The 144179-nt window shown below is 38.9% G+C and overlaps 4 protein-coding genes and 1 pseudogene across 9 annotated transcripts in view; 4 read left to right on the top strand and 1 right to left on the bottom strand.

Annotated features, from left to right (window-relative positions):
* TM4SF1 (transmembrane 4 L six family member 1) overlaps window positions 1-1651 on the top strand; it is an 11236-nt gene extending 9585 nt beyond the window's left edge. Inside the window, exon 6 of the mRNA XM_049629724.1 lies at window positions 827-1651. The gene's annotated coding sequence lies outside the window, so the exon portion shown is untranslated. The remainder of the gene's footprint in view (window positions 1-826) is intronic.
* Window positions 1652-25725: 24074 nt separating this feature from the next.
* LOC125921633 (SREBP regulating gene protein-like) lies at window positions 25726-43876 on the bottom strand (annotated as a pseudogene).
* Window positions 43877-44502: 626 nt separating this feature from the next.
* On the top strand, window positions 44503-71936 carry TM4SF18 (transmembrane 4 L six family member 18). Of its 2 annotated transcripts, XM_049629726.1 has the most exons (6): window positions 44503-44687; window positions 44785-44978; window positions 48037-48126; window positions 64240-64382; window positions 68371-68551; window positions 69308-71936. In XM_049629726.1, exons 2-6 carry the CDS (start codon window positions 44802-44804, stop codon window positions 69320-69322), a joined length of 606 nt encoding a protein of 201 aa, XP_049485683.1. In that variant the 5' UTR covers window positions 44503-44687; window positions 44785-44801; the 3' UTR covers window positions 69323-71936. The 2 variants fall into 2 exon arrangements, with proteins under 2 accessions (XP_049485683.1, XP_049485684.1); XM_049629727.1 differs by lacking the exon at window positions 44503-44687 and having other exon boundaries at window positions 44713-44978.
* A 17517-nt stretch (window positions 71937-89453) lies between these two features.
* LOC125921957 (ceruloplasmin-like) lies at window positions 89454-119225 on the top strand. Its single transcript, XM_049629742.1, has 19 exons — window positions 89454-89616; window positions 90732-90982; window positions 92423-92635; window positions 93135-93305; window positions 94131-94373; window positions 97024-97189; window positions 98987-99117; window positions 99475-99615; window positions 100132-100343; window positions 102017-102167; window positions 102804-103016; window positions 104131-104338; window positions 105140-105273; window positions 106889-107017; window positions 108868-108974; window positions 109915-110116; window positions 112745-112884; window positions 118214-118376; window positions 119078-119225. The coding sequence occupies exons 1-18, from the start codon at window positions 89462-89464 to the stop codon at window positions 118370-118372; spliced, it is 3126 nt and encodes a 1041-aa protein (XP_049485699.1). The 5' UTR covers window positions 89454-89461; the 3' UTR covers window positions 118373-118376; window positions 119078-119225.
* Window positions 119226-132269: 13044 nt separating this feature from the next.
* The window catches only part of LOC125921933 (ceruloplasmin), a 69063-nt gene continuing 57153 nt past the window's right edge, over window positions 132270-144179 (top strand). For 4 of the 5 annotated variants that reach the window (XR_007457538.1, XM_049629694.1, XM_049629695.1 and 1 more), the window contains exons 1-4: window positions 132270-132702; window positions 139743-139990; window positions 141960-142172; window positions 143076-143249. Coding sequence is in view for 4 of the 5 variants with exons in the window: in XM_049629694.1 (XP_049485651.1) it covers window positions 132557-132702; window positions 139743-139990; window positions 141960-142172; window positions 143076-143249 (781 nt within the window). In the remaining variant the exon portion in view is untranslated. The remainder of the gene's footprint in view (window positions 132703-139742; window positions 139991-141959; window positions 142173-143075; window positions 143250-144179) is intronic. The other variant, XM_049629697.1, reaches the window with a different exon arrangement.

Raw genomic sequence — 144179 nt, forward strand, 5'->3', positions numbered from 1 at the left:
CCCCCTCTTCCTCCTCTGCTACCCCTGCCCAGGTGCTGGGGCCTTGTCTCCTCCAACACTGACTCAGCCTCTCCACTCACCCAAGGGGGACTTTGACAGGTCCCTGTGACCCTCAGTCATCCCACCCCAGAGCTGAAGTTTGAGTGACTCAAAGTTTTCCCTAGTTTGTAAATTCTTTAATAGTAGACATTACCATTTTCCAGAGGAAATAGCAAAATAAATCACCTTCTACCCTAGTTTATTTATATTTATAGCTCACATGGTGGGTCTATAATATTCCAAACCCTTCAATTTGACTGGAAATTCCCTCAGAGATTGTACCAAAACAGCTTATTATATCACCTGGCAACATAAAAGCAATACAATTACTGTAGAATCTGAGTCACCTGAATAGCACACGTGGCCCAAAGGTTAGATAGTTCCCTCCGAGTATAAATTTACCATAGTTGCCAAATTTATAAATAACTTGCTAGATATAGGGAATCTCTTGAAGTAAAGTCTGAGGAAATTGATGGAGCATTACCTTCACTACAGTTTGTTTCTTGTACACATGTGAGACCCTTTTGACTATGTTTCCTCTGATGCTTACCTACCATGGGAACAGGTATGGGATTTGGTGCAACTTTTCAGAAAAGCAACAATCTGTAAGGTCTGCATATCCTTTTTAACCCAGTGTATGTGTGTATGTGTCTATCTGTCTATTCTATTTACCTATCTATCATCTGTCTACCTACCATCTACCTCCCTATCTATCTATCATCTATCTATATATCTATAACTTCTAGTAATTTATTTTAGGAGAATCATTAAGGATATTTGATTTCAGCCTTGCAGATGCCACCACTCGGAGCCCCCTGAGCCTCCCAGCCACAGTCAACTCCACCGAGTTCTTCAACATTGCTATGGATGGCAAGCTCTTGGGTCAAATCTCCATCGAGCTGTTTGCAGACAAAGTTCCCAAGATAGTAGAAAACTTTCATGCTCTGAGCACTGGGGAGAAAGGATTTGGTTATAAATTTTCCTGCTGTCACAGGATTATTCCAGGATTTATGTGCCAGGTGACTTGACTTCATAATCCATAATGGCAAGTCCATCTGTGGGGAGAAATGTGATGATGAGAATTTCATTCTGGATCACACAGGTCTTGGTATCTTGTCCATGACAAATGCTGGACCCAACACAAACAGTTCTCAATTTTTCATCTGCACTGCCACACCTGAGTGATTGGGTGGTCGGCATGTGGTTTTTGGCAAAGTGAGAGAGAGCATGAATATTTGGAAGTATAGACTGCTTTGGGTCCAGCAATGGCAGCACAGCAAGAAGATCACCAGTGCTGATTGTGGACAAATCTAATAATTTGGCTTGTGTTTTATCTTAACTACCAGCCCATTCCTTCTGTAGCTCAGGAGGGTATCCCTTCACCCCCATCGACTAGAAATATCCTATAATCTTTGTGCTTTCACTGCAGTTCTATGGGTTCCATATTTTCCTTATTCCCCTCTAAGTGTAGCTTGATTGCAAAGTTAAATTTGTGATTATGAAATAAAACCTAAACAAATAAACAAAAAGATGTTCAGTTCCAGGGATAATTTTGGGAGTAGTATTTATACCAAGAAAAATAACAAGAGCCTAAATGTCCAACAAGGAACTGGTTTGGTAAAATGTCAGCACAATAAAATTTTATTTATATTTATATTTATATTTATATTTATATTTATTATATATATGCACTAAAAAGTAATTTTGGTTAGATTCTGGGTGATTTTTGTCTTGATTCATTTTGCCTATCTATACCTACTAAAGTTTTTACAATAAACACATACTACATTTGGAAAGAAAGCAAAAATGAGAAAACAAATATTCATTCCTGAAATCATTCAGGGAGTCATCCACAGTCTTTGAAGGAAAATCCCCAAGTATATGAGAAAACCATTGTTCCTTTCGGTGGACAGAGGAGTCATTCTTCAGTGAACTCTGGAGAATAATTGTGCAGGAAATTAGCTGAAGGGCTGGGCCAGGTGAGACAGGCAGTAACCACAGGCTAAAAATATTGTGGGGAGGCTATAATTCCCACTCTGTGTTTGGGAAATGTAAGTACGTGGTGTCTACTTAGTCTAGCTACCAAATAAGATTTTTATAAATATCAGTTACATATCTGTTTTTCCATTCTTAAAAATGAAAGCAATGAAATGCTTTTACTTTGAGAATTGGCCTTTTATCAGGGCTTTTTGTAGCATAGCTTGAATTTTCCTCATTTTCCTCTTCTGAGATGAGAGGGATGGTCAACAATGGGGTTATAGGACATGGTCCAGCCTGGTTTGTGGAGATGATTCACAGCACATTATGTAGAGAAATTGTCACCCACCCCAGGCTAGTAAAAATGGTCCTTCCTCCCCTTTTAACACAAAATAATTTTTGTGTTTGTTCATCTTTGTCAATTTAGATACTTTTTAAAAAAGTGGGCCAGGTTGGGATCTCACAGAATACTTAACTCCCTATTGTTTAATCCCTTGGCTAAAGTAGATGTTCTAAAACTACACTCAGTTCTGTCAATAATCTCTGACACCTAGGTTAAGTTTTTAACTTTTTAAACTTTTATTGAAATGTAAATTTTTTACATGTAGTAAAATGCACACAAAAATGTGTAGCTCAGTGAATTTTTTTAAATTTCAATTTATTTTTGAGAGAGACAGAGAGAGCATGAAGGGGGGGAGTGACAGAGAGAGAGGGAGACACAGAATCCAAAGTAGGCTCCAGGCTCTGAGCTGTCAGCACAGAGCCCAACTTGGGGCTCGAACTCATGAACCCCAACATCATGACTTGAGCTGAAGCCAGATGCTTAGCAGACTGAGCCACCCAGGTGCCCCTACCTCAGTGAATTTTTACATATGTTTATACACATGTAACCACCATCTAGATCAAGATGTAGGACTCCCAGCACTCAGACAACTCTCTCGTGTCCTCTCTGAGACAGTATGTACCTACCATCACCACACACACTCAGAGTAACTACAGTTCCGATTTCTATCACCATAGATTAGTTCTGTCTGTGCTTGAACTTTATAGAAATTGAATAATAAAGCATGCTTTCCTTGTGTCTGGTTTTTCTCACTGAACGTTATGTTGTTGAATGTTGACTCCTGAAATATCAGCAGAACAATCTGTTCATGAGACAACTCTGAATGTATTGCTTACGGCCATCAGGGAGAATACCACCTTGAAAGAACTTTCATTGGAGGGATAAGGAAAATGCTGAATTTGAGATTTTGATTCTGGTTCAGGTGAGTCTTTCAGTGCGAAGACTTGAATAGGATTTGTAGGAATTCTATCATTTAGGACTGTGGGAAAAGCATGGCAAGGATTTTGATGTGAAAGGTTCAAAGACTCCTGAGATATGAACTCTTGATGTTTTCTATTGAAGAGATGATGGGGTCTTTTGGGAAGTTCTATAATGAAAAATAAAGTTATTTGCCTGGGCAAGAGTATCCTGGAATAGTAAAGCTATGTTAATGAAGACTATGGAGTAATAAAATCATGGTAATATAGACAGTAAGCTGTGGAGTAGTTTATGGTTTTAGTCCTCAGTGTCCAAGTGGGGGTTGGAAGGTAGGTGGTTTCAATTTGTAATAATTTTGGTATTCATCTGTGTTGTCTTATGTAGCAGGAGTTCTTGTCCTTTGCTGTATAGTGTTCCATTATTTGAAAATAATACAGTTTATTTACTCTGATTCTATTAATGGATATTTGGGGTGTTTCCAGCTTTTGTATCTTTGGAAATATGTTCTTATGATCATTCTTGTACGTGTTTTTTTGGTGCATATAGTACCGGTGTTGGTTTGTTTGCTTTTGCCTTGGTAAGGACTTGAACTGCCAATAGAGGTTCTTTTGTTGTGCTCTAGTTAGCATTCCAGGGAACCCAGAGTTTCCCCCTGGCCCAGCACCCTGAAGGTTTGGCTCATCTCTTCATCCAAGGGATTTTCAATCAGTCACGAGTTCAGTATATCTGAACTGACCACTACATGCCCTGTCCTGTACAAGGTGCTGACGACCCAGCTGTAAACAATATTTTACAAGCTCTAGTATGCAGAGCCCTTGACCATGTGGCTCACCCTGGTATTCATGGCTCCTAGAATAATGTCCAGCAGGTAGCAGGTACTCAATGATCAGTGGGTCAGCAAATCTGGTCTGCTGCCTGTTTTCGTAAATAATGTTTTGTGGAAAGACAGCCATACTCATTTGTTTACATAGTGTCTATGGTTTCCTTCCTGCTGCAGTGGCAGAATTGATAATTGTGAAAGTTAACTTATGTTCCACAAGACCTGAAATATTTACTATCTAAATCTTTACTGAAAGAGTTTGCTGATGTCTAGTCTAGATGGCCATTTGTCTCACTAAAAATTGACACTTCCATTACAACAGGAGAAGAATGGGTATTTTTGTTATTTTTAAGCTTATTATAGAAATTAAAAAACATTTTAATAAGTAGAGAGAGAAAAGAATGAAATTGGTTTACTGGCCAACCAGCTAGAAGAATGGATACTAGGGAATATATTCGTTTCCTAGGGATGCCATAACAAAGTACCACAAACTGAGTAGCTCAGAGCAACAGAAATTTATTTTCCCCCGGTTCTAGAGGCCAGAGGTCCAACATCAAAGTGTCAGCAAAGCCATGCTCCCACTGAAGTTGCTAGGGAAGGATTTGTTTCAGGACTCTCCCCTAGCTTCTGGAAGTCTCAGGCATTCCCTCCACTTGTAAAAGGACATCCTTTCCCTATGTCTCTTCATGTAGACTTGTCTCTGTGCATATCTATATCTGTGTCCACATTTCCCATTCTTAGAAGGACACTAGTTGAATTGCATTAGGGTCCACCCTAATAACCTCTTGATTAATTTGATTACCTCTGTAAAAACTGTATTTCCAAATACGGTCACATTCTGAGGTACTAGGTATTAGGACTTCAACATATCTTTCTTGAGGGGACACAATTCAGCCCACAACAGAGGAAATACTAGCTGTCTCTGGGACTTCATCAGCATCTTCTAAACTAAACAGATGTCCTATGAGACCTCTTTGGAAAAAGTCTGGGAAATAGTACACACAAGACAAATCTTCCTGAAGATTCACCACACCCATTAACATTCCATAAACTCTGAGAAGTCTTCTTGTAAAACCTGTTTAACTCAAAACTTCCCAAATTATTTAACTCACAGACCTTAGGGCTGCAGCTTTGGAAAGAAAGTAAATAGCAGATAAGAAGAGAATCACGGATTTGGAAACATGATAAACTTGTAAAGGGACAATAGATGATAGAGGTCAGAGGAAATTTTTAATGATGACCAGGAACTTAGGATGAAAGAAAAAAAAATTCTCAATATAATTAGCTCCTGCCTGTTCAATGTACAGAAACTCTGATGTGCTTTATCTACATCTGCTGTTCTTGAATAGCTATGCAGGGTTACCACCCTTCTGGATCTTGCTCCACTTCCCTAGGAGAATATTATGTGTCCTTCAAGGACCCCAGCTCCCTAGGTTTGTAAGGAGTGCCGATTTCCAATGTCACAATTTTGGAAATGAAAGTTTCTACTGTAGCTGTCTTGGCCTCCAAGCGGGAGATGTCTCTGAGTGGGACAGACAATAGAATTTCAGAGATATAAGTAACTTAATTATAAGTCATTTCGTCCCTCCATAGTTTAGGGTCAAAGCCAGATCTTCCACCAACTCCATTTCCAAGTCCCAATGTGTTTATCGTGGGGTGTGCTTGTATGTGAATGTGGGCACTGGTATATGTAACCTACAAACCCTTGCAAAGACTGAGAAGAAACTTCCCTCTGCATTTACCTATGCATCCTCTTGTGCATGGGTGTAGAGGTATGGGGAGCAAGGACATGCCATGGATGTGAGGCAGGCAAAGCTTGAGGATAGAAAGAGACAGAAATGAAATGACATATTAGTAACCAGTTTCTGCAAAGGCAAGTTGGATGATTCAGTCTTTAGCACCTCTGGCTAGAGGGTTAGGGTGTCCTGTGAGTCAGGTAATCTGTGAGCAATTAGGCGTTTCTTTGGCCCAGGGAAGCGTCACACTAGAGGCAATGGTGAGTCTCATCTTGTATAATGAGAGAAGTATTCATATTCACATCTTCAGGACTCCCTATGCAGATGAGAACATCAGGGTTTGGAAGCTTGTAGATGTGCTAGGTGGGAGAACCACACCCAGATACAGAGAAAGTATGAGGAGGGCTGCAGAGGCTCCCTTGACCTTCCCTGAGCACCACACTTTTCTTGGCTCCACACCTTTTACTCTCCCATCACCTCTGTTTCTGAGGGTAAAGCAAACTAAATGAAATGGTTTCCATAGACCACAGGGGGTGGTTCTATTTTCCTTTCTGAAGATTTCTTTTTTTCTTTGGAAGTCATCCCCCCTTTTATTAAAAACAATTTTTTTTTTAAGTTCGTTTGTTTATTTTGAGAGAGAGAACATGAGTTTGAGCGGGGTGGGATAGAGAGAGGGAGAGAGAAAGAATCCCAATCAGGCTCCATGTTGTCAACTTGGAGCCCAGTGTGGGGCTTGAACTCATGAACCATGAGATTTGACCTGAGCTGAAATTGAGTCAGCCACTTAACCGAGTCATCGAGATGCCCCTCACTCCCCCTTTAATGCCTCAGGGAATTAAATGACAACTGGACTCCGACTTTGACTTTTACCAAATAACAAGCACATTTGAATAACTAAAGGTCCACAGAAATTTGATTAGCCAAAGAACCATGCAGAATGGGTGCTGGTTTTCACTCAGGAACCTGGGATTTGGGTTTTGACTGGTGATCTTGGAGAAGTCATTTTTTTTCTCTCTGAGCCTCAATTTCCTAATTTGCAAAGTGGAGATAATAATGTAATCTCTAACTGCCTATCAGCATTAGGATGGTCAAACTAGATCCTATATGAGATCATTGTAATTTATAAAGTTTTGTGTCATGTTATTATTATTTTGTCCATGAATAAAAGGATTAGAATAGTAGTTCCATTCTATTATCACTCTCATTAATTCTTGCCTCATCATCATCTTCCTCACCCAAGTCATGAACTCTGGGATTCAGGAGCCACCCAACATGTGAAGACTTTGCATATAACTTCTTCTTCCTTTGAACTTTAGAACAGGAGCTCAACTCTGTATGTTAAAATCACCCAGCAACTAGGCACCAACATCTCTCATGAACATAGAGGTAAGAATTCTCAACAATCTAGTAGCAAATCAAATCTTAACAATGTATAAAAAGAATTATCTATCACAGCTAAGTGGGATTTAGCTCATGAATGCAAGTCTGGTTCAACATTTAAAAATCAATTAATGTAATCTGCCACATGAACAGACTAAAAAAGAAGAAAAATTACATCTCATACCAATATATGGACAAAATCCAACACCCATTCATGATAACAAAACAAAACAAAACAACTCTTGTCAAACTAGGAATAGAGGGAATTTCCTCAACTTGATAAAGAATATCTACAAAAATCCACAGCTAACATCTTACTTAAGTGAATAACTAGAGTGTTTTCTGCCAAGATCAAGAGCAAAGCAAGTATGTCCCCTCTCATCACTCCTTTTCAACATCATAGTGGAAGTCTTAGCTAATATAACAAAACAAGACAAAAATGATATAAAAGGCATACAGATTGGGAAAGAAGAAATAAGCTGGTTTTGTTTACAGCCAACATGATTGTCTCTGTAGGAAATCCAAAAGAATCAACAAAAAACTCCTAGAACTAATAAATGATTTTAGAAAGTCGCTCACTGATCTGTAGCAAGAAGGGCAAATTTCTGGAATATATGCTGCAAACTCACTTGTCCTGTCACCCATGGCAGACCTCACTGACCTTTCCCAAACTCTTAACCAGTGAGCCCAGACATGGCCTTAGGATCCTTCTCAGCCCATCAGGTGGGCATCAATAATTGATCAGAGTTTGCCAATGGAATCCCCTTTGTCATCTCTGCTTTATAGATTCACCCCATCTCCAAATCAGGCTTTGCTGGATCTTCTTCCCCCTAGTCCTGGCTCCTTCTCCATGACTTGAAAAGTTTGGTGTTTTCACAGGAAAGCTCTCCAACAGAGGCTGAACAGACTCTGTGACGGCTGCTCAGGCTCTAGGACAAAGCTGTACCTTCATACTGTGCTTAGTCTTTAGCTCTCAAGGACTTTCTGCAAACATTAACTCATTTATTTGAAAAGTCTGGGGCTATGAGGACTAATGAGATAATGCTGATGAAACACTCTGTGTTCCCAAGATGAAAGACAGCAGGCTATTCATATAAAAGGCATTTTTAGAGGCTACTGAAAATTCTCACGGGGGTTGGCTGCCTTTTTTGCTTTGCTGTGAATATCGTTTAAGGCCAGGAGACAAGGCCTCACTACTGTTCTTTAGAGAAGGCTCGGTGATGTGGGAGGGGTAGCGGTGAGAACAGCTTGGTAGCACTCCTGCATCTATCACTTTCTAGTTTTATTATCTTAAGCAAGTTTCTTAATGTCTCTTAGCTTATTTTCCCTCCTATGTCCAATGGGAATGATAACGTCTGGTTGAGATAATGTATGTGAGCAGAGACACTTGATGTCAGCTCTTCTAAGGAGTTGGGCCAGCTTGGGCTGATTTTATAGAGCCACACAAGCAGTATATTTGCACTTTAGTAAGAGGAAATGTAGAGGATGGTGACGATTAAAAATCCAGAAAAGAGCCTTTCTCTGACTAACACGAGAATTAGGAGTGCTCAACTCTTTTAGAAATTCCCCTTATTGATCTTTAATTAAAAACAAGAGCCATGATGAGCCCAGCATGGCTCTAGAAGTCAGGTTGTATCCATTCAGACAGCTGACCTCTCTATTCAAAATATACTAAGTGGTTACTCCACACCAAGCTAAATAATAGGGATGAAAAACAAAGCTGTCATTTTCCCAATGTGTGAGAAGAAATCCCTGCTGCAAAATACAGATAACACATTTCATTAATTCTAAGATGCACATTTTCATCACACTGTAACATACCTGAAATTGGAGTGCATCTTAGACCTATCACAGTTTAAATAACAGCACTTCCTTCTTTTATTAATGCATCACAGAATAAATGAAGCATCTTGCAAATGATGACATCAGATTCAGTGAAATACAGCAATAGCTATCTCTCAGGACTATTTGCGGGTTAAAGGGAGTAAATTGGAAAAGCACCTGTATTTATGATCTACTGCTTCATAGCAGATAACCCCAAAATTTAGCAGCTTAAAGCAATAAACTTTTTTTTTTTTTTTTCCTCATGGTTTTGGTGGCCAGGAATCCAGGAGCAGTTTAACTCAGGTTCTAGGTCAGGGTTGCTTATGAGGCTGCAAAGGGAACTGGGTCTACTGTCATCTGAGGTTTGGGCATGGAGGATCCACTTCCAAGATCATTCATGAAGCTGTCAGCTGGAGGCTTTAGTCCCTGGAATGTAGCCTTCTCCATTGAGCTGCTTATGACAAGGCATCTGGCTGATCCTAGAGTCAGTGGGGTGTGTGTGTGTGTGTGTGTGAAAGAGAGAGACAGAGACAGAGAGAGAAAGGCCCAAGATGAAAAGATTGAAGCTGCAGGTGTTTATACCTAGTCTTGGAAGTTACATACTGTCTCTTCTGCCACATTCTGTTGGTTACACAGACCAACACTGGTACAAGATAGGAGGGTGAGGAACACTGGGTGCCATCTTGGAGACTGACTATCATAGTACCTAACACACTGAAGGATGCAAAGAAAGTCAGAAATAAATATTAGTTTTTCTCCCTCTGTAGTACTCTCCTTTTTACCTCATATAAATTCTGTTGGAAGAGATTGGGTCTTCATTTAGGTTTATACCACCATCCGACTCATACTTTCAGTTTGCACAGCTATCTAGCCGGAGTGGCAAATGTAATGAAAGTGAAAAGATGTCAAAGAGAAGTTTCTGTGTTTGACAACTTGGTGTGGCTGGGGATGGAGACATTCCCTTCTGGCTTGTGTTCAAAATGGAGAATCTTGGGATTTTACTGATCTCTCTTTATAAAAAAAATGCATCCAAATTTAGAGGCTAATCATCCAAGAGAACTCAGCCACCTTAGGGCTTCTGACCTTCATAGAGGGATGGTTTGGCACCACATGATGGCCTAAATACAAGAGCTCACAGGATCTCAGACCTAGAATCTTTTGTTAGGATGTAAGGAAACTGGCTAAGCAAATCATCATTTACCAGTATAGTGAAAAAAAATAAACAGATGATTGTAAAATTCTGGAGCCATCAAATCCTGATTTCCAAGTATTATTGGAAATAAGAAGCCTGGTTATTCACAAATGAATTTAGAGCAGGCCTGGATCCTGTCCCATGTACCCTAAATCTATGGTTCTGGAAGTGTGGTTCTGGCCCAGCATCATCAGCGTCACTTGGGAACTGATTTGAAATGCAAATTCTCAGTCCTCACTTCAGATCTGCTGAATCAGCCCACATGGGAGTGGAGCTCAGTGAGGCTTCTGTGTTTTAATAAGCAGGTGATTCTGATGCTTACTCAAGTTTGGGAACCACTGCTCATTGTAAAATCCTTTCCTTTGATGTAAGATATATTCCAACTGTCCCTCCATCTGCCCTCCACACACACACACAAAGCAAAAACTAAATTACGGTGTTTGGGGATGCACTTGGGTAATACAATTATGAAGAAAAGTAAGGAAATGATTACTGTAAAGTCAGGAGAGTGGTTACTTTTGGAGAAAAGGGAGGGAGATATGGGTTGTGTAGGAAGGGGCACATGAAGGGCTTCTGGGATAGAAATGTTACCCATTTCAAGGAGTGTGGGATCACTCACTATGTGTCCAGCATGTGCTTTAGGAAGGCAGAGACAATGCAAATATGATAGCTGGGATGGACACATTCACACCCCTAGTTCCAGCACAGAGTAGCAGTGCTATTATTTTCATAAAAGTAGAGTCTCAAACAAATGAAACCCAGTAAAATATAGTGGTTTTCCCACACCAGCAATCAATTTTCCAATACTTTGAATATCAACAGTTGTCTGACATTTTTCTCTAATTTAAATATGATTCTAATTACCTGGAGTTAGTGTCAGATTCCACAGATTTAAGAGCTCAGTCCCATAAGACTGTGTGATCTATGTATCTCCTGGCTGGGCCAGCCATGCCTGGGGATGATATGACCTGATAAGATGGATGCTGGCTTCACTATACATAGATTTGGTGGGAACCCCTTATTGGGTTACTTTGCACCCAAGATGGAGAGAGGGACAGGGAAAGTGTAGAGCAGAGTGAGGTGACTCCAAAGACCAGCAGCAGTTTGAACTCAGCAATCCTTGGAGAAAGACGTGTGTTCAGTGGTGGAAGCAGATATTGAGGAGTCCACCTTAACCATTCGCTTTGACTTATTTCTATCTCCCATCCGGCTGTTACTTAATCCCTTGGCCCTCCTAGCCTGGTAGTATCTTCAGAAATGGAGATGCAGGGTAGTGTTGCAGAAAGAGCACTAGACTAGGGGTCAGGGCTTTCATCCCAGGTTTGCCGCCTGACTTGAGTAAGTTCACTCCCTTCTCAATGCCCGTGACATTAGACCAGACCATATATAAGCAGATTATAGTAAAAACACGCACAGGGCTGGAATTGGAATTGGAAGGATAAAATACCTCTAAGGGCATTGGATGTATTTCCCATAATGCAGATATTATATTACAGATCTATAACTTCATTGAAAAATAAAGATGATAGAATGAAAATGTATTTGGTATTATTTTATCATAATTTTGTAACAGGAGTTAATCTTTCTTGTATCTCTTTAGTGAGAGAAGTGGAAGTTACTTTTCCTAGTGCCAGGGTAGAAAATGGTTACGTGGACTTCCCCAGGGGAGTTTTCCCTTAGGAGGATACATATCAATTTACACTGTAGAAGACAGGTAAGTAAAGGGTGAGGAGCCCTGAATATCCAGGGAAAGATGAAATAGAGAGGCCCTTAATGTTTGGAGAGTTGGGGGGTAGGGGATAGATGGTGGAAATAATGCTGCCACTCCACCTCTTGGGGATCACTGGAGTGAAAGGACTGAGAATTCTGTAGACAGTGGAATCCATTCCGACTCAGAGATTCAGGGGCCAGCTCTGCGTGTACAGAGACTAAAAGAGCTGGGTTGAAAGGATGGCCATATGAGGGCCTCTGACAGAGCCGGGTGCTGCAGGGCACTGTCCCTGAAGAGCGCTTATGGCCCCTTCAGAACAGAGCATGCTATGGGCTCCTCACAGCACAGGAATCATTTTAAGGTGAACCAACTGGTCTTCAACAGCGACACCATGTGGCTGAGAGAAGTAAAGACAGCACTGGACTTGAAAGATCCAGGGTCAGCCTGCACCCAAAGGAACAGTGAGTGGGTGTACGTAGGTCAGGAGGAAGACTGACCTTTTTATTACTAGACTAGGTAGGGACTACAGTGATTTTGTTTGGTATTGGTACTTTGAGTTTTGGGAGCAGTTCATACTAGTTAAATACATTCTATGATAAATGTTAAAAATAGATTTTACATTTCTGGAAATCTGTAACTACAATGTTTTGACTTTTGCAGGTTTTGCTGGAGCCTCTGAGCATCACACTGCAGACTACTGAACACAAGCATTGTTTGGTTTCCTCTTTCACTGCATGGTGTCCAACCTGTTTTTTGAAAAGGAAGAGGGAGAATGGAGGACTCAATTTTTGAATTTCAAATGAGATTACACCGGGGTCATTACATTTTTCTCTAAGGTACCTTTCAGCTCAAATGTCTATAGTTGTATATGGAACTTTTTAATGTTTTAAGAATCTCCTGGAAAAGTTATTCATGCTACTCACTGTGGACTTCTAGTTGATCAAATGTTTCATTTAACTTCCAGCTGAATAGCACAGTATTGGTTTCTCAAAGCATTTATTGTAAATGTATTAGGAATAAGACTGTGTTAACTAGTCAAATGGGTATAGTCCACATGGTTTAGAGTGTCATTCATTCAAACAAATAGGTAAGGTGTGAGTCCCACTGTGTGTCAGGCATTGTTCTGGTCATGGAAGATACAAGGGTGTAGAACAGAACATGGCACCTCCCTCAAGGAAGGAAGGCACCACCTTCCTTCCTTCCAGAGAGGAGGAAGATCTGAGCCAGTCTCAGTTGCCAGCACTGATTTTGAGGGGCATAAAGGCACAGATAGATGAATGTCAACAACCAAGCATAGAACCAGCCCATGGAATCAATAATTTACATGTAGGCAGGGCTGCTCAGAAGTTGTAGTTGAGAGTTGGAATCAAGACTACTTGGGTTTGAATCCCAATTCCACCACTTAGCAGCTATATAATTTCGGGTATGTCACTAAAGCCCCAAGTACCCCTAGTTCCTTACCTGTGAATTGGAGAGAATACCTACCTCAGGAGAAGTTTAAATTAGAGAATATTGGTAAAGTGTAATGTTGAGCAGCATTGCTGTATAAATTGAGCTTTATTTTAATAATAATAATAAATCAAAAATTTGTAGACCAATCAGATCATCAGTGAATTTTTGTTATATTTGAATCAGGATTGACCCATTTAATAAAGACTTGCTGGTTTAGACCAGATGAGATTTACCATATTTCTCTAATGTTCTCGATATTGACCTTGGCTGCATATCAGAGTCACCTGAAGAATCTTAAAGCTGATGCCTGGACTTCAACCCCAGAGTCTGATGCAATCAGTCTGGACTATGCTTTGGGCTTCAGCGTTTTTAATCATGCAGCCCAGGTCTAGCTGAATATGGAAAGTGAGCAGATCTGTCCTTGGGTCACAGGCAACCAAGGCAGTTACTGATGACTTTCCCCTTATATACCTGCATTCTGAGCTAGAAGTTTTATTGGAAACAACCAGTGGGAGAGGGAGTCACCTCCACCAACTGGTGCTAAAAATTGACAGAGGCACCTGTACTTCTAACCCCATGAGGCATTTGTTAGTCCTAACTGTACCAGGACGTGTTCCTCAGCCAGCAGCTATGGGATGCCTGGAATAGATGCAGTTAGAAAGGTGGATTCCAGGGACAGCTTTGCTATAGCCCAGGCAAGAGACTATCGACAAATCATTCTTCCTGCTTCATCTCGGTTTTGTTATCTGTGTCTGTTTATGGAGACGAGAATATTTCCGTATGCCCATAGACCTGCTCTTAGGTCCATGAGTTATGCTGGTAAAGCACTTTGCAAGCCATAAAATACTGTATGAATGAAATAAAATACCCAGTAGAGATTTGACATTGCACTTTTTGAAACTAAAAACTGCTATTTTGTATAGTTTCTGCTGTCCAGAGCTAAGTTTTTAAATACCTTATACAAAGCTGTGATGATTGAGACCATTTTCTATAGCAATTCTATGTCCTAGGTTTCACAAAAACAAAACAGCAGAGAATTCTATTTTCTATTCTGATCAATAATTCATCGTGATAAACCTTTTGCAAAACACCATCTAAGGTGTGGGCCTACAGGGTAAAATGACTTCTTTTTTTTATGGAAAAGTAATTACTGTAATGAGTTTTTGTTATGTGTGAGGCTCCGTAAAGGAAATCTAATTCAAATGGAGTCAGAGAGCTGAAGGTAGAGCTCTCAAACTAAACCTCTGGCTGCAGCCCTTGTATTCCCAACAAGAAGAAACCTATACTTTACAACCCCAGCAGGAAGAAAGATTTTCACCTTACGTAGCAACAGCCAAGCCAATGAGAGACTGTTGCAATTCAGCCACTACCCTTTGAACTCCCAGTTTATTCAGATGGACTTTTTTGTTTATAACAGCCTCTCCCAACTCTCCCAACTTTCCTCTATAGAAGAACATTCCTCTCCTTTGTTCTCTGAACTTGGAGTATGGTTTTGGCATAGCTTGCCTGTCCTGAGTTGAAATTCTCTGCTATTCCCAAATAAACCCATTTTTTGCTGGTAAAATAACTGTCTTTTTTTTTAAAGTTAACATATGCAAATATAAAGCACTTGGGGCCATGCAATTTTATTGAGGATAAAAAGTAACCAGAATTCAAATTAAGGGTTCTAATTAGTAATGTAAATTAGCAACATAAATTAGTGAGGGTTTTTTTTTTGTTTTGGTTTGGTTTTTGGGATTTTTTTTTTTTTTGTAGAATTATTTCCTTTCAGGTTATGGAGACATTAGAGAACATTTATTTTTCTTAAAAAACACAATTCAACTAAGTAAATTTTAAAGATCTTACTAACTTTATTCAGAGATTCATGAACCCGGCAGCACCCAAGCTAGCAAATAAAAAGGAGCCCCGAGTAGTTGTACAATTCAAGAGGGCTGATAGACGAAAGTGAGCAGGAACAGAAAGTTACACTGGGCAAAAGCAGATTGGTTATTGCAAGGTTACCTTCCTTACAGCTAAGGGACGTGTTGGAGCTGGGTCAGGTTAGCTGCGCTGAGCAGACAAGCACTGATTGGTTGACCTGGGCCTTTCTTTCTTGGGAGGGCTGAACATAGAAACTTAGTTAAAAGTTTTGGTTTGCTGACATCAGACTGAATGTGAGTGACTCCACCTTGAGCCCAAACTGGTCACGTTACCACCTTCCTAAATCTGATTTGGACTGCCTAGCAAATACGCATTGTTGTATGTTCTTCCAGAGCTGTGTGTGCTGTGCTGTGAGCAGCTAGATGCCGATGTGGAGCTGGTAGGTAGGGACCACTGGAGAAATCTGCAGTCTGATCTCTTAATCTCATGCTGCAGGACAAGGTTATATGAAAAAGACAACTTTTCTATGGAAAAGTTAAAAGTATGTTGAGAGGCAGCCTTAAGTACAGATTCCATCCAGAGTCACATTGCCCCCTTTGAATCCCAGCTTCAATTTTTACCAAGTGTGTGACTTAGGGCAAGTAATTTAACCTCTCTGTGCCTCAGTTTCCTTCTATTAGATGGAGGTAATAGTAGTAACTACATCATTAGGTTGTTATGAAGATTAAATGAGTTAATAAAGGTAAAATGATTAAAACAGTAGCTGGGACATAAAAAACATCATGTAAGTGTTAAGTAAAATACACTTTTTAACACAGTGTTACAGCATCTGTAATTTACTCTAAGGCATATTGGTATAGACAAACTATAGGAATATAAATAAACTTTATTCTACATCTTCATGGTGAAAAATTAACAATGAAATGCCCAATTTGAGAATCTACTTTCTGAGGATGGTTAGAGCAGAGCTTTGAATATTGCCAGATAAATCTATATGAGAAGGTAAGTGATTTGATTTAGTGTTAAAAAGAAAAAATAGCGAGGTGCCTGGGTGGCTCAGTTGGTTAAGCGTCCAACTTTGGCTCAGGCCATGATCTTGTGGTTCCTGATTTCAGCCCTGCGTCCGGCTCTGTGCTGACAGCTCAGAGCCTGGAGCCTGCTTCGTATTCTGTGTCTCCCACTCTCTCTGCTCCTTCCCTGTTCATGCTCACTCATGCTCTCGCTCTCTCTCTCTCAAAAATAAACATTTAAAAAAAAGAAAAAAATAATAAATGATGGTAACAGCAAAAAAGCAATTTGTTGAATAATATGCTTCATACACTGTCATTTACATTTATTCAAATGTACTGTCAAGTACATTTATTCACTCAACATATATTTATTAAGAATCCACTACATTCCAAGTACAGTGAGAGGCGTGAGATACACATTTGTCTAAAATGGACGTGAAGCCTGCCCTTTGGGGCTTCAAGATGAGACCTAAAGGATGAGGTGGTGCCCACCAGCCAAGGCAGGTGGGGATAGAGTTCCAGGCAGTGGGAACAGCAAGGACAGGACCTGAGGGCAGGATACTCAGCAGGTTTGGGCAAACGAAAGGCAACTTGGGTGGTCGGATAGTGGGGGGCAAGAGGATAGCAAGCAGCAGATGACTCTCTGGGAGTGTTTTGCTTGATCTTCCCGAAGCACTGGACCTATTGAACCTTGAAATTGTATCCCCCTTGATTTCCACGTTGCCTCTACCACTTGATTTTCTCCCTTCTTATACGAGGTTGAATAGTGTTCCCCAAATTCATATCTACTCAGAATATGACCTTATTTGGAAATAGGGTCTTTGCTGATGTAATTAGGCAAATGATTACATGGATTACATGGATTACATGGATTAGAGTGGGCCCTAAATCCAAGGATAAGTGTTCTTATAAGAGGCCCATGTGAAGACGCATAGAGAGATGAAGGCCACGTTATTACAGAGCCAAGATTGGAGCGATGCAGCACAAGCCAAGGACCGCCAAGAATTGTCACCACCACCACTGCTGGCATATAGGCATGGAACAGTCTCCCTCAGAACCTCCAAGAAACCAAACCTGCTGGCACCTGAATTCAGACCTCTAGTTTCCCAAACTGTGAGACAGTAAGTTTCTGTTGTTTTATAACACCTGGTTTGTGGTAATTTGTTATGGCAGCCCTAGGAAACTAACATACATCTCTTCGACTGTACATTCTCAGTCCTTTTCCTGGTTTCTCCTTCCCATTCATACCCTTGGTGTCATCCAAGTCTTCTATCCTTGTTGATACTCACTTCTTACATCCTGTCCTTGGCACCTATTGGCAAACAGCCTTACTCTCCACCCAAGGCAAATAGGAAAGAAGTCTGGGAGTTAGCCAATAGGGTTTCCTCTATTTCAGCTTCCACATTCAGTTAGTCACCAAGTCCCATGAACACTGCACTCTTTTTAAAAATTATTTTTCAAGAAGAATGGGTGGGTAATACTTGCATGTGATTTTAAAAGATATAACATGAATAGATAAATACACAGACCAATGGAACAGACTAGACATTGCAAAATAGATCCAAACATATATAGAAATTTATTAAAGAATAAAGATAGTCACTAGAAAAAAATATTTACTTAAAAAACTGGTGTAGGGGGGGCACCTGAGTGGCTCAGTCAGTTAAATGTCTGACTTTGGCTCAGGTCATAAACTCATGCTTTGTGGGTTCAAGCCCCACAGAGGGATCTGTGCTGACAGCTTAGAGCCTGGAGCCTGCTTCGGATTCTGTGTCTCCCTCTCTCTCTGCCCCTCCCCACTCATGCTCTGTCTCTCCCTCTATCTCAAAAATAAATATTAAAAAAAATTTTTTTAATGGTGTAGGGACAACTGGATAGCCATTTCAAAAAAAGATAAAATTAAATCTTTTGTATTTTTTAAAATTTTATTTTTTATTTTTTAAAACTTACATCCAAATTAGTTAGCATATAGTGAAACAATGATTTTAGGAGTAGATTCCTTAATGTCCCTTACCCATTTAGCCATCCCCCCTCCCACAACTCCTCCAACAACCCTCAGTTTGTGCTCCATATTTATGAGTCTCTTTTGTCCCCCTCCTTGTTTTTATATTATTTTTGTTTCCCTTCCCTTATATTCATCTGTTTTGTCTCTTAAAGTCCTCATATAAGTAAAGTCATATGATATTTGTCTTTCTCTGACTAATTTTACTTAGCATAATACCCTCCAGTTCCATCCACATAGTTGCAAATGGCAAGATATCATTCTTTTTGATTGCCGAGTAATACTCCATTGTATATATATACCACTTCTTCGTTATCCATTCATCCATCGATGGACATTTGGGCTCTTTCCATACTTTGGCTATTGTTGATAGTGCTGCTATAAACATGGGGGTGCATGTGCCCCTTCAAAACAGTACACCTGTATCCCGTGGATAAATGCCCGGTCATGCAATTGCTGGGTCATAGGGTAGTTCTATTTTTAGTTTTTTGAGGAACCTCCATACTGTTTTCCAGAGTGGCTGCACCAGTTTGCATTCCCACCAGCAGGGAAAAAGAGATCCTCTTCCTCTGCATCCTTGCCAACATCTGTTGTTGCCTGGGTTGTTAATGTTAGCCATTCTGACAGGTGTGAGGTGGTATCTCATTGTGGTGTTGATTTGTATTTCCCTGATGATGAGTGATGTGGATTTTTTCATGTGTCAGTTGGCCATCTGGATGTCTTCCTTGGAGAAGTATCTATTCGTGTCTTTTGCCCATTTCTTCACTGGATTATTTGTTTTTTGGGTGTTGAGTTTGATAAGTTCTTTATAGATTTTGGATACCAACCCTTTATCTGATATGTGGTTTGCAAATATCTTCTCCCATTCTGTCGGTTGCCTTCCAGTTATGCTGATTGTTTCCTTCACTGTGCAGAAGCTTTTTATTTTGATGAGTCCTAATAGTTCATTTTTGCTTTTGTTTCTCTTGCCTCTGGAGACGTGTTGAGTAAGAAGTTGCTGTGGCTAAGATCTAAGAGGTTTTTGCTTGCTTTCTCCTTGAGGATTTTGATGGCTTCTTGTCTTACATATAGGTCTTTCATCCATTTTGAGTTTCTTTTTGAGTTATTATTTTCTTACAAGAAAGTGGTCCAGGTTCATTCTTCTGCATGTCGCTGTCCAGCTTTCCCAGTCCCACTTGCTGAAGACACTGTCTTTATTCCATTGGATACTCTTTCCTGCTTTGTCAAAGATTAATTGGCCATACATTTGTAGGTCCATTTCTGGGTTCTCTATTCTGTTCCATTGATCTGAGTGTCTGTTCTTGTGCCAGTACCATACTGTCTTGATGATTACAACTTTGTAGTATAGCTTGAAGTATAGAGGGATTGTGATGCCTCCTGCTTTGGTTTTCTTTTTCAAGATTGCTTTGGCTATTCAGGGTCTTTTCTCATTCCATACAAATTTAAGGATTGTTTGTTCTAGCTCTGTGAAGAATGCTCGTGTTATTTTGATAGGGATTGCATTGAATATGTAGATTGCTTTGGGTAGTATTGACATTTTAACAATATTTGTTCTTCCTACTCAGGAGCATGGCATCTTTTTCCATTTTTTTGTGTCTTCTTCAATTTCTTTCATAAGCTTTCTATAGTTATTCAGTGTATAGATTTTCCATCTCTTTGGTTAGATTTATTCTGAAGTATTTTATGGGTTTTTTTTTTGTGCAACTGTAAATGGGATCGATTCCTTGATTTCTCTTTCTGTCACTTCATTGTTGGTGTATAGGAATGCAACCGATTTCTGTGCGTTGATTTTATATCCTGCAACTTTGCTGAATTCATGAATCAGTTCTAGCAGTTTTTTGGTGGAATATTTTGGGTTTTCCATGTAGAATATCATGTCATCTGTGAAGAGTGAAAGTTTGACCTCCTCCTGGCCAATTTGGATGCCTTTTATTTCTTTGTGTTGTCTGACTGCAGAGGCTAAGACTTCTAATACTATGTTGAATAACAGTAGTGACAGTGGACATCCCTGTCTTGTTCCTGACCTTTGGGGGAAAGCTCTCAGTTTTTCCCCATTGAGGATGATATTAGCGTTGGGTCATTCATATATGGCTTTTATGATCTCGAGGTATGATCCTTCTATCTCTACTTTCTTAAGGGTTTTTACCAAAAAAGGATGCTGTAAAAACTAAATCTTTATCTCATACCATGGACCAGAATAAATTCCAAATGAATCAGTAATCTAAATGCAAAAAAAAAAAAAAAAAAAAAAAAAAAAAAGCATGAAAGAAAACATAAGCGGGTTTGGAAAGAACTTCTTAAAGCTATAAAACAAGATCCCAAAGTAACAATAGAAAATCTTGATAAATTCAACTACATATATATATATATATATACACACATATATATATGTATATATGTTTTATACACATATATGTGTATATATATGTTTTATACACACACACACACACACACATATATATATGTGTGTATGTGTGTGTGTGTGTTTTTTTGGCAAGGCATACAACATCACAAAGAAAGCCAAAAGGCAAATGACAAATTGGTGGAAAATACTTGCCACTTACATTGGGACTAATCTTTTTAATATATAAAGAGTACTTAAAAGTAAAAAAGAATGGAATGTAAGACCTGATAGAAAAATGGACAAAATCATAAACAGACAATATGAGAAAGGGATATACAGTTGACCCTTTTTTTTTAATGATTATTTTTGAGAGAGAGAGACAGAGTATGAGAGGGGGAGGGGCAGAGAGAGAGGGAGACACAGAATCCAAAGCAGGTTCCAGGCTTCAAGCTATCAGCACAGAGCCCTCCAGGGGCTCGAACCCATGAACTGTGAGATTATGACCTGAGTCAAAGTGCTACACTTAACCGACTAAACAACCCAGCCACCCCATAGTTGACTCTTAAATATGTAAAAAGATGTTGACATTTACTCAGAATAAATGCAAATTAAAATTATACAGAGATAAAATTTGTCACCTACCAGATTGACAATAATTCAAAAACTTGGTAATATACTCTGTTGGTGAGGCTATGGGGAAATAAACACTTCCATACAATGCCCATGGGACTGCAAAATGATACAGTCCCGGGTGAAGGGAATTGGACAATTCTTAATAATAATTATGTATTTACCCAGGAAAACCACTTCTAGGAAATTACCTTGAAAGGGAACTTTCATAAATATGAAAGAATGTGTGTACAATATTCCTCATTGCAATATGACTTGTAATAGTAAGATAGTGGAAACAATCCACATGACCACCAATAAATTAAACTGTGGTACCTCTACAGGAGTACTATGCAGTCATAATTTAAAAAATATGAAATATTTCTATAACCTGATATGGAGTGGTTTCCAGTATGATATTATTAAGTGAAAAAAATGAGGTGTAAAAAACAAGGAAACATAAAATAAATATATATATATTTATATATATATACATACATATAAATATATATATTTATTTATATATGTACACATATATATGTTTTTGCTTATTTTTTGCAAAAAAAAAAAAGGGGGAACACAAGAAGGATAAAAGCAAGACTAATGAAAATATCTCCTTCTGGGGATGGTAGGAACAGAGCGAAGAAAAGGGATGAGAGTGGCATTTCTTTCCTTTTTATATTGTTCTGATTTTTGAACCAAGTAAAAGTGGTCCATAAAACAATTCAATAAAATGTAGTAAAAAGATTTTTTAAATCAAAACCTAAAATCAAATGTAAAAAGAAGCAAATGAATCTCTATCAAATTACTATCAAGATTTCTTTGCACTCCCTTTTGTTGTCATGTGTCTTTGGAAAGATGTACAGAGGACTGTGTTCAAAGTTACTTGAATTACCCTGTTCTGTACTTTACACAGTACCATGATTACCCATCCTTGGTGTCCTTAATTGTAAAGAAAAAAGGAGATTACAAAACATCTAAACTCTACTTCATAGATTTAAGATGGTATTAACATTAGAATTGAGATTCTCAAGCTATTTTGTATATACAATATTGTAGAATACAGCAAAAAGGTAAATATGTGAATGCAGTTAGGGGCCAAGATTTTCAGAGTGGTCATGTAGAATATTCTTGGTCTTAGAAGATGCCTACTGAAGTTTTTCCAGTGAAGTTCATGATGTCTACAACTTTCTTTTAAATGATTCGGAAACAAAAAACATGTGAGAAACATAGAGCAAAGAGAGCAAAATATGAGCAATTGATAAATCTAGCTGAAGAATAGTGATAGAATTATCTTTGGATAATTCTAATTTTTTCAATTTTTCTAAGTTCAAAATTGCAATAAAAATTTTAGAACAAGCAATATATCTCATTGGTATTTTATAAAACATGTTTTGCTATTAACTCTAATCAGAAATACATCATTTATAGCAATAAAAGTAAGCTAGATTTTTGCTCCATTAAGAATCAGCAGGGGTGCCTGGGTGGCTCAGTCCATTGAGCATCCTACTTCGGCTCAGGTCATGATCTCGCATATGACGAGTTCAAGCCTTGCATCAGGCTCTGTGCTGACAGCTCAGAGCCTGGAGCCTGCTTTGGATTCTGTGTCTCCCTGTCTCTCTGCCCCTCCCCCCACTCATGCTCTGTCTCTCTCTGTCTCAAAAATAAATATAAACATTTTAAAAAATTTAAAGAATCAGCAGTAAAATATCAAGGGCTTAGAAAATCAAAGGTTTATTTCTTGTTCATGCCATCTACCCATCACCCAGTCTGTGCAAGAGGAGAAAGAGAACTGTGGAAGGTCTCCCACAAATAATGAATTGCTTGACTAGAAATGGCACACACAACTCATTAATCACATGACCTAACTCACCCCTATAGGGAGTGAGACATTGGGAAATATCTGATGAGCAGTATAAATGATTATCACCTTGCTCGTTCACTATGTTTCATGCCACAGTAAACATTGATAGATGTGAGAAACTAATACAGTGTAGAGATTAAGAACACAGGTTCTGCAGCCAGATTACCAGTTACTAGCTCAATCACTTGCTAGCTAATCTTGGGCAAGTTACTTAATCTCTTTGTGCCTCATTTTCTTCAGGTGTAAAAATTGGGCCTAATAATAAGTAACTGAGGAAAGATTAGGTAAGTTAACATAGTTAAAGCATTTAGAACAATGGCTGACATATAACTATCATCAACATTATTATTTTATAGTATGAAACTCAAGATAATGCATTAAAGAAATTTCGCAATGTCCCTCCTCCAAAGCAAACAGTGCAAAGATTTACAGTGAAAAGTGAGTTACTCTCTCACATCTGAGCCTCATCAATCAGTTTTTCTCCCCAGATATGATTGTTACCAGCTGTGGCATTTATTGGCTGGAATTTATTGCCTTCCAGCTCCCATCTCCTAATCATCTCTCTGCTTCTGATAAATGAAGCATCTTTCCTTGCCCCCTGACAGAATGTTAAGCTTTGCCAGTAGAGGACACTGGTGGGACTCTGGAGGAAAGATGGGCTTCTCTTCCTGGTTCTGGTGGGTTTTCTGTTCTTGCACGTGTGGCTGGGAAGGTGTGTGGGAGACCCAGTGATGGTGGGGGCCCCAGCTGGCTTCCCCAGGGCCAGCTCAGCAACGCTCCTGTAAGCAGTTTATTTCCTGGCAGGTTTCCACCTCGGCCAACTAGTGGCCCAGCCAGCTTCTCATCAAGTTCAACAGCACTCTCTGTGGCAGTTTCCCAGAGAATTCCATCAGTAACCCCCAGCAAGTGATTTCTTTCCTACCAGACAACTGGTTCCTCACTGGAGGTATTTCCAGCTTGTCAGCCCTGGATTGTCAACCAGCTCTGATTCAAGACAACCCAGCAAAATACTGCACCATGGCAGGGAAGGGGCTTCTTTTCTTTTCTCCAAGGAGGTCTCTGGGTCCAGCCTTGAGGCTTCATCTTCCAAGTTCCTTCCTTTCTTGGGAACTCTTTCTCAGCTCTAAGAGTTCCCTTATTATCATTTAGTAAACTACCTGTAAATAACCACTTTTTCTCCAAGAACAATTTTGTGATTTATTCAGAAGACTGGCTTCCAGATCACTGTGGACAAGACCCAACTTGGCTGGAAGACCCAACTTGGCTGTCCTTGGCAGAACCACACGGACAGCTCAGATGGCCAAATTTTATTCTCAGAAAGGATCAGAGATAAAAATACTCTGATTTCCCTAACGCCTTGTTTAAGTAGCCAGGAGGGTGTAACTCTCATATTGAAAAGCAAATCGTTTCAAGAAAAAAATTCCACTATAGGGACGTTCTATAATATATGCAATTATGTCATGCAAATTCAACAATAGGCATCCAGCAGAATAGTAAAAACAATAATAACATAATAATAAGAGAAAATACCGGATAAATGAATGAAAGTGCCAGGCAAGCTTTTACCTGCCATTCTTCTCCCAGCGTGAACCTGGAGGCCATTCTGTAAGCCTCTGCCTCTGAGTGCCTCTGTGCCCCAAGCATGAGTCCAGTGCTTAAATATCTACTGTTTTCATATATCTTCTAAAAGCTAGCCAGCTTCTTCATCTGGTGTTCAACTGAACAAACAGTAACCTTCTCCAACACCATAGAAAACCTGGCTGCTCTGGACTAATGGAAAAAACACAATAGTCTCCAATTTAATGTCTCTCAAGGGTTTTCACAGGTCATTTCTGACCATAGAAATGTGTGTTCCTCTCTAGAGTTCCACGAACTATAGAGCTGCCCTACCACATCAGATAGGACTACGCTGGAGCCTCAAAGCTGACCAGAATCAGGTTTGGTCCATATTGTCAAGGCAAATATTTTCTGGAAGCCAGGACTAACCCTATGACTGGGTTCAGTAGGGGCCACCGTGGAGGTAAGATTAAAGGCAAGTCAATCTTAACCATGGTATACCCCTTTTCTCATTCCCTTGACACTTGCACCCTGTAAAAAAAAAATGAAAAGAAAAAGCCCTAGAGAAAACATTTTTAATCTGATTGTGCTACCTGAATGAGATAGCTCTTTAATCCTCAGTAGACTAGCAACGGTCAGTTTATTCCCTTAGCCAACAGCCCGCTAAAGATTGGGGGTGGGGATTCACAGATCCGGAAGGCTCAGCAACTTGGGGAACACTGAATCAGTTCTTTCTCTCTCTCAGCTTCTTCCCCACTGCATACAAACTTCCACTGCCCACAGAATGATGTCCAGTTTCAAGAATCTTTGTCTGCTGGACCAGGACGAGCTGAGTCCCCCAAGCAGGGTCTGGTTCTCACTCATCTGCAGGTATGCCCAGCACTGAGCACAGTTAATGGCACATAAGCCAAATGGAGCTCATGAATGAATGGCAACTGAGTGAAAATGTAACCCACAGAAAACACAGGCACCATGTGTGCAAGTCTTGGTACAGTCTCATGTCAAAGTAAAAAAAAAACAAAAAATTAACTGGAGAGCCCTTTATTATTTTTTTAAGTTTGTTTATATTGAGAGAGAAAGAGACAGCATGAGTGGGGAAGGGGCAGAGAGAGGGGGAGGGAGGGAAAATCCCAAGCAGGCTCTGTGCTGCCAGAGCAGAGCCTGTTGCAGGGCTTGAATCCATGAAACCGTGAGATCATGACCTGAGCCAAAACCAAGAGTCAGATGCTTAACTGACTGAGTCACCCAGGCACCCCAACTGGAGAGCCCTATAGATCTTTGCCAAGTTTCTCAAGGAATACCAAAAAACTCTGTTTATAATGTAAAGCAAACTTACGAACTTATATCTCACCTCCATGGCAGCTGGCCCCAAATCTCTCTCAGATTACCCCCAATTTTCTTAACTTTCCTCATTCCCTTCCCAAGTCCCTTTCCAAACACAGCTTCCACTCTTTCCTAGAAGTACAGAGTAGCTGCTTAAAAACGCAAGCTCTGGGGCTTACCTTGATGGTTTCAAATTTCTGTCACCATTTAACTGGAACAGGTACTTGGCATGTGGTAAGTGCTCAATAAATGCAACTGGTTATTTAAATCCTACTGGCTTCTCCAATATCTTTTCTTTCTTTTTTTTTTTTTTTTTAACTTGGCCTCTTTTTCCATTAATACAAAAGAAATGTCTATTAGTTTTCCAGGGCTTCCCAAACAAATCGCCACAAACGTGGTGGCTTAAAACAACAGGAATTTATTCTCTTGCATCTCTGGAGGCCAGAAGTCCAAAGTCAAGGTGTTGGTAGGGCTGTTCCTCTCCAGAGCTCTAGGGGAGACTCTGTTCTTTGCTTCTTCAAGCTCTCGTGGGCTTTCAGCATCCCCCGGTTTGTAGCTGCATCACTCCAACAGCTGCCTCTGTCTCCACATGGCTTTCTCCTGTGTGTATCTCCTCTGCGTGTCCACGGAGTTTTGTCATTGAGTTTAAGGCCCACCCAGATAATACAAGATGATCTCATTTCAAGAATTCAACCTGCTGTGAAATGACCCTGGGTCCTTCCTCTTGTGGGTAGCGAGTGGGGAAGGACTGGATATACCTGTGATTTAATTTTTTTTCTTTTACCCTTGTCATGATGAAGATATCAAATCAGCAGCCAGCATCAACTACTTGGGAACCTGGGATGAAGCCCTGCATTCAGCCGAACACGATTCAAAGTGATCTTCCAGGGCCATGAAGAGGTTCTGGAACGCCATAGCTGCCCGGTGGAGGAAGCGCTCCAGAAGTTGCCTGCACGGTTGCGTGCAGGAACACACAGTACCCGAAAGCACCGCAGGAGCCGTTGGGCAAGCAGCCGTCCCAGCGGTACTGCTTTGTGCCAGGCAAGTTGATGTTACAGCAGCCAGGCCTTTCTTTCACAAATGTATTCTAGCTCATCTGTGATGAGGTGCTTCCCTTGGATGGAGTCCCGGCACCAGGAAGACTGCTGCTGCCCAAGTGAAAACGAACTTTCTACAGAATGGGCGGTCATGGTCTTGAACCTGGAGGAGATTCCAATCTCTCACTGCCCTCTCCTCCTGCCTGAAGGTGCTGGTGAGGAAGTGGAGAGACAGCGCCAGAAGACCAGGGTCAGAACCTACCTCTTCCAGAGGAGCCAGTGCCACACCGGCTGACTATTCAAATTATTAGGTCATTACTGTCTCCTGAATGGACCCTGACAGATAAAACAGCTTCTGGTCATAGTCTTCCAGAGATATTCTATGGCTGTGCTGTGTGTGTGTGTGTGTGTGTGTGTGTGTGTGTGTCTGTCTGTGTGTGTCTGTGTGTATGTGTGTGTGTGACATTTCTTTTGTTGCATAATTAGCAATATTCTGTACAATGTTTTCTTTTTCTTTTTAAATTTCTTTTAATGTTTATTTTTGAGAGAGACAGGGAGAGAGAGAGAGAGAAAAGAGAGTGGGGGAGGGGAAGACAGAGGGAGACACAGCAGTTTCTAGGCTCTGAGCTGTCAGTACAGAGCATGACGCTGTACTCGAACTCACCTACTATGAGATCATGATGAAAACCTAAGTCCTAAGTTTAACCGTCTAAGCCACCCGGTGCCCCAGTTTTCTTTTCTTTCTTTCTTTTTTTATAACTCGCCATCATTGCATATAGGCACACATATATTTGTCTCATGTTTAACAACTACATAGTATTCTGTTGTACAGATATGTCATCATTTACTTAACCATTTTCCTATTGGAAAATTAGATTATTTCCGCTCTTTTCTCCTTACAAATACTACAGTAGTATTTTTTTTTTTTTTTATTAAGAGAGAGGGTGAAAGTGAGCAAGGGCAGAGAGAGAGGGGACTCACCTGAAGGGGTACTCATGTTCTCCAGAACCCAGGCCTGAGCTCACCCAATAGGGGGCTCATGCTCACAAACCAGGATATCATAACCTGAGTGGAAGTCAGATGTTTAACAACTGAGCCACCCAGGCACCCCCACAGTAGTATTCTTTTTTTTTTTTTTTTTGGATGATAGGTTTTTTTTTTTTAATTTATGTTTTATTTTTTTAATTTACATCCAAGTTAGCACATAGTGCAACAATGATTTCAGGAGTAGATTCCTTAATGCCCCTTACACATTTATCCCATCCCCCCCCCACAAGCCCTCCAGTACCCTGTTTGTTGTCCATATTTAAGAGTCTCTTATGTTTTTTCCCCCTCCCTGTTTTTATATTATTTTTGCTTCGTTTCCCTTGTGTTCATCTGTTCTGTGTCTTAAAGACCTCATATGAGTGAAGTCATGTGAATTTGTATTTCTCTGACTGACTAATTTCACTTAGCATAATACCCTCTAGTTCCAATGGACCACGTGGTTGTGAATGACAAGGTTTAATTCTTTTTGATTACAGAGTAATACTGCATTGTATATATATACCACTTCTTCGTTATCCATGTCCATCAATGGACATTTCGGCTCTTTCCATACTTTGGCTATTGCTGATAGTGCTGCTATAAACATTGGGGTGCATGTGTCCCTTCAAATCAGCACACCTGTATCCTGTGGATAAACGCCTAGTCATGCAATTGCTGGGTCATAGGGTAGTTCTATTTTTAGTTTTTTGAGGAACTTCCATACTGTTTTCCAGAGTGGCTGCACCAGTTTGCATTCCCACCAGCAGGGAAAAAGAGATCCTCTTTCTCTGCATCCTCGCCAACATCTGTTGTTGCCTGGGTTGTTAATGTTAGCCATTCTGACAGGTGTGAGGTGGTATCTCATTGTGGTGTTGATTTATATTTCCCTGATGATGAGTGATGTGGAGCATTTTTTCATGTGTCATTTGGCCACCTGGATGTCTCCTTTGGAGAAGTGTCTATTCATGTCTTTTGCCCATTTCTTCGCTGGATTATTTGATTTTTGGGTGTTGAGTTTTATAAATTCTTTATAGATTTTGGATACTACCTCTTTATCTGATATGTGGTTTGCAAATATCTTCTCCCATTCTGTTGGTTGCCTTTTAGTTTTGCTGATTGTTTCCTTCGCTGTGCAGAAGCTTTTTATTTTGATGAGGTCCTAATAGTTCATTTTTGCTTTTGTTTCTCTTGCCTCTGGAGACATGTTGAGTAAGAAGTTGCTGTGGCCAAGATCAAAAAGATTTTTGCCTTCTTTCTCCTCAAGGATTTTGATGGGTTCCTATCTTACATTTAGGTCCTTCACCCATTTTGAGTTTATTTTTGTATATGGTGTAAGAAAGTGGTCCAGGTTCATTCTTCTGCATGTCGCTGTCCAGTTTTCCCAGTCCCACTTGCTGAAGAGACTGTCTTTATTCCATTGGATACTCTTTCCTGCTTTGTCAAAGGCTAGTTGGCCATATGTTTGTGGGTCCGTGTCTGGATTCTCTATTCTGTTCCATTGATCTGAGTGTCTGTTTTTGTGCCAGTACCATACTGTCTTGATGATTATAGCTTTGTAGTATACCTTGAAGTCTGGGACTATGATGCCTCCTGCTTTGGTTTTCTTTTTCAAGATTGCTTTGGCTATTTGGGTCTTTTCTGGTTCTATACAAATTTTAGGATTGTTTGTTCTAGCTCTGTGAAGAATGCTGGTGTTATTTTGATAGGGATTGCATTGAATATGTAGATTGCTTTGGGTAGTATTGACATTTTAACAATATTTGTTCTTCCTATTCAGAAGCATGGAATCTTTTTCCATTTTTTGGTGTCTTCTTCAATTTCTTTCATAAGCTTTCTATAGTTATTCAGTGTATAGATTTTCCACCTCTTTGGTTAGATTTATTCCTAGGTATTTTATGGTCTTTTGTGCAACTGTAAATGGGATTGATTCCTTGATTTCTCTTTCTGTTGCTTCATTACTGGTGTATAGGAATGCAAGCGATTTCTGTGCGTTGATTTTATATCCTGCAACTTTGCTGAATTCATGAATCGATTCTAGCAGTTTTTAGGTCGAATCTTTTGGGTTTTCCCTATAGAGTATCATGTCATCTGAGAAGAGTGAAGGCTGACCTCCTCCTGGCCGATTTGGATGCCTTTTATTTCTTTGTGTTGTCTGACTGCAGATGTTAAGACTTCCAATACTGTGTTGAATAACAGTGGTGAGAGCGGACATCCCTGTGTTGCTCCTGACCTTAGGGGGAAAGCGCTCAGTTTTTCTCCATTCAGGATGATATTAGCATTGGGTCTTTCATATATGGCTTTTATGATCTCGAGGTATGATCCTTCTATCCCTACTATCTTGAGGATTTTTATCAAGAAAGGATGTTGTATTTCGTTAAATGCTTTCTCTGCATCTATTGAGAGGATCATCTGGTTCTTGTCTTGTCTTTTATTGATGTGATGAATCACATTGATTGTTTTTGCGGATATTGAACCAGCCCTGAATCACAGGTATAAATCCCACTTAGTCGTGGTAATTAATTTTTTTAATGTATTGTTGGAGCCGGTTGGCCAATATCTTGTTGAGGACTTTTGCATCCATGTTCATAAGGGAAATTGGTCTATAGTTCTCTGTTTTAGTGGGGTCTTTGTCTGGTTTTGGAATCAAAGTAATGCTGGCTTCATAGAAAGAGTTTGGAAATTTTCCTTCCATTTCTATTTTTTGGAACAGCTTTAAGAGAATAGGTGTTAACTCTTCCTTAAATGTTTGGTAGAATTCCCCTGGAAAGCCATCTGGCCCTGGACTCTGTTTTTTGGGGAGATTTTTGATTACTAATTCAATTTCTTTCCTGGTTATGGGTCTATTCAAATTTTCTATTTCTTCCTGTTTCAGTGTTGGTAGTGTATATGTTTCTATGAATTTTTCCATTTCTTCCAGATTGCCCATTTTATTGGTGTATAATTGCTCATAATATTCTCTTCTTATTGTTTTTATTTCTGCTGTGTTTGTTGTGATTTCTCCTCTTTCATTTTTGATTTTATTTATTTGGGTCCTTTCCTTTTTCTTTTTGATCAAACTGGGTAGGGGTTTATCAATTTTGTTAATTCCTTCAAAGTACCAGCTTCTGGTTTCATTGATCTGTTCTACTGTTTTTTTGGTTTCAATGGCATTGATTTCTGTTCTAATCTGTATTATTTCCTGACTTCTGCTGTTTTTGGGTTTTATTTGCTGTTCTTTTCTCAGCTTTTTACAGTGTAAGGTTACGTTGTGTATGTGAGACCTTTCTTCCTTCTTTAGGAAGGCCTGGATTGCTATATACTTCCCTCTTATGGCTGCCTTTTTTGTGTCCTATAGGTTTTGGGCTGTGGTGTTATCATTTTCATTGGTTTCCATGCACTTTTCAATTTCTTCTTTAACTTCTTGGTTAGCCCATTCATTCTTTAGTAGGATGTTCTTTAGTCTCCAAGTATTTGTTATTTTTTCAATTTTTTTCTTGTGGTTGATTTTGAGTTTCATAGTGTTGTGGTCTGAAAATATGCATGGTATGATCTTGATCTTTTCATACTTTCTGAGGGCTGATCACATCCCAGTATGTGATCTATTCTGGAGAATGTTCCATGTGCACTGGAGAAAAATGTATATTCCGCTGCTTTAGGATGAAATGTTCTGAATATATCTGTTCAGTCCATCTGGTCCAGTGTGTCATTCAAAGCCATTGTTTCCTTGTTGATTTCCTGTTTAGATGATCTGCCCATTGCTATAAGTGGGGTGTTGAAGTCCCCTACTATTATGGTATTATTATCAATGAGTTTCTTCATGTTTGTGATTAATTGATGTATATATTTGGATGTGCCACATTTGGAGCATAAATGTTTACAATTGTTAGGTCTTCTTGGTGGATAGACCCCTTAACTATGATATAATGCCCTTCTTCATCTCTTGTTACAGTCTTTATTTTAAAGTCTAGATTCTCTGATAAAATTATGGCTACTCCAGCTTTCTTTTGTCGACCATTAGTATGATAGATGGTCCTCCATCCCCTTACTTTCAATCTGAAGGTGTCTTTAAGTCTCAAGTGGGTCTCTTGTAAACAGCGTATAGATGGATCTTGTTTTCTTATCCATTCTGTGACCCTATGTCTTTTGACTGTAGCATTTAGATCATTGACATTTAGAGTGAGTACTGAAGATATGAGTTTATTGCCATTATGTTGCTTGTAGAGTTGGAGTTTCTGGTGGTGTTCTCTGGTCCTTTCTAGTCTTTGTTGCTTTTGGTATTTATTTATGTATGTATTTAATTTATTTATTTAGTTTTTTCTCCCCTCAGAGAGTCCCCCTTAATATTTCTTGCAGGGCTGGTTTAGTGGTCATGAACTCCTTTAATTTTTGTTTGCTGGGAAACTTTTAATCTCTCCTTCTATTTGGAATGACATCCTTGCTGGAGAAAGAATTCTTGGCTGCATATTTTTCCAATTCAGCCCATTGAATATATCCTGCCACTCCTTTTTGACCTGCCAAGTTTCTGTGGATAGGTCGTCTGCAAACCTGATCTGTCTTCCCTTGTAGATTAAGGACTTTTTTCCCTTTGCTGCTTTCATGATTCTTTCCTTGCCTGAGTCTTTTGTAAATTTGACTATGATATGCCTTGCTGATGGTCCATTTTTGTTGAATCTTATGGGAGTCCTCTGTGCTTCCTGGATTTTGATGTCTATGTCTTTCCCCAGGTTAGGAAAGTTTTCTGCTATGATTTGCTCACATAACCCTTCTACCCCTTTTTCTCTCTTTTCATCTTTTGGGACCCTTATGATTCTGATGTTGTTCCTTTTTAGTCAGTCATTGATTTCTCTAATTCTTAAATCATGGCCATTTGCCTTATTCTCCCTCTTTTTTTCTGCTTCATCATTCTCCATTGTTCTACACATAGCTGATTCTCTGCTCTGCCTCATACATCTTTGTCACCGTGGCATCCTTTCTAGGTTGCAGCTTGGTTATAGTGTTTTTTGTTTCATCCTGACTAGATTTTACCTCTTTTATATATGCAGAAAAGGATTTTAATCAATTTTTGACTCCAGCTAGTATTCATATTCTCGCAATTCTAAATTCTGGTTCAGACATCTTGCTTGTAACTGTGTTGGTTAAGTCGCTGGCTTTCCTTTCTTCCTGCTCTATCTTTTGGGGTGAATTCCTTCATTTTGTCTTTTTGAAGGGAGAAAAGGAATTGATAAGGTAAAAAAAAATTAAAATTAAAATATTAGAAACAACACACACACACACACACAAGTGAAATAAATGATGCTAGATCCTAGGTGTGTTTTAGTCTGGGTGTGGAAAGGGGCTTGATAGATTAGAGAAAAAAGGGGAAAGAAAAAAAAGGAAATCATTTGAAAATTGAAAAAATACATACACTGAAATAGAATAAAATGAAATGATGGAAGTAAAATAGAGGTTGAACAAATTTACACAAAAGTAAAAAATATAGTAGGAAAAAAATTAAAGAAAAATATTTAATAAAAATTGAAAATAATAATAAATTTTTTCTGTTTCTGTATTTAAGAATAAAAAAGGAAATTGAAAGGATGGACCAGTGAACAGACTGAAATATTATTGAAATTACTTTGTTTTCCCCTAGAAGTCAAACTATGAAGGCATTTATAGTCCGGAGACTAAGCAGCTGGAAGGATTTGTGTTCCTGAAGAGCAAGGTCGGCCCAGTTGGGCGGGGCTTAGTGTAACAGCTCTACTCTCCACTAGATGGCGCTGCTTAGCTTACTGAGGTGGATTGTTGCAGTGGCGCTTGTTGGTGTGTGTGCGCATGCACAGGAGTAGTAAATATGGCGTCACCCAGCCACCCAGCCTCTAGTATCAGAATTCTGTTCTGGATCAGCAATCGCACACCCGTCCTTCATTTCAGCTTTCCTCCACTCCCCACTTTTACACTGTCCGTCCTTCGTTTCAGCTTTCCTCCACTCCTCGCTTTTATACTTTCCGTGACCAAGCCCCAGGTAGTACCTCTCTCCCGAGTTTTGTCTCAGATGCGGCTGTTTTCCCTGGCCTCTTACTTCTGAGGGACTGTGGCTTTGACCTGTTCTGCCCCTCTGCGGAAGGTCTCACCGAGCAATGGCTGGGTGCCAGCTGCACCCAGGAACGTTCACGGGACCATGCTGCTGCCGGTGACCAGAGACTGTGGCTGGGTGCCAGCCCGCCTCAGAAAAAGTTCACGCGATTGTGTGGCAGCCGCATTTCAGGGATTATGGCAAATCACAACACACATCTGGCAGCAGGCTTCACCCCCAACGACCTTGTTCCAGCACCAGCAAATGTGGTTGTTCTCCCGGCTCCACTGGGACCTTTGCCTGTGGCGGTCTACACAGCCTCTACCAGATGTCCTCCCAGCAGGGGAACCACCTCTCCCCATGTGGCCTGAAGACCCTGGACTTCACTCTGCTCCCGGGTATTCGCCCTTCTCACCAGAGCACCACCAGGTATTGAGCTGCAGAGTTTCAGACTCTGCGCTCCCCCTGTTTTTAGAGTCTTAATGGAATTTAAACCCTCTCCTTTCTCCTTTCTCCCTTTTTAGTTTAGTCTCTGTGGCTGTTTCCAATTTTCCACTTTCTCTCCAGCTGCTTTTGGGGGGGGGTGCTTTTCCCATACTCTCCCTCCCACCCCAGTCTCCGTCCTCTCTTTGCAAGCAAAAACAGCTCTCTGCCCTCTGCAGCTTCTCTCTGCCCCAGTTCACCTTTCCGTGCCGCGTTCCTGCTGAGTTCTATGGTTCAGGTTGTGCAGATTGTTGTGTTAATCTTCAGATCAGTTTTCTAGGTGTGCAGGATGGTTTAGTGTTGGTCTGGCTGTATTTCATGGATGTGAGAGGCAAAAAAAACTTCCATGCTGTTCTGCTTTCTTGGCTCCTCCCCCCACCCCCAGTAGTATTCTTATTTGCGAGGTCCATATGCCCACGTGCAAGCATATCTTATCTGGAAAATCACTTCCTGGAAAAGATTCTACCTTCTTAAATTCTCTCCAAACTATCTCCATGCTGACTTCTTCCACCATATCACAGGTATTTTTCATTAAAAAAAAAATAATATATGTATTTAGTGTTTTTTATTAATTAGAATTAAGAAAGCATTTTGCATGTAAAATCCATGAAAAACATAATCCAGGGAAAATTATCATCAGATATTTGAGGAATGCCTACACACACACACACACACACACACACACACTTTTTCCCAGAATTTAAGTTTCTTCTTGAGAATCCATTATGCACTTTCTAAAGTTAATAACATTTTCCTCATACTTGCATCAAACTGACTGCTAAAATAATAACATAAAAACAGATGAAAATATTTTAGTACATTGTGAATTCCACCTATATATAACTTGATTGATCATTTTATTCTTGTAGCAGTTAACTGGCTGTATCAGGTGCTGTCTCTGACATTTACACTTCTTGTATTAGTGTATCTGTTTTCTTGATCACCAAAATATCTTTCACTTTTCCTTTTCCTATTCTCTATCCATTCAATCTTCATGTCCTATTTTTCTTTTTTATTTACCTTTTTAAAAATATTTATTTTTGAGAAAGAGAGAAACTGAGCAGGGGAGGGGCATAGAGAGAGAGAGAGAGAGGGACACAGGATCTGAGGTGGGCTCTGTACTTATAGCAGACAGACCAATTTGGGACTCAAACTCACAAATCGTGAGATCATGACCTGGGCCGAAGTTGGACACTTAACTGACTGAGTCACCCAGGTGCCCCATTGTTTTCCTTTTTTTGAATTGAGGTATACTGAGATATAATTTCTATACAGTGAAATTCACACCATTAGGTGCACAGTTTTGATAAATATACGTAGCTCTGTAACCACCACCATGATAAAAATGCTATATAAAATATTTTCCCATACCCAGAAAGTTCCATGTGCCCCTTTGTAGGCAACTCCTTCCCATACCCTAGCACCTGGTAACTATTGGTCTGATTTCTGTATCAATGGCTTTGACTTTACCAGAATGTCCTATCTATGAATCATACAGTGTGTAGTTTGACTTCTTTCACTTAGCATAAGGCTTTTGAAATTCATCCGTGTTGTAGTATCGGTTTATTCCTTTTTGCATGGTGTTTTGTTTATGAATGTACACTTTACCAATTTACTAGTCAATACTCCCAATTTTGGTGATTATGAGTAATGTTGCTCTAAACATTCCTGTCAGAGCATTTGTGTGGACTCCTGTTTTAGTTTTCTTGAGTAAATACCTAGTAGGAAAATGACTGGGTTGAATCATAAGTATATATTTAATTTTGTAAGAAATCGCCAAACCCTTTTCCAAAGTGGCTTGCTTGGCATTCTCCCCAACATTTGGCCTTTTTTATTTCTGATGGAATTACTGCACTTGTCTCTGCAATGATCTCTTAGTTCTATGCCTTCCAAACTCTGATCCGTCCCTCAAATGAGCCTCTAAAATGCTCTCCACTCTTAAGTAGTCTGACTTCCTGGGGATAAAGTCCAAACTCTTCAGCCTGACGCACACAAGGGTCTTCAAGCACTGAGGTCCTTCCTCACCCACCCTCCCTGCCACATTCATTTCCACTCAGGCAGCTGGACACTGGCTCCAAGTTGCAGAGTTGGCCCCTCTTTCCTAACTCAGTGCTTCTGGGTAGCCTAATGCAGCTGTTTGGGCAGAGCATTTATTTGCTATTTTGAATTCCCAGCATGAATACACTCCATGAATTTTGGGTACATTTATCCAACTGAGTGTGTCTACCAGGTTCTTTTTTTTTCCAGCTATTTTTTATGAAAATTTTCAAAAACTCGAGAAAGTTGAAAAACTAGTACAATGAACATCCAGATTCAGTTCAACAGTTGTTCACATTCTGTTATGTTTGATCCCTTTATCTATCTACCATGCATTCATTTTTTCCTCCCCCTGCCCTCCTCTCTCCTCCCCTTCTGATTTCCCTCCCCCTCCCCTCCCCGCTCCCCTCCTCCCCCTCCCTCCTTCTTCTTCTTCTTCTTCTTCTTCTTCTGCTTCTGCTTCTGCTTCTGCTTCTCCTCCTCCTCCTCCTCCTCTTTCTCCTTTTCCTCCTCTTCCTACTTTTGCTAAACCATTTCAGATTTCAGATGTTTGCTAAACCATTAGCAAAATACACTTCAAGTGTATGTATCTCCTAAAAATTAGAGCAACCTCATTTGTAACTACACCATTACTTTACCCAAAATAAATTTAAGACCCCTTCTAATATTGTCTAATACTCTCTGTATTCAGAGTTTTGTAATTATCCTCAAGATATATTTCACCTCATTTTCCAAGCCAAGCTCCAATCAAGCATCATACAATGCATTTATCTACCAGTGAATGTTTAACTTTGATTGAGTCTCATTTTGCCCAACTACCTGTTTCTTAACCTTGGTGACTCAGTTCTTTCCCTGCCCTTTTAAGAAATCTCCCATGAACCCCCAGTTCCATTCAAGTTCCCTTTGCCTGCTGTACTTCCATGAAGTCTATGCTTAAATCTACTGGAGATTTGACATTTTGTATCACAAACCTTTTGTTGGACTTTTCTATTTCCCCAATTAGACTCTGAGCAGAGTGCATGTTGAGGGCAAAAAATGGGTGTTCTTTGCCTTCCTGCTAGATGACAATTGCTCAATACACATTTAAAGACTAAACGATGGAATACAGTTCTTTAATCCCTCCCTGTGAAGAGCTGCAATAAATAAATGGACACTGAGGCCTGGGGCCAGGAAGAAGAGGGAAAAGAGCAGGTAAGATAAAAGTTTTAGAGGTCATTCCAAATACAGAATACTGCTTGGAGAGCTTTGAATATGAATTGTATACTTCTTCCCCTCTCTCAGTAGGTGAAACACTAGGTGTTTACCTTTAACTAGAGATAAACATAGAGTCTAGCAGTCCCATAAACACTTTTGGCCAGATAATTCTCGAGAAAGAATTATAAACACAAAAATCAAGGCTACTGCAAGCCAGTGGTCCATTTCTGTTTACACAGCTGTTCTACTGCTGCTTTTAATGTATTTTTAAGGAAACATCCACTCCCAGTGGGTCCCTAGATTGGGCCATGACTAACACTTTATGCCCCTGGTCACTGAAGAAAATCACAATTCATCCACTTTGAACTTTAGGGATGAAGTTTCTCCCTGAATATTAGCCTTTTCAGCAGTTAAATTTTCATCTTTGTGGCAAACTTTTTTCAGTAAACTTGTTTGAGATACTTCCTTCTTCTCCACTTCCCATCATCTGTAGGATTACTTTCAGGATCCCACGTTAACTTTGATTCCAAAGTGACTCAGAAGCTGCACACCAAGACTATTTTAGGTGGAGTGTTTCCTCCTGAGTCACCTTGTCCCCTGGTAGCAAGCATCCTGCGGATTTCCTCAGCTCTGCCGTGGAGAACAGGAAGCCAACGCCAGAAGCAGCCAATAAGCACAGCAGCCAGAGACTCTTCCTGGTTCCTGGAGGACCAGCAAGAAAATCCTGATTTAGTAAGAATTCCTTGGCAAGAAAATTGGGAGTTTACTGGAGACAAATGGCTTCAGGAATATTTTTTTTTTTATGAGTACACATATTTTTTTCAGGAGGCAGGTTATAAAAGAGTGTTCTTAGAAATGAACTTAAGTACATTTTTGTTTTTTTTTAGTTGTCCAGGGAGACTTCATTAGATGTTTGTATTAATGGGATAACCAAAATAAGGACATTACTCAACTCCCCCTTTGACAATTTTTAAAACGTTTATTTATTTACTTTGAGAGAGCAGAGCATGTGCGGGAGTGGGGGAGGGGCAGAGAGACAGGGAGAGAGAGAATCCCAAGCAGGCTCCGCACTGTCAACACAGAGCCCTACATGGTCACTTAACTGACAGAGCCACCCGGGTGCCCCTCCCTTTTAAATAATTTTATCAAGTTTTCCAGCCTGTCATATTCTTTTTATTCACTTCTGTCACTCTTACTGAACAATCTTCCAGATGACAATTAGCCCTGCTCTTCCTCAAGTCTTCATAACTACCTGTGACAAAAACATCACTGGAGACATCTTTCTGGGCTTGACTAAGACTGGGGAATATTAGTCATGCGTGTTGCCCTTCCATGACCCTGTCTCCACAGCAGACATCAATAATCAATCTAACTAACCTATCTGGCCTGTGTATCTCTCTAACTGAAACCAGCGTGTCTTTAAAATAATATTGTAGGCAGCCACTACCAACGAATCAGAATATCCAAATTCAAAACCCATTTGCAATGAAGAGGGGATTGATGCACAGAAGTGTATCAGGCAAGGGTAGATGAAGAGTCCAAAGAATATAAAAGTCTTGGACTTAACGTCTAATAGTTGAGCACGTTTAAATTTTTTTTCTTAGATCCATTTTTTTTTCACATGCAAAATGAGATTAATAATGCCTTTGCCTCAGTGTCGTTGAGCTCATTTTTTGTTTTAATGTATGTCAGAGCTTCTAACACTATTTCTAGCTCAAAAAAGAGATATTCATTAGATACCAATTCATCATTATTTTGAGGGACACCCTGTTTAGGGGTGACCATTCAGCTCAGACACTAAAATTTACTGGAAGCAATAGCATTGAAACAAGATAGAAATTGGTCAACGATTTCTATTCTCTGTAAACTTAAAAAAAAAGGTATTCCTAGTTACTCCTCTTCAAAGTGAAAAATATGAACAATAAAAACCTTTACAAAATCTCAACTAAACCCTTTTGATTCTTTTTTCCAATCCTCTTGCCTCCCACCCTGCCTCACCACTCACTCCCATGGCCACACCTTATGTTAATCTGCTGGGGCTGTTATAACAAAATACCACAGACTAGTGGGTTTAAACAACAGAAATTTATTTTCTCACAGTAATGGAAGACAGAAGTCCCAAATCAAGATGTTGATAGGTTTGCTTTCTCCTGAGACCTCTCTCCTTGGCTTACAGATGGCTGCCTTCTTTTGTCCGATGAAGGTCTTTTCTCTGTGCACCTGGGTATCTCTTTGTGTGTTCAAATTTCCTCCTTTTATAAGGACACACGTCAGATTGGATTAGGGCCCATCCTACCAACCTTGTTTTAACTTAATTACCACTTTAAAGGCCCTATCTCCCAAATAGAGTCACAATCTGAGGTTATAAGATTTAGCACTTCAACATATGAATTTTGAGGGGACACAATTCAGTCTATAATATACTGTTAGACTTTATCTTCATCAATTTTGGAAACATCTTAATCTCAAATTCCAGTATCCCACTTCTCAATCACTAAATTCTATCTTTCTACCACTTTCTCTTTCTGCTACCCCAAACCAGTAATTCTTCAACCACACTGGGACACAATCTCCAAATCCAGCCTTTTTTATTTGAACTATTCTTCACATTCTCTTATGTCCTTACTTGCCTTCTTTCTTGCACTAAGTTCCACAGTCCATCAATGTAATCACTCTCTTACATACATTCTTGAGTCCTTTGCCCCTCTCTCCTCATGGTACTTGTCTAGCAGAATACCAATCCTGGTGATTCCAGCTTTCTTTCTACTCTCCCCGCACCTCTGGAGCTAAACTTCACTAGAAAAAACACTCAGTTATGTTGCCTAGTCTCACCATAAATTCATGACCTCATTGGGCCCTCCCTGCCTGCTGGTGATCCTGCCACATTGCTGTAGACTATTCACCATCCTAGGCAACTGTTTCATACCTTTTTCTCTCTCTCCAAACCTTTAATACTCGCTCCCACTCTCATTCTTGGCTGGTAAACCTGCTTCCTGTTTCACTGAGAAAACAAAAGCAATCAGAAATTCCCACTACTTCCAATCCCATCTGTTCAGTCTTCCCTTCTGTGAGTAGGACTGAAGTGTCCAGGCTGTTAAGACCAGCTCCTCTATCCGTGTGCATGCTCCCACCCCTTCTCATTTACTCGAGGACACGTTCCAACAATTCTCTCCTTTCTCTCTTGCATCATCAAACCCTACCTCCCCTCCCCCACTCTCAACAAGAACATGCCCATCAACGTATGGACTTGCTATAATTTTTCCCATTAAAATTTTCCCTTGACTTCCACTTTACCTCCAGCTATTGCCTCATTTTTCTGCTCTCCTTGGAGTAAAACTCCAAAAGAGCTCCCTTTGTCTCTCTTTCCAATTCCTCTCTTTCCATTCTCTCATGAACCCATTCCAGTTACACTCCCATGTCTATTGCACCATCAGAGTTTCTCTTATCAAGGTCATTGGTGACCTCCCATATTACTTGCTCTATAGGCAGCATTTGCCTCACTTGATTACTTTTTCCTAAGCTAGAAACTCAACTTTTAGGATAAGCTTCTGGTTTTTCTTCTAACTCACTGGCCACTTCCCAGTCTCCTTTACTGGCTCCCCGTCATTCCCTCAAACTGAAGTCACTGGACTACCCAGGACTCAGTCCTTGGGACTCTTTTCTGTCTACACGTATTCTTGTACTGTTTTATGGCTTTAAATACCATTCAAATGCTGACAACTGTCATATACTCCATCCCACATCTCTCCCCTAAACTTCATATTTGTATATCTACTGCCTAATTGACATCTCCACTTGGATTTTAATAGGTATCTCAACACTTGGAATGTCTGAAACTTACCACCTCATCTTCCCCCTCCCAAACCTGCTCAACCTGTTGTTTTGTTCATTTCAGTTAATGACAATTTCATTTTTCCAGTTGCTTGGGCCTTGAACTACGTAGTCCTCTTTTTTTTTTTTTTAATTTTTTAAAATGTTTTTTATTTATTTTTGAGAGAGAGAGAGAGAGAGAGAGAACGAGTGGGGGAGGGGCAGAGAGAGAGAGAGGAAGACACATAATCCAAAGCAGGCTCCAGGTTCTGAGTTGTCAGCACAGAGCCCAATGCAGGGCCTGAACTTGTGAACCACCAGGTCATGACCTGAGTTGAAGTCAGATGCTTAACTGAATGAGCCACCCAGGCACCCCCCCCCCCCCCCATATAGTCATCTTTGATGCCTCTTTTTCTCTTATACTCAATCCAGTCTGTCACCAAATACTGTTGATTCTGTCTTAAAAACATGCAGGGGCACCTGGCTGGCTCAGTCAGTAGAGCATGCGACTCTTGATCTCAGGGTAATGAGTTTGAACTCCACATTGGGTGTAGAGGTTACTTAAAATAAAATCCTTAAAAAAAAATACATACAGAATCCAACCTTTTCTTACCATCTCTGCTACTTCTGTCATGGTCTAAGCCACTATTATCTCTTACCTGGATTAATGACATGACTTCAGAACTCATCTCCTTTCTTTCAGCTGGATCCTTTACAACCTATTCACAACACAGCAGCCCTGGTGAGCCTTTTAATATAGTAAGTCATTTTCCTACTCAAAACTAATCTCAGATGTTACTACTTTTCCCCTCTTGCACTTGGCTCCAGCCACAGCGGTCTCTTTGCCAGAATTAACTTCTACCTTGGGGTTTTTGCACACTTGCCATTTTCTCTGCCTAGAATGCCTTCCCCCAGTTTCCCTGTATGCCTCACACTCTCTGCTTCCTCAAATCTTTACTCAGATGTCCCCTTCCCAGTAAAGTCTTTCCTGACCACTCTGTTCGAAATGATATCCCCAACCCCATTCTCTGGCACTCCTACTTGTCCTTTTCTTGATTTATTTTAGCCACACTTATCATTACCTGACAAGCTGTATTTTTTTTTTTTTTTTTATCGTTAGTCTTCCCACAGTAGAACGTAAGCTCTACAAGGGCAAGGATTTTGGACTGTTGTGCTCACGGATCCATCTCTCCCCACCTCTTAGAACAGTGCCTAGCACATAGGAGGTGCTCAATAAATATTCAGCCAGAACTGTTGCTTTTCCCATCATCTTAAGGGTTCAAGTAAATATGATTTTAGTTTGCTTCTATGTCCCTGGGGGGAAAAAAAAGATTTAATGACTAGACTTTGTGATACACTTTGCTGGAAAACACTGTACAAAACAGAATACAACAAAACAAAACAAAACAAAATCACATTTACCAGGGGGTACCGAGTAATCTCTTTGGAACCCATCATAGAATAAGACTGTTAGTTTCTAGGTTTGTTTTATTTGAACCCAAAAGTGGTTCAAATATCTCAGTTTTTGAAAATAAGCACTTTAAATATAATATAATTTAAAATTATTTATATAAAAATAAGTTTTTATTCTCTTGAGTTAAAAGTATATATGTTGCTAGAATATTAGTACTCTCTGGAGGACACCAGAAAATTACTGTAAACACTCTGGGATCAAGATTTTAAGAGCTCATGATACAGATATTATTTGGGTACCAAGAGAAGATAAATAAACAGACTTTACTTCTGATCTCTGTACTATTTTGACAATTAAGTCCCTCTAACTTCCCTCCTCCTCCTTCTTCTTCTTCTTCTTCTTCTTCTTCTTCTTCTTCTTCTTCTTTTAATGTTTATTTATTTTTGAGAGAGAGAGAGCACGTGCATGTGTGTGCACAAGTAGGGGAGGGGCAAAGAGTCGGGGAGAGAGGATCCCAAGTGGGCTCTGAGCTGACAGTAGCAAGCCCCATGGTGGCTCAAATTCATGAGCCATAAGATCATGACCTGAGCTGAAGTTGGATCCTCAATGAACTGAGCCACACAGGTGCCCCATTTCTTTTTATTATTACTGGTGGCTCCTATTTATTGCCTATTCCTTCCATATCACCTGACACTGTGGTTTGCACACATAATCTTGTTTAATCTCCACATTATTCTTCTGAGGAAGGTAACTTTTTTTTTTTTAATTCCCATTTCATAGATGAGGAAGTTGAGATTAAGAAAGTTAAGTTGAGCAGGGTTCTGACATTACCAATAAAGGAGCGGCAACGAGGCCGGGCAATCCTTGAGTTCCTTACCACCATTGTCTACATCACTTTTAACATATTAGTGTCAGAATTCCTTCCCTTAATCCTTTCCTCATGCCATCCAAATTGGAGGAGATCTGTGACTCTTTCAATTTAAGACAATCATTTGGAATGGAGAATTCTTAAATCCTTGTTTCAAACTTATTGCTCATAAAGTCTTAATCAAATTACCCCAATTCTTTTACCCATTTTCCTAAACAGTAAGAAAGATATGAATTTAATTCTGTTATTTTTCAGAGAGATAGTAATAACAGGTATGAACTCTTAGAAGGAAAGCTTTACTGGTATTACAACAGTAAACTCACCAACAGTGTTATCTTGTTTTTCTCACTCACCAGCCTGTCTCTTTCTTTGTTCTTTTTGTGGGCCCTACAGTTTGAACAAAGTTTGGTGATAGTGAGCACAAAATAAAGAACATTGAATAAAAGGCTGGTATATAAAGTCAGGATATTTGAGCAAGCGCACCACATACTATGCTATGATATAAACTCTCTTGTTCACTGTTGGATGAAATTTGCCAGATTCAGTTCCAACCCCCACAACCCCAACTTCCTTCTTAAAATTATGCTCAGGGTTAAGTCTTCAGTTTTCTAATCCGGAGGAAAATGACTTATTTTAAAATGCAGTAAAAACACCGCATTCCTTTGGCACAGGATGAAGACCAGCTCAGCTCTTCAGCCGTTGATCGTTGTCTATTGTTCTCCAAACAGTAAACCGCTATTTCACACCAAGAGACTGTGAGCGGCAGTTCTGGCTGAGTCCTGAGCTTTTCATGAATATGAAGTAAAGGGCTCTGACCCAGAAAGTGGTAGGTAATCTCAAAGAGAAAAAAAAAAAAAAAAAAAAGGACAGGTAGGAAGAAAATTAGGTTTTATGTAATTCTACACTCTTGAAATCTCCTGCAGGTTCTGAGCAGGGTAAAATGGGGTCTCGGAAATGTGGAGGCTGCCTAAGTGGTCTGCTGATTCCGCTTGCACTTTGGAGTATAATTGTGAATATATTACTGTATTTCCCAAATGGGCAAACTTCCTATGCATCCAGCAATAAACTCACCAACTACGTGTGGTATTTTGAAGGAATCTGTTTCTCAGGTGTCATGGTAAGTGTGACTTTGGAGACTTGGGATTGCAAAGGGGGATGTTTTTACTAAGAATTGTCTTGTTCCTAGCAGAAATGATGAATAATGGAAAAATCATTCTACTAATCCTGGGTTTGGGATTTGGAAGATGGGTGGGGGTAGAGAGGCTGGTAGTCCGTGAGGACTTTGGAGGGCAGCTTTGTTTTCGGTAAGCTGCCCATTTATGTCACTCATGCAATGTAGGAAATTAGTCCTAATGAAAGTTTGTGGGACGCTGGCTTTAGAAATATTATGTCCTCATGAACCCTGTGTGTAGGTTTAAGCTATTTAATTTCCAGTGGCATTGCTCTTTTCCAGAATAGTTTCTATCTGCCCTCACAATTTCTCTAGATTGGAGAGGTATGAAGACTGTGTGGAAATAGAGATTTGGAGATTCAGACAAATTTGCATTCAGATATAAGTTCTGCCATTTGTGTCATGAGACCTTGAGCAAGTTACTCAATGTCTTTGAGCCTCAGTATCCTATTTGGAAAATGGGACTAATGGCATTTACTTTTTAGGGTAATTGTGGGGATTCAATAAAATCTCATGAATGAAGGGCCCAGGATGGAGGCTGATATGTAGTAGGGAGTCAGTGAATATTGTGATTATAAATACTCGATGATGGGCCACATTATCATTAAATAATCTTATATTTTACCCCTAATAATGGAGCATGTTTTTGAAAACTAAATTGAGTTATTTACAGTAAGCATCCATGAGTGTTTTCCTGATGACTTTGTACTCTTTAAAAACAAACTGACAGTAAATCATGTTGGCAACTTAGAGGAAAAAACACTTTTCCTGACCATGTCATATCTAAAAACAGCACATTGTGCACTGTAAGCTTATCATACTTCCAATAACATAAAAAGAAAATGCATTATAATTTATCTCTACATCTTTGTGGGTGTTTATTATGGTATTTGAATAGGTATGATGAAAGGCAGTTTTCATTTGGTTACTATTTTGAATAGCAAGGTAGTCAACTTTAAAGTATTAGCACCCAGTGCTATTAAAGTTGCTATGTGATAGGTACATAGTGAGTGTTTGGTGATCAGACTATAAATGGATGCAAACCGTTTGGAGAAGATCTTGATATGCTATATTAAGATCCATGAAAATGTCTGAAAATTCATTCTGAGGAAATAATCCATAATAAGGAAATTGATGCACAGATATTTCTGGCAGCATATAATTAGTAGGAGCACCCTAGCATAGAATTGGCCAAGTAAACTGTGGTACATTCCACTTCATATGGTGATGAAAATTATAATTGCGAAGATGTAATAACATGGAAAGTGCATATTATTTGGTGCTAGGCAAAAAAAGATACAAAAAATGTGAATAAATTACGATTGCATCTAAGTAAAATATATCCATGTGGTAAAACACTGGGAGTAAATACATAAAAGACATGTGAGGGTGGAGGGATTTGGGGTAATTTTCCTTTAGTATGCTTGAGCCCTGTGTTTCAGTTATTTAGTTATTCGGTTTTTTACAATAAAAAAAAGAAAGGAGTTTCTCTTTCAACACGGGCAATGCCTGTGATTCTCTTTTGACACAGGGTTCCTGGGTCCAGGTCTAATGATTTCTAATAATATTGGAATGAAGCCTGTTACTATACCCGATGAACCGTGCCTTCTCTCACCATTGTTTCCCTCGATATGTAATTGTAATAAATGGACCAGTTGTATGGCATCACTAAGATTAAACCAGAATCTACTAAAATCTGTGATACCTAATGGTGTTGAAAGGAGGAGAATATAGGACTCTTTTGTTTATATTCCGTATAAAATTTAAAACTTGGAAAAAGAACTTGTTCTCTATTTTCCATGGTCAAGGAATTCTTGAAAAACATTATTCTTCCTGCATTGAATCCTTTTTGGAGAAAGAAGAGGAATATAGATAAATAAATAAACAGACAAATGAAATCTGAAGGAATTTGGAAACTGGAAATGTTGAGTACACATAGTAAAATAACGATGAACTCAGCTTCAAGATTCAGTCCTGAACATTGAGAGTGAAGGATAGGTAGAGAATTTTCTAGAAGCAATTCACGGTCCATACCTGCCCAAATCAGGAACTGTAACAATAAAGAAATCTATGTTCTTTCCAGAACTTGAGCTCTTTGTCTAAGATACCAAGAAAGGGAAGTAGAATACATTGAACTCTTACAGCCTGTTGGCTTGATAAAGACAAAGCACACTCGAAAATTTGAACCTTAGATGGTTTGAATGCTTAGGGAAATTAAACCGACTTTACTTTGAACTAAGACATGTAGTTTCAATTTATTTTCTTTTTTTTTTTTTCATGTTTGTTTATTTTTGAGAGAGAGAGAGAGACAGAGAGAGACAGAGACAGAGAGAGAGAGAGACAGAGAGACAGAGAGCATGAGCAGGGGGAGGGGCAGAAACAGAGAGGGAGACAGAATCCAAAGCAGGCTCCAGGCTCTGAGCTGTCAGCACAGAGCCCAATATGGGGCTTGAACTTACAAACTGTGAGTGAGATCATGACCTGAGCAGAAGTCTGACACTTAACAGATCACCCAGGCATCCCAAGACCTGTAGTTTCAGATTAACTATGCTTCTTACCTGCATTCCCAGAGGGCAGTAAATGGAGAGAGTCTGGCAAACAGCAAAGTCTGGTGAATGATTTTCCTTTGACCTCCACAACCGAGTCAGTGAGAAATGTGGGTTTGCTGCCCAGGGTGGTATTCCTATGTCCATACCATTTACTGCTTAATCATTAACTTTTGATGACTGATAATCAGGATAATAATAGCTATCATTTATCAATCACTTACTATAAATCAAGCACTATGTTAAAAATTTTACATACATTACCTCATAACAACCCAAAGAAGTGAGTCTTTAAAACCATTTTATAGGGAAGGACTCTCAAATTTGCACTGCTAGAAAATGGCAGACCTGGGATTCGAACCCGGGTCCCCTTGGCCCCAGAGTCCCTACTCTAAATCACTGTGCTCTGATTATGACTAGTATTCCATTTCTGATATCTCCTCTCTTTCCTACTACAGATGCTTATAGTAGCAGCAGTTCTTCTTGTACTGGAGAATGATAATAACTGTAAATGTTGCCAGAGTGAAAACTGCAGCAAAAAATACATGGTAAGAGCAATAGTACTTTGAGGATGGTTGAGGGAGCCCTGGCTCACTCAGACACATGAAAATATTGACACTATTATACCCTCTGCATGCTCCTTTTAATTCAGAGCCCAAGAGTTTCCTCAAAAAAATTATCTTTCATTTTGTTTACAGTCTTTCCTCCACCTTTGCCCTGCTGATGTTCTTCCAGAAGTTCAGGATTTAAAGATACACAAAATTAGAAAATAATACTACCTTTTCCTAACTGGGTTTCTGTGAGTTTATTTTTTTTCCCTTTTCTACTTCATTGAGGACAAATTTGCATAAAATAAATAGCATCCATTAAAATTGTACATTACTATGAGTTTTGACAGCCAAATACACTCATGAAACCACCATCACCATCAAGACACAGAACACTTCACATCAGCCCCAAGAGACTCACCTTTGATCTGCTTTATATCATAATTAGCTTGCACTCAATGTAAATAGAATCATGCAGTATCTGTCTCTTCTATCTGGCTTCTTTCAGCATAATGATTAGATTTATCCACGTGTTAGGTATATGTGATGTACGTTTTTTGAACTGGGTCTTTAAAAATAATTTAAATAAAATCAAGAGAGAATAATACAACCAAATTTTCTAAGCCTGTGTTCAATAGGCAGGTGCTAGGCTCCTACATTTCCATCATCGTCCTTCTCCTCCTCAAGGTTAGCTTTGAATCTTATTTGCACAGCACTTTATAGTTTTTTCACACTTATCCAGTGAATTAGATAATTGTTATCCATACTTTCTATGAGTTATCTGTGGCTCAAAGGGAACATGTGATGTATTAACTAAAAAGAACTTTATTAGAGGCCTGGCAGGCACATCTTGCAATGGCAGTTGCCCACCTTGGCTGAACATTGCAATCATCTGAGGGCTTGGAGTTGGAATCCCACCTCCAGACACCCTGACCTAGTTGGTCCGAGGTGCAATCAGATTTTAATGTGCAGCCAAGATGCATGGCCGGCTTTCTTTGACAGATGCCTTTGGATGACTAAAGTAGCTGCTAAATTTAGAACTGTGCTCCTGGTGGAGAAGAATTGAAAACTTGAAATGCACTCTGAGCACGTGCATGCACATATGCGCTGTGTGTATGTGTTTTCTTAACCAACTGACTCGGCATCCCCCTGTAGCTGCTGGTATTCTGCTTATGGAAACGCTTGCAAAATGGCTTAGGTGAAGCAGTAGATTCAGGTAAACATTAACCTATGATACTCAGAGAATCTCTAGAAAACAAACCATGTGCCATTAAGTTTGTAATAAAAATAAATGTGTCCATTTTGCCTTGACTCACTTTTAGCATCTCCGGCACAAATGGATGCTATAAACAGTGTGGAGTCTGGACAAGGTCTTAAAATGAAATTGAATGAGATGACTGGCATCTCAAAGGGAAGAGCAGGGGGAAGGGAGGAAGCATTCCCTGGATTCTCTGCTTGGCTCCTTCAAGGTAGGCTCTCGAATAGGGTCCCAGTTTATATGCCCCCGGGAGTCAATACCTGATGGAAAAGAGAGAAGTTAGCCTGGTAGCCATTAGAGCAAGATTTCTATTTAAGGAAGAGAGGAAGCTGCTACTGAAGTCCAGCCAAAGTTATCACGACAACACTGGGCAATGTTTCTCCGTTGTCAATAGAAAGTAGAAATACAGAGTTTTATGTAAAACTTCTCAGTTATGTTGGTAATTAATTGTCATTTAAATTAAATAAAGCACATCTTGCAGGCTAAATGTGAGTCTGCACCAGTTTGCAACTGCTGAAGTTCTGCGATGGAAATTGATTCACTTTACAGTGGAGAAAAAGTTTTCCTCAAGTTTCCCTCCTCCTTAACAAAAACACACCTCCATTACTCTTTATTTATTAACCAAAACACATGCCTTTTTTTGAAAACAAAACAAAACACATCCTTTTTTGTATACAGGGTTGTATACTAGTATTTACAGTAGTTTTATTTTTTTTTGGGGGTTTTAATTACATATATTCACTAGAATTCTTAACTCTTAGATACCTTAATTTCAAGGGAAAACCAGGAAGTAAGCAATTGTGAAGTGTTGTATATCAACATTCAGTTGATTGGCAAATTCATGAATATGCTATTTCATAATTCTTTTGTTTGCCATTAATAAAACATATGCTTTGATTTTTATTTTATTCTATCTTTGGCAAAGGGCTGGCATAAACTTGTCGTGATTTGATTAGCATTATTTTTTTTAATTTAATTAATTTTTAAAAATTTATATCGAAGTTAGTTAGCATATAGTGCAATAAAGATTTCAGGGTAGATTCCTTAATGCCCCTTACCTGTTTAACCCATCCGCCCTCCCACAACCCCTCCAGTAACCCTCTGTTTGTTCCCCATATTTAAGAGTCTCTTCTGTTTTGTCCCCCTCCCTGTCTTTATATTATTTTTGCTTCCTTTCCCTTATGTTCATCTGTTTTGTATCTTAAAGTCCTTGTATAAGTGAAGTCATATGATACTTGTCTTTCTCTGACTAATTTCACTTAGCATAATACCCCTTAGTTCCAACAACATAGTTGCAAATGGCAAGATTGTATTCTTTTTGATTACCAAGAAATACTCCATTGTGTATATATACTACCTCTTCTTCATCCATTCATCCATTCGATGGACATTTGGGCTCTTTCCATACTTTGGCTATTGTTGATAGTGCTGCTATAAACATGGGGGTGCATGTGTCCCTTCAAAACAGCACACCTGTATCCTTTGGATAAATACCTAGTAGTGCAATTATTGCTGGGTCATAAGGTTGTTCTATTTTTAATTTTTTGAGGAAACTCCATACTATTTTCCAGAGTGGCTGCACCAGTTTGCATTCCCACCAGCAGGGCAGAAGAGATCCTCTTTCTCTGCATCCTTGCCAACATCTGTGGTTGCCTGGGTTGTTAATGTTAGCCATTCTGATAGGTGTGAGGTGGTATCTCATTGTGGTGTTGATTTGTATTTCCCTGATGATGAATGATGTGGACCATTTTTACATGTGTCAGTTGGCCATCTGGATGTCTTCTTTGGAGAAGTGTCAATTTATGTCTTTTGCCCATTTCCTCACTGGATTATTTGATTTTTGGGTGTTGGGTTCAAGAAGTTCTTTATAGATTTCAGATACTAACCCTTTATCTGATATGTTGTTTGCAAATATCTTCTCTCATTCTGTCAGTTGCCTTCTAGTTATGCTGATTGTTTCCTTCGCTGTGCAGAAGGTTTTTATTTTGATGAGGTCCCAATAGTTCACTTTTGCTTTTGTTTCCCTTGCCTCTGGAGATGTGTTGAGTAAGAAGTTCCTACAGCCAAAAAGAGGTTTTTGCCTGCTTTCTCCTTGAGGGTTCTGATGGCTTCCTGTCTTACATTTAGGTCTTTCACCGATTTTGAGTTTACTTTTGTGTATGGTGTAAGAAAGTGGCCCAGGTTCATTCTTCTGCATGTCGCTGTCCAGTTTTCCCAGTCCCACTTGCTGAAGAGACTGTCTTTATTCCATTGGATATTCTTTCCTGCTTTGTCAAAGGCTAGTTGGCCATATGTTTGTGGGTCCGTTTCTGGGTTCTCTATTCTGTTCCATTGATCTGAGTGTCTGTTTTTGTGCCTGTACCATACTGTCTTGATGATTAGAGCTTTGTAATACATCTTGAAGTAAGGGACTGTGATGCCTCCTGCTTTGGTTTTCTTTTTCAAGATTGCTTTGGTTATTTGGGTCTTTTCTGGTTCCATACAAATTTTAGGATTGTTTGTTCTAGCTCTGTGAAGAATGCTGGTGTTATTTTGATAGGGATTGCATTGAATATGTAGATTGCTTTGGGTAGTGTTGACATTTTAACAATATTTGTTCTTCCCTCAGGAGCGTGGCATCTTTTTCCATTTTTTTGCATCTTCTTCAATTTGTTTCATAAGCTTTCTATAGTTATTCAGCGTATAGATTTTCCACCTCTTTGGTTAGATTTATTCCTAGGTATTTTATGGTTTTTGGTGCAATTGTAAATGGGATCGATTCCTTGATTTCTTATTGGTGCATAGGAATGCAACCAATTTCTGTACATTGATTTTATATCCTGAAAACTTTGCTGAATTCAAGGATCAGGTCTAGTAGTTTTTTGGTGGTATTTTTTGGATTTTCTATATTAGAGTATCATGTCATCTGGGAAGGGTGAAAGTTTGACCTCCTCCTGGCCGATTTAGATGCCTTTTATTTCTTTGTGTTGTCTGATTGCTGAGGCTAAGACTTCCAATACTATATTGAATAACAATGGTGAGAGTGGACATATCTGTCTTGCTCCTGACCTTAGGGGGAAAGCGCTCAGTTTTTCCCCATTGAGGATGATATTAGCATTGGGTCTTTCATGTATGGCTTTTATGATCTTGAAGTATGATCCTTCTACCCCTTCTTTCTTAAAAGTTTTTTATCAAGGAAGGATGCTGTATTTTGTTAAATGCTTTCTCTGCATCTTTTGAGAGGATCATGTGTTTCTTGTCCTTTCTTTTATTGATGTGATGAATCACATTGATTGTTTTGCAGATATTGAACCAGCCCTGCATCCCAGGTATAAATTCCACTTGGTTGTGGGATTTTTTTTAATGTATTGTTGGAGCCAGGTGTCTAATATCTTGTTGAGGATTTTTGCATCCATGTTCATAAGGGAAATTGGTCTGTAGTTCTCCTTTTTAGTGGGGTCTGTGTCTGGTTTTGGAATCAAGGTAATGCTGGCTTCATAGAAAGAGTTTGGAAATTTTCCTTCCATTTCTATTTTTGGAACAGCTTCAAGAGAATAGGTGTTAACTCATCCTTAAATATTTGGTAGAATTCCCCTGGAAAGCCACCTGGCCCTGGACTCTTGTTTTATGGGAGATTTTTGATTACTAATCGATTTCTTTCCTGGTTATGGGTCTGGTCAAATTTTCTATTTCTTCCTGTTTCATTTTGGTAGTGTATATGTTTCTAGGAATTTGTCCATTTCTTACAGATTGCCTATTTATTGGCATATAACTGCTCATAGTATTCTCTTCTTATTGTTTTTATTTCTGCTGTGTTGGTTGTGATCTTTCCTCTTTCATTCTTGATTTTATTTGTTTGGGTCCTTTTCTTTCTCTTTTTGATCAAACAGGCTAGTGGTTTATCAGTTTTGTTAATTCTTTCAAAGAACAAGCTCCTGGTTTCATTGATCTGTTCTGGGTTTGTTTGTTTGTTTGTTTTTGTTTTGATAGCATTGATTTCTGCTGTAATCTTTATTATTTCCTGACTTCTGCTGGTTTTGGGTTTTATATGCTGTTCTTTTCTCATCTCTTTAAGGTGTAAGGTTACATTGTGTATGTGAGACCTTTCTTCCATCTTTAGGAAGACCTGGATTGCTATATACTTCCCTCTTATGACTGCCTTTTTTGTGTCGCATAGGTTTTGGGATGTGATGTTATCATTTTCATTGGTTTCCATATACTTTTCAATTTCCTCTTTTATTTCTTTTTAGCCCATTCTTTCTTTAGTAAGATGTTCTTTAGTCTCCAAGTATTTGTTATCTTTCCAAATTTTTTCTTGTAGTTGATTTCAAGTTTCACAGCATTGTGGTCTGAAAATATGCATGGTACAATCTCGTTCTTTTTGTACTTGTTGAGGGATGATTTGTGTCCAGTATGTGATCTATTCCGGAGAACGTTCCATGTGCACTGGAGAAGAATGTATATTCCGCTGCTTTAGGATGAAATGTTCTGAATATTTCTGTTCAGTCCATCTGGTCCAGTGTGTCATTCAAAGCCATTGTTTCCTTGTTGATTTCCTGTTTAGATGATCTGCCCATTGCTATAAGTGGGGTGTTGAAGTCCCCTACTATTATGGTATTATTATCAATGAGTTTCTTCATGTTTGTGATTAATTGATGTATATATTTGGGTGTGCCACATTTGGAGCATAAATGTTTACAATTTTTAGGTTTTCTTGGTGGCTAGACCCCTTAACTATGATATAATATCCTTCTTCATCTTTTGTTACACTCTTTATTTTAAAGTCTAGATTGTCTGATATAAGTATGGTACTCCGGCTTTCTTTTGTCGACCATTAATACGATAGATGGTTCTCCATCCCGTTACTTTCAATCTGAAGGTGTCATTAGGTCTAAAGTGGCTCTCTTGTAAACAGCATATAAATGGATCTTGTTTTCTTATCCATTCTGTTACCCTATGTCTTTTAACTGGAGCGTTTAGTCCATTGATGTTTAGAGTGAGTACTGAAAGATACGAATTTATTGCCATTATGATGCTTGTAGAGTTGGAGTTTCTGGTGGTGTTCTCTGGTCCTTTCTAGTCTTTGTTGCTTTGGTCTTTTTTTCTTTTCCTATCCTTTCTTTTCTCTTCTTTTCTTTCTTTCTTTCTTTCTTTCTTTCTTTCTTTCTTTCTTTCTTTCTTTCCTGTCTTCTCTCCCCTCAGAGATTCACCCTTAAATTTTCTTTCAGGGCTGGTTTAGTGGCCATTAACTCCTTTAATTTTCATTTGTCTGGGAAACTTTTAATCTCTCCTTCTATTTGGAATGACATCCTTGCTGGAGAAAGAATTCTTGTCTGCATATTTTTCCGATTCAGCACATTGAATATATCCTGCCACTCCTTTCTGGCTTGCCAAGTTTCTGTGGATAAGTCTTCTGCAAACCTGATCTGTCTTCCCTTGTAGATTAAGGACTTTTTTCCCTTTGCTGCTTTCATGATTCTTTCCTTGCCTGAGTCTTTTGTAAATTTGACTATGATATGCCTTGCTGATGGTCTATTTTTGTTGAATCTTATGGGAGTCCTCTGTGCTTCCTGAATTTTGATGTCTGTCTTTCCCCAGGTTAGGAAAGTTTTCTGCTATGATTTGCTCACATAACCTTTCTACCCCTTTTTCTCTTCATCTTCTGTTACCCCTGTGATTCTGATGATGTTCCTTTCTAATGAGTCACTGATTTCTCTAATTGTCAGATCGTGCTCTTTTGCCTTAGTCTCCCTCTTTTTTCCACTTCATTTGTTCTTCGTAAGTTTGTCCTCTATATCACTGTTTCACTGTTCTGCCTCATGCATCCTGCTGCTGTGGCATCCATTCGAGATTACAGCTCAGTTATAGCATTTTTTAATTTCATACTGACTAGATTTTACTTCTTTTGTCATTGTAGACAGGGATTTTAATCTATTTTTGACCCCAGCTAGTATTCTTATTGTTGTGATTCTAAATTCTGGTTCAGACATCTTGCTTGTATCTGTGTTGGTTAAGTGCCTGGCTGCCGTTTCTTCCTGCTCTTTCTTTGGGGGTGAATTCCTTCATTTCATCATTTTGAAGGAAGAAAAGGAATTAATAAGGTAAAAAAATAAAATTAAAAAATTAAAAACACCTCCCCCCCCCCCACACAAAAGAATCAAATAAACAATGTTAGATCCTAGGTGTGTTTTGGTCTGGTTGTTAAAAGGAGCTTTATTGATTAGAGAAAAAAGGGGGGGGGGAGGAAAACGTTTGAAAATTTGAAAAAATGAATACACTGAAATAAAATGAAATGATGGACGTAAAATAGAATTTGAAAAATTCACAAAAAAGTAAAGAATACAGTAGAAAAAATAAAGAAAAATATTTTTAATGAAAATTAAAAATAAAAAAATTTTTTTCTCTTTCTGTATTCAAGAAAAAGAAAAGAAATGAAAAAGAGAAAAAAAATCAAATAGATGGACCAGTGAACATACTGAAATGCGATTGACATTGCATCGTTTTCCCCTAGAAGTCAAACTATGAAGCAATTTATAGTCCCTGAACTAAGCAGGCAGAGAGATTTGTGTTCCTGAAGAGCGAGGTTTGCCCAGTTGTGTGGGGCTTAGTATAATGGCTCCATCCTCCACTAGATGGCGCTGTTTAGCTTACTGGGGTGGATTGCTGTCGTGGCGCTTGTAGGTGTATATGCCCATGCACGGGAGAGGTGAAAATGGCATCACCCAGCTACCCAGACTTCGGGGAGAAGTCTCTTCTCCCTGATCAGCAATCACACACCTGTCCTTTGTCTCCGGCTTCCATTCACCCCTCGCTTTTACACTGTCCGTAACCAAGCGCGGTCAGGTTGCCAGGAGGCACCTCCCTCCTGAATTTTATCTCAGATGCAGCTGTGTCTCTCAACACCTCACTTCTGAGGGACTGCGGCTTTGACCTGTTCAGACCTTCTGGGGGAGCGTTCACGGAGCAATGGCCAGGTGCCGACCCCACCCAGGAATGTTCATGGACCATGCTTCTGCCAATGCCCAGAGACTGCAGCTGGGTGCCAGCCCGCCCTAGAAAATGTTCACGCAACCGTATAGCAGCAGCGTTTCAGGGATTATGGAAAATCTCAACACATGGCTGGCACCAGGCTTCACTGTTAACGGCCTTGTTCCAGCACCAGCGAATGTAGTTGCTCTCCAGGGTCTCCAGACACCTTTGCCTGTGAGGCCGTGGGGGAGGGCACACAGCCTCCACCATATGTCCTCCTAGCAGGGGAACCGCCTCTTTTCTGTGGCCTGAGGACCTTGCTCTCTGCTCCTGGGGATTCGTCCTTTTCACCAGAGCACCACCTGGTATCCACTGCAGAGTTTCAAACTCTGTGCTCCCCTTGTTTATAGAGTCTTAGTGGAATTTAAACCCTCTCCTTTCTCCTTTCTCCCTTTTTAGTTCAGTCCCTGTGGCTGTTTCCACTTTTTCTCCTGCTGCTTTTCACGGGCGGTGCTTTTCCCATACTCTCTCCCCCTTCCCTCTGGAAGCAAAAACAGCTCCCTGCCCTCCACGGCTTCTGTCTCCCCCAGTTCACCTCTCCATGCAGCGTTCCTGCTGAGTTCTGTGGTTTGGGTTATGCAGTTGTTGTGTTAAACCTCAAATCAGTTTTCTAGATGTGCAGGGTGGTTTAGTATTGATCTGTCTGTATTTCATGGATGCAAGATGCAAAAAAAAACTTCCATGCTGTTCCCCCATCTTGGCTCCTTCTCTGCTATTTTATAATATCTAAAGCATATGTTTCCTCATAGTGTGATTTTTCAGTGTGGCACAAGACATTTACTAACAGACCCAAATATCTTTAGTTCCTCCCTAATAAAAAGAGAAAAGTAGGTAAACTTACGTTCAGTAAGCAATGTTTCGGTAACTTATTTTGTTTGCAAGTGATGTACCTATTCAATGAATTACCATCATTTAACTTGACTTAGTGTAACTTTAAGGTTTTAAGTTAGCAAAAAGATTTTGGAAGCTAATTTAAAACCAATGTATTTTATAAAACCTAATCATTATTGAAAAATTCAGTATTAAACTTTTATCACATATGTATTTAACTTGCTCTGAACACTTAGGTTACTTAGATTACTCATGAAGATTTCCTGACACAATAGACAAAGTTAGCTATCATTTTTTTTTAATTTTTTTTAAATTTTTTTATTTAAAAAAAAATTTTTTTTAACGTTTATTTATTTTTGAGACAGAGAGAGACAGAGCATGAACGGGGGAGGGTCAGAGAGAGGGAGACACAGAGTCTGAAACAGGCTCCAGGCTCTGAGCTGTCAGCACAGAGCCCGACGCGGGGCTCAAACTCACGGACCGCGAGATCATGACCTGAGCTGAAGTTGGCCGCCCAACCGACTGAGCCACCCAGGCGCCCCTGTTAGCTATCATTTTAAGTTATTTTCTGGTTGACAAATTTTGTGAATTATATATATATTAGGCAAGCTTCAAACACTATAGAAATGAAACACCTAAAAAGTTGAACATGCATTTTCTCTCTTTCTCTCAACTGCTGTGCTTGACATACATTCAGCAATTTATTTTTACTGTAGGCTTTTGTTTTAGGTTGAATTTATGGTTCTATATTCTTAAACACACAGTAGAGATAACATAAGTTTCTTTGACTAGTAATCCTAGATAGAAAAAGATTGTATGACTGTGTTATGTTTAATAATGACAACTCTAAAGATATGCTTGTTAGGTTTTGTCCCCAACAATTTTTTTTTTTAATTTTTTTTTTCAACGTTTTTTATTTATTTTTGGGACAGAGAGAGACAGAGCATGAACGGGGGAGGGGCAGAGAGAGAGGGAGACACAGAATCGGAAACAGGCTCCAGGCTCCGAGCCATCAGCCCAGAGCCTGACGCGGGGCTCGAACTCACGGACCGCGAGATCATGACCTGGCTGAAGTCGGACGCTTAACCGACTGCGCCACCCAGGCGCCCCGTCCCCAACAATTTTTAAACTAGCTTTATTTACCAAAGATTATCCCAGATCTTGTGAACTTAAATTTTTTTTTTTAGATTAGTCTCTGTGTTTCTGAGAGTTTTAAGAATACTTAATTTATATGAGAACTCATTTATCTCTACTCCAATTAGAATAGAACCCTTTTGAGAGATTTTATAAATTGTTTTGGTAATATCATCTGAAGGTAGGAAAATATCACACATCTGTAACATACACATATAGACATAAAGAAACATATAGACAGACACAGAGATTGTACAGCCTTTGTTTTGATACAAAACTCACTAGTTTATAAAAGAGTCCATATTGTGTTTCTGGTAGAAGAAATCATGGCTACCAGCTCAGTTAGCTATAGCTTTTTACTAACATTTGTGGAGAAGACTGTTAAGATTTTTATCTGCCCTTGACAAATCATTTTATGAAGTCTGCGGACCAGATTTGGGGTGAAGGAATTTCTATAGCAGTTTTTTTTTTTTTTAAACTCCTCCCCTCCCTCCAGGCCCTCCCTCCCCCACCCCTTCAGTCCCAGGCAATTGTGAGCAGTGTTTTAATTATCTCCTGGGATGTTTACATTTCAAAGACATGGTAAGAGTTATAGCTCCCAGGGATAGAGAATATCGATTCCCTTTCAGAAGGAGTTTGGGGGCATATTTGTCTATTATTAAGAGGTCTAGAAAAATTACTATTTAGATTTTTTCCTCTTTTACTGAAGCTTGGGGGCAATTCTGTTTCCAATGTCCTGATCTTTTACAACATCTACAGGCATTTCGAGATGAATAGGTTTGGGAATTGGTAAGGATAGATAGGGGGAACTTTGAATTGCTTTTAGCTTCTAGTTCCATAAAGACTAGATTTGTAGGGCAAGGAGAGTTGGTTTTTAATTACTGAAGGAACTGGGTCACAGCCTGAATGTTATCAAGGGACTGGCCCACCCATCCAACTACATTATCTTCAATTTGCTTCTTTATATCAGGAAGACAAATTTCAACTAAGATGCAAGTAAAAAAATTTCTGTGTTCTAGATTTACAGTGGTGTATCTTTCTAATATTTTCAAAATTATTTCACAAAGCCTTCAGCATCCTTTCTTTCCCTCTGAGGGCCCCATTTCAGCTTAGGAGAGACGGCCTTGATTTTAAGTGTCTATCAGGATCTGAATATGAATTTTCAGTTTGGCCAACTTCTGACCATAGAGCCCCTTAAAAAAATTGTTTCAAATATTTAAACCGAAAGTAAGTCCATCACGTGACTCAAAACCAAAAGTAAGTCTATCAAGTGACTCAAAACCAAAACCAATACTTAACCATGAATATAAAAGATGTCCCCAAAGAGGATGCAAAAGATACAGTCCTCGCAAGATCCAGAACCACTCCCAAAGGTAGCAATAGCAAAGACATAGACACCTCCTCCTGAGAGCTGGTGGACAGTTGGTAGAATGCTAGCCACAAGGGGGGGGTGCAACCCAATTTCTGTATGGCGTATTCTTGGGGGCCCGATCTGACAGTTGGTCATCTCCAAGAACTGACACTTGCCTGCCTGACAGGCAGAAAGCCAAGCCAAGTTCTCAGAATTCAAATAAGAGACAAACAGGAAAGTGATAGCTGTTCCCGGGAGGGAAAGGATCAATAACTAATGGATGACTTGAAACCAGATTTTAACCAGAGTTACAATCCAAAGAACCAATTCTGACTATGTTTTTCTCCTGCCAATCTGAATCTGAAAAGGAAAAGACTCCTACCACCTTTGCTCAACCAGTCCCCCACAGGCAAAGATCCAAAGAACTGACATGGCAAGAATTCTTCTGTGGATTTTGTCAGAGATCCAGGATCTCTAACTGTAGCTCCTGAACTGAGCAAGGTGTCCCTGGCCAGTGTGCCCTGTGTTGGGTGCCAGAAACTGTGGGGGAGAAAAGTTTTACTCAGCTCTCTTACGGTTCCCGGCTCAGTCTGAAAATTAAAACTGACAGATTAACCAGAGAAAGGCATACACATTTTGTTAAGATTTTACGTGTACATGGGAGCCTTCACAAGAGAATGAAGACCTGAAGAAGTCAGAGTAGCAAGTTTCTATGCCTTTTACATAAAGAAACAGCAATGAATTTGTGAAGAATTGGTAGGGTCACCTGGGTGGCTCAGTCAGTTGGGCAACTGACTTCGGCTCAGGTCATGATCTCACAGTTTGTGGGTTTGAGCCCCGTGTCGGGCTCTGAGCTGACAGCTCAGACCCTGGAGCCTGCTTCAGATTCTGTGTCTCTCCCTCTCTGTTCCTCTCCTGCTCGTTCTCTCTCTCTGTCTCTCAAAAATAAATAAATGTTAAAAACAATTTTTTTTTAAAGAATTGGCAAGAGTGGGGGGTCTGAGCTAGGGGTAGTAAGTGGTGAAGAAGTAACTAGGAAGATAAGGTTTAGTTTATCAAGGTTTGTTTATACAGGTTTCTTGGCCCCAAATTCCCTGTCTCTGCTGATAAGAATGTCTTCCTTCCTCCTGGTACAGAGAGGGTAATAAAACATGGCAGTTTTATGACCTGTTTCAGCAAAGAAGGGCAAAGAGGTTGGGAGGGGTCAGAGTGACCATCCTGCTTCTGCCATTTTCTTGAACTCCTTCAGTTTAAGGTATTCACTATGCTAAGGTGCCATATTTTGGGGGTGATCTGAACCCTATAAACTTATTGCTTACTCTTCATTCTTCTGTGGAGCCTCATTTTCTACCAAAATGCTGTAGGTCATTATCCCTGGAAGCAACTATCAGCTAAATCAAGGCACTTGGAATAATAGATAATATTTTAATTATATTTACACTTTTCAAATAATTTTTATATCCACTCTGTCCTTTAATTTTGAAACAGTCCTGTTACGGAGTTACTATAATCATCTATATCATTTACATTTTATAGAAGATGAAACTAACTCAGAGAGATTCTAATTCTGGATTTATTTTGAGGCTTATCTGGGTTGTGTAATGGTATGCACTCATTAGACTGTAACTTATATATGTACACACACATACGTATTATTCTATGGTTGCCAGTTTCCCCAAATGAAAAAATTCTTCACTGATCTTTCCAGTGAATGTCCTAAGAGCACATTTGGTAAACAAGGAGCTCAATCTTTTCAAAACATCCTTCTTCCTTTTTGGAAGACTGCATCAGTGAATAGGTAAATTTTCTTTATAAAGTGTAACAAATAGTAATCTACTTTTAAAAAAAAGGGTAAGTGTGTTTATCGCATCCCATGATGGGGCAACATTCTATTAAAGTCAATATGAAAAATATAATTTGAAAGATATTTTAATCATATGTGAAGACATCAATGAAATAATACCAAATAGGTAAAAAGCCGAATTGTTCTTTTCTTATGTTTTTAAAGTATATTTTTCTGATTTTCCATAATGAGCATGTATTAATGTTATTAATCAGTAAAATAATGCTAACTTACTTGAAATATATATGATTTGAGATTACTTTTGTTCCAAAAAAATCACAGGGTTGTTTTGCTCAGTTTTTCTGGTTTCAGTTTTTGAGTTTATTGTTAACTAGCTTGGCTGTTCTACTCTCACTTGAAAGCAACATTTCTAAAACTAGATTAAATTGTCTCCCAAACCAAACTACCCTTCTTGGCATCCCTATTTCTGTCCTTTTTGTTCAAGTTCCAAACTCTGGATTTTTTTTTTTTTCAGTCCATCTCCAGCTACCTATTTCCATCCCAATGTCTTTTCTTTAGCGCATCTCTTTGTCACCTCAATTTAAAGTTGTCTCCACATGGAATCCTCATCTTGGGCTCTGTCACTTCCAGCTAGCATGCTGTCACTGCCAGAGCCATCTTTCAGAATTATGTATTTGCTCACGTCACTTCCTTGCTCAAAAACCAAGTACATGGCTTGTTGGAAAAAGAGCTATTCTGGGTCTTTATCAATTCAAAATGAACTGGGTACATTTTGTTTCAGGAAGCAAGGAGGTGCTCAAGGAATGATAGGGGTGTCTCAAAGGGTACAGAAATTGACTTAATAAGATGTTCCCACTGCCATACTTGGACCAAATGAGCATCTAAAAGAATAATAACAGTTATGAATTATAACACATTGAATTAGAAAATCCATGAGTCCACAATAATAGGAAGTTAAAAATGCAGAAGAAACGATAGAATTAGAGAAGCGGCACCCTGCAATCAATCACTGTGATAACTGGTAATCAGTGGATATGAGGATCATGAGTGGATGGTAAATCCATTAGTTGAAATGTCCTTAGGGAATAGCATATCACACAGTCTCAAAGTTATTACTGCACAAATTACTAGTTGCAAGGGGGCATAGGCTTATAGATCTGAAAAACATCACCTTAACCAACAGATCAAAAGCATCACCAATTGTAGTGAGAGGCCCATAATGTATGCACATCCATTAGGTGTTCTTGACAAAATGTTGAACCTAAGTTTGGTTGTGAGGAAGCAATCAGAAAAGCCCAGGTTGTGGGACATTCTATAAGGCAACTTGCTGGTATTCTTCAAAAACAGTTTAATATTCTAAAAAACTAAACGGCAGCAAGACTAATGTAGATTAAAGGAAACTAAAGAGATGTAACCCTGTGTGTAAATTTTCATTGGGTCCTGTACAAAAAAGTAAAAAACAGTTGCAGAACAATAGAATATCTTTATTTTGGGGAGATATGTACTGATATGTTCAGGTGTGAGATATCACAATATGTGCAACCTATTTTCAAGGGGTAAAGCAACAAAAATGTGTAAATAAATAAATATATGTGCATGTATATGTGCATATACATACAGAAAAAGGGAGAGCAAGCAAAAATGGTAAAATATTCACAGAAGGTGAGTCTAGATAAAGAGTATACAGAGGTATATTGACTATGCATTCAGCCTTTTGGTAGATTAAAAAAAATTAATGAAATGCTACTGGATATAACAAGTTGTGCTCATTTTGTAAGCAACTCAAGGGCTGAGTCATGTCCAATAACCTCATTTCCCCAGCATTAGCACCCCATGTCAATCTGGTCTTCATAAACTTCTCCCCTCTGATGCTTGATAAGAGCCCTCTCTTAGGTCAGACCAGTCTACTTATGCTTACAACTCTGCTTGTACCCATCCGCCTATGAATACTGCTCATTCTCTCTACTCAAATGAAAACGTTCTCCTCCTCATCAATACCATCCTCACCTGAACATAAATATGGTCACCTAGGGGGCGCCTGGGTGGCTCAGTCGGTTAAGCGTCTGACTTCAGCTCAGGTCACCATCTCGCGGTCTGTGAGTTCAAGCCCCGCGTCCGGCTCTGGGCTGATGGCTCAGAGCCTGGAGCCTGCTTCCGATTCTGTGTCTCCCTCTCTCTCTGCCCCTCCCCCGTTCATGCTCTGTCTCTCTCTGTCTCAAAAATAAATAAAACCTTAAAAAAAAATTAAAAAAAAATATGGTCACCTAGGCTGACACCTACTGTTTCCCCCTCATATTTATATAAGTGAAGATATTCACATATCATCCTCACATGAGAAAAGCAATGGTCATAGCTTGATTCTTAGAGAACCCACCCTACCTAGAAAATAACGTCTTCAATAAAGAAATATAGGTTGATTGATCACACACCTTCACTGCATTAATGTACGATCATTATTTTGATATCAAAATTCCATAAGAAAGGAACAAATTTACTAAATTAACTAGTTTCCTCTGTGGAATGCCGAGCAAAAAGTCATTTTAAAAACTTATTTTAAACATTAGGTGCTTTTGAATTAAGTGTTTCCATTTTTATGTGGACATTTGGTATTACACAGTCTGCAGTAGGCGTGGATGAGTAGGGGAAGGTACCTATCTGATCATTTATCCACAATATCTCCTTGTCTCATCCTATAGCATTAACCGTCTTCTTCTATGTTTAATTTAGACACTGCTGTCAATGATTTTTTCTTCCCTTGGAATTGCTTTCTCTGGATACTGCCTGGTCATATCCGCTCTGGGCCTTGTTCAGGGTCCATACTGCCGCACTCTCGATGGCTGGGAGTACGCCTTTGAAGGCACTGCTGGACGGTAAGGAATAATTCTCCAAATCAAGAGGCTCAGAAAACCAGAAACACCTGGCTTCATGCTCCTGCTCACTTTCCATGATAACTTTGGGGTTCCATGTGGGTACGTTAGTGCAGAATTTTCCTATTAGTTTAATAACACACAGACCAATTTCTTCCTACACAGATCTCTGGTTAGATGGAGGGTTTTTTTTTTTTTTTGCCAGTCTTTTAATATCCTATGCATTCACTATTTTGAGGCTGATGTGGAGATACCCAAATGAAAAGTGTGTTTTTCCTATACTTCAGAACAAAGCTTTGTGGTTATTGTGGTCTGGCAACTGCTGGAGCCTGGGACTTGAGTGGTTCTAGCAACTCAATCTTGTTTTGTGGCCAATTTGGATGTGTGGTCCATTACGGATGGGAAGGGGCTTGGCTGGGAAAGAATCACAGTACCCATGGATGGTGTTACCCATGCTATGCCATCAAGGACAACACAGAGATAGAATTGGGCAGGGTGAGCAGCAAAGTGCAGAATGAGATCCAGGGACGTGACCAGGTGCAGGAGTTTATGGAGGAGCCAGGAGATTATCTAGCATGTATTGAAGAAGAGTCTAGGGCGGTAGCCTTACTTAGAGGGCTGGTGGTTCAGTCAGGTGTTGAGGAACCCAATCCTAGATCGAAGAACACCTCACACTGACATTGAGCCTACCAGCACCTGGTTTATTGACCTGCCAGCACCTATAGAAACAGCTCTAGAGGAAGCAGGGCCCAGTCGGAGATATAGGAGAGGTTCATTGAATCTCTCCCTGTCTCGTCTTGTGCTCAGAATTCTAATGGTATAAATTGAGGGAGTGTCAGTATCACTCCATAGGGAAGTTACAGTTTCTTCTCAACACCATATGACTGGGTCTATTGTTCAAGGCCCACATTCATTTGAAGGCTTGCATGCTCACCTAGGCCTGCATTGCAAAGCTACTTCTGTGCCCATAGTCACCTTCATTCATTCTGAAGCTTCTAGTGCCACGTGCTTGAGCAGAGCTCTCTTTCAGGTCAGGGGAACTAGAAAATAACTCTGAGCACTCTTGTGAGACACAAGGGGCTTAGGAAAGGGGACCTAATGTAGAAAGTCCCACTGGGTGCAAAAAATCATTTTTTGTGCCATCATCCCCTGAACTTTCCTCCACACCCAAACCAATGAAGACTTCCCTTTCAAAGCAAGAACCTCAGACTTCTCACATGCCTCTCCATTACTCTTTAAAGTTGCCCTTGATAGTCGTATTCATCCAATCCCAACTATATACAAATATTTGGAGGTAAAACATCGGCAGCCACGAAGGGAAGTTAAGTCTCTGGTCTCCTAAAGAAATTTCCGAGGCTTGGCAATTTCTGGGTGAAACAAGTGTTAATGTTGAAATTCTACAAATCGGTTATCAATTTGCACATTTATGCAACAAAGATTTATTGAGCACCTACTATGTTCAGGTCTTGAATTAGGTGCTAGAGAGTCAAAGATAAATTACATAGGTTTACTTCCCTCTAGGAGCTCAGACAGATCTTACAGAATAGAATGCTAAGATGGGAGCTTTTTTGTAGCAGAGAGTCTTCAATGCTTATACATCTGGGTTCAAGTCTTCTATATGCTACTTACAAAATCTATGACTTAAACAAATATCCCTAAGCCTCTGTAAACGGGAGATCATGATCATTTCTATCACATAGAACTCACAATTAAATGGAAGGAAAGCACAAATTAGATTTCATAAATGCTTAAGACATGCCAGCTTTTATTACTAACATCATTACCCTGTGTAATCTTTTATGCCACATGAGGTCCTTCACCTGCCCAGGTGGGGTGGGGTGGGGGACAGTAGACTCAGCCATTGACATGGTGACTGGTATTTGTTGATCTTTGCCATGTACCAGGCACTGCTTTAGGTCTTAGACCTGGCTATTCAGGGGTGCATAAATCACAACGGGGCTCTCAGAGTACACAGTTTAGTGAGGGAATAGATATAGATACAGATAAGATAAAATTACAATATAATAAAGTAAAAGTTGTGATAGAGCCATATATGGAGGTTGTGGAGGAAAGGACTATCAGAAAAAGTGTCTCTATTCCTTCCAGACCCTGCTAAGGCACTTACTAGTCTGTGGTTTACACAAAGAATAAATAGCACCATAGTCCAGGAGAAAAATCAAAACCCTGCAAATCACCTTGCTTAAAAGTGTTGGGTGATCTGTGCATAGCATATACTGGGAACAGTCTAGAGTAAGGATCTTGAAGGGATTAGCTTCCCTAGTGGCTGAGACTGAGTTAAGTGTATGAGGGTGTATGAAATGGGTCTAGGGTAATAGTAACAGAAAATTATATCTGTACCATGCTTTACAGGCTCCAAAGCATTTTTTACACACTTTTCAACAAATATTCATAATAACCCTAGGGTTAGATATATTAAGCCCATTGTCCAAATAAGCCTCTAGAGGTCAGAGAGGTAAAGTCTCTTGCTCAAGATCCTACAGATTCAGGAGTTCCATATTGAATACTCTTTGCCGCTTGAGACCTAAGGGCCATTAACAATATCAGGAAATTCTCAGAGTGCTTCTGAGTGTCCTGGAGCATAGAGAGTAGGAAATAAAGAGAGGAAACAGAGAATGAAAGAAATAGGAGAGAAATGGAGGGGGGAGAAGGAAAAACTAAGAGAAGAGAGAAGTCATGGTGGTAGTGTTCCTCAAAATGCAGAATTCATCTCTTTCTACCACAGACGCTAATGCTCAAGGCCACTTGTCCAGTACCCAGGTTGCCTTAGTTGCTGTCTTAAGGAAAAGCATATTGCTGTTGACAAGACATTTATAAACAACTCTGCCATATAAATAGGTTCGATTGTTTTTGTTTGGGGAATTTTCTGAGGAGGCCAGTTTTCCATTTTGATTCAGTTGAACAGTGTCACCCTTAGGACAAGTGCTGATAGCCATAGCATTTCTGGAAGTGAGCATAAGTCAGCAGGGTAGATTCAGCATGGTTTTAAGATTATCTTCATAGTGGTTTAATTCTCACAATCTAGTGCAAAACTAAACTAATAGAACCTTTCAATCTTTTGCATTCCCACCTCAGAATCTAAATCTTAGCAGCAGTCAAGCAGCAATGTTCTAAAGTCACCCTGTGGACTCCAAACCAGTAACAATAGTATCACTGGGAACTTAAAAAATCTTGGGGCGCCTGGATGGCTCAGTCAGTTAGGTGTCTGACTCTTGGTTTCGGCTCAGGGCATGATTTCATGGTTTGTGAGATCGAATGCTTTGTTGGGCTCTGCTGGGACAGTGTGGAACTCTCTACCTCTCATTGCCCCTCCCCCACTCACTGCCTTTCACACGTGCATGTTCTCTCTCAAAATAAATAAAAACCAATTAAAAAAAGAAAAAAGAAAAAGAAATGAAAAATCTTAAGCCCCATCCAGACCTTCCAAATCAGAAATTCTGGGGTGTATCTCTGTAACCTGCATTTTCAGAAGCCCTCCAGATAATCCTGATCTATGCTCAAGTTTGAAAACCAGTTTGAAAGGTCTTTGGGACAGAGTCTAGGAATTTCTAGCAGCATTTACCTTTGCTATTTTGCCACATGTGTGATTTTTGTATCTAGCACAAGCTCAGCTTTGTCTCTGACAGCCCAGGCTAACTTCTGGACTTTTAGGGAAATGAACAATCTTCAACTTTCTTGGTATTGACACATGCTGCCTTTTGTTACTGGTGAACTTATCCATATGTGCTTGCTTTCTAACTGAACTAAAATGGTCTCTGAGGCAGGCATCATGTTTAAATAAGCATAGCCCAATGCTATGCATACTATATATTATATATATATATATATATATGAATGATTTTTTAAATGTATTAATTCACATTTAATAATATTATGTATTTCAATCATATATATTAATTTCCCAAACAGACCAAACATCTGTGGCCTTCTTGCTTGGACCAATCTTGCTGACCATATCCCTCCTCTCTGTCAGTTTCCTTACAGATTCCAGCATCTGGATTCAGTGCCTGGAACCTGCACATGTAGTGGAGTGGAATATCATTTTATTTTCCATTCTCATAGCACTCAGTGGGCTTCAGGTGATTGTTTGCCTCATCAGAGTAGTCACTCAGTTATCCAAGATACTGTGTGGAAACTATTCAGTCATCATCCAGGTAATAGATCATTAGTGGCACCTGTATGTCTTCCATTTTACCCCCACTGTCCAAGATTCAGTGACTCTTGTTGAATGGTTTTTAGACTCCCATCATTTTCTTTCCCTTCCTACTGCCCTTGTCTTTACTCAAACTTTAATATTTCATTTTTTTTATATTCCAATGTGTCTGTTGGCTTGCCTATATGAAATGAATCAATGGAATAGTTATAAAATCTGCACTCAGTGTTTAGTGGTGAAAACAGCAGAAGTGTTTTGCATGAGCAACATTTCAGTGTTCTGTGTAGAAATAACCCAAAGCACAGAGAAGTCTTACTGTTTATTGAGAATTTCCCTGTTCATAAGATAACTGAAGGCTCATAACATTATCCCATTGAAATAATTTCTCTTCTGAATGCTGCTATATTAACCTAATAACTATTCTTTATACTGAATCATTAGCAATTGATTTTAAAGGAGAGAAATCTGTTTTTATCCCTTCAAAACTGCTTCTGCTTCATCTACTAAAATACTGATGTTAATTTAGTTTGGTTGAAACTGCTAAAACTACCCGGCAAGTCCCAAGTGAACAGAAATCATGAGTGAGTAATCTTGCGTCTTATTTAAAAATAGCTACACCCTTCCTGGTAGTTCCAAATAGATATTTTCCAAATTCATCATGTTTTGATTATGAACTATAATTTTAAGTTGCTACCTGGATTATGGATCATTAAGCCAAATTTACTACTTTACTCACTTTATTTTTCTTTTTTCATAGCCTGGAATTATTTGAATAAGGACAAGAATGTTTTCCATTATCAAGATATGCCATCTGTTTTTCTCATATCTACTGTATAGACTTAAGGGCAATATTCCAGTGATGATGTTTTCTCCATTTGGTGTTTGTTGTGCCTGCTTATGAAATTTACATTCCTCACTGAATGTGCCAACTATGCTACCTTTCCACTTAGAATATTTTTCTAAGCAATATGTGTCAGGATCTTCAGAAATGTTTATACCCTTTGGTCAAACAAATCCATTTCCAATAATCCATACTATGGAAATAAATAAGAATAGAAGATAAAACTTTATGAAAATATAAATAATACATTATTTAATATTCTGGAAAATTAGAAATATCCAACAGTCTAAAGTTAGGGGAAGAATTAAAGAGTAGTATATTAGTTGTAATATAAAGTCATTACAAAATATGTCACACAGTCATTACAAATTACATTTTTAAGATTATGAATACTGCTAATTTACAAAACAGATTATAAATTCATGTTTATAGTATACATATAACCACCTAAAGTAAACACCAAATAATCAAAATTTACAATAAAAACTAAATCTAGAAGGATTTTCAGAAAAATGTCAACTGTCATTGACTTGGATCATAGGTGACCCTTCCTACTTTTCTATATTTTCCAAATTTTCTTTATTATGTTTTATCATTAAAATACATTTTTAAAACTCATATTTTTACTATCAAGATTTTTTGCTTTTTTCTGTTTAAAGATACTGCGTTTTTCATATGTTTTCCTACCTTGAGTATCTATAATATATCATAAACTAATACTTAATGTTCAGTAAGGAAAGTAGTGAGGTAGAAAAGACAAAAAAAGTTTTATATAAGCCTATATAATCTTACTGAGCTGTTAGCCTAATTTTCTCATTCCTGATGATGAGTGTGGTGGGCTACAAGAGGTAGCCTTGAAATAAATGATCAGTTGAGGATATGCTCAATGGGTTAAAGAAAGTGACCATTGATCAGTTGATACCTATATTATGGGCAGTTACCACTACTTGCATTTATAGAAAAAAAATTAAGTAAAACATTTAGAAACTTTCTACCTATACTTACCATGACTTCTTGGAGAACAGCAGCCATGTTTTATGTTTCCCATCATCCATAGGACATAGCATAAAGTGGGCATAGTAGACACTCAGTGTTGGATATTCATGTCAGGCCCTTCTCCCCTTCATTGTTGCTCTGCTGAACACCTGTCTCCAACATAGGCCCACCAGGCCATAACACTTCTGCCACTTGCCCATTGCTCTCCTCCATGAACACTGTCAACAATACTCTGTCAACACTTGCTCTGTGCCAAAGCTGGGCAGTAGCCTGGAGCAAAGGGGAAAATGCTTCTCTCTTTGGTGCCTGCTCTGCCTACATCCTCCTTTGAGGGCAGCCACCTTGTTCACAGCCTTTGCTGATGTAAGTAAGCATCCTGAAAGCAAGCCATGTTGTATATCAGATGACCTCCATGACCTGGACCCAGCAGAAGGAATTGGGATGGGCACCCAAGCCATGGGCAGCCTGTTGTTACCCTACTAGCTTTGACTGAGCCATGAGTGAAACACTATCCAAATGAGATTGGTGGTCATTCCTGCTTGAGAATCTCAACTAGGAAGCCAAGAATGAAGCAACCCAGTCACTGCTTTCAGGAAAATAATTAAAGGATGAGAAAGGATGCCAGAATACTGAGAGTATCTGATTACTCCACCAAGCCCATAAACTTGTCATATCCAGCACGCTCTTTTCTTAGGTCTCCCAATGACTCCTCAGTCCTCTTGTAAACAGACTTCTGGAAGGTCAACCCCACCAGTTTGTCAGACACGTTCAGACTGTCTCAGTCTTATTCAGATTCAATACAGCATCATACCTTGAGTGGACCATGAGTAGACAGACGTCAGCTGAACGACTCCACCACAGAACTGGAAACATTGTCTGAGAACAGGGGTGCAGCCAAATGCAGTACAGTGTATGTATTATTAAATTATTAACACAGCCATCCAAAATTTTGTTTTTATTTATTTTTTTAATGTTTTATTTATATTTGAGAGAGCACAAGCAGGGGAGGGGCAGAGAGAGGGGGACAGAGGATCTGAAGCAGGCTCTGCTCTGACAGCAATGAGGTGATGTGGGGCTTGAACTCACGAACTGTGAGATCTTGGCCTGAGACAAAGTCGGATTCTCAACCAACTGAGCCACCCAGATGCCTCCCCCAATTTTGTTTTTAAAGAGCATTTGCTAATGATGTACTTTCAAAGAAAAAAGCTGGATACAAATCTATGTGGGAAGTTTGAGCTCAAATTTTTAAATAACCATCTGATTACATGCAGACATGTATAAAATTTCAGATACAGACCAAAAAAGACAGGAACAATACCTAAATGTTAACAGTTAAGAATTATTCCCTAATGATGGGATTATGACTTATGTTTTTTTATTTGAAATTTTCATTTGAAAATGTATTTCTTAAATAATGAGAACAAAAATCTCATTTAAAAAGAAAGTATCCTCTCATCCTATCTGTAAAATCTGTTTAAGGAGCTGAGAATAGAGAAACCCTAAACATGAAGGCATGTGTGTGATAGCCTTTTTTTTTTTTTTTTTTTTTTTTTTTACTCTTTTCATTTTTTAATTCTCAGAGAGACTGACTATTGCTAGCTCATTTTAATTAGGAATGAATTCTGCTTTATACATTTATGCTTTTATATTTGCAATTTCTCTCTTATTTCTTTTGCTTCAATCTCAATGTAATTTTTCTGACTTCTTAAATTCAATGCCTAGCTTATCAATTTTCAATCTTTCTTTTTCTCTTCTTAAAATAAGCATCTAAGACTTCGTACTTTTTCTGTAAGTACCACTTTGGTTGCATCTTCCAAGTTTTGAAATGTATTTTCCTTATTACTTAGTTATAAATATTTTCTACTTTTCTTTATGATCTTTCCCTGTCTATGTGTTTTTAAATGTGCTTTTAAAATTTCCAATTATGTGAGTTTGGGCTTTTTTTTTTAATTGATTTCCAGCTTAGTTATATCGTGATTATATAATGTGGTGTATATGATTCTGATACTTTGAACATTTTTAAAACATGTTTTATGGTTACTATTTGTAAATATTTTATTTACTTTTTTTAATTTTATTTTTTATTTTTTAAAATTTACATCCAAATTAGTTAGTGTATGGTGCAACAATGATTTCAGGAGTAGATTCCTTTATGTACTTTAAAAGTATATGTTTATTCAAATATTGGGTTCAAGATTCAATAGTGTCCATTAGGAGAAGTTGTTAATTTTGTCGTTCAGATCCTTGGTTTCTTTTTGGCTGTTTGCTTGATCTATAGTATCTATGAAGATTAAATGGGTGTATGTATGTATACTAATTTGTATAATCTTATTTACATATTATATATAATATAAATATAGAATCTATTTATTATATATTATTTATCATATATTATATTATAATTAATTATATATTAATACATTAGTATATTATAATTATATATTATATTATATATTTATTATATGATTATATATGATTATGTTATATATTATTAATATATTATCTATATATTATATATTATATTATTATATATAATAATTATATTATATATTATTATATAGATATATAATAAGTAAATATATAAATACACACATATCTCAGAAAACAGTGTTTGGCACATGGATACAATTTATAAGTAGTCTATAACGTAGTGGCTTAAAAAAATTTTTTTTAATGTTTATTCATTTTTGAGAGACAGAGTGTGAGTGGGGCAAGGGGCAGACAGAGATAGGGAGACACAGAATCTGAAGCAGGCTCCAGGCTCCAAGCTGTCAGCACAGAGACCAGCACTGGGCTCAAACTCACGAACTGCGAGATCATGACCTGAGCCAAAGTCAGACACTTAACCAACTGAGCCAACCAGGCGCCACTATAATGTAGTGGTTTAAAGATGTACTCTGGAGTCAGAATGCTCAGATTCAAATCTGGGCTCTGCCTTATTAGCTGTGTGATCCTGGTCAGGTTTATTTAAGGCATTTGTGCCTCTGTTTCTGAATTTGTAAAGTAGGAATAAGAACAGAGCTGTGTACATTTTGAGTTGGTACATATAAAGCTCTTAGAACCAGGGTGACTCAGAACCCAGTGTAGTTGGAGCAGATTTGCAATGTCTAGGACCTGGAAATACCACAGCTACAACAGAATGGGAAGGGAGTGAAGAAAGGTCCTAAGGTTCTAGGGAGAGAATAGGGTCAGAAGTCTGGGGAGGGAAAGGTAAAGTAGGCAAAGGTAAGAGCAGGCATTGCTAGGCTAGAGAAAGTGCAAGAGAGGCGAGCACTTCATTTTGTCGTTTTGACGCATGTTTGGAGAGTATAAACATAATAGCCATCATAATCTGATTCCTAAAACCCTAGTCTCTGGTGTATATACTTCCATCCCACTGAAAAGGTATGAGGAGGGGGTGTCTGGGTGGCTCAGTAGGTTAAACATCTACTCTTTATCTCAACTCAGGTCTTTATTTCAGCTCAAGTCTTGATCTCAGGGTTGTGAGTTCAAGCCCCATGTTGGGTCCCATGCTGGGCATAAAGCCTACTTAAAAAAAAAAAAGCTACAAGGAAAGGATACAATTACGAAAACTACAACTATTTATATTTAGAATGACTCCTGCTAGTTCTGCCTCCTGCTTTGTGAGATGAAGCTGGAAGTTAGGGACAAGATTCCAGTCCCAGAGGAACTGGGATACCTGGTAGGAAACCAAGGTAAGAAGTCAAGCTTGAGTGTGTGTAATTGGGCAGATAGGGCAGGACACACAAACCTGGCTACTAAAATCCTTTTACTACATGTGATGCCTGGCTACCCTGGCCAGAGCCAGCCCATGCCTGACCCAAGGAACAAAACCAGTTCAAATCAAATGTTTTTTCTGCATTAATATGAAAACACACACATGCACACACACACACACACACACACACAATCTGATTTCACTCCTGCCTGAAATCACACTAAATTTATAATAAAGGTTTTTTTAAGATGTAAACCAACAAATATTCAGAGATTAGGGGAGACAACAGCAATAAAATTACAGAAGCTACAAAGCATACTGATAAAACATAACTGACAAAACCACCTTAAAAAAAACATGAAAATCCCAAGCTTTAGGAGTAGGGGTGGTAAGCTGAGAGCCAGCATAATTTACATGTCAGAATCTTCAAAAGACTCCCCGATGGATAGCACCAGATACATCTGGAACTGGGAGTAAAGGAAGACCAACGAGAAGGATTGGGTGAGTCCCTGTATCCCTCTCTATGTCACTGGAAAATGGCAGACACTTGAAAGTTTATCCTCTGGAAAGGGTAAAAGAGAGGGTCTCTGAGTTCACCAAAGAGATGGATATTACACCCAAACTAGAGAGATTAAGTGACAGTTACATCCTGAATGAGGGATACTGAGACACACCTGCCCCAAAGCCCTTTTAATCCACTCAGATCTCAGAGTAACTATTAGCCAGAACTTTCCCTTCTAAGTTGGAGCCTCTTGTAGGGAGTCTGGCCAGTGCAAGAGGGAAAACTTAGATACTAACTGTGGTAGGCTGAATAATAACCCCCCAGAGTGTCCATGTCCTAATCCCAGGGGACTGTGAATATGTTACCCAGAAATGGACTTTGCAGATGTCATTAAATTAAGGATTTTAAAAAGGGGAGATTATCCTGGATTACCCAGGTAAACCCAACATAATCACAAAGGTCATTATAAGAGGGAGACAAGTATCACTTTCAGAGAAAGAAGATACAAGGACAGAAACAGGAATCGGAGAGGAGAGAAGCTGTCAGGAGGGGGTCAATCAAGGAATGCAGGTAGCCTGCAGAAGCTGGAAAGGTCGAGGAAACAGATTCTCACCTAGACCTCCAGAAGGAACTTGGGCCTGCTAACCTCTTGATTTTATAACAGTGAAACTGATTTTGGACTGTCATTCCCCAGACCTGTATGATAATAAACTTCTGTTGTTTTATGTTACTATGTTTGGAGTTATTTGTCACCACAGTTATATGAAATAATATAGTGGCATTTACAATGCTTCAATAAATGGCTCACCCAGTTTACCCAACAATGAAGTTCAGAGTCAATAAGCACACACTCAACTTCCAATTAGCTCTTCCCTTCCTTCATAATCATGAGCAGATAGGCAAGGGCCCTCACACATCTGAGGAACACGTCTTACATGAAAGATAGAGACTTTTGTTTTAGTCTCTATCTCTATCTAAATGAAGACCGATTCAGAGGAAACCAATTTGGAAAGAAGAAAACTTTAAAAATATATATATCATGCATTCCTCAGGAAGATGACAAGATTTTGTGTTCATGAAGGAAGACAAGAATTATATATTTTTTAAAAGCATTCAACGAACAACAAAACTCTTAGAAATTAATAATAAGGTAGCATAAATGAAAAACTCAGTATAAGATTTGGAAAATGAAGTCAAGGAATCACTTAGAGACTAGAGCAAAAAGAATAAGATTTTTTTAAGTGAGCAAAAACTAAGGAAAATTAGAAAACTAGTCAGTCTAAGAAGTCAACACCAACTGATAGAAATTTCTGGAAAGAAAGAACAGACAAGATGGAAGACAAAAATAACAATGCAAGAAAATTTCATGAGACGGAAGAGCATGACTATCCAGATAGAAAAGTTATTCCAAATAGAGTTTTAAAACCCCTGATTGAAAGAGGATATTCTACAAGCTTTCAGAGGAAAAACGGAACAGGTCACATAGAAAGTATAGGGAATCATATTGGCTTTAAATTTCTAATAGCTAAATTAGAGAACAACTGGAGCAATGCCTTTAAAAGGAAGGAAATAATTTTGAAGGAAATTATTTCCATGATACGTGACATTTTCTATGAGCAACTTCTCAAAATATCACCTTCCTGGAGAATGCACTCCACCAAAATGAGAGAATTCTTCCTCCTTGAAGAGGAAGAATTAAGATTCAGGAAACAGGAGATAGAACACAGAATAAAAGTGAGGGGAATTCCCAGAAAGGAGGAAAAGTGTGTTCCAAAATAACACCTGTTCACCAGGTGTAGAGCAATAGTCCCCTGGAGCAGTATGACTTGAGACACAAATATACATCAAGGGCAGTGATCACAAAGAGCCCTGATGCAAACATACTATCCTTTAACTTGAGGACAGTATGCCCGAGTGAAATTTGTATCTATACCTGGTCTGGCTTACCCATGTGCTGATGATGTTCCTGCTCTCCCTTCTGTCGTCCACTCTTTCAATCAGCTGAGGACCCTCAGCACTTGTGCAGAGTGCTCCTCTGCCAGCTCCTAAGAACTGAGAGGCCATGGGACTGTTCCACTTATCTTCTCCCAAGATCCTTCAGCCAAAAGTTACACAGTTGCCCTTTTCGAACACAAATGGGTTTATGTTTGCTATTAATTTTTTTCTTCAAAAAGAAACAATATATTGTTTAAGAAATAGATATCTTAAATAAAATGATTACAGAAAAGAGCAGCTTACTTTCCAGAGAATGAGCTGTGTTCACCTAGGCCAATTCAAACCTCTCCCTGCCTGTTCCTGGGTCTTTGACAATAAGTTCTGGATTTCATACAAAATGGTTTTTTGGAAGTCGGGGGAATTTTAGTTCAAGGAAAGTCTCAAGCACAGCAGTGAAGGAACTTGCATTAATATTGAGGTTTGGTAGCCTTTCCCACTTTCTCCAAATTTGTAAGCAATCATATGTGCAACCTAGATCTTGTCCTCCATATTCTTCCATGTGCCCTGAGGTGTTTGGGCACCCTTAGGAACTCTGGTTCTGGTAGAGTTCATAACTTGCCCTCTAGGCACTAAGGTTAATATATTTGAGTGATTCTAAAGATTTTTATAAAAACTTATTTTTATTTATAGACAAAGTTGGGAGCCTGAGATCTTTAGAGAACAACTCAATATAGCTTCTGGACTACCCTTCATCCCTTTTATTTTCTGTGAGAATCTGGTTCTCTGTTTCCAGAACCACTGTATCTAATGTCGAGATACAACAGAAGATACTCAATGGAAATTGGAACTCCTTTAGGCTGGGAGCTGTGGTTTCGTCTGCAGACCACATACATAGATCCCTGCCGAATGAGTACCACTGAGCAATCTTGGCCTCAGGGCGTCCAGTTAAAGCTATTCCTGAAGGGCCTAGAAAAAAGAACCCTGGAAAATCAGCAAATGTGAAAGCTTCCATTCCAGGGAGCAGGAAGAGGTACTCTAGCTGAGTCCTGCAGCTCTAGGGAATCCATCAGGTCCACCGTGGTGGAAATCTCCAGGAGTACAAGTGCTGACTGTCATGGAGGAGTCTTCCATCAGCTTCTCCAAACTGGAAAATGAAGCTCCTAGGAGTCATTTGGTGTTCGTGGATATGACAGGGCACATCTCACTGCTTAACCTCTAAGTTTAAAGCCTACTCTTCCCCTATTTTGGCAGAGGCAGCAGTATCCAGCCTAGGGGAAAGACAGGAAGATGGAAGAGAAACATTTGCAGGAATCCTGGAGGCAGTTCTGAGTACCTTGCATCAGCTTTTATAATACTACAACCCCCTAAGGATGAGTTCTTTTGTACCTGAAGATCTAAAAGGAGAGCCAAGGGGAAAAACTATGGCTGACTCAGAGTTCAGGGGCCCAGATTATAGCTCTTTTGGAGCTCAGTGATCAGAAATAGGGTTTGATCCCTTATGTTAAAGAGTCAGAGTAAAATCATTGAGTAAAAAGTATGTTTGGGGAATATGATAATTATTTGATCTCAAAAAGCACTTTTGAAATTGTAAATTACAAAGGGGTAAAGATACCTTTTTAATGGAGATATCTGACATCACTTTCTCTAAGTGACCCAACTGAATGTAGGAGGCATGTCGGTGCCTCTTGCATTTCCCCTAAGTTCACCCCATAGGGCCTCTGCAGATAGTTCCAGTATAGGCAGACAACTTTCTGCATCTAACTGAATATATTCTCTGGATGTAGGGACGTGCTTATACAGGAAACAGGGAGGCCAGAAGTGCCTGGGAGTCAATACCCCAGCAGTGACCTTCAGGTGAGTAAATTTCATAACCTCCATGCTTTTCGATCTGATAGTTCTGAGGGGGTACTATTCAGTTTTTCAAAGAATCCCCAGCCCGACTGAATCCCAGCTACCCACAGCATTAACTCACTTTTTGGCTTCTTCCCCTTCTTTGATTCACTTCCCAGTGCCAATTAAATGTAAATATTGCAGGATTTTAAAGTCATTGAAAGTAATGGAGAACTGCTCAAATCACACACAAGGTTTTGACAAATAAGGATTTGGCAGGTTAGGTTAGCAAATGTTTGAAGAAAAGTAAAAAAAAAATTATGACAGGTTATATGTGTCAAAAGAATGATTTGAATATGATAGATTAAGAGATGCCCTTAGGGGGCGCTTGGGCGGCTCAGTTGGTTAAGCGTCTGACTCTTGGTTTCAGCTCAGGTCATGATCTCACGGTTCGTAAGTTCAAGCCCCACATCGGGCTCTGTGCTGACAGCATGGAGCCTGCCTAGTATTCTCTCTTTCCCTCTCTCTCTGCTCCTCCTCTGCTCTGTCTCTCAAAATAAATAAACTTAAAAAAAATTTTAAAAGGATGCCCTTAGTATTCCCTTCAATATTTAGCAAAATGACCCTATTTGTAAAGGTACTACATATATCGAAAGTGAAATGAAAGAATCTATATTGTGCTCTCTTAAAGCTTTGTTGACAAAAATTATAACATTTAAATCCAAATAACACTTGATTTGCTTTTGCCTCATCCTAAGATTTTGTCCAGACTTACAGGCCTAATCAAAATTGTGTGTTAGTGCCGGGGTGCAGGTCATGATCCCAGGGTCATAGGATTGAGCCCCTACATCGGGCTCCAATGAGCATGGAACCTGCTTAAGATTCTCCTTCTCTCTCTGTCTCTCTCTCTCTCTCCCCCCCTCTCCCCCAGTCATACTCTTTTTAAAATAAAAAATAAACAAATAATTTTAAAAATTGTGTTAAATATTAGATTAAACCATGTAAAACTTATTTTTAGAAATAAAAAAGTAACATTTAAACTGACATAAAATAAAATAAGCTTATTTTCCCAATTGGTTTCATTTCTTTTTTTTAAAAAATTAATGTTTATTTATTTTTGAGAGAGAGAGAGAGATTGAGAGAAAGAGAGCGTGTGTGAACAGGGGAGGGGCAGAGAGAGAGAAGGGGACACAGGATCTGAAGCAGGCCCCAGGCTCTGAGCTGTCAGCACAGAATCCAACACGGGGCTCAAATCCATGAACCATGAGATCATGACCTGAGCCAAAGTCAGATGCTTAACCAAGTGAGCCACACAGGTGCCCCTATAATGTAGTGGTTTAAAGATGTACTCTGTTTTCTTTGAAGAATTCTGATCTACAAAATCACAGTTTGTTCATTCTTAAAGATATTAGGGGAACCTGGATAGACAGGACTAGCCAACATTGTACTGTTGTGGGAGGGAAAAAAGTTTTCTCATGCACAGTTGTGTCATAGTTGCACCTGAAAGTAGGAAGTAGGAACATTATGAAGGATATGCAATGTGATGTCCCCAGAGCCATCAGTTGCTGGTTCCTTCAAGTCACTATCTTATATCTTAGTCTGAAAACCATGAGCGAAGTAGGTAAAACAGTGAGGCAAAGTGACATACAGTTTTATGAATATGGAAGGATCCTTTAAAATACTGTGGCACAACAATTTGTAATGAAGAGGAAAATGCTTGAAGTACAGAGAGGATAATCTGATTTTTCAGCATAGCACGTTGCTTATGAACTTGAGCCCTGGAGCCTGAATGGCTGGGTGTTCAAATTCTGGCTCTGTCTCTAATTGGCTGTGCAGCTTTGGGTGGGAGTCTTACCTTCTTCCTTCTGCTTTACTTGTCTCACTCTTGAGGTGGTAGTGATTAAATGAGTTAAATTCCTCAAGTGCTTAACACATGTAGAAAGCAGACCAAAATTGTCATTATTGTCACTCTTATTGTTTTTCCAGGTCACAAAGCCAGTTTCAGGGTATTCTACAATGCATTCATTCAACAAACATTCATTAGGCACATACTGTGTGCGAAACACTGTTCTGGATGCTGAGGATACATCAACAAACAAAACCAACAAAAATTTATGCCCTAATGGAGTTTACATTTGGTAAGAAGAGACAGACAACAAACCTGATAAATAAGATTTGATAGTAAATTGGAAGATAAATGCTATGGACAAAAGGAAAAGTAGGGGGAAATCCCACATGCTGGGGAGAGGGGAGGTGGAGCAGGTGTTGATACTAAATCATATGGTCAGGGTAGACCCCACTGAGAGGGTGACATACATACATATTTATTTATTTATATTTTATTTATTTATTTATTTATATTTTAAGTAGGCTCCACACCTAACGTGAGGCTTGAACTCATAATCTTGAGATCAAGAATCACATGCTCTACCAACTGAGCCAGCCAGGCACCCCAAGACGGTGACACTTAAATTAAAACCTAGTGGATGTGAAGAAAGGAGCTATGAGGATACCTGAGGGGATGCATTCAGGCAGAGGAAGTGTCAGCGCAAGAGGCTTCTGTTGCAGGTGTGGCTGGTAAGGCTGGGGAGCAGCAAAGAAGCAAGCCTGGTCAGAGCAGAGCAAGCAAAGCAGAGAAAAGTGGAGGTGGGAGAAAAGAGGTAACAGCAGGTGAAATCCTTAAAGAGCTTTGAAAGTCATAGAAGGGACTATGGATTTTATCCTGCAGGAAATGGAGAGCCATTGCAAGGCTTTGAGAAGAGGAGTGACCTGATGGAATTTATATTTTTAAAGGGTCACTCAGGCTGTGTTAAGAACAGACTGGAGGGAGACTAGAGCAGAAGCAGGAAACTATTTTGGAGGCTGTTACAGTTCCCAAGAGGGACACAATGAACGGCTTGAACCAGGGAAATGTTAGGAGAGGTGGTGAGAAGTGGCTGGATTTTAGATTAAGTAAAACCTTGGATTGCAAGTAAGTTGTTCTGTGAGTGTTCCGCAAGATGAGCAAACATTTCTAATACATTTTAACTTGATAAATGAGTGGTGTCTTGGAATACAAGTAGTATGTGACACGGAACATCACATGATCACAGATGAGCCAATGATTCTTCTCTCTTTCTCTCTTGCTGCAGGATTGTGGGTGATCATCTCCCATGCTCAGATGCTTGGTCTCAGGCTGCGGCGTTTGGCAGAAATCAGTGATTTTTTGGAACATTGGAAGGTGCCCACTACTGGTACTAGTGTTTTTCTGTTTGTGTTTTTTTTGTTTGTTTGTTTTGTCACTTCAGAGCACCTATGGAAAGTCCTTTGCTTTTCCATGCAAGAGTAAGCTTAGGAAGGTTTTGCTTCATTCTAGGTCAGGCTGCCTGCAGGTAGACCCTTTCTTCTGCTGCCTCATTGCCAGTTACATTAAATACAGTATATGACAAGAGTTTATGAATACTGTACTGTAGTCAACATCTGTGCGAACCTATACTATGGCTCTATGCAGGAAAAGGTTGAAAAGAAAGGAGGTAAAAAGATGGAGCTGATTACAGTGGAAGTTAAGAAGGAAATCATCAAGAAGTGTTAACGGGGTATGCGAGTGGCCGAAATTGCAAGATTTTATAAGAAGTCTACGTCTTGCATCTCGTCTGCAGAGGAGGGGGAGAAAAAGGCAGAGGAATACCTCACTTCAAATGAGATTAGGGAGATGTGTAAAATGTGGGAAGCAGTGCAAAATTTTGTAGGAAAGCATCACCCGAATAAGGCTGTAGCAGTGAGAGCGATGAATCTGTTTAACGACAATGCAATGTCACATTTACGTGAAATCCTCAAAAGGAGGCAAAATCAATTGTCATTGGATAGGTTCCTTGTTAAAGTGGCACGAAAAGGGAAAGATTCCATTGAGCCAATAGATAGCAGTGATTCCGTTAGTGATAGTGAAAGTCGTCCTACACAATAACCCTCCTCTCTCTTGTCTCCCTCATACCAGCCATGAAGGTTTTCAAAGGTAAGTGCAGGTTAATTTTTCTTCATCTTTTGCATTTGCTTTATTATTTTGTATTATATTAAATTATTGTATCATTTTTATATGAATATTTTTGGGTTGTAGAATAAATCATCTGAGTTTCCTTTATTTCATATGGGGAAATTCGCTTTGATAGGCAAGTGCTTTGGATTACAAGCATGTTTCTGGAATGAATTAGGCTCACAAACCAAGGTTTTACTGTACACTTTGAACAGGTGACAAACTGAATGTGAAATGTGAAAAGGAGAGGAGATAAGGCTGAACCCAACGTTTCTGACCTGGCTTAGAAGGCTGAAAGTGCCATGAACTGAGATGAAAACGGCAGTGAATAAAATGGTTTTCGCAGGATGAGCAAGATCGGTTCAGTTTTGTGATTCTTCTTCTTGTTTCTCTACAGGTAAGATATTTTCCTCTTTCTGGCTTCTTTCAAGATGTTCTCTGTAGATTGAGTATGATATGCTTAAGTATAGGGTTTTGTTTTTGTTTTTTGGTATTTATTCTAGCATTTGTTTTCTGAGCCGTTCGGATTTGTAGCTGAGTAGTGTCTGTCACTAAATTTGGAAACTTCTTGGTCCATATTACTTTAAATATTTATTTTAGTCCATTTCTTTCATTCTTCTTCTGGCCCTCCAATTTTGTTACATTTAAAAATTATCTCATAATCCTGGAATATTCTCTGTGTGTATGTGTGTGATTTGTTTGGTTTTTTGTTTTCATTCTTTTTTCCTCTTTGCATTTCAGTTTTGGAAGTTTCTATTGACTGATCTTTAAGCTCACTGATTCTCTCCTTGGCTGTGTCCAGTCTAATGAAGCATCAGAAGCATTTTTATTTCTGTTATAGTATTTTTGATTTCTAGTATTTTCTTCTTCTTCTTCTTCTTCTTCTTCTTCTTCTTCTTGTTATTATTATTATTTAGAATTTTCATCTCCCTGCTTGCATTACTTCTCTAATGGGTTCAGGAAAAGTTGTTGATTTCCAGTTTGTCCAGTGTTTCTTATTGTAAGGATGGTAGTGATGACATCCAAGCTCTTAACATGTTGGAGCTAAAAATGAAAGTCTTAGAAATTCATATTTGGGCATATTGATATCGAGATGTCTATGAGGTTGTTGTTACTCAAAGTATGGTTCATGAATCTGCAGCACTGGCATCCCCAGAGAGCCAGCACAGAAATGCAGAATATTGAGCTCTACCCCAGACCTACAGAAGCAAAATTTACATTTTGAAAGATCTTCAGACTTTTATGGGGATTCATCTGCATGTTTGAGAAGTGCTGTATTAAACAATTAGGTGGAGAGGTCCAGGTTGGAGACATAAATTTGTGAATTTTAGTCATGTTGACAATATTTTATTTTATTTGGAAATTTTTTTCTTAATGTTTATTTTTGAAAGAGAAACAGAGCATGAGGGGGGAAGGGGCAGAGAGAAGAAGACACAGAATCTGAAGCAGACTCCAGGCTCTGAGCTGTCAGCACAGAGCCCCACACAGGGCTTGAACTCACCAACCGTGAGATCATGACCTGAGCTGAAGTTGGTCACTCAACCGACTGAGCCATCTAGGCACCCCTATAATATTTTAATAGTAGCTATGTCATAGACTTTTTTTCTAAGGGAGATTAGCCTCAATGCACTCCAACCAAACCACAGGAATTTACCTATAATTGAATAAGTTGTGTTTATTGCTCGTTGCAATGTAAGACAACACATACCGTGGAGAACCACGGAGTATCTCAGACAGAAGGTGTTACAAAGGACTTATAGGATTGGTGCTTATGTTAGGTGATTTAAGGGATGTTTAAAGAAGTAGGGCTTTAGGGGCACCTAAGTGGCTCAGTCGGTTGAGCATCCAATTCTTGATTTCAGCTCAGATCATGATCTCACGACTGAGATTGAGCTCTGCACCTAGCTGAGGGTGGAGCCTGCTTAGGATTCTCTCTCTCCCTCTCTCTCTGCCCCTCCTCTATCTCTCTCAGAATAAATAAATAAGCATTAAAAAAAAAAAAAACGAAGCAGGGCGTCTGGGTGGCTCAGTCAGTTAAGCATCTGACTTCAGTTCAGGTCATGATTTCATGGTTCATGAGTTTGAGTCCCATATTGGGTGAGCTCGAGTCCCACTTTGGGTGAACAAGAGCCCCACTTCAGGTGAGCCTTGCTTCTCTCTCTCTCTCTTCCTCTCTCTCTCTCTCTTTCTCTGTCCCTTGTGAGATTCTTTCTCTCCCTCTCTCTCTGCCTCTCTCTCACTTGTGCCCTCTCACTCTCAAAAAAAAAAAAAAAAAGAAAGAAAGAAAGAAAAGAAAAGAAAAGAAAAGAAAAAGAAAAGAAAAGAAAAAGAAAAGGAATCAGGGCTTTGCTCTAGATTGGATGCAGTATTGATTCTATGATTCAATATCTTAACAAAGCAGTCAGTTATAGCCAGGATAAGAGAATACTTGGTTATTTTAAAGGTTTGGGCAATGTTTGTGATTTTCATGTGTGTTCAGACATTACTTTGGAGTGGACTTGTTTTTGTCTTGATCCATCATAATCACAGTAGTGTTGTCTGATGTACTTTTCTCTTTATTCTTCATTTTCAACATCTTCCCACTATTTCATTCTATGCCTTAGTTTGTGGGCATCTAGTCTCTCATGGTGTCTACCCCATACTCTGAAAGCTTGTGGTTTACGTATTTTTAACCTGAGAAGGACACAGGGCTCTAGCCTAAGTGTACCTCTCTGACCCAGCTAATAGTTGCTCTACTTATTTAACTCTTATCTGGTTGATAGTTGCCCTGAGTTGCCCAGAGTACCAGGCGGGGAGGTTAGTAGTGAGAGCATCCATTAGGCTTTAAGGGCTGGGTTTAACTTTGACAATAACACCTACTTGCTTTGGTAAGTTCCTTACTAGAACCAAGTTCTAGTTTTCTCAGTTACAAGGAGCCTAACAACTTTCCTTTCAGGATTTGCTGACACAATTAGAGTTACTGTTTAGAAAGTGACTGAGGATGTGACTTTCAGCAAATGGTGGCTATTGGTAGAAGAAACAGAAAGAATGGAAATGGGTGGAAAAGTTGCTAACATCTACCCCACTGTCTTTAAACTCCCCATCCTGCCCCCACATCATTTACATCCCATTGGTCTACCTTGTTGGAAGATACAATTAGAGTTTTATATTCTGAGCAAAACTTAGCATTTATTGATTAATGTAGAAGTACATATGCTTAAACTACTGAAGCCAATTAATAAGGTCACATGGAAGAAATATTTGACTTGGAATCCCGTGATTTCTATTTGAACCCTGCCTGGCACCATAACTTGGAAGTGTAAATCCTGTGGCAAATTACTAGGCCCTCTGAACTTTAGATGCTTCATGTATTAAACAGGTATAAGCATTGGGTTGAGGGAGAGTGTTTTGAAGATAACATTTTGAAGAATACTGTTAAAGGTATTTTATATATTGTAAAGCTTTTAAAACATAAGGTGCTATTATCATTAGGTCCCTGTGCATATTTTCATGTGCTCTATTTATTCTTAGACTTATTTTTAGCTGTGGAATAGAAAAACCAGGAAGGAATCCAAATTTTCCTCCAAGGTGTTTGAGCTTATACATTTGAGCCAAATTCAATAAAGCTTAGCTAAGTAAGTTGCCTTATGTTCTTGGGATACAAACCAAGAATATAATCAAATAATGGTTACCAACTTCAAATACTGCTGTACCAAGACGGATGTATTGAGGGCTATGCAGGAAGGGAAGGGCAGAAATTTTTATTTTGCCAATCCATAAAATATAACATTATCTAAGAAAAAGTACCTCCTTCCAACCTCCTCCCTACCCAACCACCACCACTACCACCACAAAAAAAAAAAAAAAAAAAAAAAAGAAGCCAGTTTCCCTATTCATTTGTTGAGAAGAAGAAGAAGAAAAAAGAACATTTACCAACACCATTTTCATTGTCTGAGGGGAGGATGTTTAACTTTCTTTGACAGACTAGAAGCTAGGTCCTCACTGGACCACCAAACTTTGATTATTATTACCCTCATGTTACAGATAAGGGGACTTGGGTTCAGAATGATTATGCAACTCATTCCAAATCACGCAGCTAATAAATGGTGGAGTTGGGAACTGGAGATAGATTTATTTGATTTGAATACACTAGACTTTTCATTTCTTAGGGTACTTACTGAGTTAAAAACAAAAAAACAAAAAAACAGTCAGCTGAATGGGTCTTCTATTATCCACCTTCCAGAATAAAATTAATGTTTCTGGGAGGATGAGGAAAGAAGTCACAGAATTTCAGGATAAAGAGACATTAGAAAAGCCATTTAAGGGATCTTGCCGCCCCTGCGTGATGGGTAGATTCTTCCACAGCTACTGGTCTAGACCACAGGGAAGGTCCTAAGGTTCTTCCATATCCAGAGCTAAATATGTGAACCAACTATTCCAACCCATGGATTTCCTCCTTGAAACCATAGAGCCCATCTTAAACTCCTCTCTCTCATAAGACCCACATGTCTGACCCATGTCTGGATCTTCTCTTCAACCCTTTCAACTGTTTCCCAAAGGGTGCCACTTGTGAATCCTTTCCTCTTGATTTTTCTATGGGCAGTTTCTCCACACACCGAGGTCCCACCAGGCCCAGCTTTTCTGAATTCCTTCCAATGTCTTCTGGTGACCTTAAAACCTACCAAAGCAGTGGACTGTTTACCCAACTTCCTTTTAATGTTTGTTTATTTATTTTTGAGAAAGAGAAAGAGAGAGACAGAGCTCAGGCAGGGCAGGGGCAGAGAGAGAGGGAGACACAGAATCTGAAGCAGGCTCCAGGCTTTGAGCTGTTAGCACAGAGCCTGACATGGGGCCCCAAACCGATGAGCCATGAGATCATGACATGGGCCAAAGTTAGGTACTTAACCAACTGAGCCGCCCAAGCGTCCCAGCCCAACTTCCTTTTAAAAATCACCTAAGAATTCACAAATGTGAATAAGTTTTGTGATACAACAACATAGAAGTTTTGATTTTGGTAGAATTTAGCAACTGTTGCTTATGAGGAAGATTGATAACCTCTTTAAAAAAATTTTTTTTAATGTTTATTTGTTTTTGAGAGAGAAAGACAGAGCATGAGTGGGGGAGGGGTAGAGAGAGAGGGAGATACAGAATCTAAAGCAGGCTCCAGGCTCTGAGCTGTCAGCACAGAGCCTGATGTAGGGCTCAAACTCATGAACCATGAGATCATGACCTGAGTTGAAGTTGGACGCTTAACTGACTGAGCCACCCAGGTGCCCCTATAGCCTCATTATTTTTTAATGCAAGAAAGAAAAAATGCAAATCCTTTGATTTTTAGAATCAAGTAATATAGAAATGCATTCTCCTTGTAAGAAATAAATATAATAATCCTATCTCTTCTCAGTGCTGTATGTGTGTTTGATATGTACCCCCCCCTTTTTTTTGGCACTTTCTTAAGTTAGTATAGACATCAGTCTGCACACCCAGGAAAAATATACTTTGATCTTGTATGTTTTAAAAAATAAAGAAATTACATTCATGATAAAAACATGTTGCACTTAAAATGAAAGAAGTAGACTTCTAGGCAGTGATATGTAAAGGTGTCTCAAATATGTAGTTGAGAAATGAGAGCAAGCTGCAAAATAATACATGTTATATGATTGCAATGCCTTAATATTCCTAAGTGTGCGTTTCTAAACCTAAGTCAGAATACCACTCTAACTGTTGAAAGGCATTGTGGCTTTCTAAATGGAAAGTCTCAAACAAGGTCTAATAGTAACAGATATCCCAATATATGATGACACATAAATCAATGGCAAAGGCTCCTGTTCCTTTCCTTACTTACTGTAACTGTGGCAAAGGCACTCTATTTATTTGTTCCAAAAAAAATTTAGCATTTATTCCTTGACATTCCTAGAGGATATACAGAATAAAAAGAAGAAATATGTACAATTTACAATCTGTTGGGAGTAAAGAAAGTCCATGAAAATTTAAACAACAGTACAAAACTGTGTGGTTAACTACCAGGCCTGGACACTGTAGCTGGTGAATTCAGAAAGAGAGAGGTGTCTATAGGCTGAAATAATCATGGCAGTCTTCACTGAGGAGGTAAAATCTCAGGAGGCTTGAAAAATGGGAAAAATTTGGATAAGACAAGGAAGGGAAAAGGGGAGGGAGGAAATACCAGGCTGGGGAATGGGTGTGCATATTATCAGATGAATTCAGAAAGCCCACTCTAACAATGGGGAGGAAGAAGGTAAATAACATTTGCTAAAGTCTGACTGTGTACCAGGCTCCTCATGTGTCCCCAAGGTCCTCTATAATGTGTGCTGTTTTATCTAATTTTCACAACTTCCTAATTGGGAAAGTAATTGTTACTATCATTTGATAAGTGAAGAAATTGAGCTCCACAATTACACACAGGTTACACAGCGGGTAAGTGGCAGAGTTAAGTAAAATGCAAACTCAGAGCTGTCTGATCGCGGTGCTCAGGTATTCCTCCGCACCCTGCTCTGTGTCCCTACTCAGTCAACTTACCAGAGAGAAGGGATACTGAAGTCGAATTATGGAGACGAACTTGGAATATCAGATTGGGAGCTAGATTATGGATAGTCTTCGATCTCAAGAAATTTGAGAATGATGTAAAGTATTAAATGACAAGGAATTTAAATTAGCATCTAGAGGAACAAATTATTAAAATTAACATATAATGAAGAATCGGGGAATGGTACATAGATGGACTGGAACAGTGGGAAAGTGGAGGCTGGAGAGTAAACTGCAGACAATTCCAGTAATTTAGGAATAGATAATAATTGTCCCGGGATGATAGATGATCTGGGTAGCCTATGTACCCAGTAATTCAAGCAAGCTCTAATACTGGCGAAGAATCAGTGTTCTCTATTGGTTGTGCAACATTTCACCCAGCCTGACTAATGAAAACTAAATGCATTTAGAACCAAAATGACGTATGTGTAGATGAAACACATGATGGACTCTTATGCAACCCTGATTTATGTAAATGGATACAAATAAAGGAAGAAAGCCTGGATTATAAAAGAAAGGCAGGCATCACTCATTTAGCCTCTCCAGGCTTAGGGCTTGAAAATGAAGGCCCTTTTACCATTAATGTTTCTGTTTTTTGTTAGTTCTCCAGGTTGGGCAAAAGATAGGCACTACAGCATAGGCATCAAAGAAACCACTTGGAACTATGCTCCTACTGGTAAAAATATGCTCAATGGGAAGCCTTTTTCAGAAGATCAGTAAGTAATACCTTTGCAGGGAAAAGTTGCTATCAGAAACAAAAGTTGATAATTGTTATTCACTGATAAAATGCTGATGAAAAATTTCCCATGATTGACCCTTTAAGGGCACATTTGTTATTTGAACCACTTCCTTTTGTTCCTTTGTTTGTTTTCTGTTTTTGCATTTATTTATGTATTTATTTAGCTAAGCATGGCACGGAAGACAGATATTGATAGAAATCAGAAATCATTCCTTTAAAATTTTTTTTTAACCTTTACTTATTTTTGAGAGACAGAGAGAGACAGAGCATGAGCAGGGGAGGGGCAGAGAGAGAGGGAGACACAGAATCTGAAGCAGGCTCCAGACTCTGAGCTGTCAGCACAGTGCCCAACACGAGGCCAAACCCACAAGCCGTGAGATCATGACCTGAGCCGAAGTCAGACGCTCAACTGACTGAGCCACCCAGGCACTCCGAAATTATTCCTTTTAGAATTGTCACCACTCTTGCCATCATGGAACATTATTTCAGGGATCATCTCTAATTCTGTGATTATCATCAACTTTGTGTGGTGCTCAAGATATGAAACAACATTTTTTCTTCTGATATGGAGGGTGTGATGGAGATTGTAAAAATTGCAGCTGTCTTCTTGATTTCTCTTTTCAAATAATTGGGAGGAAGAAATCTAGAGGTTATGGACGGGATTCTGATTTACCATGTTTGCTGGCAAAATGACCCTAAGTCTACCAACAAATATACAAATCCATTTAAACATGTAAATAATTCTAAGTCATAAGAATTGATCTAATGCTCGAGATCTAAATTACCCTTCAAGTGAGGTTAGAAACCTTCTTGTGGCTTAGTACAAAAAATTTGTTAAGTCCTGCAAACCAAAATGCCATGTATATTTGTATTTGTATTTGATCTCTTCATCACATACTCCAAACGTTCTCCTTGCCTACAGTACCTTTTTTTTTTTTTAAACTCCCTTAGCATTTTCTCTAGTGTCTTGAATTTTGTCTATCAAAATCAGACTGCAAATCTTCTTACTTCTAGTTTGAGTTGATTTAACATTTTTTCTTTCCTGTCAAAATATGTTAAAGTTCTTGCTTTTTGTTTCTTTATTTTTTACAGAGAGTTTCAGTCCTATGTATATCTACAACGAGGCCCAAACAGGATAGGATCTGTTTATAAAAAGGCTTTGTATTTTCAGTATACTAATGACACATTTCAAACGATCATTGAAAAACCATCCTGGTTGGGATTTTTAGGTCCAATAATTAAGGCAGAGACTGGAGACTTCATTTATGTACATGTAAAAAATTTTGCTTCAAGAATCTATAGTTTCCATCCTCATGGACTCAGCTACACTAAAGAAAATGAAGGTAAGTAGATTCTCTTACCTTATATTTCTGAGTTGTTGTTTATGGAAAGTATGAGCCCATCACATCAGGGAAAGCAGGGTAATTATCAACTAGTAGTCATTTGGGATGAATGCAGACTCTTACTTTTGATGTCTTTAAAAAAATTTTTTTTAATGTTTATTCATTTTTTGAGAGAGAAACAGAGCACAAGTTGGGGAGGAACAGTTGGGGAGGGGCAGACGGAGAGGGAGACACAGAATCCAAACAGGCTCCAGGTTCTCAGCTGTCAGCACACAGCCTGATGCAGGGCTCGAACTCACGAACCGTGAGATCATGACCTGAGCTGAAGTCGGACGCTTAACTGACTGAGCCACCCAGGGGCCCCTGATGTTTATATCCAAGACAATCCTTTTTCATTTTCTCATCTTGAATAAGTGACTACTCTTCTGCAATTCCTGGGAAAGAAAACATACTTTTTACTTTTCACTAGTAATAATAACACAAACTAACTATATTCATGGCTTAATGGAGAAAGCATGGGTCATGTTCAATTTTTTTTTTTTTTTTTTTTTTTGGGTAGGAGACACTCATGAGAAAATGTTAGGTTAGCAGAAATACTATTCTACCCCCACCTCACTTCACTTCCTCATGGATGAGGATTAGCCTCTTGAAAACATCAGCATCAAGAGCAATGATTTTTTTCCAGACAGTATCTTGTCTCCCAAACATCAACACTCACAGTTGCCTAATGGTGCTGGAAAAAGGAAGGGAAGAAAAAGCCAACAAAGAAGGTTTTTGTGTTCAGCGTGGAGAAAGGAGGGTCTTGAAAGATGGGTAAATGTGTGAGCGGTTGACCATGCTTCCAAATCTTCTATTGAATGGAGGAATTTTATTCATAGTTATGAGGGCTCCAGCCTCAAGAGAGAAAGATCTGAGGCAAAATTCTAGGAAAAGAAGAAAGAAAGAAGAGAAAGCCTCCAGATTCAGAACTGGGGTGATAGCTCAGGGTAACGTAAGCTATGCAAAGGGCCACTTTTGCACTCTAGTGGACTGCTTGGAGGACACATGGATGCCTCTCGATGCCTGGGGTCCCAAGTCTAATTTGCAGTGAAGAGAATAGGGAAGGCAACTCAGGAGCCCAGACTTCTGTATCAAAGGTCTAGGCATATAGTAGATGCACAGTAAATATTTCTGGAATTCATAATAATGGTGATAATGGTATGCAATTATGCTGCTTGCCTCATTCCACTTTAGTCTAGAAACTGGACAAGCCGGACATTCAGGTGGATGCCAGTTAAAGAAGAAGAGACAGGAAGCAGGAAAGAGGAGGGGAGAAATGCTCACTTGATTCTAAAAATGCAAATTAACATACATTTATGGCTTAACAGAGAAGCATGAGTCACATTCAAAACAGTGCTGCCCAGTAGTTATTGTGACCACAGTGCAGATTATGTTTTCTAGGTGCTCTCTATCCTGATAATACTACAGGATGGCAAAAGGAAGATGATCGCCTGGAGCCAGGGGCACAATATACTTACAAGTGGTATGTAGAAGAAAAACAGGGGCCTGGCCCCAATGACAGTAACTGTGTGACACGGATTTACCACTCCCATGTAGACACTCCAAAAGATGTGGCTTCCGGTCTTATTGGACCAATTCTGACTTGTAAAAGAGGTAACATATTTTTTCAAATCTCATTGTAGCAATAGAACCAGAATAAGCGGGCTCTCCCTCGTTCTCCTAGTGGAATTTTTCTATCAAATGAGCTCCCTTTTCCTGCTTTGACCTTGATTCTCCAGTCGAGAAAGTAAAGTTGCCCTCTCAGACTCTGAGCACTAGATGGCGATGGTGAGTCCGAGGCCTCAGTTCAAGTTCAGTGACGCAAGTTGGTCACTAGATGGTAGTCAAACCCGGTAAACTTCTCTTGGTGCCACCTTTTCACAAAATGACCCCTTTCTCCTACAGAAATATGTTGAATCAGCAGAGTGCAAGAAAGTAGGAAGATGAGAAGTTGTCTGCCTATTCCTTGCATGCTTTGCTCCTTACGGTTCTGTCTGTAGATGTGCAAGATTTTACTTTTATATTTTAAGTTGAATCAGTTAGAATCACCAGTTTATCTTGCAGCAAAAATAATTATTGCAAAAAGCAAGTTTTGTTGTTCTTTATGTTTCAGGCACACTGGATGGAGACACCGAAAAAAATATCGACAGGTCTTATGTTTTGATGTTATCTATAACTAATGAAAACAGTAGCTGGTATATCGATGAAAACATTAAGAAGTATACTGAATCCGGCAAAGTAAATACTAGTGATCCTGGCTTCCAGGAGAGCAATCAGATGCACTGTAAGATTAAAGAAAACTTCCTTATTCATAATATCCTGTAATTCTAACTTCTGTGGTTCTATTTAGTGATTTCCTTTTGTTCAAGTTTGTGTGGTTGAGTCTACATTTTCCAGTTTTTCGCCCAGGGCACACTGGTTGATATGCAAGAGTCATCTAGTAAGTCCTGCTGGTTTGCAAAGTGTCGTAGCACATAAAGTTAGGTAGGTGCATATGTTTTCTATAGTCTGATATTGATCAAAAGTGCATGGGAAATACATAGGAAGGATGTAATTTTAAGGTAATAAAATATTATGGAAGAACAAAAACATAACTGACCAGATATTTTACGAAAATGTGTTTCTACACAGGATTTTTCAAAAAAGATGCTCTCGTTATCACAGTCACCTCTATCCTTGTTCTCTTCCTTCTGGGACTTAGCTTCTTTCTATTCTTTTCTCCTCAGCTCTACTCTCTGCCTTCCAGCTTACCTTCCTCCTCTTTCCTCTAATCTCTGTGCTTCTAACACTTCTGATTATATAGATATATATAGATATATAGATATTGATAGCCTCTTTGTGTGTGAAACATAAATCAAATCCTCTGGTAGATTATGCGTGAGAAGAATGCTGACATGGTGAGCTTTGTGTAATATGAGGAAATGCGCAGAATGTACAGCATGTGGTCCTGATCTACCACGTGTGATAGATCAAGGCACGTTTGTTTTCTTGGCTTAGTTGGTAGAGCACGTGACTCTTGATAATCGGGGTCGTGAGTTTGAGCCCTGAATTGGGAGTAGAGTTTACTTAAAAATAGATAAAGTAAAATAAAGTATATGTTGGTTTTCAGCAATAAACGGATACATGTATGGAAATCTGCCCAATCTCACCATGTGCTCAGAGGACAGGGTCAAGTGGTATATTGTTGGCATGGGTGGTGTGCTGGACACACACCCCCTCTATCTGCACGGACAAACTCTGATATCTCGGAATCACAGGAAGGACACCATCACCGTCTTCCCTGCCTCACTGGAAGATGCCTTCATGGTGGCCAAGGGCCCTGGAGTATGGAAGCTGGGATGCCAGATATATGGTAGGGATTTATTACCTTTATGTAATATAGGTTCAGAGAACTTTCAAGATTACAACCCACCACGAATGCCTTATCTTCCAAATGGAGAAACTGATTTCTAGGGAGGTGATGGCATTGCCTTTTGGAAAGTCGGTAAAGGGATTAGAACTGGAACCCAGGTGTCTGACACTTAACTCCATAAAAAGGAACCCTTTTAGATATACTAGGATGTTTTGTTTTGTTTTTACAAAAAAAAAAAGTTTTGTATTTATTCGTTGGTGAGCCTTATGAAAAGCCTGAATGTCATAGCACATATTACCATTTGTCTGTTTGTTTTTTAGTTGAGAAAACAAGTTTCAAGAAGTTAAAACACTTGCACAAAACCCTATAAGAAGAATTGCCAGGAATTATGTAGGATCAAATGATTCTAACCCAGAACTCAGGAAACCTACGTATTTTCATTTATTTACCTCTTCATTCACAGTCTCCATTGAATAACACGATGGCCAGTTATGATGTTATTAATCTTTTCTATTCTTAAATAGGATCAAACTGTACACATAATCTTGCAAATGTTTTGTTTTACCTTTCAATCAAAAAACATCGTTGTTATTAGAACTGAAGAATTTCACTTTTCTTTTTTTGTACAAAAATGGGGTTTACTTCTCTGATCAAAACCCATCTTTTTCTAAGTCTCATCCTTTGGTTAGCATCATGCTTCAACTAATTACTTAAAGAAGTATACAGCAAGTATTTATCAGGATTTGTTATATGCTGTGGCCTTCCTAGGGCTATGGGAAAGAGAACCCCATGAAGTTCCCATAACTCAAGGATCGACTTTAATGATTAGAAGTTTCTTACTTAGAGGAGCACCTGGGTGGCTCAGTTGTTTGAGCATCTGATCTCAGCTCAGGTCATGATCTCACAGTTCGTGAGTTTGAGCCCCACATCGGGCTCTGGCTCTGCTGACAGCTCGGAGCCTGGAGGCTGCTTCAGATTCTGTATCTCTCACTCTCGATGCCCCTCCCTGGCTCACACTCTATCTCTCTGTTTCTCAAAAATAAATGAAAGTTTAAAGAAATTTAAAAAAAAGTTTCTCACTTAGAAAGGAATATCATTTTCAGGTGAAAATGTACACTCAGCCCCACTCTTCCTAGTTATTTACTTTGCAGACAGTGTCTTCAAGTCAGGTCTGGCCCTCAACTCTGCTGAAAAAATAGGGTTGGCCCTAAGCACAATTGAAGAAATTTCTTAGAGTTCCTTGTCTGATTTCATTGACTCTATAGCTTTTCGTGTGTTTAATCAATCTCTTTCTGAGTCCTAGAATTGTTTGTGGTTTTAAAAATTTACCTCCACTCTTTTAAAAGTGTTTAAAATTTATTTAAAATTTTACTTTATGTTGTTAGTAATTACAGGATACATGGGTAGACTTTTGCTGGAAAGAAAGGAAGGACAGAAAGGGGAAGGAAAGAGGTGGGGCAAGGATTAGGTGGGAGACAGCAGGCAGAAAGAGTGAAAGTCTAATGTGATGTATGTGGGCCAGCTTGTGCTAGCTCAAGAGGGCTGAGAGTTAAGTCAGCCAAATGGTAAACTCTTGGTAACTTCAGACTGCCCACAGTGGGAGTGTTTAGACCACAAAAATTAGCAAATAAATCAAATGTTGTGTTTTTTGTCTTTAGAGCGTCTAAGAACACACCGTTAGTCCAACCCTCCCATCACCATCCTTGTCCCTCCCAGACATTACACCCTGGGTACGAATACTTGGAAACCTGTTTCCTATGCATTTTCACATAATGTATGTGAACATGTAGAAACAAAAATACATAGCTATATTTTGTGTTTTGTTTGACATAAATAGTTCATATTGCATATAATTTTCTACTATTTGCAATCTTTTCTATGACATTTCTTGAAATTTTTTCTATGGCGTTCCCCATACATCTAACTTGTTCTTTTAAATTGTTGTATAGTTTTCCATACTGGGAATGTATCCTGAATTGTTTAACCATTTACCTACTGATTGGCATTTGAATTGCTTCCACTTTTTTGGCTTATCACCAATTTTATAATTTACATATTTTTTATTTGTATCTTTTTATGTATATGCAAATATTTTTCTTAGTTGACTACCAATAAGTGAAATTATATACTGGAAGGTGTTTAATTTCAACAAATTCTGTCGGATTGCCTTCCAAAAAGTTACCCTAATTTACACTGCCACTGACAGTGCTCTGAAATCAAAGCATAAGACTGATGCCTTCATGGAAATGTTCCTGCCTTGATTTTCTTTCTGTCTGCCAACTAGTTAATCTAATAAATCAACTAATTCATTCGTGACTGATGGTAGTAATTTTATACCCATGAGGAAAGATGTTTTTGGCCAAATAGACTCTCAAATTCTTCCTGGTACACAGGTGCCATCTTCTTCTAGGGTTTGGTCCAATGGTGGTTATTATTCTTTGGTAATATATGTTCCTCTAACATTATCTTGGTATCCTGCTTTTTGTACTTGCTTCATACATTTTAGGTTTTTACACAGAGTCTGGAAGTAAAATGCTTTGAGTTTCTCAAAAAAGGAGACGTTGCAATATTATTGACTAAAATACAAAATATATATGGAATAAGAAAAATGTTTTAATAACATTCTCTACTTGGGTTTACTGTTTTTCAGATAGCATGCAGGCCTTTTTCAATGTAACGAATTGCCACAAACCTTCAATAGATGTTACTGGGACACGTATTATACGTTACTATATTGCTGCTGAAGAAATTGTTTGGAACTATGCTCCATCTGGTATAAATCTCTTCACTAAAAAAAATTTAACAGCTGCCGGAAGGTAATCATTCAGGGATTAAAATATTTATGATTAAATAAAGATAATTGAACTTTTTCATAACCAGCTACTCTTAAAAAGGATTTAAGTAACTTATAATAAAAAGGTACTGATAAAATAAAAGTAGACAAATAATTATATGGGTAATTAGAAAATATTGAGTCGAAGGATCACTACTACACAAAATAGTTCTCTATTTTACCTGTGCCTTGACAGCCAGTGCAAAGTAAAACATACTTGCTCATTGTTTTTTCTTAGCACTAAATTTTAAAATAGATTTATTATGTATAATTATGAGACATAGTGGATAATGTCATCAATAACAATTTTACAAAGATTCAAAAAGTTGCCATGTATAATTTATACTTTCTTGCTAAGGTCTAAAGGCATAATTAAATAATTTCCTGTGAAATTATTTTTTTTAATTCTTTTAAAATTAAGAATTTAATTTCTTAATTAAAAGAAGAAATGAAATTCTTTTTTAAATTATTTTTTAAAAATTCTTTCCTGTGACATTCTTAAGTCACATTTTATAAATATTTTTTATTTAATAACACCTAAGACTATATTACCAGTTGCTTTTTTAATGACCCAAACTAAGACCAAAATACATTACTGTGGCATCAGCATTTAAAAGTACACAAAAAGTCTTTCTGACTTTTATATTTACCAATTCAAAGATTACAGGAGTTTTATTTATTTAAAAAAAATTTTTTAATGTTTACTCATTTTTGAGAGACAGAGTGACAGAACATGAGCAGGAGTGGGGCAGAGAAAGAGGGAGACACAGAATCTGAAGCAGATTCCAGGCTCTGAGCTGTCAGCACAGAACCTGATGTGGGGCTCAAACTCATGAACCATGAGATCATGACCTGAGCTGAAGTTGGATGCTCAACCAACTGAACCACCTAGGCACCCCAAAGATTATAGGAGTTTTAACCCTTCTGGTCTGTTAAATGAGTTATATGTCAGAAAATATCAAGTTCTAAAACCACCAAGAAATATTTCCCATTATATTTATTTTTCTCCAACTTGCTTACAGAAAATTTGAGAAAACTAAGAATGTTATATCAAGTGAATATTTTTTGTTACATCTTAAATGCTCATCAACAAATTACTCAATCCGTGTAATGGAAATTTTATATTAATTGTTAGAAAGATATCTGGGCTTAGAGAAAAAATTAGATTCAGAGTTAGGTCCAACTCTCATTGTATATTAACTAAAATAGGTATGAATTAGTAGATTTCTTTCTTTCTTTCTTTCTTTTTTTCTTTTTTCAGCTTGCTTGATTGTCCTGGCTATGAAATTCTCTGATGTCTTAGTATGACAAGTCACTACTTCACTGCTAGGGAATACTTTTTCTCAGGGGACCCAACTTAATTTTATCATAATAACGTTTAAAAATAAGAATGACATCTCTCATCTTAATATTCTAGCATCTCTGCACATAGTTGTTTAAAAAGTAGTGTTTGTTACTACCTGACTGAAAAAGAATGTCTTTTATTCCAGTAGAAAGTGTGAACTACCAGGTAGACAAAAATACCCATGCATAGATAAAAGGCTGAAAAGAAATCCATGGAAAATGTTGACAGTGATTATATGTAGATAATGGGATTATGAAGATTTTTAAAATTTTCATCGTATTTCTTCTCATTTTTCAAATTTTCTAAAATTAACATGTGTTGCTTTTATAAATAAATTGCAAGTACTTTAAACCAGATATATGTAGATTCTTACTTTCTTTTCACATGATCACTGTTAATTTGAAAGTTCTTTGTGTATCTATTTTCTCTGCACAGTGAATCCCAGGTATATTTTGAAAAAAGCCCAACCAGAATTGGAGGATCTTACAAAAAAATAGTTTACCGTGAATACACAGATGCTTCCTTCCGAACACAGAAGGCAAGAGAAAAGCACCTTGGAATCCTTGGTAAAATTCTATTCATAGTTTGCAGAGTTATAAACACTGTTTGTACATATTCTGTGCAATCAAAATAGAAATTTTAGCTGTCATCTTATAACCTTATGAAAACAATACATTCTGATTCACCAATTCTAAACTATAGTCTTTTATTTCTATACATCCAATAAGATTAATATAGTCATATGATCCAAAGTGACTTTCTAAAAAACACCCTGCATCATCTAGAGCTCTTGAAGTTGGAAGCGTTTCTGGTTCATGACATCATCTCTTTAATTTGTTCCTAAAAGAAACTTACTCAAGTAACATACCTGACAATTGTGTTTGTGAAAACCGAGAACAACTACTAATTCTGTTGGTTTCTAGGCCCTGTCATTAAGGCAGAAGTGGGACAGACCATCAAGATCACATTTTATAACAATGCTTCCCTGCCACTCAGCATTCATCCTCATGGACTACGTTACAACAAGAGCAACGAGGGCTCATTCTACGAAACACCTGGAGGAGGTAAGTATAGCTCAAGGGAGGTCCAAGCAAGCCATACTGCAGTAGAATGTCATTTGGAAAATAAAACTCCTCCTGGGCACCTGGGTGCCTCAGTTGGTTGAGCCTCAAACTTTTGATTTCTGCTAGGGTCATGAGATTGAGCCCCGCAGCAGGCTCTGCACTGAGCATGGAGCCTGCTTGGGATTCTCTCTCTCTCTCTCTCTCTCTCTCTCTCTCTCTCTGCCCCTCTGCTCACTCACACAAGTGCGTGTGCACATGCACTCTCTCTCAAGTAAATTTGAAAAATAAGACAAAAAGAAAAGAAAAATTTTCCTAAAATCATTATGAGCCCACTTTTCACATCATAACAGCTCTGTGTCCTTATTATGGCAGTAATCCATCCCTAACACCTTTCAACTGCCACCCAAGGTGCTATGAGGTGAGCAAGATACAGTCTTTGCTCACAGAGATCTCACAGTCTAGACCAGGGTCCTTCTGGTGTTAGGTCCTATTTCACAAATATTTATTTCTTACTAGGTATCCCTCCACCCTCCTCACATGTAAATCCTGGCATGACATTTGTCTATACATGGGAAGTTCCAAGAGATGTAGGTCCTACCTCCGTGGATCCCAACTGCCTGACTTGGTTATACTATTCCTCAGTAAATATGACAACAGACATCAACACTGGCCTTGTAGGGCCTCTTGTTGTGTGCAGAAATGGAAGTCTCGGAGAGGACGGCAAACAGGTGAGTCATGGAACTATGTCTGGATATGCCTTGGTGAGAGGTTGCCTGAGACAGAACTGCAGGGGAAAAGCAATGTGGCAATCAACAGTTTCAATTTCTTCTGTGTGCTGATTCTCCCAATTCTATCCTTTTCTTAACTCCAGACCTGTATCTTCCCCTGCCCAATGAACACCCACCCTACCATGTTCCAGATACCTCTAATTCCACTTGACTGTTTTAACTCTTTATCTCACTCTGGACAACCACTACCTGCCCCTCTCTCCTGTAAATCAGCCTTTTTTCCTCTACTCTGTCTCTTAGTTAATGACATCACCCAGCCCAGGACTTCCATCAACAACTCCTTTCTCACCTTCAGTATTAGTCACCAAACTCCCAATACCCCTGCTTTTTTGAGGCACCATCTCCTCTTTCTGAATTTCATTAACCTCCTGACTCCTGTTTCCACTCTCATTCTGCTTCAAATTAGCTCCACAACCCTTCCTTCCAAATCCAGCTATAGCAGTCTCCACACGAAAAATCATTTTATAGTTTGTTGCCTCAGAAGTCAACATACGAGGCCCTGTTGATCCCTCCAAATCCATGCCTCCTTCCCTGCCACCTGCACACACAATTCTGGCTCCACTGCAAAATTAGCTTGCTAGTTCCTGGGGAAGAGAGTCTAATTCACATCTCTTTGATTTTGCCCTCTTCTTTTACCTGCTGAAACGGGAGACATTTTTAAAACTCTGAAGGTCTCTTCCTGCCCTTCACACAATATTCACTAACTAATGTGGTTTCTGCAGGTTACCATAGTTCCTTGTGTATGTTTCTGTTGGAACACTTATCTATGCAATTATGTTTACTGGAATTTCTGTCCCACTAGACTATAACTTTCTTGAAATCATAACAAGGTTTTATTAATTTTTTTGGAACAACCACAGCCCCTCTCTGACATTGTAGGAAGTGCTCAATAAATGCTTGAAGAATGAATTTCCCTTGTTCCTCACTCAAAGTGAACTAATATCCAATTTCTTTTTTGCATTTTTCTGCATTTTTTATTGTATTATCTTCTCATAATTTATAAGGTAATAAAGCCTAATAAATCCCTCCAAATAAATATATGTATAATTGAATGTATATTTTACTTAAAAATGAGACTATATATTAATAGGCATCCACATAATGAAAGTGTTTCAAGTCTCATAATTCTTACCGTACATATAATTTTTCTATTTATACAAAAATATAAATATGTGTACAAATTTAATTTCTTCATAAATGCTAAGAATGCAGACTTCTTCATAAACTTCATAAACTTCTTCATAAATGCTAAGAATTCAGACGTTTCAGAATTGAAAATATTTTACTTACTTTCTACAAAGCATCTCATGAAAAGCCACTATACACATCTATGATCACACAGTTTAATTTTATGAAGTTCAGATGTAGGGCCTTGTAAATTCAGAGAAAAAGCTTTAAATGCAAATAGCTGTAGATAATTCTTGACTTCTTAGTTCTGTGATAAATCCATTCACTGGGATTCATGCCTTTATATAAAATGTCCATAAGTGGATTTTTTCAGAAGTATACAAATCCCTTTATATAGGAAATCCTATGTACATATCAACTATTTGACTAGACTTTGTATATAGACTATATTTCACATCTATTCCTTTTTCTATTCTCATCCACAGAAGGGAAAAGACAAAGAGTTTTACCTGCTCGCCACAGTATTTGATGAAAATAAAAGCTATCTCTTAGATGAAAATATCAGAACATTCACTACAGAGCCTGAAAATGTGGATAAAGAGGATCCAGACTTCCAAGAGTCTAACCAGATGCACTGTAAGGGAACATTCAGTTTATAAGACAAATGTATTAAGAGTTGTTTAATTTCATTGAGCCTAAAGGATTATGGATTGTTTAAGAGAGACAAACATTTTCCCCTCAGAGTTTTGGCTACTATGTTTCATGTTTCTTTTAAAGTTAATTTCCCCACAAAAATATTAACTATTAAAATGATTATGTTAAATTCAATTTACTAAATATTTAACAATGCCTTTTTGGTGCACTATATTGTTTAGCTATTACTAGATGTGAGACAAAATTCATGTATTTTTCTACTGCCAAATTAGTGGTATAGGTGGGTGGAGTGTTTATTGAGTTGGTTAGTTAGTTGATTGGTTGGTTGGTTGGTTGGTTGGTTGGTTTTTGAAAACTGCAGGTATAGGGGGAAAGGACTGGTCTAGAATCTAGAGACGTAGACTCTGATCTTAACTGCTCTCAATATTAGCTTAATGACACTGGACAAATAATCGCCTCTTTGGCATTAGTTGCCTTAAGTCTAAAAGAAGGGGTTTAACTCAATCTTGAGATTCTTACATGAATGAGCTGCTTTATGATTAGTCCTTCACTGAGTTTCAAGAGATGGCAAGTTACAATAAATTAAATATTCTTTTCTTTGTCACAAATGTCTTGTAGCCATAAATGGATACATGTACGGAAATCTGCCTGGACTGGATATGTGCTTAGGAGACAACATTTCATGGCATGTTCTTAGTGTGGGATCAGAAAAAGACTTACATGGAATATATTTTTCAGGAAATACCTTCACTTCCTTAGGATCAAGGGATGACACCATCCCTCTGTTTCCCCACATTTCCCAGACACTTTCTATGACACCAAATTCCTTAGGTAAGTAGTGGATATTCTCTTTCAGACAGAAACATGTCCAAATTTTGAAAAACAGTGTCTTTACATGAAGTGAATATTGTTTGTACAGAAAAAAATGAACGTATACAAAATGCTTAAAAAACCTTTCCCCTGCTCCATTTAATTTATAGGAGCAGTAGTATATCATTTTCCAGGACATAAAAATAGCCTTCACCCCTCTCAGTTTTCTCTTCTTGGGCGCCAGACTCCTCACTCCTCAAAATCAACCCACACTCCTCAAAAGCAATGAAGATGCCTTGAAGAATTTGAACTTGTTTTCATTCTATTCTATTCTCCGTTTCTTACTCTTCTGTGCATTTGTTTCCCAGGCCTCCCTTCTGTTCCTGTCTTCTCTCTGCCTTTGCTCTGTAGGGAAATGTTTTCACTTCAGTGAGGTTGATTGTTGATGGCAAAAAAAAATTTTTTTTTAATAATATTTTTTTTCGTTTATTTTTGAGACAGAGAGAGACAGAGCATGAATGGGGGAGGGTCAGAGAGAGGGAGACACAGAATCTGAAGCAGGCTCCAGGCTCTGAGCTGTCAGCACAGAGCCCAACGCGGGGCTCGAACTCACGGACCGCGAGATCATGACCTGAGCCGAAGTCGGACGCTCAACCGACTGAGCCACCCAGGCGCCCCCCAAAATTTTTTAAAAGTCACCCCATATCAGTAAGTTGTTAGGGGTGTCAGGGCCGACCCTTGATCATCCTATAGAATAATGCTAATTTCACTCTTGAGCTGCCCCCTGCCCCTCTCTGCCTCACCCAGGATTCTCATTCCTCTTTACACTGTTCTGCCTTCTTCTTTAATCCATAGCTCTTATCAGCTTCCAACTCCATCAAAGTTACCTGCTGTGTTTATTGCTTACCACCCTCCCAGCAAAATAAACCCTAAGGACAAGGATTTTTAACTGTTTTGTTCATTGATGTTTAGAACTATGCCTGGCATCAAGATAAATAAGTATCTGTGAAATTAATGGAAAACAAATAAGTGGACTGTTTTACTGTATTACGTTTGGGGGTCTATATCCTATAGATGACTTCACAGAGAAATCTGAACCCAGAGCTTTACCCACTCATTTCTTACTTGCCTCTAGGAACTTTTAATGTGGTTTGCATGACAACAGAGCACTATCTAGGAGGCATGAAACATAAATACCACGTGAGGCAGTGTTCGGAGGCAAACCCTGATCAAACACAGTATGAGGAAGAGAAAACCATTTATATCGCAGCTGAGGAAACCGAGTGGGATTATTCTCCCAGCAGGAAGTGGGAGAAACAACTGCAGCATTTACAAGGAGAGAAGTATGGCCCTAACCCGGAAGAGTTCATTCTGGAGTCCCCCAGTCTTACTTTTTCTGTCTCACACATGTGCGTGTGTGTGCATGCATTGTGTTTATCTGGTGTGCCTTGTGCGTATGGCGTGCATGTGTGTGACAGGCGTGTGTGCGTGGTATGTGTGAGGCATGCATGTGCTTAGGATGTGTTCCACTGCAAATAACTTCACAGACTATCCGTGTGTCATTCCTTCAATTATAAGTGGCTTCAAGTCCTCCTAAATATCTGCATCACTTACTTCTTTCTATGCTCTGTTTCTTCCTGTCTTTCTTTTCACTTCTTGCTTCCAATCTTCCTCAGGCGTGTTACCATCCAATCTCACCACATTGAGGTGTCATAAACGTAACTTCAACTACATTTAACCTTTGGCAGATTTTCTTTTTGTCTTCATTTGTTTCTGTCAATCTCTCTTCTTTTGGGAACCTCAAACTGAAGACTCTCATTTTGTGTGTGTGTGTGTGTGTGTGTGTGTGTGTGTGTAAAATTTGATTTCTTTCTCTGACTTTCACTTACACTATTTATTCATTTATCAAAACTAAAATTTCATCCTGAAAATATGTTTTGAAGTACAGAGTGAATAACCAACAGCCTTACCAGAGGTAATTTTTTTTTTTTAAGGAGAATTACTTTCCATGATAAAGTAACCTCTAGACTTTAATCAGTTGTGCTATTTCAATAAGGAGTCCTTCCACATGAGAATTTGTCTACTTTAATGGTTAAATTAACTAGCTTTGTGTGTTTTTTGTTTTTGTTTCTATTTCCATAAAGCAAAACAAACATATATTTGGATAAAATATATCTTGGGTCCAAATACAAGAAAGTCATATACCGTCAGTATGATGATATCACATTTACGAATCAAACAAAAAGAAGTGAAGATGAAAAACATCTGGATATACTAGGTATTGACACATAAGATTGGTCTTCAGGTTTTTCTTCTTGTCTTCAGCCACTAGAGACTGTTGCAAATGTGAGGATATTGTCAACCTCCACCTTTACAGAGGAAAGTGCCTATAATTCAAACTTTAATTTGTTGATAGGCAGTTTTTTAATCAAGCAAATTGATTCAAGTGCTGTTTCACAGAAAATGAAGAGACCCATAGAAAATTAATGTGGTCAGTTTCAGATTACCTGACTTCTTACCCTGAGAACCCAAGAATTCTAGAGAGACCTTATAAGTAGCATTAGGGATCATTTCACTGATACTAAACTGAAGCCCAGAAGCCCTACAATAGTGAAGAAGGGACCTCTTTGTTTAAGTGTTTAACTTAAACACTTGAAGTGTTAATATTTAGTTTCATCTTCTGTCCAAGAGTGAGGAAAATTACAGCCCTTTCTTCTACCCTTGACAGGTAAGCTAAGGAAATTATAAGTCATCCCAATGCATGTACATGTAATATCTCCCAAAGTCACACAGCATTTCCAGAGGTCACATGATGTTTTCATATGTCCAAAGACATTTCCATATGTTGCACAGTATTTCCAAAAGTCACATGGCATTTCCATATGCCCAAATTTTATTTGGGTCTTGATATCTGTGTGACTGTCTATTGGAGGCTATTTTCTGGTGTGGGACCCTGAGAAGATGGATTTACATGCAGTTATAGAAACTATTACTGTTCTTGGCTCCTCATTGGCCTCATGAACTTCCCTCTTTGTGACCCCAAGAAAGAGGTCTATGCTATCCAGTTCCTACTGCTATTGGGTGGGCTCCTATCTTTAGTAATAGCAGGTTGTTAGTTTTCACTAGGATTCTGGCTGAGTGCATCAAGATAAATAACATAATGTGACCCTCTAGATTCCATTATTATTTATACAAAAAAGGAAAAAACTTTATGGAAAAGAGAAAACAAGCATAGTGTTTGAGAAAGTGGGATGGCCATGGGGACAAAGAAAGGATGTCCCTAGGTACCATCTAGTGTCCACCAGGTATCTTCAGGGCTCTGATTCAGTAATTATAGCACAAGTTTGAAGAGAATTCTTACTGCTTAGTTCATCTCAAAACCAGAATTTTTAGTCACTGATATAATCTGCTCTAAATAGAAAGAAGATTTAAAAGAAATTTTTTACCTCCAGTTCTTGACCTGGATGGAAGGGAGAGAGAGTACAATGAAGGGATCTTCAGTCTGTGAGAAAAAAAATCACCCTTGGTCAATAAAAAGGCCTTCCAGCTCCTCCTAATTCTCCACTAAAGGGGGAAAGAATAAAAGGTTTCAATGATAAGGTTGGTCAAGAAAGAATATAAAAGATTTCACTTCTAAATTGTGTGTTTTTGTAGGCATTAACTGATGCTCACCAAAATAAGTTTTCTAGAGACTTAAATTTTCCAGGCAAAAACATGTTTCATAAATCAGCAATGATCCGTTTGTTGAAAGTGTGTTTTATTTGGCTGCGTGTTAAGGAAAAAGGATAAAAATAAGTCACTGTATAAATACTTAAGGGGACAGATGACTCATAATTTAAAATAAATAACAATTTATTGTAACATTATAACATTTTCCTTTTTATATTCCCTAGGTCCTATAATATTTCTCACTCCTGGTCAAAAACTCCGAATTATCTTTAAAAATGAAGCCTCAAGACCATATTCAATTCATGCTCATGGAGTGAAAACAAACTATTCCACTGTTGTTCCAACACAGCCAGGTAACTGCTTTGGGAGAAAGAACAGTTTCAAAGCTTTTATGCAGGACTATATGCTAATGTTCTTTCTTAAATACTGGTGTAGTTCTAGATGAGAGAGACCAGTGAACTAGTAACAAGATTCTAAAAGAGTTTAGGAGCAAGTTCCTTTCACAAGTCTTGAGTTGGCTTCCAGGATGGGTGCCATGGGCAAAACTCCCCAGTTTACACAATTCTGTCCTAGAACCACCTTCCTTCCCAGCTCTCCACCAGTCTAGCTGCCAGGTATTCTCTTTCTGTGCTCCACCTCTCCAATTCAAGTGCTAAAGTAGGAGTTGAATATAAGATGTAGTGTGTGAAGGAGGGGGCAAGGGAGAGAATTGAACCACTAAGAGGAAGTAATGAACCTCATGTGCTAACGTTTCTATGGCATCATCACTATACAGCATGCCATTCCACATGCCTCATACAAAAACAAATGCTTTTTAATATAAATGCCCAAGGAGCAGACTCTGAAATGAAAATTTGTGTTCAGATAGTGCTCTTGGGATCAAAGGCAATGGAGAGAAAGAGAAGGAAACAGAATTGGGTAGGGGGAGAGGTTAGGCAGAGATGCAGCTTCAAAAGAAATCACAGCCAACCCAGAAGTTCTGAAGATAGGGTGGCATTCAGCTGTCCTGAGGTAGGGTGAGAAAACTGGGCCTTTCTGTCCCTGCATCTGTCATTGCATGCAAGGTTGGGTGAGGTGGCTCTCTTCCCCCAAGGCTATCCTGAAGGGGGTAGACAGCCTATGGAGCAAACGTTCCTTCATTCTTAAAGGGGATCTGAGTGGGGCATCTGGAGCGTCTACCATATTTGCCCACCAGAACAAGTAATTCTGGGAATTGAAGGTATCACCTAAAGAGCCAAATTCGGAAAGGGAAAACATGTGGGACAGAGGGATGAAAGACAGATTTTGATGGGAGGTGGAATATTCCCTTTTGATTTTAAAAAAGAGATGATCCCATAGTGGTGTCAACATGAATCTCCTATTAAGGGAGTTCGCAAGTCAGCACTCTTCTCATTAGTCAGAGAAGGATCACATTACCTACTTTCCACAAACACTTATGAGTACCTGCTGTGCCCAGGCACTGTGTGGTGCTTTGGAAGGGGAGGGTTGGTACTAAGTAGATTGATTGTTAACAATTTGGAAGCAGGGAGGCTAGGGATAGGAGTGGATGTGCTTGGGAAAATTAATTTAAGCCTCTGGAACTGGCAGATGCAAGATCATTCAACAAGGGGCAGGGGTGGGAAGAGAGGTCCAAAAGAACTTTGCTGAAATAGGCAAGAATATAGGATTCAGAGTCAGTAGGGCTAATGCAAATGCTTTGGGAGCAGGGAAGAGCCACATTTGATCTATAAATTGGAAGGATCAGAGCTGGAATTCAAAACAAGTTCGTCACATTTCAAACCCCGAGTTATCTTCACTGTAGTAAATATTTGCAGAATGAATGGGTTAGATATTTAATGACTGCCGTTTTTCAATGACAAAATCACTATAAGGTTTTGCTTCAGTAACCCTGAGAACGTAATGGCTAGCAGTGATGGTTACATCAACTTCACCCTGTGGCCCAAGTAATGCAACACCAATGGCTTCATTTTGCACCATCTTGTCTAATCCCTAAATTCCCATTTTATGTGCATGAGAAAACAGAAGCTCAGAAAGTGTAAACACATTGGCTAAGACCAAAAAAAACAGTAAATCCAGGAGTAGAAAACTAGGACTACACTGCCTAATATTTGTATGGCTTTAGGGTTTGCTCATTATCTGGGTTGCCATAAAAGCATATGCTTTAAAAGATTCTGTTTATATACACCGTATTTGTCTGTTTTAGGAGAGATCCAAACATACATTTGGCAGATTCCTGAAAGAGCTGGTCCTGCCTCAGAAGACTTTGAGTGCATACCTTGGTTTTACTATTCAACTGTGGATGTGGTTAAGGTAAACTTTAAATCAGGTCGTGCTTTTCCTCCTATCTCCTCTTAGAAATTATAATGGAAGAAAGAAGGAATTTAATTGTGTTAAAAAAAAATATTAGTTCTTTGTAATCTTTCTTTTTAAGTAACCTAAATGCTGCTCAGCTTTTATTCTACATAGGTTTGCATTTTTCACGAGCAAAATCATTGCATTATGATTACTTAGATTTGTGATACTTTCCGAAATGCCACTGTGAGCTGAAAATATAATAATATCCTCCTCTTTGTTTCATTGGCTAGGATTTGGATTACAGAAGACAAAGTATGGAATTTAAAATTTTCTGATTTAATGAGAAATAGACACATACACATATATATATTTTTAAAACCATCAACTCTGGAGTTCAGTTTATTTGCATTTAACAACAACAACAAAAGTTTCCTCTCCAAACTTTTAGTTATTTTGGCCCTCTCTCTGCCTTGCACAAGAATCTACGCAGACATTCAACCCAAAACCAAAATGAGTATAAACAAACCAAGGCTCCCAGCTGAAAGCGGCTGTGGGGGCAGAGGCATCACAGGAGAAAGGATCCAAGACCTTTATACTGCTAACCAACTCCAATGCCAAGAAATTCTAATTAAAATCAAAGCTCTGGGTTTTGTTTTTTTTTTTAATTAAAATTTCAAAAATAGAGCTAAATCCACTGAGGAATGTGTCTGAAATCCCTTTTAGGAGTTAGCTATTCTCTTTAGACTTCAACTCGAATGAGTGGGATGATAATTTTTCCTTAATCAAGGATTTAACATGTCAAACATTTTACTCTTTACTCTCAGGCTTAGAATCCTAATAACTAAAAACTCAGCATCTGACCTCACTAGAACTAACCTTTGATTCTACTTGTTTCACTGGTTGGGGGAAATTTTTAGTTCTGGGCACAGTTAATAATCTTGCTTTCCCTCTTCAGGATCTTAACAGTGGACTGGTAGGTCCTTTGATAGTATGTCGCAAAAACGCCAATGCCACCTTAGTTCACCGTGTTCTCCACTTCATGATTTTTGACGAGAACAGATCCTGGTACTTTGAAGAAAACATCAATACCTATTCTTCAGAACCAAACAAAGTAGACAGGAATGATGAAACTTTTTACCTCAGCAACCAAATGCACGGTAATGTCCACTCACTGACTCATCATCTGTGGTCCATAGGTTGTTTTCCACAAAGGAACAAATGAAGGTTCACATTTGTCAAACTCAGCACCTCAGAGAAGATAGTCACGTAGAGCTGTTGTGCAGATCATGTGGACCAGGGGTTGGCAAACTATTTTTCAGAAACCCCAGATAGTAAAGAATTTAAGCTTGGAAACTGTACAGTCTCTACCATAAGCTATTTTCTACTCTGCCATGGAGCACAGAGTTACCCGTAGACAGGATGTCAATAAATGGATGTGGCTATGAGCCAACAAAACTTCATTTAAGGACACTGAAATTTGTATTTCATATAATTTTCCCATGTCAGGAAATACTCTTTTTTGTTTTTGTTTTCAACCATTTAGAACTTTAAACCTATTACTCATGGGCCATAGAAAAACAGGCAGTGAGTGGGCTGGATCTGGCCTAAGGGCTGTAGACTTAACAGTGTGGTAAATTCCAGTGCCTCTGGAGCCATGTGGGTGGGTGATGTAAAACCAAGAATACCAGTTATAATTTCTGAAGGGCTTTACTACCCACATTTCTAAGTATTTTACTGGGATGAACACAGGTAGAGGTGGGGCTTGAGGCACACTGGAGAGCACATGGCCCCACCTGATTTTCCCACCAGGGAGAACTTTCAAACACCCCACGCTCATCAACCAAAATTCTTCTATAGTTTGGTTATGATTAGGCATGTCCAGTTTATGTCTTCCCTCCCATCTAGAATCATAGTAATGAGACAATTATTCAAATAAAAAGCACATACACAATCTCAATCACAGTCATACTCAGACTTCTGGTCCCAGTCCTTCTACCTGAGGAAACTAGGGGGTACGACTAGATAAGGGATCTTTAAGTAAGGCAAACCCAAATGTGATCTTTTTCAATTTCTTCATCCCCCCGACCCCAAACATATATAGAAAATTTAAAATTAACCCAAGGACTGCATCCTTGCTACCCATAATCATTTAATAAGCCTCATAGAGGGCTTGGAGTTCCCTACTGAGTGCTAAGGAGATACAAAGGCCCATAAGATGAGACATCTTCTCTCAAGTTGTTCACAGCACAGGGGCAGCAGACTTGTGCATTGTTACAACGCAAGGCTGACCTTGGGGGGATGCTGAAACAGAAATATAAACACAGTGCTGTGTTTTAAATTCCAATTTGGAAGAAAGGCTTCATGAAAGGGAGGGGACTTTCTAGTTGAGTATTTAAAGATGCACGGGAGTCTGTTGAGTAGAAAGGCAGGGGAATGACATTCCATGTAGATGGAAGAATAGGAACTAAGAAAGAAAGAAAAGAGAAAGCCAACAGGATTGTGCAAGACCTTGAATAGCCTGTTAAGAATTTAGACTCCATCTAAACTGGGGTTTCTCAAGCTTGCCACTATTCATATTTTCGGTCTGATAACTATTGGGGGTGCTCTCCTGTGTATCGTGAGATGTTTAGCAGCATCCATACCCTTTGCCCCTGGGAAGCCAGTAACACCTTCCTGCAAGTTGTGCAACACAAAATGTCCCCAGGCATTGCCAAATGTTCCCTGCAGGACAAAATCCTCTTAAGAACCACTGTGCTAAAGGCAGCAAGGGCACTGAGTGAGGGAACAACAGAAATAGTTGTGTACCACAGGGACAGCTCTGGCAGTCAGCTAGGAGTGTGTGTTCCAGGTATAGTCCATGGAATAGCAGCATCAGCATCACTTGGGAGCTTGTTAGAAATGCAGAATTTCAAGCTAAACAGACCTAGTAAATCATAATCTGAATTTCAACAAGATAGGCCAGGCCACATACACATTAAAGTCTGAGAAGCACTGTCTAAAGCAGAGTCTCCTAGTTGTTTCTAGAATATCCCTCCATCAGCTAAAAGGATTAGAACCCAACCTCCATAGATATATGGTTATAAATTATGTATTTGTACCTTTGTATTAATGCATTTTTGGCATTTCAAAAGATGAACACAAAATAGAAGGGTAAAAAAGGAGGATATATTTATAAAACACATATAACGAAATTAATATTTTCTTCCTATTACCCTTTGGAAACCACACCTATAGAGGATTAGACAGAGGGAAAGACGAAAGGCCTGGACCTCAGTCAATGGACATTCTAGTCATACCAGTGACAGATCACAAAAGTCTGACTTGGAGCAGTTAAAGAGGAACACACTCAATTTCAAAGCATCTTGTGATCATCTTAAATATACTTTAAATATAATATAGATATACTTTAAATATAGACATCTTTAAATATTTATATATTTAAATTATTAAATTATTAAATTATATTTAAATATAATATAAATATACTTTAAATATAGACATCTTTAAGTATCCATCAATTCAAGTATTCTTAGTTGTGAAATATTCTAGTTCAACCTAATTATGTTAAAGCAAAGTCAATGCCTCATTTCTTCAGGCAAGGAAAACTCTAGAGTTAGACTTATCCATGAATGGATGGCTTGGTCACATTTAACAGCTTCCTTAGGCTGACTTTAAAATCCTCATGGCCTCTGAAAACATCCGTGATACTTCTATGAGGTGTTTTTAAAAGAAGCCTACATTATTTAAAACCTTTGTTGAATATAATAAATTGTGTCCCTCCACAGCAATTAATGGAAGAATGTATGGAAACAACCAAGGTCTGACGTTCCATGTTGGGGATGAAGTGAACTGGTATCTGATTGGCATGGGGAGTGAATTTGACCTGCACACGGTTCACTTTCATGGCCACAGCTTTGAATACACGGTAAGAATCCTGGACAGCTTCGTTTAATTATTGTGGTGTCTGGTAAAGTAGTCATTGGGGCAGCATAGCAGGATAACAGGACTAGAAAGGAAATGACTAAGCCAGAACTGAAATTCAGTATCTACAATCTATACTATATCAGGTGCATGTAAATAATTATACATTCAGCTCTTTGTGCCCTACGAACACTCAATAAATGCTTGTGAATGCATGACGTGCCTTTATTACTCTAATCTGGTGTCACTCGTTAGATAAATAAGACTTCTATAATCACCTTTAGTTTCACCCTTTATATCCCAACTTTTTTTTCAAACCCTCAGTAACATAAAAGAAAAACACTTTGAACACTCATACACATCTTATCACATTTTCTCTCTCTCTCTCTTAGTTTTCTGAACCAAACTTCAGAGCTTGCTTCAGATTCTGTTTCCCTCTCTCTCTTCCCCTCCCCCACTCACACTTTGTCTTTCTCTCTTTCTCTCTCAAAAATAAACATTAAAAAATAAAAGTATCACTTTCCTCTTGTAATTAATAAGTAATGTGTGAAGTGACTTTTTTTTTTTTTTACATATTTTATTCTCCAACCATATTTCACCTTGTAGCTTTAAGAAGGATTCATTGATGATTCTTGCTGGAATCAAATTTTACAGTGGGAGTTACAAATGGTAACTTTCTACATCTATCATTCCTTCACTAAGGTAAATTGCAAACATCACGACTCTTCACCCCTAAATACTAAAGCCATATGCGTCCTAATACTAAGGAGAATCTCTGCCCCACCACAATAACACTATCACGCCTCCAATGTTAACATTAATTCAGTAATATAAGCTAACATATGGTCCATTCAAATATCCCCAATAGTCCCCAATATGGCCTTTATAACTTTTTTTTTTTAAACCAGGATCTAATTATTTATACATAGCATTTGGTTGTCATTGTCTTATCTTTCCTAAAAGAAGAGACCTTTATTTTTTTTTCTCAATCCTTCATGCCATTTCATTTTTGGAGGGTCCAGGCCAGTTTTATAAAATGTCCCATATTCTACCTTGGTCTGAGGGTTTCCTCATAATTGGATCCATGTTAAACATTCTTGACATGGACACTGCGTATGTGATATTATGTGCTTCCCGGGCATCACATCAGGAGGTGCATGATGTCAATAGGTGCTGACACTGATGAGGCTTTTTTGATAACTTTATTATGGTGATGCCTACCCTTTCTCTCCATTTTAAAAGTATTATCTTGGGGCATGGGTATCTCCGTTGGTTAAGCATCTGAACTCAGCTCAGGTCATGATCTCACAGTTCATGGGTTTGAGCCCTGCATCAGGCTCTGTGCTGACAGCTCAGAGCCTGGAGTCTGCTTCGGGTTCTCTGTCTCCCTCTCTCTCTTCCCCTCCCCCACTCACACTCTTTCTCTCTTTCTGTCTCAAAAATAAACATTAAAAAATAAGAGTATCACCTTCCTCTTGTAATTAATAAGTAATCTGTGAAGTGAATTTTTTTACATATTTTATTCTCCAACTGTATTTCACCTTGTACCTTTAAGAAGGATTCATTGATGATTCTTGCTGGAATCGAATTTTACAGTGGGAGTTACAAATGGTAACTACATCTATCATTCTTTCGGCATTTGTTAAGAAAATAAAAATGTGGAATTAGGTGATAATTGACTTTATGGTAACTTGTTTTTTTTATAATTATCTCCATCTTTTTCTACTTTGTGTAGTCTTAGTCTCTTTATATCTCTGTCAGAATTGCTTTCTCCCACCCCACAAGTCATCCTCTTTACAATTATTTCTTTACTGACCACTTTTGCCTGGCCATTTCTCTAATTTATTACATTTTGAGTTTTACCCTTCCCCTTTGCAGTGTCCAAGTCAGTGTCATGTATTTGCTTAGGGAGAATTTTCTTTAGCTCTTCATCCTTATCTCTTAGATAAATATTAATGCACAATTGAGGGCTAATTATGCATTTGACACCAGAAACATTTAGTCTAGCCACTTGGCATAACACAGTCCATTTTTTGGCATCGATAAAAGTTTCAGATAAAGCTTTTCTGGATTCCAGATGTGTATTATGTTTGTGGTTTCTTTATTGCTCAGGGCCTGTTAGACTAATTGAATGAATGTGCTTGACTTGATTTGCACAAAGCTTTATTGGTGTGCTGCTTTCTTTTCTGTCCTTTAATGAACAAATGTATTCCTCTCGAACCTATTTGTTTTGCTTTAAAGCTATTTTTTTTTTTTATTCTGGGGGATTTTATATGACAAAGTAGACAGAATAATATAATGAATTCCTTTACCCACCACCCAGGCTCAACAATCATGACCTTCCTGTACTTCCATCTACATTCCCCATATTTTTGAAGGAAAAGCCTAGGTATTAGGGTTGTTATTCATAACTGTTTATATTAGACACTTTAAAAATTAGAACAAAAGAGAGAGATTTAAGCTTTGGCTATAGTTTTTTTTTACAGTACATTTGATGTTCAGTCAGATCAGTTCAGTTCAGCAAATGCCTCTGACATTTCTAGAACCATGCCGAGTGTTGTGTGGATAAGAGGAAATCAAAGAGTTAGCTTTCAGGGGCTAGCTCTACACAAATGATCGTACCATAAGGCATCAAATTAAGTGCAATTTATGGTAACATTCCTCTAATGATAATTAAAGCTAACCTTTATTAAGTGCTTCTTATGTGCCAAATACTATGCTTAGTTCTTTGCATGGATTGCTCATCCAACCTTCAGAGATAGGGACTATTTTGTCACCATTTTATAAGGGAATGAAATGAAGGATTAGCAAGGTAAAGAACTTTCCTATAAACAATAAGTGGTAGAAGGGGGACTTGTGTTATGCCCAGAATTCGTGATCCCCAAAGACCACTAGGGAGCCGAGTCCGATGTAAAAGCAAAAGAGCCTTTATTCGAGCTAGCTCGAGCTCAATCCCCTACCTGCACCGACGCAGGGGTGAGATACCAGGGAGAGAGCGAGTTTCAAAAGGACAAAGGTTTTATTGGGGCCTAGGGGCAGTTGGTGAGGTAATGGCTGTGGCCTCAGCCGATTGGCTGGGGAAGGGTCCGAGCCCTGTTAGGCAGGTGAGGGGGGGGTTACTCAAGGGGAGGAGGTGTGGTCAAGGTGAAGGACACAGAACAAGATGGAGTTGGCCGGCGTAGGCCCGCCCTTTCACTTGAATCCCCATCTCTCACTCCAGAGTCCCTCACTCTTTTAAGTTTATTTATTATTTATTTTGAGAAAGGGCATGTGCACAGGAGAGGAGCAAAGTAGGGGGGTGGGCGCGACAGAGAATCCCAAGCTGTGCTGTCAGCACAGAGCCCAGCCCCATGCTTGATCCAACAACTGTGAGCTCGTGACCTGAGCTTTGAAATCAAGAGCCGATGCTTAACGACTGAGCTACCCAGGTGCCCCTAGAGTCCCTTATCCATACGCTTCACAAAACTGCTCTTTTCAGAACAATTCTATTAAATTGAAGAAACAAAATGAACAAAGAAAAAAAAAGAAACGAACAAAAAATGAGACTCTTAAACACAGAGAACAACTGGTGTTTGCCAGAGGGGAAATAGTTGGGAGGATAAGCGAAATCAAGGAGATTGAGACTACATGATGAGCACTGAGAAATGTAGAGAATTGTTGAATCACTGTACTGTACACCTCAAACTAATATAACACCCTACGTTAATTATACTTGAGTTAAAAAAAAAGAGACTAATCCTATTACCTAATCCTATTAAAAGAGTAATAATATCACAAAGCTTAGTACCAGCTGCTGTCAGCTCTAGCCATTCACCCTAAACCTATCACAGATGATCACATGTAGCCTTCCCCTCCCTGGAGGTGGAATTTAGTTATTCCAGCCTTAATGCAGCCTCTGAGCTTTACTCCCTGGAACTCCTGGGTATACCAAAGCAGCCCTCTGGGGTTACTCACTTGGTCTTGGAACACCCAGTCAGTCACCTGTTTCCTAAGAATATGGTCTCCCTTGGTGCCAGGGCTCCAGGTACATAGTGCACACTTACTGGTGCCTAGGACATTGTCCATTCTTAGTTAAAATTGGTTCATATCGTTCTCTGCATTTTCTAACATCTTAGAAATGTATCCATGTGACCCATATTGTCACCATGCCAAATTAATCTTCTTAAATAACAGTGACTCAGGCCCCCACTTTGCAGCCAGGGGGAAACAGCTTTGCCTCCTTCCTCTCTATTCTCCAATATCTCCAGGGACTTTTGAGAGCCTAAGTTTCTAGTCACCTCCCACTCTCACTCCCTGCTTCCATTCATCTCCCTTGCCTCTCGCCTCCCTCCTGTGGCTGGTATTTTCTTATCTCTGTGCAGCTCCAGAGTGGGACACATCTCCATTTCCTCTGACTCCCCTTAACAACCACAAAAACTAGGCCATTATGGGTCATAGGCTCTTAGCGAAAGTTTAGAGGTAGATGAATTCTTTTTTTCCCCAATACTCCACAATAAAACATTTACCATGTGACATCAGACACCCCTGTCTTCGGTTATCCCTCTGCTATGCATCATCGAGAAATACTGGCCCTGCAGCTCTTTCTGTCACCCTCAGGACTTCTTTCCCCACACTCTTCCTCTCCAGACTTGCGTGACATCTGTTCTCTCCTCAAATTATTCCAGACTCCATCTTGAACTGCATTCTTCAACATGCCCCCATCCTTCAAATACCTCTCATTGCATTGTAGAGAACACTTCATCTCTTCCTAGGCTCTTCCAAATCCATCCTAATCCAGCCAGGCCAGGTCCCAGGGCTTTATCTTTCAAAATCAAAGTAGCTCACAGATGAGGTGGTCTCCTAAACATCCGGTTCTCTGCTTAGGAGAAAAAAGAGCCCCTAAGGCCCTTAGTCTTCAGCCCCTGGCCCCAGAAAGCAGATGAGCTTCTCTCCTTCCTGTAGCCCTGAGGTTTCCTGATTAGCTACACCTCAAGGAATGATCATCATGTCACTAATGTCCTTAGTTAGAAATATTTCTGTGAAAACTTTTGGTATTTGTAAGACCAGATGTTGTTTGAAATCTAAAGCATTCTTCTGCAGGAAATGCTGACAAGGTATCTGACACTGATAATGACACGAGGTCCCTTCAGACTGAGATATTTCTCTGTGGCCTGTCCCTGAAATGTTCTCAGACTTGCTTTTCCTCTAAACCCTCAATTGAACTCAGAGGAGACATGCAATGTCACCTAATGCTTTCCAATTGTCATCTAACAAAGTATATTAGAATTGATCAAATGTGTAAGTGACTAATCTCTTTTATAAGTTATTTAATGGTGTTTTGTCTCCTTATTGAGGATGCGGGACTGTATCGCTCTGATGTTTATGACCTTCCTCCTGGAGTATATCAGACTGTAAAAATGTATCCAAGAGATGTTGGCACCTGGTTATTTCATTGCCATGTTAGTGTTCACATTGAGGCTGGAATGGAAAGCACTTACACTGTAATCAGATGAAAAGGTAAGCCAACTTAATTTGAAGCGATCATATTTAAATAAATTCTATGTTTATATAAGGATATCTTATCCGTTGAACATTTACATGATGTGAAATGCTACTCATTCATTCAAAGGTTACTGTTTTGAGATGACCAAGAAATTCTGGTTTTATCCTCTTCTCAAATTTAGATAACTGTTTCTGATCTGATTAAAGATACTCTGGAGTTAAATATACTATTTCCAGATTCATGTAATATACACATAAGGATTTGAACACACACAATGTATAGAAAATTAAACACAAGTGACTATTGAGCTTATAAAGATATGTAACTTTGCTAATAATCAATATCACTTAAAATTGCATTTAACAACAGTAAGATACATTTTTCGAATAAGAAAGTTATTGATATTAGGCTATATATACATATATAGCCTATACTTTGTTGTAAGTGTGAAGGCTTTCGACAGCTCCTGAAAAATCTAAATAATGATTATGTTTTATTTCATATTCCAGTAATACTTTATTTCTTCTCATTCCCATCTTCCCCTTTCTACAACACATTTTACTAGCAACTTAAGGATGAAAATATTATCTTTGTTTCTGATTTTTCATCAGCTCCTTGGTTACTTAGGCCATTACCCATTGGTCTCTTGATAGAATGATTGTAATATTTCAATGCAGTTACTTCTTAGAACATTATGAAACATTCTTTTCCACAGCATAAATATCCTTCTGATATGAAGATAAGTCCATGAGCAGACCTACAGTGGCTGAAGAAGAAACACCAGGGATGAAGGAATCTAGAGGGGCCTGATTGAAGACTTTCATGGCAATCTACTAGGGAAACTGGCTGGAAATAAATTTTTTTGGCCAACTTTGTATGTGAGCTGCTTCCTCTTTCTTTCTTTTTTTTTAATTTTTATTTAATTTATTTTTTTAAATTTACATCTAAGTTAGTTAGCATATAGTGCAACAATGATTTCAGGAGTAGATTACTTAATGCCCCTTACCCATTTAGCCCATCCCCCCTCCCACAACCCCTCCAGTAACCCTCTGTTTGTTCTCCATATTTATGAGTCTCTTCTGTTTTGTCCCCCTCCCTGTTTTTATATTATTTTTGCTTCCCTTCCCTTATGTTCATCTGTTTGTATCTTAAAGTCCTCATATGAATGAAGTCATATGATACTTGTCTTTCTTTGACTGACTAATTTCGCTTAGCATAACGCCCTCTAGTTCCATCCACATAGTTGCAAATGGCAAGATTTCATTCTTTTTGATTGCTGAGTAATACTTCATTGTATATACATACCATATCTTCTTTATCCATTCATCCATTGATGGACATTTGGGCTCTTTCCATACTTTGGCTATTGTTGATAGTGCTGCTATAAATATTGGGGTGCATGTACCCCTTCAAAACAGCACACCTGTATCTCTTGGATAAATACATAGTAGAGCAATTGCTGGGTCGTAGGGTAATTCTAGTTTTAATTTTTCAAGGAACCTCCATACTGTTTTCCAGAGTGGCTGCCCCAGTTTTTATTCCCACCAGAAGGGCAAAAGAGATCCTCTTTCTCTGCATCCTTGCCAACATCTGTTGTTTCCTGTGTTGTTAATGTTAGCCATTCTGACAGGTGTGAGGTGGTATCTCGTTGTGGTGTTGATTTGTATTTCCCTGATGATGAGTGATGTGGAGCATTTTCTCATGTGTCGGTTGGCCATCTGGATGTTTTCTTTGGAGAAGTGTTTATTCCTGTCTTTTGCCCATTTCTTCACTGGATTATTTGTTTTTTGAGTGTTGAGTTTGACATGTTCTTTATAGATTTTGGATACTAACCCTTTATCTGATATGTCATTTGCAAATATCTTCTCCCATTTTGTCAGTTGCCTTTTAGTTTTGCCGATTGTTTCCTTCGCTGTGCAGAAGCTTTTTATTTTGATGAGGTCCCAGTAGTTCATTTTTGCTTTTGTTTCCCTTGCCTCCAGAGACGTGCTGAGTAAGAAGTTGCTGCGGCCAAGATCAAAGAGGTTTTTGCCTGCTTTCTCCTTGAGGATTTGATGGCTTCGTGTCTTCCACTTAGGTCTTTCATCCATTTTGAGTTTCTTTTTGTGTAAGGTGTAAGAAAGTGGTCCAGGTTTATTTTTCTGCATATCTCAGAAAATTGCACCACTTGCTGAAAAGATTGTCTTTATTCCATTGGATATTCTTACCTGCTTTGTCAAAGATTAGTTGGCCATATGCTTGTGGGTCCATTTCTGGGTTCTCTATTCTGTTCCATTGATCTGAGTGTCTGTTTTTATGCCAGTACCATATTGTCTTGATGATTACAGCTTTGTAGTATAGCTTGAAGCCCGGGATTGTGATGCCTCCTGCTTTGGTTTCCTTTTTCAAGATTGTTTTGGCTATTTGGGTCTTTTCTGGTTCCATACAAATTTTAGGATTGTTTGTTCTAGCTCTGTGAAGAATGCTGGTGTTATTTTGATAGGGATTGCATTGAATATGTAGATTGCTTTGGGTAGTATTGACATTTTAACAATATTTGTTCTTCCTATCCAGGGGCATAGAATATTTTTCCATTTTTTTTGTGTGTCTTCTTCAATTTCTTTCATAAGCTTTCTATAGTTTTCAGTGTATAGATTTTCCACCTCTTTGGTTAGGTTTATTCCTAGGTATTTTATGGGTTTTGGTGCAATTGTAAATGGGATCGATTCCTTGATTTCTCTTTCTGTAGCTTCATTATTGGTGTATAGAAATGCAACCAATTTCTGTACATTGATTTTATATCCTGAAACTTTGCTGAATTCATGGATCAGGTCTAGTAGCTTTTTGGTGGTATTTTTTGGATTTTCTATATTACAGTATCATGTCATCTGGGAAGGGTGAAAGTTTGACCTCCTCCTGGCCGATTTAGATGCTTTTTATTTCTTTGTGTTTTCTGATTGCTGAGGTAAGACTTCCAATACTATGTTGAATAACAATGGTGAGAGTGAATATCCCTGTCTTGTTCTTGACATTAGGGGGAAAGCTCTCAGTTTTTCCCCATTGAGGATGATATTAGCATTGGGTCTTTCATGTATGGCTTTTATGATCTTGAGGTATGATCCTTTTACCCCTTCTTTCTTAAAAGTTTTTATCAAGAAAGGATGCTGTAATTTGTTAAATGCTTTCTCTGCATCTATTGAGAGGATCATGTGTTTCTTGTCCTTTCTTTTATTGATGTGATGAATCACATTGATTGTTTTTGCGGATATTGAACCAGCCCTGCATCCCAGGTATAAATTCCATTTGGTTGTGGGATTTTTTTAGTATTGTTGGAGCCGGTTGGCTAATATCTTGTTAATGTTAGCCATTCTGACAGGTGTGAGGTGGTATCTCGTTGAGGATTTTGCATCCATGTTCATCAGGGAAATTGGTCTATAGTTCTCCTTTTTAGTGGGATCTGTGTCTGGTTTTGGAATCAAGGTAATGTTGGCTTCATAGAAAGAGTTTGGAAGTTTTCCTTCCATTTCTATTTTTTGGAACAGCTTCAAGAGAATAGGTGTTAACTCTTCCTTAAATATTTAGTAGAATTCCCCCTGGAAAGCCATCTGGTCCTGGACTCTTGTTTTATGGGAGATTTTTGATTACTAGTCGATTTCTTTACTGGTTATGGGTCTGGTCAAATTTTCTATTTCTTCCTGTTTCATTTTTGGTAGTGTATATGTTTCTAGGAATTTGTCCATTTCTTCCAGATTGCCCGTTTATTGGCATATAACTGCTCATAGTATTCTCTTATTATTATTTTTATTTCTGCTGTGTTGGTTGTGATCTTTCCTCTTTCATTCTTGATTTTATTTGTTTGGGTCCTTTCTTTTCTGTCTTTGATCAAACTGGCTAGTGGTTTATCAGTTTTGTTAATTCTTTCAAAGAACGAGCTCCTGGTTTCATTAATCTGTTCTGGGTTTGTTTGTTCGGTTTTTTTGTTTGTTTGTTTGTTTTGATAGCATTGATTTCTGCTCTAATCTATTATTTCCTGTCTTCTGCTGGTTTGGGGTTTTATTTGCTGTTCTTTTTCCAGTTCTTTAAGGTGTAAGGTTAGGTTGTATATCTGTGACCTTTCTTCCTTCTTTAGGAAGGCCTGGATTGCTATATACTTCCCTCTATGACGACCTTTGCTGTGTCCCAGAGGTTTTGGGCTTTGGTGTTATCATTTTCATTGGCTTCCATGTACTTTTAATTTCCTCTTTAACTTCTTGGTTAGCCCATTCATTCTTTAGTAGATTGTTCTTTAGTCTCCAATTATTTGCTATATTTCTAAAATTTTTCTTGTGGTTGCTTTCTAGTTTCATAGTGTTGTGGTCTGAAAATATGCATGGTATGATCTCGATCTTTTTGTACCTGTTGAGGGCTGATTTGTGTCCCAGTATGTGATCTATTCTGGAGAATGTTCCATGTGCACTGGAGAAGAATGTGTATTCTGCTGCTTTAGGATGAAATGATCTGAATATATCTGTTAAGTTCATCTGGTCCAGTGTGTCATTCAAAGCCATTGTTTCCTTGTTGATTTCCTGTTTAGATGATCTGTTCATTGTTGTAAGCAGGGTGTTGAAGTCCCCTATTATGTTATCATTATTAATGAATTTCTTTATGTTTGTGATTAATTGATGTATGTATTTGGGTGTGCCACATTTGGAGCATAAATGTTTACAATTTTTAGGTTTTCTTGGTGGATAGACCCCTTAATTATGATATAATGTCCTTCTTCATCTCTTGTTACAGTCTTTATTTTAAAGTCTAGATTGTCTGATATAAGTATGGCTACTCCAGCTTTCTTTTGTCGACCATTAGCATGAGAGATGGTTCTCCATCCCTTACTTTCAATCTGAAGGTGTCTTTAGGTCTAAAGTGGGTCTCTTGTAAACAGCATATAGATGGATCTTGTTTTCTTATCCATTCTGTTACCCTTGTCTTTTGATTGGAGCATTTAGTCCATTGATGTTTAGAGTCAGTACTGAAAGATAGGAGTTTATTGACATTATGTTTCTTGTAGAGTTGGAGTTTCTGGTGGTGTTCCCTGGCCCTTTTTAGTCTTTGTGGCTTTTGGTCTTTGTGTGTGTGTGTGTGTGTGTGTGTGTGTGTGTGTTTTCTCCTTTCAGAGTCCCCCTTAAAATTTCTTGCAGGGCTGGTTTAGTGGTCATGAACTCCTTTCAGTTTTATTTGTCTGGGAAACTTTTAATCTCTCCTTCTATTTGGAATGACAGACCTGTTGGAGAAAGAATTCTTGGCTGCATATTTTTCCAGTTCAGCGCATTGAATATATCCTGCCATTCCTTTCTGGCCTGCCAAGTTTCTGTGGATAGGTCTGCTGCTAACCTGATCTGTCTTCCCTTGTAGGTTACAGACTTTTTTTCCCTTGCTGCTTTCATGATTCTTTCCTTGCCTGAGTCTTTTGTGAATTTGACTTATGATATGCCTTGCTGATGGTTGGTTTTCGTTGAATCTTATGGAAGTCCTCTGTGGTTCCTGGATTTTGATGTCTTTGTCTTTCCCCAGGTTAGGAAAGTTTTCTGCTATGATTTGCTCACATAAATTTTCTACCCCTTTTTGTCTCTCTTCATCTTCTGGTACCCCTATGATTCTGATGTGGTTCCTTTCTAATGAGTCACTGATCGTGCTCTTTTGCCTCAGTTTCCCTCTTTTTTTCTGCTTCATTATTCTCCATAATTTTGTCCTCTATATCACTGTTTTGCTGTTCTGCCTCATGCATCCTTGCCACCTTGGCATACATTTGAGATGGCGGCTCAGTTATAGAACTTATTATTTCATTCTGACTAGTTTTTACTTCTTTTATCTCTGCAGAGAGGAATTCTAATCTATTTTCAACCCCAGCTAGTATTCTTATTATCTTGATTCTAAATTCTGGTTGAGACATATTTCTTGTATCTGTGTTGATTAAGTCCCTGGCTGTCATTTTTTCCTGCTCTTTCTTTTGGGGTGAATTCCTTCGTTTCATCATTTTGAATGGAGAAAAGGAATTGATGAGGTAAAAAAAAATAAAATTAAATTAAAAACAACATACACACAATAATCAAATAAATGATGCTAAATTCTAGGTATGTTTTGTTCTGGTTATTGAGAGGAGTTTGATAGATTACAGAAAAAAGGGGGGGGGGGAAGGAAAATGTTTGAAAATTTGAGAAAATGAATACAGTGAAATAGAATAAAATGAAATGATGGAAGTAAAATAGAATTTGAAAAATTTACAACAAGGTAAAAAATATAGTAGAAAAAATAAAGAACAATGTTTTTAATAAAAATTTAAAATAAAAATAATTTTTTTCTTTCTGTATTTAAGAAGAAAAGAAACAAAAGAAAAGAGAATTGAATAGATGGGCCAGCGAACAGACTGAAATACGATTGAAATTACATTGGTTTCCCCTTGAAGTCAAACTATGAAGAATTTTATAGTCTGTAAACTAAGCAGGCAGAGAGATTTTCGGTGTTCCTGAAGAGCGAGGTTGGCCCACTTGGGCGGAGCTTAGTGTAACGGCTCTGTACTCCACTAGATGGTGGTGCTTAGCTTACTGGGGTGGATTGTTGTGGGACTTGAATGTGTGTTTGTGCATGTGGGGGAGGGGTGAAAGTGGTGTCACCCAGCTACCCAGTCTCTAGTATGGGAACTGTGTGCTCTCCCAGACCAGCAATCATGCACCTGTCCTTTGTCTCCGGCTTCCGTCCACTTCCCACTTTTACACTATCTGTGACCAAGCTGTCAGGTTGCCAGGTGGCACCTCTCTCCTGAGTTTTATCTCAGATGTGGCTGTTTCCCGACCCCTCACTTCTGAGGGACTGTGGCTTTGACCTGCTCAGACCTTCTGGGGGAGGGTCTCACTGAGCAATGCCCGGGTGCTGGCTCCATCCAGGAACGTTGGTGGGACCATGCTGTTGCCGATGCCCAGAGACTGTGGTTGGGTGCCAGCCCACTACAGAAAAAATTCACATGATCATGTAGCAGCAGTGTTTCAGAGATTATGAAAATCACAACACACATTTGGTGCCAGGCTTCCCCCTAATGACCTTGTTCCAGCACCAGCGAATGTGGTTGTTCTCTGGGGTCTGCTGGGACCAGGTGGCCATACAACCTCTACCAAATGTCCTTCCAGCAGGGGAACTGCTTCTCCCCATGTGGCCCAAGAACCTTCTGGACCCACTCTGTTCCTGCGGATTCGCCCTTCCCACCAGAGGACTGCCAGGTATTGAGCTGTAGTTTCAGACTCTGCGCTCCCCCTGTTCATAGAGTCTTAATGGAATTTAAACCCTCTCCTTTCTCCTTTCTCCCTTTTTAGTTCAATCCCTGCGGCTTTTTCCACTTTTCTACTTTGTCTCCAGCTGTTTTTGGTGGTGGTGGGGGAGGGTCCCATACTCTCCCCCCACCCCCATCTCTGTCCTCTCTCTGCAAGCAAAAACAGCTCCCTGCCCTCTGCAGCTACTCTCTCCCCAAGTTCACCTCTCCGAGCCATGTACCTGTTGAGTTCTGTGGTTCAGGTTGTGCAGATTGTTGTGTTAATCCTCAAATCAGTTTTCTAGGTGTACAGGATGGTTCAGTGTTAATCTGGCTGTATTTCATAGATGCAAGATGCAAAAAAAACTTCCATGCTGTTCTGCCATATTGGTTCCACCTGCTTCCTCTTTCTGTAAGCTGTACCACTGGAGTAGAGTCTGTAGTGGTGTAACAAGGCTTTCAACACGTAGAAGTGGGCTTGGTCAAGAGGAACAAAGACAGTGGCTACAAACTGAAGTCTAGCTCAATAAAAAAAAAAAAAGAATACAGGACTAAACTGCAAACATCAAAAAAATGAAGTTCTCATAGCATGGGTGAGAATTTGAGTCAGTCTTTAAAATACAACTCCATATATTATTGGAAGTTGCAGGTTACAGAATGTATAAGTACCAGATTTCCAGAACCAAGAATGAGGAGTCATGCTCTCACCTTGTATCTAGCAATATTAACATTTGAGATGTGTTCTGCTGCAAGTAACAGGAGACCCAGCTAAGAGGGGATTATCAGTGGTGTTTCTTTCAAAATTTTAAGAAAGGAGATAGGTGGCTGCTAGGGTTGGTTTAGCAACTTGATGATAAAAGGCCAGTGTCTTTAATGCCCTTGGCCTTTCCCTCATGACTGTTGCCTTGCAGTTGCAAGATGGGTGCTGCAACTCTAAATCTTGCATCCACATTGAAGGCAGAGAAGAAGAAAAAAAGAGTAATAACTGACTGCAGCATCTCCTTTTATCAGGAAAGTAAAGTCTTCTGAAGAGACCCAGCTAACTTCTTCCAATGTGTCATTGGTCAAACCCCTGTTATCTGGCTACTCCTAACTGATTAAGGCTGGGAAAGAGCCTTTGTAGCCTTAGAGGGAACAGGAAGTAGGGACTAGACATGTCTTGTGCATTGGCTAACAGCTCATGCCTTAGACAATAACTAAGAATATTTGAAATCAGGAATTGGTGAAATAAAAGGGTTCAGCATGGGATTTGAAACCAAAGCCAGACTTTTCATTCCTTTTACTTTTTAACTTCATAAATTCATAAGTAATATATAAATACCTGGAGTCTTATCAATCATATCATTTTACCCCAAAATACTCTAACTTGTATCCCCAGAAGTGTACTTTTAAAAATTAATATGCTAATAATGCTATTATAACATTGGATAAAAGTAATAATACTACTTCACTCTCTGTTGTTGAAACCAATGAGAACCTATGAAATATGGATGCAAATAGCCATCCCTCCCTTTCCCACAAGAAACATCCAAGTTTGAAAATTTTAAAAGAAGTGCTGACAAAACTACACTTCTCTTTAATTTTTGAAGATGTTGCCCGAAATTCACCAAAAACAATGCTTAATTCATCTACTCGTTCACTTAAGAGCACAATCCTAGACTTTGAGATTCAGAGATGGACAGGAGTCATAGTCTAGTAAAATAAACTCTATTTTAATGGATACATGAAGTGTGACTTGGTGAATGGAGTTGAATGGAAAAGTCCTCAACTGCATGCATTCTTAACAGGAAGAGTCAAACACTAAGAATGCATCAGTGGGATGTGTCTCCAACACAACTTTCTGCTCTCATTTTAATGATGAGTACTCATTATTTCAACAGAAATATTGTAAGTGCAAAAAAAAAAAACAAAGAAAAAAATAAAGGAATATGCCTTAAGAATATACACTCTTTTGGTCAAATTCTATACTTACCAAGAAATTTTTTTCCCATAGTTTGATTTTTTAAGTAGACTTATAAACAAAAATTTAAAAACCCCAATAATATATGAACCACCTGGCTGGCTCAGTCAGTAAAACATGTGACTCTTGATCTCAGGGTGGTGAGTTCAAGCTCCATGTTGAGTGCAGAGATTACAAAATAATAATAATAATAATATATACGCATCCTCCTTTACTTTTAAATGAATACATTACCACATTGATTTATTCTCCAAGTTTGTTTGTAATCAGTGAGCCCTCTAAATCTAGTCATCTTTTTGTCAACTGACAAAATGAAGGTTCTAAATTTGCCAACTGCCAACCAAACCCTGGCTAGAATCCTTCCACAACACAGAGAGACTGAGAGGCCCAGCCCAATATAGTCTGGAACCATTCTCTAATGCCCAGAGGATCGCAGTGCATCTCTGGGTCAGGCAGGCTTATATTTGAATTCCATCTATTCCACTTGCTAGATATGGGGTCTTCAACAAGGGATAAAATCTCTCTTATCTGTAGTTTCCTTGTCTGTAAAATGAAGATAATAATAATAATATCTATTTGTGGTATACTGTAAGCAAAATAATGGCCTCCCAAAGATGTCCTCATCCTAATCCCCGGAACCTATGAGTATGTTATTTTACATGATAAAGGTGAATTAAGGTTGCTAATCAACTAAACTTAAGATAGAGAAATTATTCAAGGTTATCAGGTGGGTCCTTAATAGTAGAAGAGGGAGACAGAAGAGAAGGTTGGAGTGATGCAATGTAAGGACTCATCCTGCCATTGTTGGCTTTGAAAATGGAAGGGGGCTCTGAGACAAGGAATGTGGGCAACCCCTGAAAACTGGAGCAGGCTAGGAAAAGGTTCTCCCCTAGAGACTCCACAAAGGAATGCAGCCCCACTGACCCCTTCATTTTAGCCTGATGATACAGACATCTGGTTTCTGACATATAGGCCTGTAAGATATTAAATTTATGTTGTTTTAAGCCATTGAGTTTGTGGTGATTCATTAAAGAAGCAATAAAAAAAACTAATATATCTATCTAATTGGTTGTTTTGAGGATGAAATGAAATAAAATGTATAAAGCACTGTGCTGGCACACAGTCATCATCTAATAAATGTTATTGACTGTTATTATAGTTAACATTTATTCATTCTTTCAATTTTTATTAAGTTGTGTGTCAACCATGATGCTAAATGCCTAGGATTCAACACAAAACAAGGCATAGTCATTGGTCCCCCAAGAAAGCCCAGTCTAATTGAGGAGACAGTCACATAAACAGATAATTCCAATAAGAAATATGCTTTCATCATGTTTTTAATTTTCAATATTTTATGATGCTTTGACATCTTTGGGGGATCATGCTAGTTGGGAAAAGACTGTCATCATCTTTTGTAAATTAAGACCCAAGCAGATTTCAAAGTGTTAAGAGCTATACAGAATGTATTACCCCAGCATGGAATAGAAGCAAGAGGGAATGGGGTCAAACATGGCAAGAGAGGAAGAAAGTCACATATTTGAAGTTGTATGTAATTAAGCCTTGTGAATAAGTTATTCTTTAATCTTTTATAAAAGTAATTCTAGAGGAGCCTGAGTGGCTCAGTCAGTTAAGCCTTGGACTTCGGCTCAGGTCATGATCTTGTGGTATGTGAGTTGGAGCCCCACATCAGGCTCTGTGCTGACAGCTCAGAGCTTGGAGCTTGCTTCAGATTCTGTGTCTCCCTCTCTCTCTTTCTGTCCCACTCTCGTGCACTCTCTCTCTCTTGCTCTCACTCTCGCAGGTAAATAAACATTAAAAAAATAATTACAAAGTGATTCTACTATTTTGGTTCTCTTCCATTGCTAACAAATCATATGCTTTGATTTCTACATTGTGCATGGTAGTAAGAAAACAAGAATGGCCATTAAAATATAATGCCATTAAAAAACAAATCTCCTCCATTGTAATGTACACATCGACACCAGCAAGGCTTTTGTGGGATTAGAATCTAGGCTTTCTCTTCCCCCGCCTGTGACCCCTCTACCTGCCAGAAGGTGATGAGCCTAACCTTGACCCACTAATGGGCAGCCAAAGGGGATGGAGCAACCAGAGCCCCATCTATGTGACACTCCCTAAATAGTCATGAACTGAGCAGTAGAGGAGAAGATCAGCCAAGCCGGTGCTATACTAGTTCAAGTCAGGGGGCTTGTTATCAGAGTTCTTCATGTGACCCCACTCGCCGATAACATTCCAGAGTTGCACAATTTCCTGTAAAAAGATAACATCATGGTGGTCTGACTGGTCATGAACAGACTGCTATTTTATAGTGAGTGTTTCCTGCTGTCACAGAGTGAAAGACTGTCCTTGGCAGTTTGTTTCTCAATAATTCTGATTTATCATGTTAAAAGCTTCATGGATCAACCAAAAAGAATCTGGGGGGTATAAGCAGGAAATCTTGCCAGAACAGAAATAAAACAAAAGCTTCCTTGATTTTAGCCATTATCAGCCCCAGGACCTTAACTGCTAAATGCACATAAGACTCACCCAATCCAGAAATCTTTCAGACAACAACAAAGAAAGAAAGAAGGAAAGAAAGAAAGAAAGAAAGAAAGAAGAAAGAAATTGTGGAAAATGATTAAAATTTGTGCGATGTAACTCTAAGTATGCAGTGATTATTTATAACAAACTACAAAGATATACCCCAGGGTTCTGAGATAACAACCTTCTGACAGACACAGCCAAGTGGATAAGCTACTTGGTCCCGTCTAGATTCTTCTTTCTTGCAATGCTCCAAGTCAGCTAAGCCTCTCCTGGTGGGCCCTCTGCTCTTCTTGTGTCACCCCAGTTTGTGCTGCTGTGACACATTTCTGGAGTGCAGAAATTCTCAATTGCAGCATTATTCAAAGTTCACTTTTGAGTACCAGCTCTGGAATCACTATAAGGTTTGCAGTGTTAAATGACCCTGTCAATGGCTGGTTGCTTATTAGCCCACAGTGCTTATTTAGACAGTCCTGAGGCTCAGCGCATTCTCCCTACTTCCTGCCACTCAGCAGCTTTATGGGAAGGGTAACTGTCACAAAACAGGACAGAAATGTGGACTTCCTGACCTTCTCTGCATTGCAACATAAAATATTTACTCCCACTGGCCAGGAGTATTACTGTTTAACCATTTCATTTCACCACCAATATAAGTGGTGCTAGAAGTATACATTCTGGAGCCCTCCATAGTACTACCTGAGCTGCGTGTGTGTGTGTGTGTGTGTGTGTTAATTAATTAATTAATTTATTTGGTGGGAATGGGGTAGACTTACTGAAAAAAGTGACTTCAGGGATTATTGCTGTGATCTGATCACTGTCCTCCCATCTCTCAGGGCTGAGTTTGAGCATGGAGTAGAGAATGAGAAAGAAGGAAATGCTCAGAAAGCTATTGGCTCATACAGTGGCTTTGTGCCATTCTCCCTTTGGGAGTATGAACTGCTAAATGATGTCCCCTCCAAGTAGAACATTTGGGAATAGGAGCCCCTCTGGACACCAATGTTTAAAAGGAACAGCATCTTGCAAGGCACAGATTTTGGCCAGTGTTCCTCTCAGTGGACATGAGGGCACAATAATTAAAGGTGGCTCTAGAAGGAGGTCTTGGGACATACCGAGCATTGGAACTCAGTTTTCTGTATCAGGGCAATTAGTTAAGATTATTATAAGCTGGTGGGAGAAGTATCTCTATGCCTTAACTTAGTAGATCATTTCAATTACCATTCGGACAATAGTCCTCCCAGACTGAGGTTTTACAGGTGAGGAAACTGAGGTTAAGTTTCTTGCCTGATATGACGTGGTGCCATCAGATTTTGATCTTCATCCTGCTGTCTTCCCTGGTACTTACTATTGTCCTTCTCTGATTTTTTTTTCCATAGCACTTGTTGCTAATACTAGCTGTTTCTCTCTTCATTTGTACATTACCAGTCTCTTGCAAGCAGAACATAAGCTGATGAAGGTAGGGTTTCATGTCTGCTTTATTCACTGCTGTATCTGCAGCACTTGGAACAGGGTCTGGCACACAGTGGGCTCACTCACTAATACTTATTAAATTAATGAATTATGCAAACATCAGGGTTCTTTCTCCTATGCCAATCTATTTCTATAAATAACTTGGGACAAATACATAAAATGCATTGAAGGATTATATTAACAAAAAATGTGCAGTGTTACAACCAGGATTTTCTGTTAATAAACTTGTATTCACTTAGGGTAATAAACCCCTATTTACTAAGACCAACCTTTGCCTTTGAAAACAGATCTACTTATGTCTGCTTTCTTTAATGATAAAACAGAATTATCACCCCCTGTTATGCTCTGCTAGTTATTTTGCATATAGTAATGCAGAATAATTTGGCAAACTTTCTATGCAGATGTGTTAAGAGCATACAAAATAGATAAATCCTTCACAATAAGATTCTTATTGTGGGATACTTAAATTTGGCATGCTAAATATCGTACTTCATCTCATCAAGTTGCAATCAAGTATTGTTAGCCATTTCAAAAGTAAAGAGTGACACATTTTAATCCATTTTGCCTAATTTCCTCATGATTTATTAACAGTTCACTGCGAGCAGGGCACTGTACTGTGGCATATTGTTCGAGGAACAAAGGGAGCATTTAGAGATGATTTTTGCCCTCCTGGAATTTACACAACAAATGGAGGAAAGCAGAGTTATGCACACTCTAGCGGCTCCAACAATAACTGTTGGCTTTTTTATTTGTAATCAGAGAAGCCTGGCAACAGAAACCTTTTTTTTCCCCCTGGGCTTACGAGAACTGAGCCGAAGTGGGAAACGTTATTTGCTTTTACGAAACAATTTACTTTTGTGCAACCTGAAGATGTGTCAATCAAGCAAATAAAGGAAGAAAGCCTTATTTATAAAATTGCCTGCTTCTGATTTCACTTTGTTGCTTCTCAGGCTCCACGAGGGAAAAAAAAAATGAAGATTTTGCTGCTGGGTCTTTTTCTACTTTTATATAGTAACTCAGCCTGGGCGAAAGAGAAACATTACTACATTGGGATTATCGAAACAACTTGGAACTATGCGCCTGACAATGGGGAAAAGAGACTAATTTCAGTTGACAGGTAAGTCACTATTTTTATTGTGTACAGACCAAATTTATAAGTTATCAATTAAAAAATAAAGGGAAGAAGATAAAATGTTTTATTAATTTGTTGTATATGGAAACTGCAAAATGTGGACTTGAAATCCGGGAAACTAATAAAACTCCTCTAAATTCCTGGGCACGTTTTGGTGGGGGTGGGGTGGGAAGGCTGCTCGACTGATTTCCCCTTGGTCCTGGGGGATCTGTGTGGGCTTATTACCTCCTCCGGTCGATGTTGCATCTTTCATCAGGGTTCGGTCTTCTTGTCTGTTTGTGCAGAAGTACTTTAATTTAAATAACAACAGTACAAAATGTTATGTTGATTATACCACTTATTGATTATTAGCAGGTAAGACTAAAATGATTTTTAATCCTTTAAAACATCATTTATAGAAATCAAATACAATTTTAATAACCATGACTGTGCTTAAGACTTGTTAGTTGACTCGCAGTTAATTAAGTTTCTCTCTCTCAGCGTTAGCATGCTAATCTGGAAAATGGCGATCACAAAACTACCTCATCGGGTTCTTTGAAGAGTGGGTACAGGTAAAGCTCTTAGTACAGTGCGAGGTACATCAGACATGCACAAAATATGTGAGATAGCTATTGTGATGCTCTCCCCCCCGTCAAAAAAAACTCTGTAACTTAAATGTTTTCGTGTTTCAGGTGAAAGCCCTCTTATTTCAAGCAATAGTCAGCATACAATATAGAAAAGCATGAGTATAGCTCTTGATGTTTTTATAATGAAGTTTATACTGAGGTCATCAGTCTTAATAATGCCAATTAAACATTTGTCACCAAACCCCATGTTTACTACTTTTAAAAATGCATTTTAGGGTTGCCTAGGTGGATCAGTCAGTTGAGCATTCAACTTCAGCCCAGGTGGTGATCTCGTGGTTCATGAGTTCCAGCCCTGCATCAGGCTCTGAGCTGTCAGTACAGAGCCCAACGTGGGGCTCGAACTCACAGACCGTGAGATCATGACCTGAGCCGAAGTCGGACGCTTAACCGACTGAGCCACCCAGGCGCCCCACATTACAAAATTTTTTAAAATGCATTTTAATGCTGATAAAGCATAAATGAACCCAATGACAATCAGCTGCTAAGATTATATCTTTAAAAATAGCTAAACAAGTATGCCAATCTTCATAATTGTTGGTTCTATTGATGGGTATATGCTATTCTCATTCATTTTATGTATGTTTGACATTTTTCACAGTAAAAAATAAATACATATCTGCTAATAATATCTGTTAAATTATTAATTTAGTAATATACAGTAAGCAAAGTTTCTGACCTAAAAATAACTGATTGTAAACAAAACTAATACATCCTACAATATTTTTTTTTTAAACCTGGTTTTGAGGTAGTATTCTCTTCTTAGGAATAGGATCTATTTTCATGACTTCACCAAATTATTTTGTATGAATGCAAGATTTTCCCTGATTAAATACAATGTAAATTATACATGGTTTCTATAGGGAAACAAGACACATTAAAAAAAAAAAAAAGTCTGCTTTACTCCAAGCCCCCATCCACCATTCTTCTGCTATTACTCATGATTAAAAATCAAATCAGCTTTACTGAGCATAAGCGAAGTGCAAGACATTGCTCCAAGCATGCTTTAATGAAGAAGTCTGTAATACCAGAAGGTAGAGAAGACAGAAGAGAGAGGGAGTTTAAGAACGGGGCCGGGAGGGACGCCTCGGTGGTTCAGTCGGTTAAGCATCCGGCTTCGGCTCAGGTCATGATCTCACAGTTTGTGAGTTGGGGTCCTGAGTGAGTTCCAGCCTCGTGTCGGGCTCTGCGCTGATAGTACAGAACGTGGAGCCAGCTTCACATTCTGTGTCTCTCTCGCTGCCCCTCCCCTACTTGTGGTCGCTCTCTGTCTTTCTCTCTCAAAAATAAATAAACATAAAAAAATTTTTTTTAAAGAATGGGGAGGGGAAGTGGGGGTCAGAGGATTCCTTTGGTTTTAAATATTCTTGTGTCTTGTGTGTGTTTAGGGAGGTTTTGCAACATTGGTTTGATCATCCGTGGCTTCAAGGACAGCCTAGAATCTTTGGACTCTAGATGGCGCTGCTCACTCTGCCTGTGATTTTTTTTTTTTTTCAATTACATCTAACTGTGACTGTTGAACACAGATTCAGCAATTTCGCCAACACTATGCTAAACTTTTTGTATACATGAGTTTAGGTAGCAACTTGTTTCTCCCTTCTTTGTGTCTGATTACCAGCATGTCCAGAGGTTTTAGTTTCTTCGGGCTGCTATAGCAAAATACCACAGAAGAATACAGAAATGTATTTTGCAGTTTTAGAGGCTGAGAAATTCAAAGTCAAGGTACCAAGCATGGCCATGTTCTAGTAAGAGCTCTCTTCCTGGTTAGTCCTGGTTATAGTAGCCTATTCACTGTGTCCTCACATGGTAGAAGAAGCTACAAATCTCTCTGGAGCATGTTTTATAAGGCCCTAATCCCATGTATGAGGGCTCCATGTTTATGACCTAAGTGCATCCCAAAGGCCCCATCTCCTAATCCACCATGTTAGAGGTGGCCCTAAACCTCCAGAACCTGTCCGTATGGTGAGCGAATACTCTATGATCTGTGTTATATTCAGTGGTGTAGTTGACTTTAAAATAGGGAGATGATCTGGGTGGGCCTAATCTAAACCAAAGAATTCTCTAGAAGAAGGAGAGAAAGAAGAAAAGAGATTTGAGGTGATTCAACAAACTGCTGCTAACTTGAAGACAGAAGACGCCACATGAGAAGGAATACAGGTGGCCCTGAGGAGGCGGGTGAGGTCCTTGGCTTACAGCTGGCCAGGAAGTGGGGATTTCAATCCTACTATCACAGTGAGCTGAATTCTGCCAATAACCTGAATGAGCTTGGAAGCAGATTTCTCCAGGTCCTCCAGATGAGTGCTCAGACCAGCCAACACCTTGATGTCAGCCTTGTGATAACCTGAGGGGAGAAGATAGTCATGCCATGCCAGACTTCTGACCCACTGAGCTGTGAAACAATCAGTGGGTGTTCTTTTAAGCTACTATGTGACAATTTGTTATTTGGCAATGGAAAACTAATGTCCTGTGTCTCAACCGATGAAGATAAGAATCCAGAAACTTTTCCCATTACCGACATTTCAGTAATCAAGTCTAAACATAAGCCAAGACCATTCAAGTACATTCTGAATTTATGGGAAGATGTAACTTTATTATCATCTTACTGAGTCAGTAAAATTTTTTTAATTCCACTACCATTAAAAACTCACTTCTGAGTCTGAATCTGCCAGAAATTATAAGAGTTGGCTATAGGATTCTAGAAGATGGGGGGATAAAAAGGTGGGATATGATTACTGAGAGGGAGACAATATCTTTGTAATGAATAGAAAAGACCATGTTACAATTGTCAACAGAAGGATCTACAATTAACGTGAATGATTTGCTTGATTCAAAGAACAACTATAATAGATTCTTTTGACTGAATAACTGGCAAACTTACTGCAAACTTCCAGTAACTGACCCTAGTCCCCACACTATGTTCTTGAAATTAATGTTTATTTTGAGAGACGGAGAGCGCAAGTGGGGGAGGGGCAGAGAGCAAGGAGGACAGAGGGGTTCTGCGCTGAGAGCAGTGAGCCTGATGTGGGGCTTGAACTCACAAACTGTGAGCTAATGAGTTGAAGTCTGACACTCAACTGACTGAGTCACCCAGGTGCCCTTGAAATTAAATAGACACCTCCTAATGACCCTTTGATGTTCCTTTGTAGACAGCACATAATCAAATAGACCTCCCCCAAAGTATCACATGATGTGAAATATTTCCCAATTTTGTCAAGAGTTCATTTTGTTTAAAAAAAAAAAAAGATGGGAAACATTTTGCATACTGCCGTGTATATAAAAGCAATTCCAAATGTTAAAAACTCTGAATGTAACTTCAGATCAACTACTTTAAAAGCAATTCTTGCCTCCCCCAAATCTCTGTGTACAAAGAGTGAGCCCTGAAGATTGGGCAATGCTTGTCCTGTTTCAGGAGGTGATTAATATGGGATAAATGTGCAGTGAAGGCATTCTGGCAAAGCCCACTGAATTTTATTGGAACAGGACGTGACATATTCCCAAATGTTTCAGAGTCATGTTCAGAAAGTATCTATACACACTGTATTGAATGAAGCCTTAAGAATTTGAGGGCTGGGCGCCTGGGAGGCTTATTCGGTTGAACCTCTGACTTCGGTTCAGGTCATGATCTCACGGTTCATGAGTTCAAGCCCCACCTTAGGCTCTGCACTTACAGTGCAGTGTCTGCTTGGAATTCTCTCTCTCTCCCTCTCTCTGTCCCTCCCCCGCTTGTACACACACTCTCTCTCTCTCTCAAAAATAAATAAATACACTTTTAAAAATTCAATAAAAAAGAATTTGAGGGCTATTTTAAAACTTTGACCTATGTAAAATGTGTATCAACAGGGCATTTTAGAACAAAGATTAGAATCTCTATTTAAATATCACCAGGAGGGGCACCTGGGTGGCTCAGTCAGTTAAGCATCTAACTTTGGCTCAGGTCATGATCTCACGGTTTGTGGCCTCTCACCCTGCGTCAGACTCTGTGCTGACAGCTCAGAGCCTGGAGCCTGCTTCAGGGTCTGTGTCTCACTCTCTCTCTCTCTCTCTCTCTGCCCCTGCCCCACTCACATTCTGTCTCTCTCCCTCTCTCTCAAAAATAAACGTTAAAACAAATTTAAATTAAAAAAAAATCACCAGGACTCATCTCCTAGCAATAAGAGATGCTGGAGAAAAGTTACCCTCAGATGTGAATGGGCCTAAGACTGAGCGGGCCAGGGTCGTCTGGTGACAAGAGAGGAATTCTGTCTTTGCACTGTGAGCTTTGCTACAGCCGTATGCCAGACTAACACTGTACTCTTGCTAACCTCCTTGCAGCACTGAGTACTGCAGGAATCTGCTTTCAATCTCAATGGTCTTCAGTGCCTCAGAATTTTGCTGTTGTTAAAACATCCACTTGTTAAGACCATTTCTGTTAATACGAATGCTGCAGCTTTAAAGAATTCACACCCCTGTCCTATTTTCCCGTGCATTTGGATGCCCTTGAAGTCTCTCTGAGCCTTCCTGAATCCATTTTTCTATTTCATTCTAACAAAATGGAAACCACAACAATTAGAAAATGGAACCAACTGAGAGAAATAAAACAAAGGATGCCTCTTCTTTGTTTTTCTAACTTCCAGCTTGGCTCCCTTCCCATCAAAAGGGTTCATTTTTCGGTGAACAATCTGGAATCCTGGAGTTAACACAATCCAGGAAAAGTGGGGTCTTTGGTATGTGGTGCCAACGATGAGATCCTCATGGTCGATGTCCTCTGGTCAGTCCAGTGCGTGGTGCTCTGCTGTTTCCAACACCTGCTGCCACTCAAACAGCCTCCAGGACCACCACTGCCTCCGGCACTCAGGCTTAATCGGATGTCCTCATGCAACTATACCAACAGAGGTCTGGCCGCCACCAGGGTATGGCCTGGAAACAGATCCTGCCACCATTCTGTCTCACAGTCCCAAGAAATCCCACTGCCTCTGGGATTAGGCAGCTCTCTTTTCCTTCACTTTGGAGCCTCCCACTCAGGTTACCCATGAGCCCAGAGCGGCCTGCCTGCAATAGAACACAGCTGGGTGTTTGTTAGAAACTATGAATGTCTGGGCCCTGCCCCAGAGGCAAGCAATCAGAATAAACGGGGCTGGGGCTCAGGAGCTTGCATTTCCTCAAGGGCCTCAGTAGATTCCTACACGCATCAAAATTTAGGAGTTACAGCTCTAGAGTTTTGAAAAACTGGGCCTTTAAACTTTGCAGCAAGGGAAGTCCAGAGCTTCCAGACAAGCCCTCCTCTCGTCTTGAAGAAAAGAAGGAGAAGTATTTCTCACTCTTTCCGAGGAGCTTACAGCTGAGGACACAAAGTTTATTCTTCAGTCAGATCAGCCGGCTCCACAGGAATTAAGAAGAAATGGTGAGGCATCAAAGATCCCTGAGGTGAAAGTCCGCAGCACACACACTCACACGAAGAAGCACAACCCCCAGATCATCAGCTTGAGTGTTAGCAGTTTTTATTCTATCGGAGGAGATCCCATTTGTGGAGGGGCTTGCCAAAGTCCAGGTTTTCGGTGAGTCCTCCTAAATGGGTAGATGGTGTTATTCACCAACAGATCCCAATGAGCTACTTAGAGCCTTCTGTTAAGGACAGCCTAAGAATCACTTTAAAAGTGTGATCACCGAACCCACTTTCTTTCTTCCCTTTTCTTTTCTTCCTTTTTCCACCCACCCCCGCCCCGCACTACAATTTACTTTGCTAACATTTTTAGAAAAGTTTCGAGCAACTACTAATCAGCCACAAAGCAGAATATAAACATTCACTAGTCAAACATTTTCGGTAGCAAGGGATTAAAAGAACATAAGGGTAATTTGCAGCCAAAGGTAATTTTAAAACCCACATACACTGCACACATCAATTCCGATCTTGATTTAGTGCTGCTAAAGGAAATAAAAAATGTAGGATTAGTATAGCATCATTAATTTTATGTATTTAGGAAAACAAAATATATACACACTCTGAAGTCTCAAATATCCGGACTCACTGCTTATAAACTCATTTTCTTCCGGTAGCTGAAAGAGTAATAGGTAAGGTCTTAACTGCTTTACCTGCATTTTACTTTCACTTTGTATTCGACTTCATAATGTTTCTGTATTGTAACATAAAAATCCTGTAGAAAAATAGTCTGGTGAGATACACCATATATTAATGGTGGCTTCACACATGATTTGCTGCTATCACACCTGATGCGGGACGCCTCACATACTTAAAATAGGAGGGTAAGTGCCAGCTCACCTCTTCATTTTTGGAAGCACCCCTACAATAACAGGCAAACACTTGATGTGATATGGTCATTAATTTCTCTTTAATTACATGAGATGTTATAATGTTATCCCCAGAAATGATGGCTTCTGATAGAGTTGTCTTCTTTTCTTTTGCAGGGAACATTCAGATATCTATCTTCAAAATGGCCCAGATAGAATTGGAAGGTTGTATAAGAAGGCCCTTTATGTTCAGTACACAGACAGAACTTTTAGCACAATTATAGAAAAACCTGTCTGGCTGGGGTTTTTAGGCCCTGTTATCAAAGCTGAAACTGAAGATAAAGTTTATGTTCACCTAAAAAACTTTGCCTCTAGGCCCTACACTTTCCATCCACATGGAGTAACTTACCATAAGGAACATGAGGGTAAGTTCAGCTCATAGTCTAGCTGGAATTTCCTCGTAATTTTCAGTAGGAGCACTTTTTTTTTTTTTTAACATCTAAGATTATGGCCTCCCCTCCTGGAGAAGATGTGTAAGTGTGTTACTATGCTGTGTTTCCCTTGGTTGCACTTGCTTGTGTGAAAGAACTCTTGGGTAGACTATACAGTGAGAGGCAGCAAGAGCTGGGACTTCCCTACCAGTGCCTGGCAACTCGCCAGCCAAAGAGAATGAGAGGACTAGGCAATGTGCATGAAGGCCTAGAAAAGGCAAACATCCAGAGGGAAGAAACAGGACTCAAGATAGGGGTTGTCTTAACTCTAAAGTTCCTACATGTGACCATACTGTGGTCATTGTCACGTAGCATCCTAACTCTGGATTAACTCTGTCCTACCTAAGGCAGTCTGAGTAGTCTCTTGCATCAGTCAAATGGTACACATGGCTGGATGACCCCAGAGTCGCATCTGAGATACAATTAATGGAAAGGTCATTTGAATGTAGGACTTAGAAACCTTAAAGATGGTACAGGAAGAACAAAGAATAGGTTTGGTGTCTGTGATATCATTTTTAGTACTTGTTGATGATAATGATAAAAAGAGGTGGGGTTTTGTTATGGATAAGAGCGAGGACTTTGAAAGTAATAGACAAAGCTTCAAGTGCAGCCTTGTCTTTCACTGGCTGAATAATGATCTCAGCTAAGTTACTTAAATTCTCTATGCTTCAGTTTCCTCATATATAAAATAGGGACAATGATGTACATGGTAATAGCTCAATGAATGTCAGGCATTATCATAAGCAAAAATGCGGAGACCATGTTAATTGAAATTATAAGGATTAAGTTTGGAAATTAAGATAAAATTAGAGCTTTAAAATTATTAGTTTTCTTTTTTACAGAGGCTTTGCTTTAGAGGGTGAATGTTTTGACCATATATTTTTATTTGTTTTTCTGAAACAAACAGTTACATTCATAGCTTAGAGGCTGACTGCCATCTTATTTCTTTTTTACAAATTCATGGCATAGTAGGGTATTAATCATTTTTAAGGCATGATAGTTATATTGTCTTCATGTTAAAGGAAAAAACAGTTCTTATCCTTTAGAGGTATATATTCAAGTATTTATTAGTGAAATGATATGATGCCTGGGATTTGCTTTACAATTAATTCGATGGTGATGGGGTTAAGAGTGGGTGGGGGTGTAGATGAAACAGGATTGGTCTTGAGTTTATCATTATTAAAGCTTGGTTGATGGGTAAATGGAAGTTCATCATATTATTTCCTCAACTTTTACGTATTTTTGGAAATTTCCAAAAGTAAAGGTACAGAATTTTTAAAAATCCATAGTTAGTTCATGGGCGGAAATTTGACATCCTATAAGATGTCTCAAATGATAAGAGAGAGTAGCCATTTTGTTCATACTTCCATACCATGACCCCAGAGCAAAAGTGGTTCTTTACACTGCAAACCAGAAGTCACTATGCTCTATTACTACTCCCTTAAGATTCAGTAAGTATTCAGTAAGTTAAAAAATAACAACCAGGGGCGCCTGGGTGGCTTGGTCGGTTAAGCGTCCGACTTCGGCTCAGGTCATGATCTCACGGTCCATGAGTTCAAGCCCCGCGTCGGGCTCTGTGCTGACAGCTCAGAGCCTGGAGCCTGTTTCAGATTCTGTGTCTCCCTCTCTCTCTGCCCCTCCCCTGTTCATGCTCTGTCTCTCTCTGTCTCAAAAATAAATAAACGTTAAAAAAAAATAACAACCAAATTTTTGGTGAAGCTTCCAGACCCCCTAGTCATTAGCCTCTCACGCTTGTGTGTTCAAATAGGACATCACTACATTCCCAAAGGGGCACATACTACAAGTTGAATACACATTTGCCAAATAAATTAATGGATCATCTATTCTCTCTTTTAAGTTCAAATACATTCACTTTGTAACTTCACTGCGTATTGCTTCTTAGGGGCCATCTATCCTGATAACACCACAGATTTTCACAAAGCAGATGACAAAGTGCATCCTGGTGAGCAGTACACATATGTAATGAACGCCACCCAAGAGCAAAGTCCTGGTGAGGGAGATAGCAATTGTGTGACCAGGATTTACCATTCCCACATTGATGCTCCAAAAGATATCGCCTCAGGACTCATCGGACCTTTAATATTCTGTAAAAAAGGTAAATTTTTTCATTGTTGCTCACAGTGTATGACCAACAGGCAAGAGACAGAGGAGTTTGTTTTTTAACATAGAAGTCAAATCTTCTGTGTTATGACTGAGTAGGTAAGGTTGAGAAGGAGTAAATCTAGATAAAAAGGGGACAAGAACAGGGCAGGAGAAGAAGAAGAAATAAATGGAACAAGTATTCACACCCATTACCACGCTGCAAGAAACATGCTCTCCTGGAAGATAGGTTTGCTGTATCCAGTTTCCAACAGTGGTGTTGAAGAGATGTGTGACTTTACCAGAAGTGGCTCCCTTAGTGGCACTCCATGGTGCTAGATCTGTAGTTATCTGCATTGCGTTGGTAAATATAATATCACAGTAACTATTTCCAGCATCATGAAAAAGACAATGCAGCTCAAGAGCTTGAAATCCAGGGGCATCTGAGTGTCTCAGTCAGTTAAGCATCAGCTCAGGTCTTGATCTCACAGTCATGAGTTCAAGCCACACATTGGGCTCCACACTAGGCATGAAGCCTACTTAAAAAAAAAAAAAAAAAAAAAAAAAAAGAGCTTGAAAGCTAATTCTCACTTGAACAATAATGAGTTACCTTCAAAGACTTATTGTCTTAGTTTGTGGATGTATGCACCAGAAGATATACACACAACTTTGAATTCCAACCTTCTCATTTGCCAAAAAAGCATTGAATAGTTACGTGGTCAATGGGCATCCAGATATATGAGTATCTGTAAGCTCAGAATACTGAACATAAAGTTTCCTGGTGTTTCCATCTGTAAAACAGAAGTGACAAATCCAGATTGGGGGTGTATTAGAAAAGTAAAATTTTAAAGCTATAAATCACCTGCTAAAAATACATGCTAAAGAGTAACTTCTACTAAAATAGTAATTTTCACTTCAGATTCTCTGGATCAAGAAAAAGAAAAAAATATTGACCAAGAATTTGTGCTGATGTTTTCTGTGGTGGATGAAAATCTCAGCTGGTACCTATATGACAACATTAAAACCTACTGCTCTGAACCAGAGAAAGTTGAGGAAGATAACGAAGATTTCCAAGAGAGTAACAGGATGTATTGTAAGATTACAGAAAGCGTGTTAACTTAATCTTATTTTTCTTGATCCATTAAGTCTGCTAGATCTATTCCTTCACATGAATAAGTAGTGTGTTTCTAATCTCTGGCCCTGATAAGAAAGCTTATTAAACCTGCAACTTCATATTTAGCTAAACAGATCAAATCAAAACTCTGTGCCAGGTAAAACTGGATACACCAAATTGTTCCCAAACTAATAAGGAGAAAACATCATCAATTTTGGTTTAATGTATACGTATGTTATATTTATTTATATGTTTGTTTATTCTCCAAACTCATTCTAAAATTTATTTGAGGCTGCCTACAATTATTAAACTAAATGCTGAAAATTATCTTTATATCATAAAGCATTGAACTATACTTAAGATAGCTCAAACTACAGTTCTAAAAGGTATTTCTTTTATATATACATTGTCCCTCTGCATCATTTTTTTTTCTATCTTTTAATTCACTTTATTTCTTCTAGAAATGCTTTCTTTACTGCCTAGGCTCCTCCTTAATTCTCAGACTCAAAATAATGAGCTTAGTAAGGTTGTCTATCACTCAGAATTTGCATAAGAAATTAAATCTCTTAACACCAACTAGACCAATAAGTATGGCTTTTTGTTTGTTTGTATTCAGCTTCTTCAAAATTACCTTTACTCAGAAACCGAGAATACAAAAAAAAACTACCAAAGCAGAAAAACTAACAAAGTGCAGATTTTTCCCCCCAACTTTTGTTTATTTCTGGCTGGAAGATCCCCTTTCTATACTTCAATCCTGCCTTTGTTATGCACTAACAAAATAGATGTTAGAAAAAGATACTCAAGGTCTAGTCTGGATAGGTCTGGTCATACCTCTGTTGTATCACATACATTCATGGTGTTTCCCAGAACCAATTTCTATCTTATCTCTAGGACCACCCAGTTTGAATA

The sequence above is a fragment of the Panthera uncia genome, chromosome C2 (assembly GCF_023721935.1).
Source record: "Panthera uncia isolate 11264 chromosome C2, Puncia_PCG_1.0, whole genome shotgun sequence".
Taxonomy (NCBI): Eukaryota; Metazoa; Chordata; class Mammalia; order Carnivora; family Felidae; genus Panthera; species Panthera uncia.

What these genes read in the sequence shown, in the direction of transcription:
- TM4SF18 (XM_049629726.1), top strand. Translation starts at nt 44,802, where the DNA reads ATGGGGTCTCGGAAATGTGGAGGCTGCCTAAGTGGTCTGCTGATTCCG. An exon ending in TCTGTTTCTCAGGTGTCATG is followed by an intron (nt 44,979 to 48,036) that starts GTAAGTGTGACT and finishes TTCCTACTACAG; the next exon opens with ATGCTTATAGTAGCAGCAGT. An exon ending in ACTGCAGCAAAAAATACATG is followed by an intron (nt 48,127 to 64,239) that starts GTAAGAGCAATA and finishes TGTTTAATTTAG; the next exon opens with ACACTGCTGTCAATGATTTT.
- LOC125921957 (XM_049629742.1), top strand. Translation starts at nt 89,462, where the DNA reads ATGAAGGCCCTTTTACCATTAATGTTTCTGTTTTTTGTTAGTTCTCCA. An exon ending in AAGCCTTTTTCAGAAGATCA is followed by an intron (nt 89,617 to 90,731) that starts GTAAGTAATACC and finishes TATTTTTTACAG; the next exon opens with AGAGTTTCAGTCCTATGTAT. An exon ending in CTACACTAAAGAAAATGAAG is followed by an intron (nt 90,983 to 92,422) that starts GTAAGTAGATTC and finishes TATGTTTTCTAG; the next exon opens with GTGCTCTCTATCCTGATAAT.